Genomic DNA, 144,179 nt, shown 5'->3' on the forward strand with positions numbered 1-144,179 from the left:
AGGATCAGTGAAGGTGCAAAGGAACAATAGGTAGGGTCCACTGGAGAGAAGGGTCTTATGGTGAAAGCACTGGACTGTGCAGCTTCCTTCCATGTGCTAGACCAGGGGTGGGCAAACTATGGCCCGCGGGCTGGATCTGGCCCCTCAGGGCTTTGGATCCAAGCCGGGGCGCAACCAGCATCACGTCCCTGCGGCCCCCAGGCAGGGGGCTCCATGCGTTGCCCTTGCCTCCAGGTACTGCCCCTGCAGCTCCCATTGGCCAAGAACGGGAAACCGTGGCCAATGCAAGCTTTGGGGAGGTACCTGGAGACGTGGCAAGGGCAGCACACGCAGAGCCCTCCGATCCCTCTCCCCCAGGGGCCGCAGTGCTTCCTGGAGCGGCGTGGGGCCGGGGACAGGGCAGGCATTCAGGGAGCCTGTCCTGGCCCTGGTGCGCACTGCTGCCAACCTGGAGCCACTTGAGATAAGCGGCGTCGGCCCGGAGCCCGAACCCCTCCTGCACCCCACCCCCCAACTCCCTGCCCTGAGCCCCCTTGTACACCCCACACCCCTCCTGCACCCCAACCCCCTGCCCTGAGCTCCCGCCTGCACCCCAACCCCCTGCCCTGAGCCCCTTCCTGCATACCACACCCTCTCCCCCACCCTGTGCTCCCTCCTACACCACAACCCCCTGCCCCGGCCCTGCATACAATTTGCCCACCTAGATGTCAATAGGTCAATAACGTGCCACAATGGTAATTAGTACAAAGGGTCAATGATAAGATATTGTTAGCCTTTTTCCAGAGGGTCTGGCTGGAGAGTCTTGCCCGCATGCTCGGGGTTCAGCTGATCGCCATATTTGGGGTCGGGAAGGAATTTTCCTCCAGGGTAGATTGGCAGTGGCCCTGGAGGTTTTTCGCCTTCCTCCGAAGCATGGGGCAGGGGTCGCTTGCTGGTGGATTATCTGCTACTAGAAATCTTTAAATCATGATTTGGAGCATTCACCAGCAGAGTCAAGGGAGAGAATTATTTCAGGAGTGGGTGGATCGGCTTATGTGGCCTGCATCTTGCAGGAGGTCAGACTAGATGATCATAATGGTCCCTTCTGATCTTGAATTCTATGATTCTATGAGGCCCTCGGCCCAAAAAGTTTGCCCACCCCTGTGCGTATGGAAGGTGTGTATGGAAGGACGAAGGGCCTTGTGTCTCATTAGTTCATATATAGCAGAGTACAGCACATTTCTACTGCTAGCAGATAATATTCAGCTGTCTAGCAAATAGCTGAAAATAGTGGATTTAAAAAAAATAAGAAATTGCATACAAAATCTATTTTACAAGAGCTTAAAGTGGCTAGATCAGGAATTTACAGCTCAGGCTACCTAGGAACCTTAACACTGATTCCTTGTGTGATTAATAAGAGGTTTCATTACATTTTTTCCCCCTGCAGGATCCCTATTTTGCTAAATGTGAGACATCTGGGCCTGGTTTCTCAGAGTAGTAGTATATAGCACTTTGTATGTTTGAAGCTCAGCTTCAATTGACTTCAGCTGCAGGTGTTAGTACTCAATTCTTGCAAATTCAGTCCCAGGGCCTCTCACTGGGCATCCAGAAAATGAATACACAGTTTATGGCTATCTGTGTGAAAATGTTGGTTTAGCAACTTGCCCAGCATCACAGAGGAACTCTGTGGCAGAGGCAGGGATAGAATCCTGTTCTCTGTCTTAACTATGAGACCATCTTTTCTCTTCCTGCAACCTCTCACTCGTTCACTACACACTTCCATCTTCTGCAACGAATGAAGTGGGGATCCTATAGAGTAGACAACACTTCTTCATTGTATAACCCAAATTCATTCAACAAGCACCATTCGTCCTGGATATTGAATAAGGGATCCTAAGGGAAACAATGGTATGCGACCATGTCATTAGACTGTAGAGTAATATATATGCACAAGGGCCCTAATTAAAATTGCAGGGGAAACCTTAATTCTGGCATTTCCTAATTAAGACTTTGCAACCCTAACATTCTTTAATATGGGGTTTTTACATATTTCTATATAAATGACTTGGGAATTTGATAAGATAGGACTTGCTCACCTCCTAAGGTTGCCAGGAGGCTGTTTTTTAACAGAATGCCTGCTTGAAAAGGGATCCTGGTGGCTCTGGTCAGCACAGCTGACCGTGCCACTAAAAGTCCTATTGGCTGTAGTGCCAGCTGGGCAGGCATATTCCATGCCTGCCTCTGCACAGCACCTGGGAAGTGGCCAGCATGCCCCTCTGGCTCACAGGCAGAGAAGTGGCCAGGGGGGCTCAGCGCGCTGCCCACACCTGCAGACGCCACCCTGAGTGCTGACTCCACAGCTTCCATGGGCCAGGAACTACAGCCAATGGGAGCTGCAGGGGCATCACCTGCAGGCAGTGTGTGGAGCTCTCTGGCCACCCCTCTGCCTAGGAGTCGCAGGGACATACCACTGCTTCCCGGGAGCCGCCTGAGGTCAGCATCACCCAGAGCCTGCAGCCCAAGCCCCCTTTTGTGCCCCAACCCCCTGTCCTAGCTCTGAACCCCCTCCTGCACCCCAACCCTGAATCCTTTCCTATAGGCTGAACCCCTTAGCCCCAGCCCAGAGCCCCTTCCTACACCCTAAACCCCTCATCCCTGGCCCCACCCAGGAGCCCACACCTCAAATCCCTGCCTGGTGAAAATGAGCAAGTGAGAGGGTGGGGGAGAGCGAGCGATGGAGGGAGGAGGTGGGGGGAATGGAGTAAGTGGGGCGGGGCAAGGATGTTTAGTTTTCTCCAATTAGAAGTTGGCAACCATACCTACCGCTGAAAATATTGGAATATTGCCAGGTCCTGGGAGCTAACATTTCATTCCTGTGAAAGGTTCCATAATTATTTAATGTGTTTAAAAGTGTTACAAAGGGTAAAATTTTTAGTTGAGGAAATAATAATGTACTGCTAAATTAATATAAGCAAAGGTCACAACAGTTTCAATGCCCTTACGTTAGGAGTTTGCATGGATTTGGCTAGATCAATTTTTTAAATCAATTTAAACTGCTCCACTCGTCTGGTACAAACAAAGCTGGAGGTTATGGAATGGAAAAGTGCATTTGATTTTATAAACATCACTACTGCCCATGAAAATCTTCCTGCTTTGCATCCACATTCTTGAGGTCTGACCTATGAGTGAGAGGAACAGTGAATAGTTTTACGTTAGCATCAAGCTCCAATTCAGCACAGTTCGGTGGTTTGAGCACTGGCCTGCTAAACCTAGGGTTGTATGCTCAATCCTCGAGGGGGCCACTTAGGTATCTGGGGCAAAATCGGTACTTGGTCCTGCTAGTGAAGGCAGGGGGCTAGACTCAATCACCTTGTGGGTTCCCTTCTAGTTCTATGAGATAGGTGTATCTTCATATATTAATAAAATCTTTTGATACAGAAAGTAAAATGCTCAGATCAAAATTTCTGCTTCTGAAATTGTGCGGCTGCTCATTATAGGAAACAAAGAGGGTAAAGTACTAAAAAATGTTCTTACCATGGTGTGTTGCATAAGGCACTAGAGGAGGCTTTAGGAGACCAGGGTTCTATTCTCTGGTCTGTCACTACCCTGCTGTGTGACTTTGAGCCAGTTGTTTCACCTCCCATTTCCTCTCCCACTCTTTGTTTTATTTAAATGGCCTCCTCTGCAAGAGCTTACAATGTTTAGGATATGTACCTAGCCCAAATAATGACACCCTGCTTTTAGTGGGTGCATAGTACTAATGTACTACACGTAATAAATACGATTGGCTTATTGTCCATATGCTTTGATATAGTCACTCTCTGCATCCTACTGCTGCAGGGCTGTAGGTAAGATGAAACAAGTGGAGAGCTGCTTGCTTACAGCTGCACTGACGTTTCCAACGCCATTCATTACTCAGTGCCCCAGCCCCTTTGCTAATACAGGTGCCCTCTGTATTTGCGTGTCTGGTTGCTGAGCTACGGCCCTGCATTTGTTCTCCCACCCAAGCCCGAGGGCTAGAAAGTTACTGGCGGAAGAATAACGTGCCAGGAAAGCTAAATCGACCGCCGGTGGATCGATCTCAGAGCGTCGACCCCTGCCGTAGTGTAGACCTCCCATAACGGGGGCGGAGCCAACGCCGAGCCCCAGCCGCTCTCTGAGTGGCCAGAAATGCTGAAGGGGGCGGAGCCCCCCCCCCCGCGAGGAGCCTCAGCGGCGGCCATCTTGGTACGTTGGGATCCTTCGGCCGTGGGCGGGGCAACCAGTGAGGGATTCGGGAGCCTGATGGGTGTGGCCCGGGGTCGCTGAGGGCAAAGGGGAGACCACGAACGGGGGAACGGGGCCGCGAGGCGAGGCGAGTTCACCCCCCCCCGCACGCAGTACCTGCTCGCCGAGCGGTGCTGGGTCTCAGCGAGCCGCCGCGGGCCAGAGCCGAGCTACCGCTATGAGCGCCGAAGCCGCTGACCGGGAAGCGGCCACGTCCAGCCGGCCTTGCACCCCGCCGCAGACCTCCTGGTTCGAGTTCCTGCTGGAGGAGGCGCTGCTGGAGACGCACCTGAAGAAGCCCTGCCCTGGTTAGTGCCTGCAGGGCTAGCGGGCGCTGCGGGGTCGGTGTGCGGCCAGGGGAGGGGGCGGCCTACGCCTCGGGAGCAGCTGCCGCCGGGCGTTGCTCGGTGTCTCACATGCAGGGACGGGGGCGGCCGTTGGGCTCGCGGGCCCGCCCCCGACTCGCTGCGGCTCGTGCCCAGCTGTGACGCGCCGCCTAGAGAGAGGCGACGGGGTGGCTGGCCCGGCCTCAGTCTCAGGGCCACAGACCTTAGCTGCTCGGCTGGCTTCGCTCTCCAGGGCTGATGGTCGGGCGTCATTTTTGAGCCGCTAGACTTGTCTGTTAAGGAGCCAGCAATTAATGGGTGGTGGTTTTAAAACAAACACAAGGAAGCGTTTCACACAATGCATAGTCCGCCCGTGGAGCCCGGGCCAGGGGATGTTGTGAAGGCCAAAGCTGTAACTGGGTTCAAAAAAGAGTTGGCTAAGTTCATGGCTACGTCCATGAATGGCATGTCCGGGTGTCCCTAGCCTCTGACTGCCAGAACCTGGGACTTGACAACAGGGGATGGATCACTTGATAATTGCCCTGTTCTGTTCACCAAGCACTGGCCACGGTCAAAGAGAGGGTGCTGGGCTACGTGGACCATTGGTCTCACTCAGTATGGCCGTTCTTATATTCTGTTGCTCCTATGAGTGCATCCAGCCTCCACCATTTCTTGGCTTCCTTTTTACAGCGTGCCTCATTCTCTCAAGCCTGTCTATCCCTTCATCGCAGTGTGAAAGTGCACAAACTAACCAAAGCAAGTGCGTTTGTAACTTTTGTCTTTCTATCCCTTTCCTATATTGTCCGATGTCTCATTCTGTCTGTATTTACGCTGTAAGTGTTAGAGACAGTCCCTGCTACTAGTTTAGTTTTGTAAAGTGCCATACATGTTCAAGGTATTGAACAAATGATAAATAATGGTAAAGTATTGCAAGAAGACTGCCTGTTACAAGGCATGTTTAGGAGGAGACAGTGTGTTGATCCTAGATCAATTTTGGGATGACTGCCAGCAAGGCTTTTAGGATATAGGATTGCCTATCCAGTTGAATCACAATCAATGGCAGTCTTATGACCCAGTGGTTGCAATGAGCTCAGCTGCAGGAGGCAAAAGGACATAAAATACTTCCAGAGGTAGCAGTTGACCTCATACTGAAGACTAGCTGTGTATGCTGTATAGGTAGAAAATAGAAGTGTTGGACACTGTTTATATTTGCTAAAACCTGAAAAAAGTATTATGTTCTTTTGTTATTTATTAAAATATTGCTGCTCTGAAGACATCACTGTAATATGCTCTCACGCACAAAATCATATTTTTCATCCTCGCATTTTAAAGCAGGCCTGCACAACATGCGGACCGCGTGGGCTCACTGTGCGGCCTGCGGGCACGCGGCTGGGTGGAGCTGCTGGGTTCGCCCCCTGCCCTGGGGGGGGCCTCACAGCCCCACGCATGCCACGCTCCAACCACCCTGACGGCCAGAACCACGTGTCTCTGTATCTCGCTCCCCACCTGGCGTACAGCAGGTGTGTCACTTCTGGGTCCGCTGAGGCAGGAAGCGCTGGGCATGAGGCAGAGCCCGTAAGTGCCAAGCGAGGGAGGGGGGTGCCCAGCCTGGGCTCGAGCCGCAGCTCGAGGGACTGGGCTGAGATCCCCCACCCCCCTTCAGTTGGGGGCAGGGCGGCTGCTGTGCTGGTTGGTCCCAGGGCGGCCTCCGTAGTGATCGGGTGGGGGTTGAACTGTCTATGGGCAGCCAGGAAATCCCTGGGGAAGATGTATGTGTGTTGCACCTGCCCTGCCCCAACTGCTGCCCCCTTCCCTGGTCCAGAGACCTTCCCCCTTCCCGGCCCTTATCACACAGCCTTCCCCACACCCCGGCTCCCTGGGGTCCCTGTGTTTGTGTGTTGGACAGTCACATCCAATCCCGTCACACTGCCCCCCTTTCCTCTCCCCAGCTTAGTTCATAGCCCCAGAAAATCCCTTCAAACTATCCCCCTTTTCCCCTCCCCTTATTTCATGGGGGGGGGATGATGAGCTGGGGGGGGCAGTGGCAGTGAGGCTTTATATTTGGGGAGGGGAGTGAGGAGGCGAGCGGCGAGTCGGTAGCTGGAGGGGGGCATCCATTTTCAGTATTTTAATTTTTGGTACTGCTCTGTGCAGTAATATAGTGACCCCTGGGGGGTTGAAGAGGGGTGTGATGGAGGGGGTGGGCCCTATTTTACTGCTGTGATCTGGTCACCCTATGCATGTCGTTTCTCCCCCCCCCCCCCCTTCAGCCAACAACTGTTTCGGCAGGGCGGCGCTGGGGAAGGAGGGTTTGTTTCCGCGGGGTGGGTGGCGCTGGGGCGGGGTGTGTGTTTTGGGGGGGATGTTTTGGTGTCGCGGGAGGGGGGGATGTTTCGGCCCTCAGCTGTTTTCTTTGGAGTAATATGGCCCTCGCCACTTTGCAAGTTGTGCAGGCCTGTTTTAAAGCCTTCCATAGCACTGCCTCTGTTTACATCTTGTTGGTCACCTGCTGCTACACTTCTATTCAGGCTCTGTTTTCTGCTCATTGCTTTTCTCCATGCTTCTTTTATTTGTCTTTCTCAAGCACTTGCATACTTTACTTTTCTTACATCAGGAATATCTTTCATGTGCTGTGCTATTTGTCTCTGTCAGATTCCTCCTTGAAGCCCACCTTTTCCTACAGTAGGGATTGGCAACCTTTGGCACACAGCCTATCAGGGAAATCCACTGGCAGGCTGAGGCGGTTTGTTTACCTGCAGCGTCCGCAGGTTCGGCCGATCACAGCTCCCACTGGCTGCGGTTCACTGTTCCAGGCCAGTGTGGGCTGCAGGAAGTGGCGGCCAGCACATCCCTCGGCCCGCGCTGCTTCCCACAGCCTCCATTGGCCTGGAACAGTGAATCGCGACCAGTGGGAGCTGCGATTGGCTGCAGGTAAACAAACCGTCCCGGCCTGCCAGCGGATTTCCCTGACTGGCTGCGTGCCAAAGGTTGCCAATCCCTGTCCTACAGTCTCTCAGATAACCCATGTAGTGAAAATGGTGGTAAGAAAAATTCATATTGTTAACCTTAGCCTACCTACCACATAACCACCTTTTATTCGGTCCTATCTCTCCTCTGCCTTTCTGTCCACCCCCTTGCCTGATGGTATTTCTCTAGCAATATGTTTGTCGTTCACCACTTAGGGACAGATCTTGCAAATGTTACAGGATGTAATGCTTACTGCCAATGACTACAGTGGGATAACTCATAAGAAGGGTCTGTGTCACATAGTAAATATATTAAGGATCAAGACCTTTGCAGTCCACATGAGTTAGTCGTCATGTCTGCAAATATCTATCTAAAGAAGCATGCACACCTGTGGTGTTTTATGGAGTTACTAAATAATATTAACATATAATTGAGCATAACTGAGAAAATAAATCTTCAATGCAAACTGACTTGTGATAATGAAAAAGGTTTTAAAAGAATAACCAAAACTGCTGTTCTAAAATTTATTACCCAATGTTCTAACTCCTAAAGCTATGTCTACACAGCGCACCTTACAATGGTGGAGCTGTGCTGCTGCAGCCGTGCCGTTGTAAGGTGTGCTGTGTGGTCACTCTTTATCACTAGGAGAGAGAGATCTCCTGGTGCCAAAATAAAACCACCTCCAACGAGGAGCGGTAGCTTCATCGATGGGAGCGTGGTTCCCGCCAACGAAGCGCTGTCCACACCGGCTCTCTTCGTCACTAAAATGTTTGTCATTCAGGAGGATGTTTTTTCACACACCTAAGCAACAAGTTGTAGCAACGAAAGTGCCAGTGTAGACAGGATAAATTAGAAGGTTTTTTATTTTTTGGTTTAATGTTTCATTTCATGATACTTCATTTCACAGTTTTCCTTTTTGTTTGGTCCTTTCACACAGCAATAGGACAAGCATTTCTTTTTTGTAAACAAAAAATTTAATTGTAAAACCACAAAAATTGTCAGAGGGATTTAGGCAGGTTTGTACCTGTAATTTCTTTTAACTCAAAATCTTGTTAGTTTCAAGAAATCAAGTTGCATGCCCTTCTACATGTACTGTGCTAGCATAGCCTTGTCTGTTTAGAATCAGGACTTCTGAGATACTGTTATTAACCATGAAAATTTTACCTTATTCAAGTGAGAATCTGACTAAAATTACAAAGTGAAACTGTCATTTATTTGTATTCTTGTAGCACCAAAGACCTTGGCCATGGCTGAAGTCCCATTATCTTCACAAAAGACTAAATATGACAGGCCCAATCTACATTGTTAATTTAGATATCCTAGTATTAATCCACAATTTTTGATGTCTAAGTTAGCAGTGTTCGCCTGTATTTTGTAAAATACAGGAAAAAGTTAATAGTTCTAATTTTTGAATACTAAAAGCAGTCAAAACTGTAGGAAAAATTAGTGATCAGTTCAATACTGCTTTCCCCTGACTTGAACTCTATAACACAGAATTAGGACTGTCAAACAATTAAAAAAAATTATTGTGAGATTAAAAAAAGTTGTGATTAATCGCACTGTTAAACAATAATAGAATACCATTTATGTAAATATTTTTGCCAATATTTTTGGTTTGGTGTGTGTATGTGCGCGCGCGCAGGAAGCGCTGTCTCTTTTTAAGCAAAGCACTCAAGAGCCCAAATTCTTTTTCAGCCAGCAGCGCTCATTCCTGAGCAATCCTCAACAGACAGGATGTCCTCCTACCCCTACCTGTGTACCTGGTTGCTGTTGACCTGGGGTCAGGGAGAAGGGTGAGCCTAACTTCAGCCCCCTTGCATTTCCTCTGCGCAGCAGACAGAAGGAATGCTCCCTGTTCAGAGCAGCTTGGCTGGGGTGGCTACATTGAGAGAGAGGAGGCTGGAGCAGGGTGGCAAAAGGAGAGGTGCCCCCCTGAGCATGGTGCCATGGGTAGTGACCCCCTTCACCCAGCCGGTGTCTCCCTCCCTGCCCTGATGCTAGAGTCCCATCTCCAAAGGTTTGCGATTAACTCTCATTTTTTAAAAAAAGTGTTAATTGCATGCCTTAACTGCAATTAATTGACAATTCTAAAAAAAAAAAATTGCATACCTCTAAATAGCATGTGGAAAAGCAGAAGTGGAAACAGATTATTTCCAGCCAAATTTGAAGTTATCCATGAGGGAAAAGTCTATTTTTCTTGGGATGTTAATTCCAGTGAGGCTGTACTGGAAAAGATCCTGAGAGGTCTCTGAAGAAGACTGAAATATTTATTGTTACTGTTATTCTAAACTATTATTGTCAGTCTGCAACAATTAGTCATTTTATTGAAGACCTTTAAGAAATTGAAATGAATAGGCAGCAGGTTTAAAAGCAAACAAAAGGAAGTACTTCTTCATACAACACACAGCCAACCTGTGGAACTTGTTGCCAGGAGATGTTGTGAAGGCCAAAATTATAATTGGTTCAAAAAAGAACTAGATAAATCCACGGGGAGGTAGGTCCATCAGTAGCTATTAGCCAAGATGCCCAGGGATGCAACTGCATGCTCTGGGTGTCCATAAGCCTCTGACTACCAGAAGCAGGGACTGGATGACGGGGTGGATCACTTGACAGTTGTCCTGTTCTGTTCATTCCCTTTAAACTATTTGGTATTGGCCACTGTTGGAAAACAGGGTACTGGGCTCGATGGACCAGTGGTCTAACCCGGTATGGCCATTCTTATGTTCTTACATTGAGCCCTGCTCAAAATCAGGTTTTAACCTTTCTATTTGCCAGATTCGTTACTCTCAGCTAATAGTTAATGTGCTCAAGACACATTTAATATGGGAATGCTTTCTCTTATGGTGGTTGGTGGTTGAAATTTAGTAACAGTAATACGCAACAGTGAAAATAAATACGAAGAATATTTGGGTGCCAGGATAAAATCATAATTTAACCTAAGCTTATTTTATTAAGAATCTGGCTAAATTCAGTGTAAAAACTCATGATATTCTTTGAGGTTAGAATCTCTGTCAAGCAAAAAAGATGCTAGTATAAATGCCAAAAACATTTTCTGCTCAATATTCATGGTTGTAATTTTGTTTCAATATGACTTTGTTTCTGTGCCTAAAAATGAAATTAAAAATGTGTGGCTTTTTTTTTTTGTTTTTTGTTTTTTCCTGTTTATAGATCCTCCACCTGTTCAGTTGATTGTCCAATTTTTAGAGCAGGCTTCTAAGCCATCAGTGAATGAGCAGAACCAGGTCCAGCCTCCACCTGATAACAAGAGAAACCGTATTTTAAAACTTCTTGCTCTTAAAGTTGCTGCACACTTAAAGTGGGATTTGGATGTACTAGAGAAAAGGTATTGCTTATACATTTCAGGCTGAAAATCTTAAATTACAATGTGGCCCAAATTCTGTTTTTTAACAAGTTGGAAGTGGATCCTATTCTGTATTCCAACTGAGACATTTGAAAAGAAAGTTTGGTGTGGGTAGGAGAAGGAATTTAACAGTTCAGTCAACTATAATAGTTCCATCTGTTTATAAGTAGGTAAAATAAGACTCTTGATTAGGGGTTCTCAAACTGGGGGTCGGGACCCCTCAGGGGGTTGTGAGCTTATTACATGGGAGGTTGCGAGCTGTCAACCTCCACCCCAAACCTTGCTTGCCTCCAGCATTTATAATGGTGTTAAATATATTAAAAAGTGTATTTAATTTACTGGGGGGGGTCGCACTCAGAGGCTTGCTGTGTGAAAGGGGTCACCAGTAAAAAAGTTTAAGATCCCCTGCTCTTGATGATGTAAGGAAGCCAGGCCATAAACAGGGATGTTGCAACTCCCACAAGGCAATTAGTAGTAGTAGTAGTAGCAGTAATAGTAATTTAAAAAAGAAACACAGCAAACCTTATAAGATGTTCACATTCTTAACCTAAGTAAATGTATGCTCTTACTGTTGTAACCTTTGTCCTTCTCCACCTTCTCACTCTTTATTACATTTGTTTAATGTTGGATTGTAAGCTTTACAAAGCTTATTTTAAAGCTTGGGTGCCAAAAAAAACCCCAAACATTGGTTTCAAGTAGGTTCATTAGAAAACTAAAAATTCACCTAATTTCCCTGTCTTGTAGGAGTAATTGATTTTGCTGAAGTGGTATAAAGAAAGCATAATTTTCATGAAGACATAAAGAAGCTTGCTATCTTTATAAGCATATTGGACCATATGACTGTCTTCAAACACATTTTTATATAGGTGGGATGGGGTATTCATAAACAAGTTATTCTCCTTTCTCACCAAACTCTGATGTTTGAATATTTATAAGCTGTGCTTCCTTGCGTATTACACATTTTCAGATAATGTGGTGTAAGGAGCAGAGCAGGGGCCTATGAGTTAGTGTCCTTGATTCTAAATTTCCAGCTTTGTTAATTTCTGTTACTCAGTTTCCTCATTTGTGGGGTATAGTATTTATTTGTACTGCTGGAGTGTTGTAAAGCTTAATTCATATCTGTAAAAGTGCTATGAGGTTCTCCCCTATAAGTCCCTGCATTTATGTAGCACTTCAATCATAATCTTTATGGTCATGATTAGATACAAAACCCACAATAATAATATATGAGCTATAATACTTTTACTGCAAAAATGTATTTTTAATTTAATTCTAAATATACTGTAGAAGTCAAGATGAACAATCAATGCTTTCCTATGTGCTTCCCTTTCAAACTGGGTCTCCAGTTTTGCAGGCACACCTTTGTATTTGTAATTAATTCATGTGTGTTTTTGCACTCAATTTATCAAGAGTTCAAATTCACAAAAAATAGAGGCCAGTTTTGAAAATTGTCTCCTTAATGCACCAAAAACTTGAGCTGATGCAGGACTTCATAGACTCACTTTGTCCCTCTAAACTGGTCGTGTCTTAATTTAAAATCTTTCCCTAATAGGGAGAAACTAAAATATGATCCCTCGTCCTATTCATGAATCAGTTAATAACTATGGGTCTGATTGTCATAAGGCTTCGTAATCAGGACCCATACCTTAGGGTTTCAACTGCCTATGCTAGGTTACACAGCTGCATTTAAAGAGATTTCAGTGGCATACTCCAGGGGTTCTCATATTGGGTCAGGACTCCAAAGTGGGTCATGATCCCATTTTAATGGGTCTCTAGGGCTGGTGTTAGACTTGCTGGGGCCTGATGCTGAAGCCCGAACCCCACCACCCGGGGCAGTGGGGCTCGGGCAGACTCAGGCTTCCGTTTCCCATCCTGGGGTCATATAGTAATTTTTGTTGTCAGAAAGAGGTTATGTTGCAATGAACTTTGAGAACCGCTGGCATACTCTGATCCCAGTCTGCATTACAGCTTCATCCAGGGTGAATCATGGGTCCCATTTTTGCCCAGATAGACAATATTCTTGGACCTCTCATACTAAAAGTAGATTAATTGGCATGACTTTCAATATTGTATAGCATGACAACATATAGATCAGTCTGTTATTTGTTGAGGACTAAAAATCCGTCAAGTATTTCAGAATCCGGCTGTAGTTACTAAATGTGCATGTGGAATTGGTTGCTTTGGGGCTCTCACGAATGTTACTGTGTATTATGTAGTAGTATTTTTCTGAAGTCTTAGGGTACATAAGCTAGTCACTTACTTGAACTTCAAATGTTTCTCTTACAGAGAAATCTGAATTAGTAATCACGGTATTTTCAGTTGCATAGCATTGAACTTCAGAATCCTAGAGTGGGGCTTTCCTGACTTTTCAGTGGAACTATACTGTTTTATCACAGTAAGACTGTGATTGTACTAATGCCCATCACCTGTGTTAATGTTCAAACTTATAATGGAGTATGTGCCACTCTAGCCCCCAGTCTTAAACCATTGTGTGGTAGTGTGCGCAACTCATATGAGGCAAATAGAAGTAGCACATAGTTGCTTCTTGTTATAGGGGTCCACTCCTACTCTCAGTAAGAGTTTTGTCATTTACTTTGTGGGAGCAGGATCTGACCCTGGTTTGGGAGGAAGAACTTATCCGTGAGTGGGAGTCACTATTATAGAGGAGCAAATTACTCTTACTTTCCTGGGGAATTATGGATCAATTTAAGTAATATGCCCTGCACTGAGTAGTTTTGTCTTATCTAAACATACTAGAAGTAGGACTTCTACGTGAAATGTACAGTCCTCTTTTTCTTGTTTTTTAGTTTGTCTGTTCCTGTACTGAATATGTTGCTGAATGAACTACTATGCATTAGCAAAGTTCCTCCAGGAACTAAACATGTAGATGTGGACCTATCCAGTTTACCTCCAACCACTGCAATGGCTATACTTCTCTACAATAGATGGTAAACTAACTCTCTCCTTTGAGCTATTTTCATAGGTCAAATACAGAAAGAAATGTTAATTAATCCTATTTAAATTTAATATTGGTTCTGTTACCGAAATATCGGGTCTGCCTAGCTGAGAGCCAATAACAGCCTGACAGGGATAAGGAAAAATGCTTTATTTTGCAGAAGAAAGGAGAGCTCTGTAATTAATACAGGAGACTTTACTGCACACAAGTTTTACAAGCTTTTTATACACTTTCAGACAAAGACCATGCCGTGTTAACACTTCATTGGTGGGTGTCAAGCCCCGTAACACCGTTATTTGTTCAAGAAAGACTGGCTTGAAGCGGAATTTTTTTCTGTCTCCGACAGCAAGCAGAAAAGATTAGTTACAAAGTTTAAGGGACTGTGTACGTGAGGCCTTGTGGAGGCTTCTGCCTCCACCTACTGGCCGTTTGCAAAACTATGAAAAGGCAGGGGCGGCTATAGCTTTCACAGTTCTAAATTAGGCTATTCAAAGAAGCGTTGAACTTCTGTCCTTAATGGGTGTTGGTGGGGGTGGTGTACTTTTGTGCATGCACGTACACGTTTTAGCTTGCTAACAGTTTAAATTTAATCTTTGTTTACTTTTCTGTACTTAGATAAGAGGTGTGCAAACTCAACATGACTCTATAAATCTCAAACTAAATGTATAGCATTGTTAATATTCTGCTCTTTTATACTTTTGAAGTCACCTGGATGAGTGCAACAAGTGGATGGGTCTGAAGAGGCCTTAGAAAGAAAATATGCTGTCATGTAACAGAATATTGAACATAAATGTTTTTAGTGTGTTGGCTACTGAATTATATATCTTAAATACCCTATGCAGAGAATGTGTACAAGTTGTCAGGTTTTCTAAATTGAGGGGTATTTTTAGCGTGCATTGTGCTCTGCATATCACATGTTAATGAGAATAACAAACAATTCTGTGCTTAAATTTTTGTTTTCACTTTTTCCCCCCCTATAGGGCCATTAGGACCATTGTCCAAAGTAGTTTTCCTGTAAAACAAGTGAAACCTGGTCCACCTCAGTTAAGTGTGTAAGTCAGCAAATGTTCTTCAGAATGTTATTGACATCACATTTATTGAGCATCATATAGTTCAGAACCTAAATTTTCGGTTTGACAATGGCACGTTAATAGCCTATAGAAGATTAAAATTATGAATTAGTGTACTCTTGAAAAAAATAAAATGAATGTATTCAGAATAAAGCTTAAAAATATATTTTTGTTATATGATCTGTGTGGCCTGACAGAACTTGAAAAATCATAGAGGAAAGGGAGGCAGGTGTTTTTCACTCTGACTAGTAGGCTTAGGCCTCAGTCTAGTCTGTGTTCGGTAAATTTTTAAGTCTCTGGCTTTACTTATACCAGGCTGGTTAAATGATTCATGTCATATTGTTCCAGACTGTCAGACTAGTAATCCAATAGCTCAGTGGATTCTCAATCTTTAAGAATAAAGCTTGTTTTCTTCATTAGCTCGCAGGTTATTTCATTAGACATTTTGTATACTTAAATATAAAAATCCAAATTGTTTTGAGCAAAATATATAGAGGTGTTTTTTTTAAACTGCCTCTTGGATTGACTTTTTTTACACTGTAAATCCCTGTAAATTGCATTGCCAAAATACTGTCAGCTTTATTGTCAGGAAGTCTGTTTATGAAAAGCAGTTATTTATTTTGTAAAACAGAGGATAGATGCTAACTTTAGAGGCGTAGCATACTTTGCCCATGTATTGTGAAAAATCCTCATTATATGCATATATTAGATTTTTTTTAAAACCTCCTATGTCTGTCTCTGAGACTAAACTGGTCATTTAATGGGAAGATTCTCTGTTTTAAAATATCCAGTAATTTTAAAATAACCATTTGTCAGTTCCTGCAAAAGCATATTTATTAATTGTGAAGCCCAAAAGTACTGTAGATGTTTATGGGATTGGGCTACATTTCTAATTAACATAGTTGTTGTTTTGTCCTATAATTAGGATTGTGACTTGCCATCTAAAAATATTTTCTTTTCCTTCAGAATGAATCAGATACAGCAGGAAAAGGAACTTACAGAAAATATTTTAAAAGTGGTGAGCGTTTTTCCTTTATTTTTGTTTAGATTTCAGACAGATGTGAGTGTACCAAAGGGTTTAACTATTAGAGGTGCAATGTAACGTGTGTGTGTATGTGTATGTGTATGTGTATGTGTATGTGTATGTATGTGTGTGTGTGTGTGTATATATATATATATATATATATATTGCATCCGAGTATTTTCAGTCTTGTACAAGATGATATGTTGGTTAATAAGCTTTTTCACTTATTTGTATATCTCGGTTTTTCTGTTTTATTATTCCACTACTTTTATAATGGATACTGATCTCTGGATAATGTAAAAAAAACTTGCTTTGTGTAGTGAAAACGTTCTTTATGGGAGTCTTTTTATGCTCACACAAATAGAGTAGACATAGAGGGGGGTGTAGTCATGTGACAGTGATAATTACAGGACCAAATGCTTATGCTTTGAAATTGAATGGAAGCAAAAAGGAAAATAGATACATGTACCTACTTCAAGCTGTGGATTCTTTTTTTAGAATTCATCACTCACGTGCTTCATATATCTAGCTCTCAACTGTAAGTCCAGTGGTGCATAATGTGTTCTACTTTTTGTGGGGAGTAGGATTGGAAGAATACACTCCACATTTGTGGTAGTTGACATAGTTGAATTTATTGCTATGGAAGCTTTTTTAAAAGAAAATGAAAACTTTGCATTACTATGTTGAACTGATTTCTTCTGTGGTTTTCTTCCACTATTTTTCATGACTTTTTTTTGGATATGGGAAAATGCTTTTAAAAAGCCAATTTCTATAGTGCCTCTTAGACAAATTGCAAGATTTTTATTTACTGATATAATTATGTATCCAGTGCTGCAAATATAAATAATTTTGAACAGGAAATTAAAATAATTCTCCTGTCCTATTTAAGCCTTCTGATAAGTGTCACTATTTTTTAATTCTTCAGGAAACCTTATTCTGAAAAAGATCCTATGTGAAAATTTGCCAAAAATTGATATTTGTAAAAATAAGATACCTCAGAATTTAGGACCAAAAAAAGGCAATTTTACCTTTTGCTTTCTTTTTTTTTTTTTTTTAAATTCAAATGGAAACAAGAAACATTCAGATGAGGTGTTTATAACCCAACCATTGTAACTTGCTAATACACTGGAAACTGACTAAAATCAGGAAGTCAAGCTGACAAAAAGAAATTGACAAGTTTTTCTACTGTACAAAGTGAACAAAATATAAAAATGTCATAGACAGTGAAAAGTAAGGATCCAACCCTGCATTCAGTGAGTGCCAAAAACTCTCATTGACTTCTGTGGGAATTTTGGATGCACAAGAAATGCAGGATCAGATGCTACATTAGACTTTTACAGTTGAAATTTTAATACTAGGATATCTGTAACACAGGTAAGGAGTGTGGTGTTTGTTGTTGTTTTTTTTTTTTTTTTCAATATGTGAATTTGAACTCGAGTAAAAAGAAAAACCTTGATTTTTAAAATGCACTTAAATTATTTTAGCTGAAAGAGCAGGCTGCTGATTCCATCCTGGTGCTAGAAGCAGCACTTAAATTAAACAAAGATCTTTATGTCCACACTATAAGAACTCTGGATTTATTAGCCATGGAGCCTGGTATGGTGAATGGAGAAACGGAGAGTTCCACAGCTGGATTGAAAATCAGTACTGAGGAAATGCAATGCCAGGTACATTGAGTACTAAACTAAAAGCTTGCAACTTTTTATATTCCTTTTTTTCCTCTAGAGAAAGTCATTGTAGTGTTGTTACAGTCTAAATTAGAACATTCTACGATTTGAACTTTGTCCCTCAATCCAAATAAGATTTGTTGCTTCAGTTTTTTAAAATACATTAAAGCTGTTTCAGAATTGTAGACCTGCTTTCCCTCACAACCCCCCCTTTTTTTTTCTTTCAGAGAAAAGAGGAGGAGAAAACGTGAGACTCGATGTTGACATGGAAAGTTTTTTATAATAGAATTAGGGCTGTCACTTAATTGCAGTTAACTCACGTGATTAACTCAAAATTAATCTCTATTTAAATAGTTAATCACAGTTAATTGCAGTTTTAATTGCATGGTAAACAATAGAATACCAATTGAAATTTAATAAATATTTTGGATGTTTTTCTACATTTTCAAATATATTGATTTCCCTTACAACACAGAATACAAAGTGTACAATGGTAATTTTGTATTTATTTTTTATTACAAATATTTGCACTGTAAAAACAACAAACAAAAGAAATAGTATTTTTTCAATTCACCACATACAAGTATGGTAGTGCAGTCTCTTTATCGTGAAAGTGCAACTTACATTGTAGTTTTTTTTTTTTTTTGTTACATAGCTGCACTCAAAAACAAAACAATGTAAAACTTTAGAGCCTACAAGTCCACTCAGTCCTACCTCTTATTCAGCCAATCATTCAGACAAACAAGTTTGTTTACATTTACAGGAGATTAATGCTGCCCTCTTTTTATTTACAATGTCACCTGAAAGTGAGAACAGGTGTTCACATGGCACTTCTGTCGCTGGTATTGCAAGGTATTTACATCCCAGATATGCTAAACATTTATATGCCCCTCCATGCTTCAGCCGCCATTCCAGAGGACATGTGTCCATGCTCATGATGATCGTTTTAAAAAAAAATGTATTCATTAAATTTGTGACTGAACAACTTGGGGGAGAATTGTATGTCTCCTGCTTGTTTTACCTGCATTCTGCCATATATTTCATGTTATAGCAGTCTCGGATGATGACTCAGCACGTTGTTCATTTTAAGATCACTTTCACAGCAGATTCGACAAAACGCAAAGAAGGTACCAATGTGAGCTTTCTAAAAATAGCTACAGCACTTGACTCAATTTTTAAGAATCTGAAGTACCTGACAAAATCTGAGAGGGATGAGGTGTGGAGCATGGTTTCAGAAGTCTTAAAAGAGCAATACTCTGATGTGGAAACTACAGAACCCGAACCACCAAAAAAGAAAATCAGCCTTCTGCTGGTGGCATCTGACTCAGATGATGAAAATGAACAGGCGTCGGTCGTCACTGCTTTGGATCATTTATTGAGCAGAACCTGTCATCAGTATGGATGCATGTCTTCTGGAATGGTGGTTGAAGCATGAAGGGACATATGAATCTTTAGCGCATCTGACGCATAAATATCTTGCGACGCTGGCTACAACAGTGCCATGCAAACGCATGTTCTCACTTTCATGTGACATTGTAAACAAGAAGCGGGCAGCATTATCTCCTGCAAATGTAAACAAACTTGTTTTTCTGAGCAATTGGCTGGACAAAAGGTAGGACTGAATGGACTTGTAGGCTCTAAAATTTTACATTGTTTTGTTTTTGAATGCAGGGTTTTTTTTGTTTTTGTTTTTTTTAAATAATTGTACATTTATAAGTTCAACTTTCATGATAGAGATTGCACTATAGTACTTGTATTAGGTGAATTGAAACATACTGTTTTTTACAGTGCAAATATTTATAATCAAATATAAAGAGAGTAATGTACACTTTGTATTCTGTGTTGTAATTTAAATCAATATATTTGAAAATGTAGAAAACATCAAAAAATATTTAAATAAATGGTATTCAATTTTTTTTAACAGCACAATTGTGCAATTAATCACAATTTTTAATTGCTTGACAGCCCTAAATAGAATCATACTGTTTTCTACAGAAATGCACAGGCTGTACAAACTCATAAGCTACATTTCCTGCTCTGACGAGCTTGCAGTATAAAAAGACAGAAAACAAATGAAGGATATAGGAAAACTTATACAACATATCAACAAGTTAAATAGAAGGAGAAGTGAGAGTATAAAATATGTATAAAAATATCAACCTGAAACACTTACTTTAAAATGTTTATTAATTTTTAACTTAACTTACTGTTTAATATCAAATAATGATTGTTGCAGGTCTGTTATGATTTGGGTGCAGTCTACTTCCAGCAAGGCTCCACAAATGCAGTTGTTTATGAAAATGCCAAGGAGAAGTTTTTTAGAACAAAGGAATTGATTTCAAAGGTAATCTTGATCAAACATTAGAATCTCCTTGAAAGCCAGCATACTAAACATAGTTTAAAAGATTAATACTTTTTTCAGGAACTACCTAAAAACTCCACCAACACAGTGCTTAAATTCAAGCTTCAGCAATTTCAAAAGCATGTTTCCCTGAAGTTAAGTGAAGGGGTTTCCACTGGCCACTGGTGTCTCATCTGTGTTGAATAAAACCAGTTTTATAGTGTGTAAGCCCTTTTAACTCTTACACACCCAAATGCTATGATAATGAACATGGTGTATATCTTTCCCTTCATACTCTTGCAGGCATCAGTCCCCTATACATGTATGCAGTTTTGAATATGACTGACTAGCATATGGCAAATTTATGTGTTTATAGAGGTTTTTGAGATTACTATTCCAAATGTTGGTGATCTGGTCAGTGGATGAAATATAGGATTGGACATCTTTCCAGTTACGGTGTAATGTTCTTGTATGTATAAAGATAGCCATAGAAAGGTTATGGCATGTTTTGCTCAAAAATCAAACAAGAACACTTCTTTTAGATGGTATCTCTTCAAACATGTATGTGTGCTCCAAAGAAGGGTTTGACAGGTATGGTTTCTTTTAGGTGTAACTGCAGATCTGACAGACAACTCACTTAGTTTTATATCAGAGGGGTAGCCTTGTTAGTCTGGATCTGTAAAAGCGGCAAAGAGTCCTGTGGCACCTTATAGACTAACAGACGTACTGGAGCGTGAGCTTTCGTGGGTGACTACGCAGTCTTTGTGGGTGAATACCCACTTCGTTGGATGCATGTAGTGAAAATTTCCGGGGGTGGGTGGGGGTGTGTGTGTGTACACACACACACACACACACACACACACACACACACACACACACACACACGGAAATTTTCACTACATGCATCCAACGAAGTGGGTATTCTGCCACCCAAAACCTGTGAAAGTGAGGGATCATTGTCCAGGATAGGTTATAGATCCCTGATGATGCGTTGGAGGGGTTTTAGCTGGGGACTGTATATGATGGCCAGTGGAGTTCTGTTTGTTTGTTTCTTGGGTTTGTCTTGCAGTAGGAGGCTTCTGGGTACACGTCTGGCTCTGTTTATCTGTTTCCTTATTTCCTCGTGCGTGTATTGTAGTTTTGAGAATGCTTGGTGAAGATTTTGTAGGTGTTGATCTGTCTGAGGGGTTGGAGCAGATGCGCTTGTACCTCAGTGCTTGGCTGTAGACAATGGTTCATGTGGTGTGCCCGGGATGGAAGCTGGAGGCATGAAGGTAGGCATAGCGGTCGTTAGGTTTTCTGTATAGGGTGGTGTTAACATGACCATCGCTTATTTGCACCGTGGTGTCTAAGACCTCCCATGTAGATTGGTCCAGGCTGAGGTTGATGGAGGGGTGGAAGCTGTTGAAATCGCGGTGGAATTTTTCCAGTCTCCTTCCCATGGATCCAGATGATGAAGATGTCATCAATGTAGCGTAGGTAGAGAAGGGGTGTGAGTGGACAAGAGCTGAGGAAGCGTTGTTCCAGGTCAGCCATAAAAATGTTGGCATATTGTGGGACTATCATATGCCAGCAATGCCCCTCTGCTATGTACATCAGCCAAACTGGATAGTCCCTACGGAAAAGGATAAACGGACACAAATCAGACATTAGGAATGGCAATATACAAAAACCTGTAGGAGAACACTTCAATCTCCCTGGACACACAATAGCAGATTTAAAGGTAGCCATCTTGCAGCAAAAAAACTTCAGGACCAGACTTCAAAGAGAAACTGCTAGTTCCATCTGCAAATTTGACACCATCAGCTCAGGATTAAACAAAGACTGTGAATGGCTTGCCAACTACAAAAGCAGTTTCTCCTCCCTTGATTTTCACACCTCAACTGCTAGAAGAGGGCCTCATCTTCCCTGATTGAACTAACCTCGTTATCTCTAGCCTGCTTTTTGCTTGCATATATATACCTGCCCCTGGAAATTTCCACTACATGCATCCAAAGAAGTGGGTATTCACCCACGAAAGCTCATGCTCCAATATGTCTGTTAGTCTATAAGGTGCCACAGGACTCTTTGCTGCTTTTAGTTTTCTATAAAGTTCTCCACTTGTTGAAACTCTCTCCTTTTTTAGAAAGCAGTTGTCATCTCTCTGGTTTGATTGCCTGTCTTGTATGGTATATATTCACTGAACTTTGAGCTTATAGTGGAAAACTATTGATCTGTAGATTGAAATAACTTCACAGTGTGCAGCAATACTATAGCTGCATCTCTGGGTTGACAGTGCTTGCTGATGACTTCTCTGCTTGAGATAAAAAATTTCCCATTGTAAATTTGTGTGTTATAAAACCACTTTTCAAAAACCAAAACTTTACTGGGAAGAATCCCGTACTTCCACCCTTCTTAATTGTGTCTGCCAGTGATACAAGAAAATATTTCCCTGTGGACTTTCTCACTTAAGCATCAAATATTCTGAGGAAAGTTTTGATGTTCTGCATATTTCCTACTGTAGTTGAGAAGATGACAGGCAATTGTTAGGCAAATTTCCATCTCAGGTAAAGCGTTTTGTTTTGTTTGGATAGTTTACCAAAATAAATTGAGATGGAGGAATCCTGGAAAAAGACCACAAATTGTCTTAGGAGCTGAGCTGGATAGCGTTTCTCAGCATATTTTACCATGCCTTGTATATGCTGATATCATTTAATATTACTTTATTACCAGAAATCTGCTCAGCAAATGTACCTTTTACAAGAGGAAAATGTTTTTATCTACTTTAGATGAGCCTGCTTTAAGTTGATTGAGGTTATAGAATTTCCAGTGGTTGATGCCATTGTTAGACGTTGTCTCCCTCAACTAAATCGTTGCATTACAGTCCAGAATTAGCTAAAACTGTTCTCATGCAAAACCCACAAACTTAAAATAAACAAAACAGGAAAAAAAAACACAATTTTTTTTCTTCAGATATCTTTTAGGACTTGAGACTAGAACTTACATTTTGTTTATCAACTCATTTTTTCTCTTCTGTCTCTTTAAAACAACTTAAAAACTACAGTTGCACTCCAGATGCACCTCTACCCTGATATAACACAGTCGGGAGCCAAAAATCCCTACCACGTTATATGTGAAATGCCTTTATATCGGGGTAGCAGTGGCAAGGCTGCAGCGGTGATTTATAGGGCCTGGGGCTCCAGCTGCTGCAGGGAGTCCCAGGCCCTTTAAATCGCTGGTGAGGCCTGCTGCCACAGCCCTGGGATAGCAGTGGCTAGCAGCAGCCAGAGCCCTGGACTCTTTAAAGCACCACCGGAGCCCAGCTGCTACTGCGCTATATGCGAACCCGTGTTATATCAGGTCGCATTATAGCGGGATAGAGGTGTAGTAGTAGAATTTTGACTTTTTTTTTTTTTTAAGATACAAACTCCATCAACGGCTGTTTTTAAACAGAAGTTTTGTCTCTATCGACCACCTTCTGTTTGTCTCATTCAGTTAGAGGAAGCTTATTTAAAAAAAAAAAAGGAAAGCTCATGTTGTTTACATGTAGGAGTTGTGTTAATACAGTGCTAAAGTTATACTAGTTTAAAAATATTTAGAAAATTCAAAAGTTTAGATTTCCACAGTAGTAATGCCTTGGCTGTACAGCACACTCTGTGTTCTTTGGTATTTAACAGCAATATGTTAAACTACATATTTAAGAATGATAAACAGGAATAGGAGATACATGTGCAATGTGGTTAACGTTGCTGTAGAAATCCATAACTCTTTCCATTTCCTGCTTCTGATTTTTTTAAATTAAAAACTTTAATATTCCATTCATTTTAGGATGTGGGTTTATTTATTTGAATTTAGTTTTGTAGTTCTTCTAAAGTCCTGGAGGGAGGGGGCAAAAGGGGGAAATTAAAATGGTCACTAGTATCTTAACAGTGATCAACTTGGACCAAACTTTCAATATTACTAAAACAACCTTTCGTAAAATCTAAGATGATAGAAATGTTTCCACTGTTTAAAAACATTTTCCTGCCTCACTATGAATCCAAATATGAAATCATAATGAAACTGGCATTTCTGTCTGCTTGGTCAGTGAAAAATCAAATGGTAAGAGCACGTGAATTAAAAAAAAAACAAAAAACTGATTTTTAAAAAAAAACTACTTTTGCTTTTATTTAATATTGATAATTCATTAAAATAGAAGTTGTGAATGTTCAACATTGCTCAGAAGTAAGCCCATAATTATTCATAGAATCTAGGTAGCTAAAATTTGATGTGTTCTTATTTTGCAGATTGGTTCATCATCACTTCATTGCACCATAGATGAGAAGAGGTTAGCTGGGTACTGTCAAGCTTGTGGAGTTCTTACATCATCTTCCAATAGTACATCACAACAGTCAACTCCTTATTGTCAAATCCATTGCTGTATGAGATGCGGCAACTATCAGGTAAAGTACTGGAAAAGCAATTTGGAGCCTTTTGACTTGAATTAGTTCATATCTAAGATTTCTTCTTTAAGTAGTATCCACGGTGCTCCACAATAGGTGTGCTTGTGTCCCTGTGCTGCTGATCAGAGAACTTTGGTAGCAGTGTCCCTTAGACTCGCACATGTGCAGTCTCTCTCCATGCCCTGCCATGAGACTATTCAATGCACGGGCTAACCTACCTCATTTCCTTCGCAACTGCCCTGGCTAGATCATTACTTTCTATTTGCATGTCTATGGTTGGTTAGTATAGTTGTGGCTTTTCTTTACTTTTTTTTTCCCTCTCTTTTTTTAAATTTTACTTATTTTCCCCCTTGCTTTTCTTTTCTCATTGGGGACCCTTCACCCTATGGGATATGCCCAGTTCACCATCTCCAAGAAGTGCCTCACTTGCAAGGAAACAATCCTGGTTGCAGACAAGCACTCCCAGTGCATTTGCTGCCTCAGGGAAGGCCTCATCCAGCAGAAGTGTGGTATCTGCCAGCAACTAAGGCCACAGTCACATAGGGATAGAGAACGCCGACAAGATTATCTTCATGCAGGTGGCGCTCAGACCCTATCAGTACCCATGCCACAAGTCACCTGGCAGACAAGAGTCCTCCCCAAATCCCTCTATAGCTAAAGGCTGTGAGTCAAAGAAGCAAGCTGCTGACCCCTTTCAGGTCATCAAAGAAGAGAGTGGGAAGCAACCATAGTGAGCCCCAAGATAGCCATAAGTGATCTCCATCCCTCTCTGTATCTTCGGCACTGAGATCGTCCCATAGCTCTCAGAAACTGACAGCAGCAGGTACCGTTGACATGCTCACAGACCTAATGGGCACTGGCACAGAGTGGTTGGCACCAAGGGGCACAAGTAGGCTCTCTGCTAAAAAGGCCACTCGCGGTATGCGAGTCTGTATTGGTACCATCATTAACGCCTCATCCAGCACCAGAGCGACTGGTACAGGCAAGATTCCCAGCACCCCGCCATCAGCACTGAGCTGGTCAGTACTGGCAGAATTCCACCACTCCAGGTACCTCTGCGTATCAGACATAACCGGAGTCCCTGCTTCTCAGTACTAGGATCTCCACACCAAACCTCTGCCTAGCACGGGAATCATCCCTGCTGCCATGCATGCTCCCTCGCTCTAGCAAAAGTTCAGACAGTGACCAAAGGAGGTGGTGCGTCAGTACTCTTTTCTCAAGCTCAGTATGGTACTCAATATACCCTTAGATCGCCCCACCATCATCATCCTGGTACAGCCGCCAATGGGCACCACTGCTGGGCTCTGTTACCGCCACCCCAGTGGCCATATTGGGATCCATGGGTGCCATATTGTCAGCATGTCTCTTGAACTTTGAGCCTCACCTGTGAACCCTTGAGGCACACCCCCTTGGCCTCAGCATCCAGAGCTTCAGCACCTCCAGAAGACATGGAGGAACCTCGAGGACCATATCCTCCTCCCTGGATGAAGCTGTCATGCCTTCCCCACCATCTTTGGCTGACGGCTTTCATCTCTTCCAGGATTGGGCAAAGAGAGTTGCAGACACTCTCCAAATACTCTGGAGGAAGTCAAAGACACTCACCATCGTCTCCTTGACATTCTCCATTCATCCTCTTCCTCAAATACAGCCCTTCCTATTAATGAGGCCATCTTGTACCTGGCAAGAACCATCTGGCAAACTCCAGTATCAGTAGCACCTGCCTGCAAGTGGGAGGACAAAAATATGTCCCAGCTAAGGAATCTGAATTCCTCTTCTGCCGCCCTCCACTCAACTCTATCATAGAGGGTACCGTCACATCCCATGGCCATCAACACCAGATGGGGTCCGCTCCCTGTGATAGGGATTGCACATGTCCAGACCTTTTCAAAAGAAAGGCGTACTCCTCAACCATGCTTCAATTCTGTATTGCCAACTGCCAAGCCCTCACGGTGAAATATGATTATATAAATTATTGAAAACTGAATGATTTTATTGAACAGCTGCCAGTGTCGCATCATGACCAATTAAAGGCCACTATTCAGGAGGGCTAGTTAGTAGCAAAGACAACCCTCCTCCCCTCTATTTCAGAGTTCTTGTCCATTTCTTTGCAGTAGAGAAGGAACTGGGGGTGGGGGGTTACTGTGCGCTGATGAGCCTCATGGCGGGGCCTGAGGGGAGAGAGCATATGTGCAGACTTAACAGACACTACTCCAAAGTTCTCGGATCAGCAGCTCAGGGACGCAAGCACACCTACCGTGGAGCCACCTGCAGGGGGAGATATCTTGAAGAACCGTTGTTATTGCACAAGATGAGTAACTTCCACTTCACGGGGTAACTGTAGTATGCCATGGAGGCATTGTTACCTAGGAATTAGAACAGTGGTGGGCAACCTGCGGCTCATGGGCTGCAAGCGGCCCTTCAGGGCATGGTCACCAAACCGTTTGTTTACATTTGCACAGCTACCCGCAGCTCCCAGTGGCTGAAATTCACTGTTCCCAGCCCCTGGGAGCTGCGGGCAGCCATGCAAATGTAAACAAATGGTCTGGTAGCCTGCCAGTGGCTTGCCCTGACGGGCTGCAGGTTGCCTACCACTGAATTAGAGGGATGTTGCAGTCAAAACTTGTTTCTCTTTCCAACTTTTCTAGTGACACACTGTGTGACTTTAGGGAAGTAATTTAATTGCTGTTTTGGTTTCCTGATCTGTAAATGGGATATAAAACCTACTTCATAAAGAAGGTGTGAGGTTTAATGAACAGTTCGTAAAGGCTTTTCAAGTTCTCATTTAGGTGCAGGTTGGGTGGTGGGAACAACTTAGTTTGATCTGTTACATTCGATAGCCTCATCTATTAATGTTTAATTAGAGAAATGCCTTTTGAAATTGATACAGTATTTATCTGTTTGTGTTCTAGGAGTTAGTGAAGATTTTCCTTGAAGATAATATAACTCTCAGTTTACCTGTTCAGTTCAGACAGTCTGTGCTGAGAGAACTCTTCCAGAAAGCGCAGCAGGGGTGAGTAGTTAGCATTAGCAGCAGCATAACAGTAATGCCTAGGAGCATCAGTCATGGACCAGAGCCCCACTGTGTCAGATGTACAAACACAGAACAAAAAGTCACTCCCTCCCCACAGAGCTCTTGCTGTCAACTTGACTGATGTTATTACTTTGAAAATAAAAAAACAATTTTATATTGTTAATGCTTTCCACAGAAACTGTCTGAAGAATTCAGACACAAGTAATTAATTGGAGGAAGGTCAGTCTTGTGATGAGAGAAACTGAACATTCTGCATAGATATGATTCCCTAGGCATGTATTTCACTACAGTCACACAATGACAGAACTTCTTATAAAGAAGGGTACCATGGACACGAAAACGAGTTTCACTTAACTCTAAGCTTTTAATGCCCTTTAAGAGTTTTCCCAAAACCTGCTGCTCTAGTCATAGCTGTTCTTGCAAACCATTTGAAGCCCATGGCAATGGAGCAGACGTGAGCATTCTTAAGAATGCTGGGAGAGGCCCTGATCCAGGACTGAGACCCCGAGGCACTGCTGTAATACAAATAATCATTTTTAAACACTTATCATGTAGACATGCTCCAAGCAATGTTAGACAACACGGTGCTTAAAATGCTGGTGGGTATCTGTTATCCTGTCTAGACACCCTCTGTATGGCTGTTGTCAAGGTCTGTAATCTTACTGCATTTTTTGTATTCATGCAGGAATGATGCTCTAGATGAAATCTGTTTCAGAATCTGTACATGCAACACTGTTTGTGATGTAATGCAGGGTCGAGCAATTGGTATTCAGTTTAACCAGCTATTTCTTAAACCGAACAAAGAGAAAATAGACTTTCTCCTTGAGGTAAGATGTGATTCTTGAGACTGAAAGGACACTGTTAACTGAAAAATCTAATTTCTGTCTGTGTGTTACTACTGTTATTTGTAACACCCTAAAATTTGTCAAACTGAATGATTAGAGGTGAAAATGTTTTTCTCTAATTTTGAGCTTACTTTGTACATTTCAGATGGTTTAGTATATAGTCAGTCCCATTTCTGTGTTGATAGTTGACTCACTTCTTTGACTCGGGAACAGAGGTACCCATTTCTCCAAATACTGTGGCATAGAAGCTGCCAAAGTTTCCAAGTTTAATTAGATGTTCCCCTGTTTTTCCTTTAGTAAAAATATTTATCATAATTTCTAAGTTATGAAGAATTGTCCTGGAAAATGTATAGATCCCAGAGAGGGGAGTAGAAGAGCATTCAGGGGAAGGAAGTTGATGGTCCTCCAAGACCCATTCACTGAGCTGGGGAGGGAAGGAGCAGACAGGGAAATGTTTTTGTTTTTTTTTTTCTCCTCACCATCCTTCAGTGGAGCTAAAGTGGGAAGCAGAGAAGTGGCCAAGAAGGTTTTAAAAAGTTTCTTTCCCATCCCCCAGTGCCCCTGCAGGAGCCAGAGAGGGGAGCATCTAGGACAGGGGTGGCCAAACTGGGGGCCGCAGCTGGCCCTCCAGATGTTTTAATCAGGCCCTCGAACTCCTGCTGGGGAGTGGGGTCAGGGGCTTGCTCCATTCTGTGGCTCCTGGAAGCGGCAGCATGTCCCCGCTCCGGCTCCCACATGTAGGGGCAGCCTAGGGGCTCTGCACTCTTCCCCTGCAGCTCCCATTGGCCAGAAACTGCGGCCAATGGGAGCTGCAGGGGCGGCGCCTGTGGACAGGGCAGCTCGGAAGGGTTTTGTTTTAATCACGTACATTAAATGCCCCTCTTACCTTTACACTTCGTTATATTCAGCGTATAACCCTGTATTTTTACAGTTAAAACTTTACAGTTCAACTTTTTTTAAGATTATATTTTGGGTTAAGCTAAAATTAAAACTGCTCATGCTCCCAAATCAGTAATAGCTTATAGTTTTACAAATAAAACCTATGAAAGTCACCTGGCAAAACTGCTTTTTGAGGTGGTTCTAGGTTTCCTGGGCAACAGTCAATAACATCATAAGCAATACTGGCAGTGTAATAAGATGCAAGAACATAAAATAAAAGTGCTGTTTAAAACAATACTGTGTAAATGATGATGAAATCCAAGATTTATGGTATTTCCAGCTTCCTTTAATTTGATAGTCCTATAAGGAGCACTCACATTTGAAAACACATGGGGAAAAATCTGATAGCCACTCAATTGAGTTGCTCTAATCATTTTCTTTAAAAATTCTGGTCTGTGTAAGAGCAGCATAAAGTTTAGAAAAACAGATCTGCTGAACAAAAGCATTTAAAATCTCTCTCCTCTCAGAGTTCCTCACAGAGACTAGTCAACTTTTCCAATGAAGCTTCCCTGAGCTATTGCACATGTGGGCTTTAATTGTGGGTGGCACCTATTGCAGGCCTTGGAAGGTAGTGAGCTGTGCCTGAGTTGAATTCATGCTCTTTCATTTCTCTTTATCACTCTGCTGCTGATTTTCAGGTCTCTATTTGTCTGCTAACATAAGCCACTTCCTGTGCCATGAGTAGTAACTTCTTACCTGACACCTATAGCAAAAACCAGATAAAAGTGCACTGTGCACCAGCCCCCACTGATCCAGCAGCAGTCTCTATGCCCAGTTGACAACGGAAATTAATTAATGTGTTTTTGACAGACAACTTTATCTTTTTCAAACTGATGTAATAAAATGATTACATTGCTGATTATTAAATTTTAAGCATGAAAAGTTACTTTAAACCACCATCCCCCTCCCCCATGAGTAACTTAAGTTTCTGTTAACATGGAATACACAGCGGTTTTGTACGTAGAGAACTGGCTAACCTAAATATTTCACATTTATCATTAACTCAGTTAAGTGGACTTGATTGTTACATAGCAGTTGCTTTTGTAGTTTGCTAGATTGTTGCTTTTGCGGTGATGTTAGCAGCATAGATGATGTAATCTTCACATTTGGCTCTTACAGACACAAGCTTTAGACTCAGGAAGGGAATTGGGTATTAGAGGGCGCATGTAATGAATCACATGGCGATCAAAATAACCCCTTTTGTATACAGGGTTAATGATTGGCTTTCTGATCCCACTGTAACATCAACAATATTTGGAGGATGGCTAAATTAGATGGCTTGCCTCCCTCCATAGGGAGAGAGAATTTTATGTGACGTTGATTGCTAATAGAGCATGAACAGAAAATTGTGGAAATAACTCTTAACACTCTATATAACCAAATGAAAATTCAGAATTCCTAGTGATGCTTAATGATTTAACTCTTAAATTTTCTAGGTTTGTTCAAGGTCAATAAACTTAGAACATGCTTCAGAATCTTTGAAAAGAAAAATGGCAGCTTTTCTCAAGTAAGTACCTGACATTAGACTACTTTCACTGTGCAATGTAGAGATATTACCTTGGTATGTTAATGTTTCATGAACTTGCAGGTAAAAAATTAGACAAAAAGGGCAACTTTTTTTTTTTTAAACCCACGGATTCCGTATAAACCTCTCAAAGTTGTCTTATCCACCCATCACTGTTTTCCCACTTCTGCTCTCAAGACCCTGTGTCCCATGCTTTTTGGCAAAGGATACTTGGATGTGGGTTCATCTAGAACCCATGGATGAATGTTTCTGAATAATGAATAGGGGTTGGTCACTTCAGGGAAATGCATGATGCTTCCTCCCCCGGGCCTGAGCATGATTCCCATCCACAGCACACCCTTGTTCCGTTGCTACAGTAGGAACTATCTCTTGGATCATTGTGAAAGTGCTCAACTACTGGCTCACCCCATGGGTTACATTTTCAAAATCCTGTTTATAATTAATCAGAAATAGTCATGCAGCACTCCATACATCACAATCAATTCTAACATAGGAACAGCCATATTGGGTCAGACCAAAGGTCCATCTAGCCCAGTGTCCTGTTTTCCAATAGTGGTCAATGCCAAGTGCTTCAGAGGGAATGAACACAACAGGTAATCATCAAGTGATCCATCCTGTCACCCATTCCCAGCTTCTGGCAAACAGAGGCTAGGGACATAATCCCTGGCCAATAGCCATTGATGGACCTACCCTCCATGAACTTACCTATCTAGTTCTTCTTTGAATCCTGTTATAATCTTGGCCTTCACTTAGCTCAGAAAGGAGATTGAACTCCTTGCACACACATGTGTTGCATTTAATTTTGATGGACAAAATAAGCCCCTAGCCAACATAGCTATGCTGGCAAAAAAAAAAAACATTGTAGATGCAGCTATGCTGATATAAGAGTGCTTCTGTCAACATTAGTGGCATTACTAACCCAACTGGAAAAACTCCTTTTGTCACATAAGCTGAATCTACATTAAGGGTATGTCTACACGGAGATAAAAGACCTGTGGCATGACCACAGCTGGCCCAGGTTCAGTTGACTCAGACTCACAGGACTTGGGCTGCGGAGCTAAAAATTGCTGTGTAGACATTCAGGCTCCAGCCCAAGCCCAAAATCTACGCAGCAGTTTTTCAACTCTGGAGCCTGAGCCCCTTGAGCCCGAGTTGGCCGCAGTGTTTGTGTGTGTGTTTTTTTTTTTTTTTTTTTTTTTATCCCTGTGTAGACATTCCTTGGGGGCTCTACCAGAATAGTTCTACTGGCAAAACATTTGTAATATAGACAAGGCCTTACAAAAAATGCACCTGATTAGGAATTACTGGATTCCATTCCTGGTTCTGCCACAAGAAGGGTGGATTGATTTAAACGAAAGCAATTTAAATCAGCAATTGAAATCATGACTTGAATCACCAAGTAGAAAGCCTCAATTTAAATAACTGATTTTAATTAACTTTTCCATTAGTACTGCAGTAATCTTCTAGGAAAAGCTGCATTCTCATTGGTTGATACAACCATTAAAACGTTGATTTAAAACTAAACAGCCTTTACACTGGATTTGGTTTGCTACCTAGGAGCATACACTATAACTGTACATTTATTGAAGCAAATATGTAGCTTAATATTTTCAGATTAATAATGAATTATGCATGTTTACTGTGTTTAGAAAGTGGTGAATAATGTATTACTTATTTACTAATTAATTTTTTGCTCATGATTTGTTTTAAGCCACATTAGGATGGTAACTGGAATTTAATTAAACAACATATAAAATTTATTTTTATTAAACAAAACAATCCCTTAATAGAGTATATGACCTGCTGTGCCATATTTATAAAGCTCGACGTCCGAAGTTAGGTGTTCAGTTTTTCTTTTTTATAAAAAGCAGCCTTTAGCTCAAAGTTTTTGATAAAGGCTCTTTAATGAGAACAAAAGAATGACCATACTGGTTCAAACCAATGGTCCATCTAGCCCAGCATCCTGTCTTCTGACAGTGGCCAATGCCAGATGCTTCAGAGGCAATGGACAGAACAGGGCAATTTTCAAGTAATCCATAGCCTGCCATCCAGTCCCATCATCTTGCAGTCAGAGGCTTAAAGACACACAGAAAATGGGGTTGTATCCCTGACCATCTTGGCTAATAGCCATTGATGGACCTATTCTCCATGACGTCCTCTAATTCTTTTTTGAACCCAGTTATCATTTTGGCCTCCACCGCATTCTCTGGCAATGAGTTCCACAGGTTGCCTGTGTTGTATGAAGTAGTACTTCCTTTTGTTTGTTTTAAACCTGCAGCCTATTAAGTTCACTGGTTGACCCCTGTTTCACTTTGCCTCCCAACTGAGGATACCAAATTCAGAACAAGCTGCTGGGGAAAGAGGGCAGACACATCCCAAAACTGGTGGTTATTCTTCCATGAGATGTGCCAATCCTTTAGTATCTAATATCTAAATGTTTATTTATAAAAAGAAAGAAAGATGAGAGTTAAAATTGGTTAAGAATCAAATACATACAGTAATTGCAAAGTTCTTGGATCAGGCTTGTAGCAGTGATGGAATAAACTGCTGGCTTAAGTCAAGTCTCTGGTTGCTTCCAAATCATTGGAAGGTCCTCAGTCCCTTGGTTAGAATGCTCCCATTTAGTGTAAGTTCATAGTCCAGAGGTTTGAGCAGGAAAGAGGCAAAATGGAGATGTTTCCAGGGCTTTTTATAGCCTCTGCTAAGTGAAGGGAAGCCCGTTGTTCTCACTGTGGAAAATTACAGGTAACAAGATGATTGGAGTTCCATGGGTAAGTCACATGTCCATGCATGATTTTGCTTAGTCATAGCAGAGGCCATCACATGAAAGTCCATTAAGTGTAGATAAGCGTCTCCCGTGGTCCATTGTGAGTTGTGTCCTTGATGAGCCATTTAACTTGAATAGTTCCGTTAAGATGTGCAGGCTAAATACCTTGTGGGTGTTACCACAGGAGCAAACATTTGAAATACAGGATTTGATTTTCAGTTTTTAAAAGGTGCCTTTTTGCCTCTAACTTCCTCATTTATTGTTTTGCTGTGGTGTTCAGCCATGGTGGCACTTCTTTGTTTTCTCTTACTGTTTTTTTTTTTCGGGGGAGAGGGTTGTTTTTGTGTAGTGTGTACATTTAACTTGAGCCTCTGTTACGGTGTCTTTAAAAAGCTTCTATGCCACTTGCAGGTATTTCGCTCTTGTGACTGTTCGTTTTAACTTCTTTTTTAACTAGCTTCCTCATTTTTGTAGTGTTCCCGTTTTTGAAGTTAAATGCTATTGTGGTGGGCTTATTTGGTATCCCCCCTCCTGGCGCCCCCACAAGGATGTTAAATTTAATTACATTATGGTTGCTGTTAGTGAGAAGTTTTAGCTATAGTCACCTCTTGGACCACATCCTATATGCCACTTAAGACTAAATCAAGAATTACCTTTCCCCTTGTGGGTTCTAGGACTTGCTTCTCCAAGAAGTAGTAATTAATGGTGTCTCGAAATTATCTCTGCATCCCATCCTGAAGTGGCATGTACCCAGTCCATATGGGGATAGTTGAAATGCCCCATTATTTTATTTTCTATTTACATAGCTCCTGATCTCCCTGAGATTTCATAATCCTCGCCATCATTCTGGTCAGGAGGCCGGTAATATATTCCTACTGCTGTACTCTTATTATTCAAGCATGGAATTTCTATCCAGAGATCTGTTACTGTTTGTCATTCAAGATTTTTACTATATTTGACTGTTTTCTTTCACATATAGTTCCACTCGCTCACCAGCACAACCTACTGTCATTCTTATATATTTTGTACCTTGCTATTACCATGACCCATTGATTATCAACATTCCACCAAAAGCATAGTTATTTTTATGTAGATGTTTTGAGAGATCAATAAGTTTAGGCATTAAGATATTTTGTATTAAATTCAGATTTCATTTTAAACATGCTTATTTTTAAAAAAGAAAAACTTGTTATTTAAATAACAGTGGGAAAAAATCCAGTTATTTTTCTTGTAATTCACCATGGCCACAAGCTTTGTGACCTTGGACAAATCTGTTACTTTGTGTCTCAGTTCCCCCATCAGTAAAATACCTTCCTTACAGGAGGTTTGTGGAGATAGATTTATTAACATTTGTGCTGTAGCTGGATATTGCTCTGACAAAAAAAAAAAGCCTTTAAATAATCAAATCAGTATGCTTTCCACAAAAGGGAATGACTGAAATCTTTTATCTGCAGATGGAAATTATACCATTATTAATAATCACAGAAAGTTGTTTGAAATGTCATATGTAAGTAGTCAAAAAATTTATTTTACTTCCAAGTAACTTTCCTGCTAATGAATAACTTTTAACTTACGCAGGAATATGTGTTTGAGTTTGGAAGATCTTCAGCTTGTCTTCATGATTTCCTCTCATGAGCTGTTCATAACCTTACTGAAAGATGATGAACGGAAGCTGCTCATTGATCAAATGAGGAAAAGATCACCTCGAATCAATCTGTGCACTAAACCTGTGACTTCGTTTTATGATATTCCAGGTCTGTTTCCCAGCAAGTTTCCTAAATGTTTTAAATTATTTCTTTTCATGGCCAAAGTGACAGTAATATTCTGATGTATGTTTAAAAAGAAAATCTTCAGACACTATTATTCCTGTCTTTAGTCAATGACTCTGAGTCTACACTTTTACTGGGATCACTATTAGTTTAGGGTATGTTTGTTTTTCACACCCTATGCCTGCAAAAGCCCTACTGTAGATACAGTTACACCAGCAAAGAAGTCCTTTTGCTGGTATAGCTTATTTCATTTGGGGAATTGGCATAAGCTATACCGGCAAAAGCACTCTTTTGCCAATATGTACTACATCTGGGTTAGGAGGGTTTACTGGTATAGCTATACCAGCAAACTCGTTCTGGTGCAGACAAAGCCTATGTAATTCAAACTCTTTTAGATTTTATTTTTAAACCTTCTCACCAGCCTTGAGTGAAAAACTAAGGTAAATTTTAAATTAGTGCTCTATTTTTACATTATATTTAAGTAACTTTAAAGATGAGTGGATAGTTGGAGAGCTTTCTCTTAATATATCGGTTTAATCTCATTTTTGCCTAATTAAGTCTCAGATTCAAATGCAAGATTATTTCAGCTCTTGCAGCATTCTGTTCTATATTTAGTTATCGGGTTTGTCCCTTCTTAACTACCAAGGGAAGATAAGTCTTAGTTCATGTCTATGCTACAAACTTTGGTCAATGCAAGTTATGTCAGCATAAAGCTGCCACAGTTAGTATATCATTTTGTGCATGTTCATACTTGGCTTTTTGCATAAGTGCTGCTGCACTTACCAACAGTGCTTGTGTTGATGCACAGTGCAGTACACTATGGATAAGTGTCCTAGTGAGAAACCCACCATCATCCAATGCGCTGTTTTTGGGAAAGTTTTGGCAGTGCTTATTAGGGCAGAAATGAGTCGCACAGGGGTAACTGTGAGCAAGGGATCAAATTCCCAGCATGCAACTGTTTCCATCCCATAATGTCATCTGTATCCCATACCTTTCACAAATCCTTACATGCATTCTCACTGTGTGCCATCTCTGGTAGAAGCATGGAGCCTGCACAACTCTGCTCTATTATACTAAGTGTTGCAAGCACAGGATGTACAATCCTCTGTACTGGCAGAGCTATAAGAAGAACCAAATCAACGGGCAACAAGATGATGATGTGTCTGAAGGACAGACTGCTGTGGAACATAATGAGAACCAATGTAAGGTTATTGGTGAAGTTTATAGAGCAGCTCTAGATGGTGAGCGCTACTTCTGGGCTTGAGAAATGAGCACGACTGGTTGGATTTCATCGTAATGCAGATTTGGGATGACAAGCAGTGGCTGCAGAACTTTTGGGTTTGCAAGGCCACATTTCTGTATCTGTGTGCTGAGCTTGCCCCAGCCCTCCAATGCAGGGCCACTAAAATGAGAGCTGCAGTGACAGTGGAGAAGTGAGTGGCAATTGCACTGTGGAAACTTCCATTGCTGGATTGCTACTGGTCAGTGGGAAATCATATGGGAGCTGGAAAATCCTCTGCAGGGGCTGTTGTCATGCAAGGGTGGAGGGCCCTTTAATCGTCTCCTGCTATGCAGAACTGTGACTCTCGGCAACTTGAAGGGCATCGTGGATGGATTTGCAGCAGTAGGGTTCCCAAACTGCACTGGAGCAATAGACAGCACGCATATCCCTATTTTGGCACCAGACCACCTTACAGCAGATTACCTCAACAGAAAGAACTATTTTTCTGTGGTTATGCAAGTCTTGGTGGATCACTGGGGATGCTTCATCGACACCCATGTTGGCTGGTCAGGGAAGGTGCGTGATCCTTGCAACTTTAAGAACATAGGAATGTTCAGAAAGTTGGAAAGCAAGCACTTTCTTTCCTGACCAGCCATTAAATATCACCAGTGGTAAATGCCAGTAGTGATCCTGGGGAATCCAACCTACCCTTTGCTCCTCTGGCTCGTGAAGCATTATGGTGGACTTTGTTTTACCTGGTCTTGCTATTTTGGAGCCTGTTAAGTTATCTTCTTCCAGATGGCTGCATTGTCTAGTTTGGTCCTTGCTTTGTTCTTCCTTGGCTGACCTCAGCTATAAGCCAAGAAAGAGCACAACCCCTTCCAACTGCAGATCAGTCCTGTAAAGCTAACCTTTTCGGTGTCACTTTCTTATATATGGCAGTCAAGGTTGCTGTAGTCATTCTTCTCCTGAGAACAAATTAACATTCCAAGTGCCCAGTGAAGTACTACATAGTAACGGCGCAGGCAATTTCTTCTCTAACATAAGGAGACCAAGGGTCCATCTAGCCCGGTATCCTGTCTTCTGACAGGGGCCAATTACAGGTGCCCCAGAGGGAATGAACAGAACAGGTAATCATCAAGTGAGCCATCCCCTCTCGCCCATTCCCAGCTTTTGGCAAACAGAGGCTAGGGACACCATCACTATCTATCTTGGCTAATAGCCATTGATGGACCTATTCTCCATGAACTTATCTAGTTCTTGAATCCTGTTATAGTCTTGGCCTTCACAACATCCTCTGGCAAGGAGTTCCATAGCTTGACTTTGTGTTGTATGGAAACAATACTTCCTTTTGCTTGTTTTAAACCTGCCTATTAATTTCATTTGGTGATCCCTAGTTCTTGTGTTATGAGAAGGAGTAAATAACACTTCCTTATTTACGTTCTCCACACCGGTCATGATTTTATAGACCTCTATCATTATCCCCACCTAGTCATCTTTTCCAAGTAGAAACGTCGCAGTCTTATTAATCTCTCCTCATATGTCAGCTGTTCCATACCCCTAATCATTTTTGTTGCACTTTCCAATTCCAGTATATCTTTTTTGAGATGCAATGACCACATCTGCACACAGTATTCAATATGTGAGCATACCAGGATGGATTTATATAGAGGCAATATATTTTCTGGCTTATTATCTATCCCTTTCTTAATTCCCAATATTCTGCTCTAGAATTGTTAATTGTAGATTTTAGAGCCCAGGAGGACCACAGATTTGTGAAAACTGTTTTGAGCTGAATCTGACTTCTGTATATGGAACTCTGACTTACCTTGCTCAACTAGTTCCTTTTTCTGCAGCAGGGCCTACTCTTCTTCACAGTTAATTTTTAAAGGCTATGCTTTAAGGCTAAGATTTTTTTCATGGATATTTTTAGTAAAAAAGTCAGGGACAGGTCACGGGCTTCCACTTTATCACCTGTGACCTGTCCCTGACGTTTTTACTAAAAGTATCCATGACAAAAGGGAAGCCACTGGACAGCATGGGGCCAGCTGGGAGCTCTGGGGTCCCCCTGCCGGCTCAGAGCTCCCCTGCCAACCGCAGTGGCTGGAGGCTGTGGGGGTCCTACCATTGCAGGTACCCCACATCTCCCGGCTTCCCATGGGAGGAGGCAAGGTAATAATTGGAGATTGGTATATCTCCTAGAACTGGAAGGGACCTCAAAAGGTCATCAAGTCCAGCCCCCTGCCTTCACTAGCAGGACCAGTTTTTGCCCCAGATCCCTAAGTGGCCTCCTCAAGGATTGAACTCACAACCCTGGGTTTAGCAGGCCAGTGCTCAAACCACTGAGCTATCCCTCCCCCCCCATGTGAAGGACAGACTGTGCAGCTCCAAGCCATGGGCTAAAGTCACTGAGGTCTTTGGAAGTTGTGGATTCTGTGACCTCTGTGACAAAATCGTAGCCTTACTTATAGTTAGTTCAGTAGACGTGAATTATGTTGCCATTGGGAAGTGGATTTTTGGCTGAGCAAAGCAAGGTCTTGCACTCAACTTGATGGCATTTCTTAGTTACGCAATAACTTTTTGGAATTGAATGCAGCATTCAAGTTTTTGGGAATGTTCTAGGCAGCACCCTATTCATTTTTTGGAGGTGGGGGTGTGTGCAAATTAGAAAGCAGAGACGGGAAAAGGGAGAACACAGTGCCCCTGGCATCTGGTTTGCAGTTACAGCCACCTCTGTAGTTGTCTGTTGATCAAGGACTAGTTGAGGGCAACCATTAACATTTTTCAGCATGACAATACTCATTCTAGGCTCTACCCATATTCCCAATACTGTTTAAAAATGCTGACACACATAATGACTTATCTCTCAGACAGAAGGTGGGGGGCAATGGGCTTGGAGATATGCTGGGAGGTGCAAACAGCCCATGTTATGGAGGGAAGGGCGACTGTGGAACACAGAGTCCCTGGCATGGGTAGGTTGGGTTGCAGGAAATGCCAGAAATACAGGGAGGTGGAAGGTTGACATTCAGGGAGCTTGTTGGGGGGGAATGGAGGAGTGCAAGAAGCTCCTGGTGTGTGCAGTGTACTTGGTCTACAGAAGCAACTAAGTGTGTGATCTTCTAATTTATTATTTTTTTTTAAATCTTGCTTGTTCACCAAAGTACTGTGATGGGTATATCTTATAAATTTTTTAAAAAAAAAATTCTACAAACATAGCAATCTTCTGTTCTAGCATCAGCAAGTGTTAATATTGGCCAGCTGGAACATCAGCTTATATTATCAGTGGATCCCTGGAGGATTCGCCAGATTTTAATTGAGTTGCATGGCATGACCTCAGAACGCCAATTCTGGACAATTTCTAGCAAGGTAAATTATTTCTCGTATAGCTGAGTATGTGCAGTAGAACCTCAAAGTTACGAACACCTGAGTTACGAACTGACCAGTCAACCACACATCTCCATTTGGAACCGGAAGTACACAATCAGGCAGCAGCAGAGATTGGGGGGATGGGGACGGGGGAAAGCAAGTACAGTACTGTGTTAAACATAAACTACTAAAAAAAAAAAAACCCAGCTTTTTTCTTCTGCATAGTAAAGTTTCAAAGCTATATAAAGTCAATATTCAGCTGTAGACTTCTGAAAGAATAAACATTACATTTTGTTCAGAGTTACGAACATCATCTATTCTTGAGGTGGTTGTAACTCTGAGGTTCTACTGTAGTTGCATACAGTAAACTTCCATTGTGGGACTGTGATGTAGTAATTGGGGAAGGGATTGACTGTTTAGACTCCTGGATTCTAATTTTTTTTTCTTCTATTCTGACCTTCTGTGACACCTGAAATAACTTGCTAACTTCTGTTTCTTTCCCTGTCTGTATAATGGGGATGATGATGATATAGCTAAGAATTCTATATTTTCTGTTAAAAGTTATAGAAGTGTAAAGTATTATTGCACAGTTTTCTCTGGTATGCTTTCAATGTTGCTTCCTTGAGTTACATATTTAAAAACAATTTCTATCTAACTGTCTATAATAGTGTCTCTGGTTCTCTTAAGTCTCTATTTTTATCTTAAAATCCATACCTAAAAAAATGCTACCATTCTGCTCTTTTGACTTAAATTACTGTAATGTACTATTAATTGGCAAAAAAAGCTGTCTTGCATTTTAAGTTGAGTAAAGACTTTTTTTCTTTTTGACTATTAAATATTCAAAGCATCAACAAAATAGGATACCGAGGGATTTATGTATTTTGTCACGTGGAGCAACTAGTGTTTTTATTTGCATATGGACCCTGTGTAAACTTACGTTTTGAAGAGTTTTTTAACTGTAGTATTCACATCCAGTTAAGAATTTTAAATGTATATGTTGAAGAGTTGGAAACGACATGTGAGAAACTGCTCTTTTCTTTGAGTATTTCACTAAATCTGGTCACTAATGTTTTTACAGTGGTTTAACAGTTCAAAAAATCTGTTCCCGTTCAAATATTTTATATATTTATCTCTTAGTGGGAAGTACCAAATGTTTATGGCAGTGTTATCCTCGGAATTAAAGACAACTTGACTAGAGATTTGGTCTACATCCTGATGGCAAAGGGGTTACACTGCAGTGCAATTAAGGTAAGCAAACTATATATAAATAATGAGTTAATGGTTTTGATGTTTAATAATACAGATCATTCTCCCATAAAAATATCCTGTTTTTCAATAAGACTTGACTATGTTCTGCCATTCTTTAGTTGCTTATGAAAAAACTGCTGTGCAGTAGGAATAGCCTAGTACATACTGATAAAAGCAGATGTATTCTTGCTGTAATAAGAATAAGAACTAAATGAGGTATATTCTTTTGTAACATACAAGTGAAAGCATAGAGTAGGGTTTGAAGTACAGAACATGAGTCAGGAGATCTAGGTTTTATAGCAGGGCTGTTAAGGTTAAGAACAGCTTTGTGTTTAAAACTTGGCTGTTCTAAGTGCTCTAAAATCCATATGAGGAAACATATTGCCTTAAAATGTGGTGTGCCTCGTGGGGGCACTGGCTATTGTTACTGATCCAAATTTGGAGGCCTCTTGACCAACGAGTTTGTTCCCAAGATACAGCCCCTAGAGAAAAACCAGCTTTTCTTAAAGTTGACACATCTTGGCAATGTTTTATGCTCACAGATAGAGATTAGAGCAGGACTCAGATCATCGAATGCCCAAAGGTTACCTGACAGAGTTGATGTTACCTGTCAACTCTTTGGGGGAAATCAGATTAAAATGTTTGAAAAAGTTTGCTTCTCCAGTAACGCACACTGAAGTTCACATTCCTAAGGCATTACATTGAGCAAGTGTGCAGAGAGAAAGTATCTATTTAGAAAACTGCTTATACATCACAGTGTCTGGGTTGCTCCGTGGGTATGCTACAGTCATCAAGTCTGAGCACCACATGAGGCTCTGAGTACAGATCCAAACCAGGGCAGAAATTTGAAGTAAAAATAGCACACAATTTTCCAAACTGCCTCTGTCAAAGGGAGTGGGGAGTGGGAGGGCTTGGGGAAATGTAATCTGACTACAACAGAATATTCAGAAGATGCTGAAACTATTTTCTTAAACCTACGGAGGAAGCAAACGGAGTGGGAGAGTAGGTGGGAATGGGGATTGTTTATCTCAGGGGTCTGACCCTTCTCTCTACCCCCACATGTGATCTGGGGGTCCCCGCCCACACAGGCACACCAGGATCTGATATTTCCAGGTTTTCAGAAGCTTGAGTTTTTCTAAATTCAGTATTCTGGAAGGATGTAGTTATCTCTGGGCAACCCTAATTCTGTGTTAATAAAGGTAGGGGTTTTTTTTGCCATTTAATCTATTTACAACTCTGAAACAAACTTCCTATAGCAGGGTAGGCAAACTACAGCCCATGGGCTGAGTCCGGCCCCTCAGACCTTTTAATCCAGCCCCTGGAAGTGGGGTCAGCGGTTTGCCCCGCTTCACCTGCCCGGTGCTCCCATGTGTTCACGAGGGCACGCATGTTACTGCGGCTGCACAACCCAAATGCGCCTCACATGCCTGCTACTTGTTGGCTTAGGTGACTCTGCTGTTTTAGTAGTGTTAATTTTCCATTGTTGCGGATAAAACAAAGAGTATTTGGCCAGGGAGTGACAGCTGCATTGTTCACATTAATCAAAGAGGGCATGGAAAGGGGGTAAGTTTGGTTTAATTATCGTAATACGTTGTTAGGATGGTATATTTATAATAGTAAGTAAGGTTTTATGTTTATTTCCACTAAAAATTATCTTTATTTAATAAAATGTATTTGAATATCTCTGAATTGTTAATTTTGTGAGCATTCATGGCCCGCCATGCAATTTCCATACCCAGATGTGGCCTCAAGCCAAAAAGTTTGCCCACCCCTGTCCTATAGCCTGTGCTTGTCACTTCACATCTTTGTGCCTTAGTTCCCCATCAATAAAATGGGTATATACTGAACTTGCTGAAGTGTTGTAGGGCTAAATTCATTAAGGTGGAGTTTTTGCTTAGGACACATTAATGATCAATACACTAACTTATCTAAATTTGGAAAAGACTTCATGCAACTACCTAACACTTTTTTGACTGAATATTCAGCATGTGAAACCCTGTTTCTTTGCCTCACAGTTCCTGGTTTATGAACTATACATAAGATGAAACTATAACCATTTTATAACTAGAAAACTCCAGAATGTGTGTTGAGTCTTGTGACTTTTCCTTTTATAGTATGTTTTTCTTCTTTTTATTTTGCTTGAAGAATTTGGGATTCTAGAACTCCTGCATCTTTCAGGATTTGATAACATTTACTGTGGTATATTGGCTCAATCTGAAATTTACTTACATTATTCAAAGATTCGGGCTTGATCCTGAAAGGTAGCAAGAACCCACAACTCCCATTACATAGATGCCAAGGCTTGAAGTAATCCAGAATGGGTTAAAACAATATTCCAACACTTTTCTTACTATTGTAATTCAACCAAAGTAGTGGTGTCACTTTCACACATGCTGTGCTTTAATTACAGGATTTTGTCCATGCAAAGCAGCTTTTTGCTGCTTGCCTGGAGCTTGTGACAGAGTTTTCTCCAAAGCTGCGCCAGGTCATGCTGAATGAGATGCTGCTCTTAGATATTTACACTCACGAAGCAGGAGCAGGGGTTTCTGGAGAACGTCCTCCTCCTGATTTGATCAGCAGAGTCCGAGGATATTTGGAAATGAGGGTACCTGGTAAGAATGTAGCTGACTGATCTCTTAGGAAAGATACAGTAAAATGCAAAGGTGGTAACAGATATGCAAAAGCGAGACAATTCAGGGTTCTATGACCTTCAGTACTTAGGTTATAACCAATAACAAAAAGTAGAAAAGTATTAAATATATTTTTAGTTGTCTTAGTAAATTTTAGCATCTTGAAGTGATCAAGCTGTCCATGGACTGCACTTTTGCCAATTTCTTTTAAATAGAGCTGGGCAAATAACTGGTTTTTGTTCTCTGGCAACTCGGGGAAAAAATTGGTTTGACCCAAACTGAAACTGATATTTTTTTGCATGCTGTGTTTGTAGCCATTGTGGTCCCAGGATATTAGAGACACAAGGTGAGTGAGGCAATAGGTGTTGAGAGAGACAAGCTTTTGAGCTTACACAGCTCTTTATCAGGTGACCTGTGTAAGCTCAAAAGCTTGTCTCCCACCAACAGAAGTTGGTCCAATAAAAGATATTACCTCACCCACCTTATCTCACTGAAATCATTTGGAATTTTTGGCAAGTCAAAAAAACCACATTGTTTTGGATTGAATAAATTTTTGTTTCCAGACATTTTAATCTGACATTTGAATCTCTACTCTGAAGCAGGAGTTTGAATCCCGGTCTCCCCCTCCCAGCTGAGTGCTATAACCACTGGCTATAGGGGGATTCTGTGGGGGATCTCTTAGTCCCTCCTGTTGAAGATGTTCTGCTTCATGTAAATAATTAAACACTGGATCAGGGATTTGGATGAGGGAGAATCAAGTTCCAAGAGAGTGCCCTAATGACCAAGCTGGAGAGTCATATTCATTCTCTCTCGCTCTCTCTCATATATGATTGTTCATTGGTATTTTAACAAATACCGTTTTGGAAGCTGGATACTGCAACTTCTGTTTACAATCTTCTAAAGGCTATGTCCTGCTTTTCATAAGCATGGAACACCTACAGCTATGAGATAAGTTAATGGAAGCTGCTGATGCTCATCTCCTCTAAAAATTAGGCCCCCTCTGTATCCATCTACCATGTTTGCTACTATAAAATATAAGAAGCTGAAATGTTTTGATTGTGGGGATATATGTTTGGTACAGTGTAGGCCTAACCACACAACTCCTGGTCTTAATTGAAATTATTTCTAGATCTTCCCAGCTGTGTGTCATGTTTATAAATGATAGTGTTTCATGGGGGGAAAAATTGATGACCTAATATTAGTTGAGGAGCTCAACATTTTTTTATAAATCTCTTCTAGATATTCCTCTTCGACAAGTTGTAGCAGAGGAATGTGTTGCCTTCATGTTAAACTGGCGGGAGAATGAATATTTAACTATGCAAGTTCCTTTACTTCTGGTTCAGACTAATCCATATGTGAAGGTAATGGATGTTCAGACTGAAAGGGGCAAGATGCCATACTATGCCTCTTTTTTCTTTCTTCTCCTCCTTTATTACATATCAGATTATTACCTTAAAGCAAAATACGCAAACATTGTTTTTAGTGGTGAAAATTCTGCTGATCCACTCAGCCTGCTTTGCAGTTACTGTTGATATTTTTAAACTTTTTTATATTCGTATTTTGCTTGCTAGAATGTATAGATAAATGCAGCCCTTAGTGTTGCAGTGTGACCTGAATTCTAAGTGGATCAAGAATGGAGCATTGTTTTCTCGGACCTGTTGTGGTTTCCCTAGGCTGCATCTTTATATTAAAAATAAAGATGGCTGCAATTTGCTCCCTTTTATGAAAATTAGTTGCAGGCCTCAAGCTCCCGGTTAGATGACCTGTGTCACAAAGAGGAGTCATCCCTGCTACTGTGGTATGAAATAGCCTGTTTAGACCAATAATCCCTTTTATCCCTTGTAAATATGCAAAGAAGCTCTAGCCACTGTATTTTTGCTGTTTTGTTTTGCTTAGTTGGGGCAGCTTTTGGCTGCTACATGCAAAGAACTTCCAGGCCCCAAAGAAAGTAGACGGACAGCTAAAGACCTTTGGGAAGTGGTTGTGCAGATCTGCAGTGTATCCAACCAGCACAAGCGAGGGAATGATGGCAGAGTGAGTTTAATAAAACATAGAGAGTCTACATTAGGCATTATGTACAGGTATGTGTCCATGAATTATTTAATAAAATCAATCTTTGAATTCTAAATTTGGCCTTGTCTTCATTCAGGAATTGCCCTGTTTCAGCAATCAGTAGCCAGCAACTGGCATAGCTACAACAGGCTGGGCATTTTTACCAAAGAGCATTCAGTGCAAATCTCACCTGCTCTTCTCTACCCTTAACGGTCGGCGTCGGCATTGATATAGTGACACTGATTGTTAAATCAAGGCTATTCTCAAAAGTGGACAAGGCCTTTGAATACTTAAGATGAAATCCTGACTCCACTGAAGTCATTGAAAAAAATTCCTATTGACTTCAGTGGGCCCAAGATTTCACCTTTAATATGTAAGCCTCTGCTAATTTTGTTTGATTAACCCAGTGGCACCCACACTGTGTCCAACTGAGAGCCATTTGCAGCTTGTCTATAGCCAATGTTGTCTCTAGGCCTCTGCCCAGATTACAGTGATGTGTTACATGCCGGATCTCTGGTCTTCACAGGCCAGTGCTCTGTACTAAATCTTTCGCGGGGCTTTGTTTAAGAGTAAAACTTTATGGGACATACTTTAGCCATCCTTGTGCTGATCTGGTTAATATGCATCTAAAACCAGGCTGCTTTGTCTTTCAGTACCATGTGATTGGCTGGAGGAGAGGGTGTAGAGGCTTGCTTTTTATGTTCTTGTGATTACATATTTTCTGAAGCAAAAGGGAGCCAAGGCCTAGGTGTACACTGAAATATTGAACCTGTTAAGACTCCTCCAGTTCAAACAATAAAAGGTGATAGCCTTGTCTTGATAGAACTGTTTAGAATTTTGATAGTAAAGGCTCCATCTCTTGCTTGAAATGCGTGATGGTGAGAATTTCCAGGTCCAGCAGTAGTATTACCAACTGTATATACAATAAAAACTACAGTGTATCTTTGCATATTAGTCTTTGGCTCACTGCTTTGATCCCAGCCTGTAGAATTATGTTTGTGGCCCCGACTGCCATGCATTAAAAGTTCTTTTCACGTGATTGTATATGTCCATTCCACTTCAGGTGTCTGCACACCAGTACACTGGAGCTGGAGAACTTTTTCGCGTAGCGGAATTCATCAGGGCAGCGCATGTGCTTTCTGCACACTTGTGCTGCTAGTCGATGATATAACAGGGAAAGCTGCCCTGACCCTCAGGTCCTTCTCATTCCCCTTGGTCAGTAGTTGTCACACATGTGAGCTCTTCTTACTCCTTCCCTTTCTCTTTAGATCACCTCTAAAGAAATAATTTCTTGAGCAAAATTCTTTAGTTTAATTAAAATAATTAGTTTGTAGTGATACTCATTTTAAGCTTCCTTTATACTACCCCCCTCCCCCGAGCTTCAGCTTGGTCCCCAAAGTCCCCAGCTTTCAATAAGTCCCCAGCTTATTACCATTCAGTAATAAGACCATGCCAGTTAGCAATCCCCACTGCAGCTGCTTAAAGTATTTAGGAGAGGGTCACATTAGGTACAAGTGCCCTATATGAAAAACTGAAAAGTTGAAAAATTGGAGAGAGTTCAGAGCAGCCATTAGAGTCATTATAATGATAGACTTAAGCTAAATAGATTGAGTGCCTTAACAATGGGAAGGTTAATGGGTGACTTGATTACAGTCGGAAGTACCTACACGGGCAACAGATATTTAATAGTGGATTCTTCAATCTAGCTGACAAAGGTATAACATGATCCAGTGGCTGAAAGTTGAAGCTGACAAATTCAGACTGGAAATAAGATGTAAATTTATAGCAATGATTAACCTTTAAAGATTAACCTTTAAAACAATTTACCAAAAGTTGTGGATTCTTCATCACTCAACAGTTTTTAAATCAAGATTGGGTGTTTTCCTAAAAGATGTGCTCTAGGAATAATTTATAGGAAATTCTATGGCTAGGGTGACCTTAAGTCCAGTTTTGGCTGGGACAGTCTTTTAAAGGTCTGTCCTGCCATCCTGCTTTTGTCCTGTTTGCTCTTGCCAACTTGATCTGTGTGCACTAGGGAGCTTTAATGCACAGCAGCGGGGTCCACATAGGAAGTTAGTGTGTAGTACACTATGTGCTGTAGATTTACACTCCGGCTTGCTGTGCACTATTTCATCTATAGTTTAAACAGTCCGCAAGGCTTCCTCGTGCTCCCATTATATTAAGCAATGGACTATGCTAAAGTAAAAGCAAAGGACAAATTAATTTAAAAAATGTTATTCTTGGTGTAACACTTAAAATGGAACAGTCCAACATCAGTAATGGAATAAATGAAGAACAATGACAAGCATTCCTCCTTAATGCTCCCTATGTATATGCAAAACTGAAATTAAGAGTATTCCAGTAGGTCAACAGTCTGTTTTGGTTGACCACCGCTGTATTATTTCTGATGAACAAATGTTTCTATGCACTTTCAATTTTGTTTGATACCTTACACATGTAACATGTATCTCTTATTTAGGAATGAATTACTCTCTTTTATCAAAAAGTTACGGGTAAGTTTTATGTTGCAAACTTTAACATCTATTGCTTTATTTCCTTTGGTATAATATTTGGTAATTGGGAATTTGTCTAACCATACAAACAATGGTTTGCTGAATAGCTTGCTTAAAATTCCACTAGCTTCTGATAGCAGAGGTCTTATTAAGCTAATGATCATAGAATGAGGTAGATAAACTTTAATAAATAGGCAATAACCATAAAACCAACATTCACTTAAAGATGACATAGCTGACTTTGTTGTTTACAATTAGGAATTCAGATGAAATTGTCTGTCTTTTCTGTTCAAACTGACTCCTTCTCTATTACCTTAAAGTCTAATGTGGACTGTATTTTATGCACCCCAATCTAAACACTTCCATAGGGGAAGGCAGACAGCTGCTGTTTGGATCACAAGAAACACATGCACAAGTCAGAAAGTAATGTATTTTTTTTTTATTTGTAGAGTTTTATAGTTCCCATTGCACTCTAGAGCCAGGGGGGAATAAATATGCACAGTGGCCTAAAATAAGTACCACTTATTTAACATCTTTCTGAGTAGTTTATTAAGGGACTGTCTTTTAGGGCTTGTCTACACAGGGAGCTATTCTTGATGAGCTCCGTGTGCTGATTAGCTCTATGTGCTGGATGCCCTATTAGCTTAATTCATTTTGGAAATGGATTAAGCTAATTGAGAATAAGGCACTCTTGTTCTGGAATAAGAGCATCCACGCATGGAGCTAATCAGGAATAGTTAATCTGATTTAAATTCACATTATTCCTTATCCTAGATTAATCTCCATGGGTAAAAATAGTTGTATAAAGACTTAAAAGTCCTTGTAAACCCCTTAAAGGATACACCTGCCCTGGAAGAAATAACACTGATATGTGTTGGCTGTCCCTGATGATGAGGAGAGAGAAAATGGGCTATTGTGTAATCTCGTTTTTGTTTTTTTTCTTCTTCCATCATAGGAACCACTGGTTTTGACTACTATATTATCCCTGTTTGTTAAGCTTCATAATGTTCGGGTCAGTACAGTGTCATCATTATCCTTCCTTTTTTGAATTGCATATTTGCTTTTGTAACTCCCATTTTAATATCTTTCTCCTCTTAGGAAGACATTGTGAATGATATTGCAGCAGAGCATATTTCTATTTGGCCATCAACTATTCCCAAGTAAGATACCTACTAATATAAAATACTGTTTTCTAATTATTCATGTGTATAGTGTATCTAGTTCCAGCTATAATGTTACCTGGTTTTCTATTAGAAGGCATAGTTGCATTCATTCAGGCGGGATTCTGATGTAGCCTTACAATGGATCTTTGCTCATAGATATGGATGCCCCCGATAGAGGAGCAAGTACAAATGTGGTTTTCATTAGTTACCTTATTACTACTCGTTATTTAGTAGCTCTAGAAGTTAGTGTTATGAAGTGTTAATTTTTCCAAAATGTTAACAGTGGCAAAGGGTGTGTGCGCTTATGTATGTAATGTTATCTCTTGAAAACAAGCATGGAGTTTGATGCATTTAAGCTTTGTTTTATTACCTCATACATCTTACCTACAGTAGGGCTATATCTGCACTACCAAAAAGGTGTATGTTTTTACAGCATAAATAACTAACAACACATCTCCACCCCAAATCCTATGGTAAAAACATACCTCTTCTTGGAAGAGGAAAAAAGGCAGTTCATTTCCCTTCCTCCCCCCGACCCTCCACCCCCCCATTACAATTTCTCAGTGTAGCTCCATCAGTGGGAGCACTTGAGTATACACATCACTGTCAACCACCATATTATGTAGATCTGCTCTGAGCCAGGTTAGATATTTATTATTATTTGTATTCTAGTAGCACCTAAAAGGCCCCAGTTGGGGATCAGGGCTCCTATTGTGCTGGGTGTGCACAACAGTCCCTGCCATAAAAGAGCTTACAGTATTAACAGTGACTAAGCACACAATGGCTAAACAATGATTAAAACTCCTGTAGCTGGTCTGCACTAGTGCTTCCAGTATTACTGCCACTGGTGCCACTGAACTAATGCTCCCAGTATTACTGTCATCTAGACTCATTCCTAAACCTGTAGCAAATCAGGCCTTACCGCAGGTGGTAGTTTCCTTTTCCCACTTTTTTGGTGGAAGCTGAATTTTGCTTGGGACTGTTCTGCAGTGGCAGGTGAAAAGTGTCGTCAGATGGGGGGGTGTGGTGCAGTCATACAAGGTATGTCTCCAGATAGTACAGGCAGGTTTGTTCACTTGGGAAATTTTAAAACAGATTCTTCTCTAAAGTGGTAAATTATTTTTAGGAGATAACTGACAAAGGTGCTGAGACAGCTGAAAAGTTCTGAGGGGAGAACTGAGTAATTTCAGAGATGAGTCTTTAAATCAGTGGTACCTAAAATGTTTACCTTGCATTCCCCCTTACCTCCATCTATGCCCTCCTCCATCCCAGGGCTGGGAGCAGGGCTGCAGCTCTGGGATGTGGGGGACATGGACAAGGGTAATGGAGCCAAGGCTGGGGCCACAGCTGGGGGCAGGTGTAGGGCCATGAGCTGGGGTGGAGCTTGGTGGCGCTCCCTCCCCACCTCCCATGGGGGCTGGCCTGGGTCCCAGCCCCACACCCCAGAACGTTCCACCACACTCCTCTTGGGGGCATGCCACACAGCTTGGGGACGTCTGCTTTAAATGAACACCTTTTAATAGGAGACTAACCCTCACCCAAGTGTGCACCAAGGATATATATGATAGGAAAATCATGCAATTTGGCCCCCACCCGAATTACCCCATATTTTTAACTGCACAGATCATAACTTGTTTTTCTAACAAGTTAACGAGTATTGCAGTGCTGTTGGATAGCCAGATCAGAAGATGTTTTTTCCAATGTTTCCAAAAAGACAGCTGTAAAGTGGAAAACTTTTTTTTAAATGTGGAGAATCTATTTATTCCACCAGGAGAAACTACTCATGTGCTAAATCCCTGGTATCACTCACTTCCCAATCAGTATTGCACACCTGCATGCTGTCTGCCACTGGAGGTTGCTGTTTGGGTGGTTGTTATGCAAATCCTGCAGTGAATCTGGACCAACACAGGTTTGAAGTGTAACTTCTCTGTTCTTGAAAGTGAGATCCCATTGCTTGCAGTTTACTTCAAGGGTACCACTCTTTCGCAAGGTCTCATGGTGTTGTAGTCATTGATACCATTCTAAACTTTATCAAACTATGATTAATGTATTTGAAAGGTCTCAATACAGGAGATAAAATAGGGTAACAATCTTAATGGTGGTATATCTTATGGGGGGGGGGTATTTTTTTTTTTTTTTTTTAAGCAAAATGACTTCATTCTTAAAGTAGATCTGAAATGAGCTTGTTTGCTTCAGTATAGTGATTGACATTACAAAGCTGCTTCTTTCTTTCTTTAGCCTTCAGTCAGTGGATTTTGAAGCTGTAGCTGTTACCGTAAAAGAGCTGGTCAGTTATGCATTGACTATAAACTCAAACAACCACTTCTGGTTAATTATTCAGGCAGATATTTATTTTGGTAAGTGAAACCAACGTGTGTGTGTGTGTTTGTGTGTGTGTGCGTGCACACTTGTATGCACTGTTCTCTGTCTTAAGAGTGAGTTACCCTCATGTATCTTTTGCATAAAAGCGAAAGCTATGTTATATCTTATACTAATCATTTATCAGTAAAAGCTTAAACAGCACAGAGCTTTTAAAAATGGCAGTGTTTTTGGACTCAAATATGTAAATGGATTGGCAAGGGCAGATCTTGAAGAGCATGCATTGTTAAAGTCAGCGAGATTCCACATGGTCATGTGAATCATCCTGCAGGATGGGGGCTTTGGATTCTTTTTCATTATTTTAAAAACTGAAATAAGTAATTGTGACTTCAAATCTTCAGTGCTAAAGGAAAAATTTAAGATGCTAATACTCTAATTTATATACCAATCTGTAGAATCAGGTGAATATTTGTATTCAGTGATCCAAAAAAAAGTGAAATGTAGTTATTATAAGGCCCTTGCTGGAGTAGGGCTCAGAGGTGGTAACTCCCTGCCTAAACTGGAATGTTTTTAAAAATAAGATTCTACTAACCCAGCTCAGCCCTGTCCATGTTGGCAAATCAAATAGTAAGGGAAAACCAGTTAAGCAGTTAGACATTGTTCCTCAAATTCATTGTAAGGGTCAAGATAGGCAAGACATGATAAATCCTGCTCCCTAACCTGTTGGGTTATAAATAGCTGTTGCATTTTGAAGGTGAATTAAATGTTACCTGTATAGTTTGTGGGTCAGATACCATCCTTTTGTGGGTAAAGGCCCACATGTGTAATAGAAAATTTCTGAGTTTCCACTTCCAGTGTTTAATTCAAATTTGTTTTGAGAGAACAGTCTCTCAGAATGACAAGGCACCTGTCAGTCCCATGAATCTGTGGATGTTAAGAGATTCAAACAAATCTGAGTGTACCAGGAGGGGCTTGTGTGCAGAGGCAACTGCCTCTGCATTGCTTCCTTGGCTCCCCACTTCAAAATAGCAGCATGTGACCTGCATTCTATTTCCAAAGGTGAGGAAGTTGCTCTTGGTTCTACTAAGAACACGGGGTGGTACTGATACTAATAGTACCAGTTAGAGCCATAAAATAGTTGAGTGCCAGCACAGAACCATTCAGATAAGCGTCGAGTCGTGGTGGAGCCCGTGTTCTGAGCAGTGGATGGGGAGCATTGTGGGACTGCAGTGGGAAAATCAAATATATTTCAGTGATATTTGCCATTTCTGTCCGCATCTGTCCTATAGTTTGAACTGAATTAGTGCAGGGAGACGTTTACAAGATTTTTTTTTGAGCTTGTGTACTAGGAACGTCTGTGTAATATTAAGAGTACACGAACAAGCATTTCAGGTGCTTGCACAGTTACTGGGAATGTCAACATTCTGTAATATGAATAAGATGCCAGAGTTCAAACTCTGCAATCTGATTTCTAGCACCATTTGCTTATTCCTGTCACCCCCATAGCTGAGCTGCCACTTGATTCTGTTCTTTCCATCCTGGACCCTGTAAATCCCCTTTGAGACCACTAACCTTCTGTGAAGCCTTGACTGTTGCCTTGAATGTTTGAAATAAAAATCTATAGCAGCACCTGCTAACAGTCTTCAGTCCAGCTGTGGCAGTTTGTTGGTGCTCTGATATTACAAATGGTGCATGTTGGAAACCCCTGTGTGCGGCAGAGAACTAATTCAGGGTGAGGCAGCAATGTGGCAAATAAATTAACCCCACGGGCCAACATAGTGGTACAAATTAAACTATTTTTAAAAAGTCCCACTTGCCCTCCCCAACTAATCAGAGTGAAAATGTTTTAAAATATGAAAAATAATTAAGAGAAACTTGCTTAAAACCCTAGGCTTCATAGTTGTCAATGAGCTTTACTGATTAATCTAAGTGTTTCACATCCTCGTAGCAGAATGTCTTATCACATAGTGGTTACAGTGTTGCCACCTCCATGTACAAGTATGCATTTATACCTGGCTGATGAGTAATTCTTCAAGTAGAATTAAACTGTAATGAACTTTAAATTGTTACAAATGTTTACATTTTGATTTTTGAGATTATTCTAACCTTTTCCTCCCCGCTGTAGCAACAAATCAGTATTCAGCAGCCCTTCATTATTACCTTCAAGCAGGAGCAGTATGCTCTGATTTCTTTAATAAGATGGTACCGCCTGATGTATACACAGACCAGGTGAGTTATGCTATTAAAATATTTGGCACTGTGGAAATACTCTCTTGGATTCATAGATATGAGACAACTGTACACTAATCAGGGGTGGACCTTATCTAACCACATAAGTTAATATATAGTGTGTGTGAATGTATGGATATTTAGCTATTTTAAATGACATAGACATAATATATTTCCTTCATTGCTTGAAACTCATAAAGTCTGTAGTTTTCTACTGTGCTGATGCACAGGTGCGTGGGTGTGTCTTTTATTCATTTTTTAAGTAACTTGTAGAGATTGATCATATAATCTACTAATGGAAAGCACACTAACTGATGTTGGATTTATATATACCTGAGTGGAATCCTCAGAATATTTATGCAATTATACATTGGCAAACTAATAATCAACCTTTTACAAAGTTTGTAATTACATTTTTAAATTAGAAATGCACAGATGTATAGTTAAACTACCCCCTTACTGTAAAAGATGAGCACTGGATATGGATTATATAAATAGTGAGAGCAGTTTCTTCACCTACTCTAAGTATAACCATAGGCTTCTGTCTTTGAGCACAAAGTCACACTTTCTTTGGGGAATGCCGTGGTGAACAAGGGTGCCTCAGGGTGATGAGGGTAGGACTATAACTTGACCTCCTTTAGGAATAATATTTTATGGTATGTCTCCACACCAATGTGAGTCTGTGCTCAAGCCTAACCCCCCTTGCATCCACACACCGATTGTTAACCTAGACCTCAAACCTAGGGTCCAAGCCCTATTGATTTCCTGTGTGCACGCAGACCCAGCTTGACTCTGGTCCCGGAAGTCCTCTGGATGTATCCCAAAGTTCCTTGGGGCAACTTCATTTAGTCCTCTCTATTCCAGCAATCTGTGGTGCGGTCTACTGCACTCTGTATTACAAACAGAAGCCATGCCTCTCTTTGCAAATGGAACAGCTCAGATCAGCATTAACCCAATGTCTGCTGAACACCAGTCTGCAAGCACACTATCAGAGAGCCTGTGGGGTATTCAGTGGAGACCGATGAGAAGATGCTTTTTGCAAAGGGATCTGCTTCCTGGTCACAAGAGTGAAGCCATATTTTTTTTTGTGCATGCTGTCTCGGTGCCCCTGCACATGCAGCCCCAAGTAGATATGGGGGCAGAGAGTCAAGTGGAGACTAAGCAGCTGCCTTGCAGAGAATGAGAGTGACAAAGCTCCCGGCTCAGCACAGCCATGCGAGGGATGACCCCCAACACCCAAGCCACTCCCCATCCCTGCCAGGGAGCCACTTGGTCCCCACTCTGCTCCCTGGGGCTGCATATGCAGGCGTGCCCAAACGCGTGTACTGTGAGAGTGGTAAGTGGGAGTCAGCCCCTAAATTTCCCCATAGCCTCCTGGGATCCTTTAGCCCTTCCCTGGGGATGCACTTCACCAGGCTGTGTGAGTGGGTGTGTTTTTCCTCTGAAACCTGTGTTTGACATAAAACTTCAAACAGACAAATAAAAAAGCAAAGAAACACCTTCATGGACCATACCATTTTAAAAATTAAGAATTGCAAAAGTTTCATTTTAATAGTTTCACTGCCCTAGAGACTGAGTGTCCTAATTATCCTCTGAACAGATGCACATGGCATTTTCCTGCCAATGTGACTCCATCTAGAGGTGGAAAGCCCAATTCTCAGATTGGATGGTAATTCAGTATAAAGCCTTCTCAAATGGCAGACATTCTACTGAGCCAGCTACCACAGGAGCTAATTGTGCAATTTATGTACTTGTGCTACTTATGAGCACTTGAGTCCCATCAATAGTGCTGTCTCAGGAAACAGGGTGGGCAGTAGAGTTTTTCCACAGTGCAACACATTTGGAGGGCTAGAGTGTCGACACTAGGCTCTCTAGGACAGGGTTACTTTGACTTGGGTCTGTGCACTGCAATGTGGATGCCAGCGCCCTAGTTCAAGCATGGGTCAGAAAATCCTTAATCTAGGTCAGTGGTTCTCAAACTGTGGGTTGGGACCCCAAAGTAGATCATGACGCTGTTTTAGTGGGGTTACCAGGGTTGGCTTAGACTTGCTGGGACCCAGGGCCAAAGCTGAAGCCCGAGCCCTACTCTTACTTAGGCTTAGGTTACAGGTCCCCTGCCTGGGGCTGAAGCCCTTAGGCTTCAATTTTGGCCTACCTATCCTATTTCATAGAACTGAAAGGGACTATGAAAGGTCATTGAGTCGAGTCCAGCCCCCTGCCTTCACTAGCAGGACCAAGTACTGATTTTGCCCCAGATCCCTAAATGGCCCCCTCAAGGATTGAACTCACAACCCGGGGTTTAGCAGGCCAATGCTCAAACTACTGAGCTATCCCTCCCCCCCGAGTGGTGGGGGCTCAGGGTTTTGCTTTGGCCCCTCATCCTGAGCCATGGGGCTTGGGTGGGCTCAGGCTTCCGACCACCCCCTGGAGTCATGTAGTAATTTTTGTTATCAGAAAGGGGTCGCGGTGCAATGAAATTTTGAGAATCCCTGACCTAGCTTTAAAATGCGAGTCCCACTAACCCTAGACTTAATTGCTGTGTAGACATAGCCTCAGAGCCTTGGCCTCTCAACAGAAAGTCCCCATGTTTGTCTATTTAAGTCTGGGCTCCATTAAATTTAGCCTAGCAAATTATTATAGCTTCCATCAGGATAGATTGATCTTAATTGTTATATAAATAATTAATTTTAATCTTGTGTTCCATTCATACTTTTTATTTTCCTAAAGAAAAGTTTGTTCTCACTGATTTTTTTATAACCATTAAAACATGTCAATTTGCAACCAAATGCAGACTTTACACTAAATTTGGTACTTTTTGCTGATCAGGAGGAGGTTATACTATCTATACACATTTAACCACTTAGACTTTAGCATACATTTATTGAGAGTCTTAATTTTTACTTTTTAATTATGATAGAAAATGGTGAATGACACTTACTTACTAGATGTGTTTTTTTTTCTCTGAATTTTTGTCAAGCTGCATGTGGATGGAAACTGAAATTCAAATAATATACAAAAACAGTATTTTAAGATTTTATTTGTTAGTTGAATGAAACCTCCTTAAGTGGCTGGATACATAAGCTTTTTTTCCCTCTTATCAAAATATATTTTGCATTTAAAACTTAATGATTTAACTGAAATATTAATTTCGTTAAGGCTATGATTTTTGGCGTAGACATTTTTAGTAAATTTCGCAGCAAAGGTGCAAGGGAAAAATGATAAGTCATGTAAAAGTTCAACAAATAAAACAGTTTCTTCCTTGAGTAATGTCCATGTGTGCTCCACTTCAGGTACATATGTCTCTCGAGCCCTTGATAAGAGATTTTCTATTAGCACTATCTGTTTGTCCCACACATGCACTCTGTACAACTTTATGCCATGCTCCAAGGGTATATAGTGCTGTATGAGCGAACTGAGTTCCTTCTCTACTGCCTCAGCCTGAGACGGAGCGCTAGTTTGTCCACCTTCTGTGTGCCTCAGAATGTTTTATAGTTGTTCAGTGTTTGTTAGTTGTTGTTAGTGTAGAATTGGATGGATAGTTGAGAGGTTTCAGTTTTTCCTATTCACCTTTGTCTCCTCCAACTTTTTTCTGGGGAGCTTATTTGACCTGGTTGGGCATGCCTGACTCGCCAGGTTTCAAATGCTGCCTCTCTTGTTGGGAGGCTATCCCAATCAGTGAAGGCCAATCTAAATGTGTCTGTTGCTTGGGAGAGTGCTATATTGCCCAAAAGTGTAACTTTTGCCTGGCTCTAAAATCTAGAGGTCAGAAGAATCAGGAGACCAACCTGAAGCTGCTGATAATGGAGCACGCCCTTCAATCCATTTCAGAGTCCGTCCCTCAATCCCTAAAATACATCTGTCTCCGTACAGATCGTGTACCCCTTCGACGTCAACTAAGGCCTTGCCTAAGAAGAGGAAGATCTCTGAGGGTTCAGGGAAGGCTCCAAAGAGGAGTTTGGTCCTCCACCACAAGGAGCCAGCTCCCAAAAAGTCCCAATCTCCTGCGAGGTCTGTGGTGTCAGAGTCCTTGACTTTTTGACTTGGTACCATGGAGGCAAAAGACTCTTCCTCTGGTATTATAAGAACGGCAATACTGGGTCAGTAGCCTGTCTTCCAGCAATGGCCAATGCCAGGTGCTCCAGAGGGAATGAACAGAACAGGTAATCAAGTGATCCATCCCCTGTCTCCCATTCCCAGCTTCTGGCAGAGGCTAGGGACACCATATTTGCCCATCCTGGCTAACAGCCATGATGAACCTGTCCTCCATGAACTTACCTAGTTCTTTTTTGAATCCTGTTAAAGTCTTGGCCTTCACAATATCCTCTGGCAAGGAGTTTCACTGTGTTGTGTGAAAAAATACTTCCTTTTGTTTGTTTTTAAACCTGCTGCCTATTAATTTCATTTGATCACCCCTAGTTCTTGTGTAATGAGTAAATAACATTTCCTTATTTACTTTCTCCACACCAGCATGACTTTATAGACACCTATCATATCCCCTCTTAGTTATCTCTTTTCCAAGCTGAAAAGTCCCAGCCTTATTAATCTCTACTCATATGTCAGCCGTTCCATCCTCCTAATAATTTTTTTGCTCTTTTCTGAACCTTTTCTAATTCCAGTATATCTTTTTTTGAGATGGGGCGACCACATCTACACACAGTATTCAAAATGTGGGCATACCATGGATTTATATAGAAGCAATATGATATTTTCTGTCTTATTATCTATCCCTTTCTTAATGATTCCTAACATTATTAGCTTTTTTGACTTCCACTGCACATTGAGTGAATATTTTCAGAGAAATATCCACAATGACTCCAAGATCTTTCTTGAGTAGTAACTGCTAATTTAGACCCCCATCATTTTATATGTATAGTTGGGATTATGTTTTCCAATGTGCATTAGATTGCATTTATCAACATTGAAATTCATCTGCCGTTCTTTGTGGTCAGTCACCCAGTTTTGTGAGATCCTTTTGTAGCCCATCGCAGTCTACTTGGGACTTAACTGTCTTGAGTAGTTTTGTATCATCTGCAAATTTTGCCACCTCACTGTTTACCCCTTTTTCCAGCAGATCATTTATGAATATGTTGAATAGAACTGGTCCCAGTACAGAGCCCTGGGGGACACCACTATTTACCTCTCTCCATTATGAAAACTGACCATTTATTCCTACCCTTTGTTTCCTATCTTTTAACCAGTTACCAGTCTATGAGAGGACCTTCCCTCTTATCTCATGACAGTTTACATTGACAAGGTCCCTCACCAAAGGCTCTTAAGCAAAGTCTTCCTGAAAATCTAAGTTCGCTATATCCACTGGATCCCCCTGGTCCATATGCTTGTTGACCCCCTCAAAGAATTCTATTAGATTGGTGAGGCATGATTTTCCTTTACAAAAACTATGTTGACCTGTCAGTGGAACAGAAAGATCCCAGAGTACTTTGGAGAAACACAGCAGTGGAAGGTCTCCAGTACCATCCACTTCCAGATTTGATAAATCTGAAACAGATTATGCCAAAGTGCCTTCCCATTTGGTTTGGCCAAAACTCACAGCCTTAGCCCTGGCCCTTATGCGCTCCAAACCAATATTACTGCCCACGTCAACTTTTGCATTGGTACTCCAGGAACTTGTCAATGTTAAATGAGCTGGAGTTCCCACTGCTTATGGGTACTGAAGGACTCTTGGTAATGAGATCCCAGTCTCTGAATTACCAGTCCTTCCTGGTACTGCAAGATTCTCCATCCTTTTCTACGGGTGGCCCCACGCTGGAAGACATTGAGGAGGATGACGGAAACATTAAATCAGTCTCCTCCTCATCAGTGCAGGTTCCCCTCCTCATCATTACAGGAACCCACACTTTGACAAAGACCCTCGCTTACATCTGAGATGGCCGGATCAGACCTGTATACCAACCCCCTCTCCTGTATAAGCCTCCCCAATGGCCATAACGGGATTCTTGGGTGGCGTGTAAGCAGCAATTTGCCAGATATCTGGCTGAAATGCACCGGGAAACTAGGGTGTCAGTCTCCTCCACCAAACCCCCAACACAAGGAGACTTTTGAGGAACAGGAGGCTAGAGTGGACAAAGACTACCCTCAAACCCTTATTTCATCTCCGGACAATACAATCATGCCTCCACCACCACCGAGAGCTGACAATTGTCTCCATTTCCAGGGCCTTGCAAAGAGAGATGGCTGATACCCTCCAGATACCCTTTTAGGAGGTTAAAGAATCACATCACAAGTTCCTAGACATCTTGCAGTCAGTGACACTCAAGTGGGTAGCGCTACCTGTTAATGAAGTGTTCTTGGATCCAGCATATATGCTACTATAGACAAGTGTAATGCCAACAAACCTCAGTTATCAGCAGGCAGGATTGAACCTGGGACCTCTGCAGCTTAGTGCATGAGCTGAAAAACAACTGGCTGTTAGTGGCAAACTCCTGCCACCAACTTGTAAATGGGCAGATAAATACTATGATTTCCCCCGGGACTCAGCATTTGTGTTCTCCCAGCCTCTGCCTAAATCCCTGCTTGGGGATGCTGTAAATGAGCAGGGTAGACAGCATTACTCCAAGTCTACTCCTTATGACAAGGACCAGAAAAGATTAGACTTTTTTTTTTTTGGATGGAAGGCCTAATTGTCCGCAACCATCCAGTTTCAGATTGTAAACTATCAGGCCATCATGACCAAGTATGACTACATCAATTACAACAAGTTTGCATCCTTTACTGAACATCTTCCACAGGGGCATTTCCGGGCCATAGTTAAAGACTGTCAGTTATTAGCCAGAACCCCTCCCTAGGTGCCCTTGGATGCCACAGACACTGGATATGACAGCAGTTGTCATGCCCAGGGTGTCATGCTTCCAGTTGTTGGGATTCCCAAGAGAGGTTCAGGATATGGTTAAGGACCTCCCATTTGATGGTCAGAAGCTCTTCTTGGGAACTGTAGACGAGTCCCTGCACACACCATGCCTTGGTCCATGCCATCAGATCTAATGTGGCACTTGGTTCGGCAGTACTGTCTTCAGTCTTGGACTCAATTCCAAAGTTCCCTCCTCCATGTGAGGATACTACTTGAAAGTCACCTGAAGTGGAGCACCCAGAGGGACACTACTTGAAGAAGAAGATTACTCGCCTTGTGCAGTTAACTCTTGTCCTTCAAGATGTTTGTCCCTATGGGTGCTCCACTACCCACCCTGCTTCCCTTCTCCTTCGGACTGTTCTTTTTGGTGGTTTGGATAGAGAAAGGACAGGGCAGTTTGCCCACACAGCCCTGTGTAGCTCTCGAAGCACAGCATGAGGTTGCATAGAGCGCATGCACGGGCCAAACAGACACTGCTATCAAGGGCTCAAGAGGCACATGCACACCTGAAGTGGAGCACCTATGGGGGGACACCTCAAAGAACTACAGTTACTGCACAAGGTAAATACCTTTATTTCACTACATCAACATATACAAGAGTATAGTGGGAGTGCTCTGACCCCATAATGGCAGCTCCTGGCCTGCGGGGGTGGGCCTGGCTCCCTACTCTGCACATCGTGACCAATCACATGGGGTACCTCCATCACCAGAGGGGTGAATGAGCCAAACCTGAGTGGTGCTGTGACCTTGTGCTCCAGATGACATAACCACTCAGTTTAGGGGCCTAATCAAATCTGTTTTTACAGCCATTTCTAAGATTTCATTCAAATTCAAGATATCTGTGACCACTATGACAAAATTATATCTGTAATTGTAGTTAGTGGATTGACTGGCTGTTTCTGGTCACCATAGGACAGACTTTCAAAGATATTCAGATGCCTAAGTTAACCACCTAGTTGAATTTTCAAAAGTGCCTAAACAGCTCGGGTGCTTAAACTGCTTAGACACTCTTGAGAATTCCACTGTATTTTTAGTTGCATAAATGCCCTTGAAAATCTGCCTCCCTCTGCCCCTGTCCCTGTTTTTAGAATTAGATCTCACCTTCTCCCATCTGGGTTTTTATTAACTGTAAAGACTGAAAATAATATACTTTGAATGCAGTATATGACATTTTGACATATTTATAAATAGGGCACTACCAAATTCATGGTCCATTTTGGTCAGTTTCATGGTCAGAGGATTTTTAAAATTGTAAATGTCATGATTTCAGCTATTTAAATCTGAAATGTCACAATGTTATAATTGTAGGGGTCCTGACCTAAAAAGAAGTTGTGGGGGGGGAAGGGGAGGATTGCAAGGTTATTGTGGGGATGGGGGGTGGTACTGCTACCCTTACTTCTGTGCTGCTGGTGACAGCACTGCCTTCAGAGCTGGGCAGCTGGAGAGTAGTGGCTGCTGGCCAGAAGCCTAGCTCTGAAGGCAGAGGCACCGCCAGCTGCAGCACAGAAGTAAGGATGGCATGGTATGGTATTGCCACCATTACTTCTGTGCTGCTGCCTGCAGAGCTGGGCCCTCAATCGACAGCCGCCACTGTCTGGCTGTCCAGCTCTGAAGGCAGTACAGAAGTAAGGATGACAATACCACAACCCCCCTAAAAAAACCTTCTGACCCATCTGCAACTCCCTTTTGGATGAGGACCCCCAATTTGAGAAATACTGGTCTCCCCTGTGAAATCTGTATAGTATAAGGTAAAAGCACACACAGGACCAGATTTCACAGTCTGTGAAGTGTTTTTCATGGCCACGAATTTGGTAGGGCCCTATTTATAAAGCTGGAGTTCATCTCAAAAGTTAAATATGGTGTTCCTCATGATTCCACTGTAATTTAAAAGCTGCACCCTTTAACTCATTCAAAATATTAATGCAGCATATTTTTAAATAATATTTTAATAGCTTATAGGAAGTTTAGGCTTCAGCATAGTTGTTACTAATAAATTTATTTTAAAAATTGAATTTAATTAAACTACAAATAAAATCTGATTTAAGTAAAAACTTTTTATATCTATAGATGTAAAAACTTCATCAATTTTTATCCACCCTGGCTTCCATGGTGTACTCTAAAACAGTGTTTATCAACAACCAGTGTGTGGACTGGTGCTGGTCCCTGAGATCTCCCTCACACAGTTTAGGAAGGCAGCAAGCCGTTCTCTGGTATAAAAAAAGGTTGAGAAACGCTGCTCTAGAAGATGAGCCAGAAATTCTTTTGTCAGAATATGGCAGATATTCTTGTTATGGAGAAGGATCTTTAATCTTCAGTCACTGTCATGGAATGTTCTTGTGAAATTAAATCACTGTATATGACTTAGATCTGGTCTTCCTCTATTTCTCTCTCATTCATCTGAAAACCATGGTAATGTTTGTGGGCAGTATGTTAGGGAGTGGTTGGGGACCATGTGTCAGTTGCTGTTGACAGTAGGAGATCAGTACTTTGCCATGACCCCTTGGAGGTAAAAGAATAGCCCCCACCCCCTTCTGATAAGGAGCTCTGGAAGCAGCTGGGTTCATGAGTTTTGGGATCATAACCAAGTAGTTAATTTTAGTTATAGATGGGAGAAGGCAGGTAAAGAGAAGTGATAATGGCTGGACCATAATACATGTTTAAAGGCTATTGTCTCCCTGCTCTCCACTGGAGATTAGGTCTGTGTACCTTCTAACTCATCCCTAGGCCAGGAATTTCATTCTGTAAGGACTCAAGGAGTCTTTGTAAAACAAATAATCAAGGTATGGCAGGTAAATTTGTCTTGCTGGAAAATATTAGTTCTTCGAGTGATGGTCCCTATGTAGATTCCAAACGTGGATGCACATGTGTGCCATGCACCGGAGACAGAAGATTTCATAGCAGTGGCCGTTGACCTGCACACATCATGCATCACCTCATGCTCCCGTATGAGGTTATATAGGCCCCTCTTACCACCACATGGCTGGAGTCGGAATCCCTGAGGGTGCCTCAGCTCCCAAGCTTCCCTGAGTGGAGCATAAGGAGAAGCACAAACAGAACCTGCTGGTGCAAGCGCCATCTCTGATCCCAGCACTGGTGTGCCAGCTGCCTGCAGCACCTGGACTCTTGGGCACTTCTTGATGAGGGCCACCTGGTGGCTAAGGTGGGTCTTCAGTCCTCCATGGGTGCAGCTTACATGGCTTCCTGCTCATTTGCTACTCGAGCAGTGGTGCAATCCTGGGTGCAATCCTCTGGGCTCCCCAAATAGGTCCAGACCACTGTAAAGGACCTGCCCTTTGATGCCCAAAAGCTGTTCAGAGAAAAGACTGACAAGTCCTTGTACTCCCTCAAGGACTCCTGCACCACCCTCTGGTCTCTGGACAGCTATACTCCAGCTCCCAAAGGCAGACAGCAACAGCAGCCATTCAGGCCCCCTATCCACTGTATTATCATAGTCAGAAGGAGGCACTATGTCACCTACAGGGATCCCAAAGACCATGCTACTCCACCTCTGCCACAACCACCTCCTCAGCAGCCGGCCAAGCACCAGTTTTGATATGCATATAGAGAACCGCCACCCTCTCCTGCAGTGCCCTATGTTGTCATCTTTGGGGGCTGCCTTGTTCTATTTGCCTGCAATTGGGGCAAGATCAACACAAACAGTTGGGTATTGGAGGTCATCCACAATGGATACTCCATAGAATTCCTGGCATTTCCACACTGCCAACCCTCACCCTGGATGTCCCCCAGAGATCCCTTCCATCAGAGCACCTTCCAGCACGAAGCTGACGCTCTTCTCCTCAAAGGTGCCATGTAACTGATCCCACCTCCCTACAGCGGACTAGGGTTCTACTTCCCTGACTTCTTCATCCAGAAGAAGGGCAGAGGGCATCTCCCTGTTCTGGACATCAGAGTGCTCAACACCTTTATTTGAAAGCCCAAATTCCGTATGTCAGTTTATCCCATCCCATCCCTTCCCCGCAGAGCCTGGTTTGCAGCTCTTGACATGAAAATTGCCTATTTCTAAATCAGTATTCACCTGGCCCATCAAAAGTTTCTGTGATTCAGAGTTGGACCTGGCCTTTATCCATTCAGGGTCCTGACTTTTGGCATAGGGATAGCTCCACAAGTCTTCACCATCATAGCTGTGCACACATACCATCTAGGCTACTCAGTCTTCCCTAACCTGAACAACTGGCTCCTTGTCACGCACTGCTGCTAAACTTTCCTCTTTGCCATCCACACCCTCGCCTCACCTCTCTTGGCATTTGTATCAGCGAGGCGAATTGGTCCTCGTACTTATCCAGACCATTGCCTTCATTGGAGTGTGGCTGGATTCTGCTGCTGCATGTGCCTTCCTTCCAACGAATTGCTTCACAACCCTAATCACGGACCCCTGCTGCAAGCTCCAGACCACCCTCCACCACTCTCTCCCCTTCTTGGCCACATGACGGCATGTACCTCAGTGACACTGCACACCTGCCTCCGCATGCGTTGCTTGCAACTCTGGCTCCTCTCCATCTACCAACCAAACACAGACCAGCTAGACAACAAAGTCCTGATCCTATGGCAGGTGTTGGCATCCTTCATTGGTGGACCGACCCTTCTGAGGTCCTGATTGGTGCCCCCTTCGTCCCTCCCACACCATGAGCCACTATCACAACAGATGCCTCCCTGGCATGTTGGAGAGCTCACCTGGGTTGTCATACGCGCAGGGTGTGTGGATGCCTTAAGAGGCCAGGATATGCACATCAACAGTGGTTTATCCTCCCCCCTAATGATTGACATTTCTGTATTCACACACTCTACCATAGTCTGCTTCCTAAGGGGCCTGCTCCACACCTTCCCCCCCTCCCCCAGTCAAAAATCCCACATTCTCATGGGACCTTTAATTTCAGTCTCACCGCTCTCACAAAAGCACCCCTCGAACCCATGGCAACATCCTCATTTTCACATATCTCCCTGAAAGTAATCTTAGTGGTCATTACCTCAGCTAGATGGGTCAGTGAACAAGCGGCCATGATGCCTGAGCCCCCATACACCATATTCCACAAAGACCGTGTCCTTGGGTTTACACCCTAAGGTGGTGTCTGAGTTCCACATCAATCAGTGTATGCACTTCCCAATTTTCTACCCCAAACCTCCTGCCTCCATTGCCAATAGACTCCCTCGACGTCCGACATGCGCTGGCATTCTATCTGTAATTAACCTGGGACTTCCATGCCTCATCACAACTCTTTGTAGCGATTGTCAAACGATGCAAGGGCCCTGTCCTCTCTTTGCAACGCATTTCTAAATGGGTCTCTGGGTGCATCTGTGAATGCTACATGTTCAGCAACATGAGGCCACCTGATGTCATCATGGTGCACTCTACCTGGGCTCAAGCAACTATGTCATCCTGCCTCGTTGATGTCTCCTGGCAACATGGTACTTTGTACATACCTTCATGTCATATGATGCCATCGCCCACAGGGCAGTAGCAGATGCAGCAGCAGGCCAACCTGTATTACAGCCAACACTTTTGACCACATCACTGCTTGCTACTCATCCACATTTGGAATCTATATAGGGACCATCGCTCAAAGAGGAGGTACCAGACATCTTGAAGAACCTCTAGTTACAGGTAAATAACCTCTGCTTCAATTTATCTTTAAAGAAAAGAATGTCTGTACAACTATTTACCATTTGTTTACTGGTTCAGATAAGTTGCTAACAATGTGCTTAATATAAGCATCAGCATTTTGGAAGCTGTTGTAATTGTCTTGTGAATTTGTGCTCTATAGGTGATAAAAAGAATGATAAAGTGCTGTTCTTTGCTCAACTGCCACACCCAGGTAAGCATGTATTCAGGTGCAAGTTTAAATAAGGACTCTTTTTTTTAAAACAGTTGATTTTAAGTCCAAACTCTCTTTAAAAGAAAAAAATAACAAAATCTGGTTTTAAAAATGTAGAAGTTTTGTTTATGTAAACATTCCCTGGCGGAGTTGGGAAACGAATCAAAATATTGTGATAATACTTCAGAACCAGCCAACGAAATTTTAGATCGGAACTCACTCACTCAATACATTAGTTGAGCTTCTCATGTTTTTAATCTTAAAATATTCATTTCCTTGCAATCTCTTCTCTTCTCTTCCCCATGCCCCCTTCAGCTTTAATGCCCAGTCTAGCAGCTGGGGAATGTAATGGGATTTGTATTATGGGGGCACATCCTTGCCAGGGCTGGGGTCAGACTCTGCTCAACCTAATAACCACACAGGGCAGTCTAGAGATCAGTGGGCTGAGCAGGAATTCTAACAGGGCTGCACCCAAAAGTATTTGGATCCCTGTTGCTGAAAGAAAAAAAACTGTCAGCTAGAATGAACCCACCCTCTGGAAAAGTAAGTTAGGATTAATCAACTCTGAAAAGACCAATGGCATGTCACTTTCTGTCTCCTCCTCTTCCCTCCCCCCCGCCATGAGTTCCTTTTACCCTTCCCAGAGGACTTCATGACTTGCAAGCATTTTTTTTTAAATCTGCACCTAATCAGTATATCTCTTGGAGTTACACCAAGCTATTATTCTGGTGGGGTGGAATAGAAGACTAAAAATAGAAAATTGTTAGCAGGTCTGACTGACCTTTTCCCTCCTGCATGGTGTACTGTCGCCTCTGCAGTCTGCTGGTATTACTCAAGCTTGAAAGGCTGTATTATGCCCTTAATTGGAGCAAAGCTAACGCATAAAGCTTAATTTACTGTCCTTGTCTCTGATATTTTGATTCATTCTGCAAACACTAAGTTTAGACTACTGAGAAGCCATTTACTATGAAAACTAGATGTAATTATTAAGTTTCTCCAGTATGTGGGAAATTTAATAATTACATTTGTCCAGTATTTTCAGCATGAAAAGAGACAAGCTTTAAGGAAATAAATTAGTCTTTCTCCCTACAGGTAGCAATTTTATGTCAGTTCCTCAGAGAAATAGACTATAAAACAGCATTTAAGGCACTGCAGGAACAAAACAGGTAAACATATTTATGTTTAAAATTAAAATTATGTATGTATTCCATGAATTAATTGATATTCTCTTTCAGCCATGATGCTATGGACTCTTACTATGACTACATCTGGGATGTTACCATTTTGGAATACTTGACATGTATCCTTTCATTAGAAAGAGTTAAAGAAAAAGCAACTTGTGGGGTCATGTTGAAAAACCAACACAAAGCTTAAGTGTAGTGACAGTTGAGTTGCTGTTAAGTTTCATGCTAGAACATGTAGATGTAAATAGGTTACTCCTAAGGCAATTCTGGGCTTAAAACTTATGTACACAATTTTTAAAATTGTATACATAATTCTGCAAATTTTGTCAATAAATAAATGTGGCTCTAGCATGGCAGTGGGGAGCACAGGCCACTGGTTGCATTGAGGTGGGAGATCACCCTGAAGCCCCCAGCTCCCCTGATTACAGGGACTCTGCAGTAAGGCTGCACCTGACCCAGTACAAGGGCTGGGCCTGCTCCCAAAAACCCCCAGGACCTGCCCCCTCTGTACCAGGTGTGGGGTGAGGTGTTTTTGTGTGGGGCAGTCTGGATGCACAGGGGCTTAGTGGGGGGTTCTGGGTGCAGGGACTCTACAGAGGATCCAGGTGATGGTGGTTGGGGTGTGTTGGAGGGGGGTCTAGGTGTACAGGGGTAGGGTTTGTCAGGGTGAAGGTTTGATGGGGAGCCCCAGCTGCTGCTGAGAGGATGGGCTCCTACTTCCCCCATTCCCCTTTTCTTCTCCATCTCCTTCATTTCACTCTTCCTTTCTTTTCTCCCCCCCCCCCCCTTCCTAGCTTGACTGTGGTCACTCTGTTGCACAGAGAACAGGCAGGCTCCCAGGACACAGAATGGAAACATGACTGGCCCTAGAACCCATGTGGTGCTGTTCAGCTACAGTGTCTCTGGAGCCCAGATGCAGCCTCCTTAAGTTGGGCAGCTCTGTGCTTGCAGAAATGCGGGGTGGGGAAGAAGAGACAGTGGCTTGTAACCCTGTGTGCCCCTCCCCCCATGCTTCACCTCTGTTTGAAGGGGGCAGTTCTCCAAAACACTGCACCCATGGTTACCCCCACATGGCTTCCCTGTTTTCTGCAGGGAAGCACAGGCAGTGGGCTGTTTTGTGTAGTCATGCAAAGTTCCCTCCCCCCCGCCCCCCAGGAGTAATAGGTGTAGCAGTCCTATTGCCTTGGGCAAGTTGTCTAGGTCTGCTGGGGTTGAAAGGAGGAGTATCTATACTACTACTGCTTGCTGGCACAGCCTGTGTAGAGCTTTTGACCTGACTTGAACTTGGGTAGAAAAGTAGGTTTAGTGTCCAATTCTATGACTTGCTCAGCCAATACCAGAATAGTTATTGCTCAGGAAATACTATGCAAGTGTCTTGCATTTTAGATTATGGCTCATTTGTAGTTGCTACATTACACATAAATACTTTCCTTGACTCTTGTTCAGATCTCCATCATAAAAGAGGAGAAACAGACAAGAGGCAAATAGCAGTAAGTTAAAGAAGGGGAGGGGTGTGGTGCTAGGGATCGGTTAGCTTTGAATTACATTTTACAGTTTGGCTCAGTCCACAGCTGTAACTATGAAGGTGAGAGTGTTGATATGAACTCTGGAATAAGCTTTCACTTTATAAAGTGAAATGCTCTCTCTTTAAATTAAGGCAGAAACTGTCTTGTAACTAATAACCTTATTGTTCACTTCTATACAAAAATTCTTGTTTTTTGTACTTCAAGATTAAAGCTATTGGCCAGACAGAGCTGAATGCTAGCAATCCAGAGGAAGTATTGCAACTTGCTGCACAGAGACGAAAAAAGAAGTTTCTTCAAGCAATGGCAAAACTTTACTTTTAAACATTCCTATAAATGCTGGTGTAGAGTGGAAAATATTTCACTTTATTTAACATGTGTTGAGTATTTGAAATTTTTATACAAATACATTTACAAGCATATTGTGTGTTTTTTTAAAATAGATGAAATATTAAAACCCATTATCTTACAAAATTGTACAGAAGATCTGGAATACTAAAGTAATGCTTTTTTTTTTTAAATCAATTTGAAGCAATGACTTCAAGTTTCAGTTACATTAACTAGTAGAGAATGCTGAGTTTAGGTACATTAGAGAGACTACTACTTACTGTGATGGTGTGTGCACAGAATAAGCACTACTCACACATTGCCAGCAAGAGTCTTGCTTTGAGTTCTATAAAATTTTTATACTCTGCCCTACTGAAGCATGTAATTCCTACATTGTTGCTCCTTGCTGGAGCACCGATTTATGGCAGGAGCAGAGGTAGTGAATAGAGTGGTAGTTAATGCTGTTTTAAACATTGATACCTGCACAGTATGGGGTATTAAAGTACTGCTTCCACTTTGAGTGGCTGTAGACTTCTTGCAGTCAAGGTGTGCCTCTTGCTAAGAGCTCTGTATTTAAAAAGGGGCCATGTCTAGATCTTAATATGTAGAAAATGATTTTTCCCTTCAATTACTTTTCCAGTTAAATTACTTCAGCAGCAAATTGTTACTTTTACCTGAGGTCAAACTTAGCATTTAAAACAAGATCAGGTTAGCACCTCTTCAGTAGCCCTCCCCCCCCCCAGCAATCTATCACTTTAGTGAGGCCTTGTCTAGACTGAGGATTTAATCTAGCCCTACCCCTCTAAAGATGCTATTTTGGCCTTTGAAGCTCATCTGGGCTTCAAACAGTAATTCCCCTTGCACCAACATCAAGGAGATAGGCAAAGCTGCTAAGTGCAGTCAGATTAAATTTCCAACTCAAACATCCTTCAACTTTATATTGCAAGTACCCCACAAACCAGGAATAAGTGGCATGGGTACATGTGACATCAGCCTTTTTTTTTTTTTTGGTTGAACTCTGATTTAAAAGGTGACCATACCAAGAAAAGTCACTAGGGTATTTGTGTACACTACTGCTTTAAGGAGCAACACATAGCTTTGTTTCTCCTGCCATCCAACAAACTGGTGTATGGCTCTGCTTCATTAATGATGTTTTAAAACAAGTTCTTAAAAATCCATAATAAATTCATAATTTAAAGATTGATTAAATTAATATTCCTACCATAGCAGAGATTAAAAGCAGAAGGGACCAAATGATCTAGTCTAACCCCCTGCATAACCAAGGGAGGGATGAATGTTGTGTAACAATTCTGAAGTCTGCACCAGGCCAAGCTATCCATTATTCAGTTAGGCTGTTGAGGCAGAAAGACATGTCAAAGTGTTCAAGGATTAGATTGAGTCCTTGCTTTTAGGGTAGCACTGTACTGAAGCAGTATCCTGCTTTGGCGTTTCTACCATTGAGTGTTCATTGCATCTGTCTTGTCAGTGGTTTCCATACTTTCACTTTTTCTCTGTGCTTTTGGGGGGTGTTATTATTCCTCCTATACACCCTGGAGATAACTGTCCTGGTGCTGTTAGAGCTACTCCACAATTCACTTCATCCTATGTAAATTGGAGGGGGGAAAAAAAAAGTCATGTTAAAGTGGATTTCACTTCTTCATTGTATAAGCGTTGTGCTTAGTTCAAGGCTATCTTCCAGTGAGGTGCTACAGTTACTACTATATTTAAATATCCCAGATATCCTTTGGTCTAGTTTAAGTTGAATTTCCTTAAGATAGTCGTTTAGTCCTTACCTTCTTAATAGGGGATTAGAAAGGAGAAGGAATTGAAGATAAATTTAGGTATCGCAAGTGCTTGAGCACCTCAACCTACATTGAGAGACTTTGACAATTTGAATACAATGACCCATGTGTACTCTTATGACTTCAGGTACAAGTAAAATGCAATTACAATTATGGGAGTAGTTTCCTTCTGCAAACAGACATATACCATCACCATGTCCTTAAGTGGTTGGCAAAGCACATGAGTGCTTTAATCTGGCTATGTCTGTGCTGGGACCATTTTACTAGAATACTGAAAGTTGCATATTGAAATTTACTATACTGCTACACTCACATGCACACACCTCCATTACTGAAATAAACTATACCAGTAAAAGTGCAATCTTATCAATGGGACAGCTGGCACAGCTAGGCCTGTCAGGGTCAAGGGTATGAAGACATGTAAAAATCAACAGAACTGTTGATAGTAAACACCTGGCCCTACTATCAACATTACTTTAAAAAATTAGATAACATTATTAGCAACTCTGCCTGCAGGAGAGTGACAAGGTAGTATAGGCCCTGTCCGTACAACATCTCTTAATGAAGTGTGCCACATTATAGCCAGTCATGGGCCCTAGCTATTTTGTGCCTCCCAGCAGCCTAGGGTTGTCTTCCTGCTGCTAGTTCAGCATCCTTTTGCAGGGGCAGACATACTCCATCATTGTTTGTGTAGACAGCCTGGCCTATCATCCTTCCCCCAAGCACCTGACAGCCCTTGCTACATATATGGATGTGGAGTAACTAGCTGTTTATCTTCCAGGTACTTTACCTACCTCATGCATGTTTTCCCTATGTTACAGTGAGACAAGCAAGGTTTGATGACGGGGGGGGCAGAAGAGTCAGACAACCATGGTACTTGCCTCTAGTCAGCTAGACCAGTGTTTTCCAACCTGTGGTCTACAGACCCCTAGCAGTCCACTAACTAAGATTTTTCAAAGGGGGCCACATTTCAAATAGATGAGTAAGGGTCTGCAAATTAAAAAAAGGTTGAAAACCACTGAGCTAAACCCATGAGTATGTGCGCACAGAGCTTTAGGAACTGTACTATTCTCCACCCGTTTAAGCTTAAGCATCATACAAATCAGTGTTTGATATACAGACAAACGACACCAAGTAAGGCCATACCAGCATGTCCAAGTAGTTTGTATGGGTTTGGATATTATGTTTGTCTTCCACTGCAACCTTCTTAAAACTCTTCAATTTCACAGGGGCTTTTCTTGCCACCCTAACAAAAGGATCCATCCACGCTACACATTCTGAAATGCTGTTCCAGTCTAAACCTAAGGAGAAAATATCAGGTTTAGGCATCTAAACCTTAGTTGTGTATCCATCCTCTATGAGCATTCCAACATGGTAAATGAGAGGATAAATTAGTTTGTTTCCACTTTCGTGTGATTTGTACATATCTTTATTGATACAGTACTGGCTGCAGGTTTAAAATTAGATTTAAAAAAAATAAAAAGCTACCTCAAATTACTTGTTTGCATCCTGCACTATCACATAGCAGACAAAGTTTTGTCCTATAATCCCAGTGAATTAAGATAAACATTTAGTTTTACTCAAGGCCCAAACCATAGTTAATGGCTATCAAAAAGCCGTGTGTTTATTAAAGCAGCTATGACATGTTGCCTTATTTAGCTTATGAACAATAATCACACTCCTAAACATCCCCCCACCCCTCCTAAAAGGCTCAAACCCTTTCCACTTGCCTTCAGTAATAGACTAGATGTGGAATCAGCAACCCTGGACATGGTAAGAACCACTGCTCTGTGCAGCTCTTTATAGAAGAGCATCACAGGGAAGGTACAAGATCTGATCAGTTTCATGCTCTTTTATTAGAGGGGTAGCAGAAAATGGGATAGTTGTTAAAATCCAGTAGAAAAATCTGACAAAAAAGTGAGGCAGTCCTGTAGTATTCCACTTTCCTCAATATTTGCCAGTGTCTGGTACCTTACATTATATAGAGGGGTAAGTTGACACCTCTAAAGTTAGATTAAGCTACTATAGGGAATAACCAGGGTCTCAGCAGAAAATAAGGTGAGTTCCTGGCCTAGAACATCTAATTATAAACTTATTTTTATCATTTACTTTACAGCTGGCCTGACAGGAAAAAAAAATCTGATTTTAGAGGGGGAAGAAACATTTGTGGTAGCCAAAAGTAACAAAATGGGACCCAAATACATCAGTGCTGCAGCTTCTGATTCACTTTTCCTTTATCTATTAATATCACTGTATTAATCTCATGCACAGAGATGGGAGTAATCAGACATCACTGTAGAAAAATGTAGCAAGATTATTTTGAAAGTTATCCCCTTGCATGAAGATGAATCCCATTATTGACAAAGGCATACCATCTTGTGGGAGTCAACACAAATAAAACCCACATAACACACTCATGTAAGATTAAGTCACCAAAACTCCCCAACTTTTTAGCATTACCTAAAATTACCGTTTATCCTTTCATATCAACCTATTTCTGCTATGTCCAGCCACTCCTCTTGAAGCAAAGGATTCTGAAGTGGACAGGTTGATAGGAACCACCACAAAAGTTTTTATCCTGGACTGCTGTTGTCAGTCAAGAATGACTGGTTATAAACAAATCATCTTCCCCAGGAAGAACTAGATACAGGCTATTGGAGCCAGATCATAAACCAATAGTAATTGCTGTTGAATTTTTAGTTTACAGAGCAGCAGCTACAGAAATAGCAGCAGACCAGGAGCAAAATATTCTGTTATATTTCCAGATACTTCCACCTCAGAGGCACAACAATTTTGTGCTTCCAGTGGTTGTGACCGTAACATAGCATGGGGTGCAAATGAATGAGGAATCTGAAAAACAAAATGATCCAAAACTGAATCTATTTTAAATTGATCAAGTTGTGTGTGGGGGGGGGGGGGGGAGGAATTAAGTAAAAAGCATGCTGTTAAAAGCAAGGTAATTTTAAAATGACCTCAGGTTCAATTTTTAGAAAGTTTTGCAGTGCTCTAAGCATTTAAGGCACGGGTTGGCAACCTTTCAGAAGTGCTGTGCCAAGTCTTCATTTATTCACTCTAATTTAAGGTTTTGTGTGCCAGTAATACATTTTAATGTTTTTAGGTCTTTCTGTAAGTCTATAATATATAACTAAACTATTGTTGTATGTAACGTAAATAAGGTTTTTTAAGATGCTTAAGAAGCTTCCTTTAAAATTAAATTAAAATGCAGAGCCCCCCGGACCGGTGGCCAAGACCCGGGCAGCGTGAGTGCCACTGAAAATCAGCTTGTGTGCCGCCTCTGGCATACGTGCCATAGGCTGCCTACCCCTGATTAAAGTGATGATATAGGAATGAATTGAAACCACTTAGTGCTTAAAAAGGCTGGCTGTCATTGTAAAAGACCACCTTACCTGAAGCTTTTTTAACTACCTCAGCTGAGGTATAGTGCCAGAGTGCAGCAGCAGCCAGTGTCCTATACTGGAAGTCCAGAGAACTGACATCTAGAATACATAGGTCTAAAAGCTGTGAAAACAATAGTAATTGTTACAACGTTTCTTTTAAGAGAGAGTGTCCCAGGCCCATCATAGGACTAAACCACTAAAAGAGATACAGTGTACAGGCACCATTTATTTCCTCCACACACACAAAAATATTAGAACTTAAAGTCTGAGGGACCCTTCAGTAAACTGGTTTGTTACTCTGTTCTAAATTTGATTATACAGAATCTACAGCTCCAGATGGGTGTTTTGTTTTGGGGATTGGCCTCCTCACAGCTAACAGTCATCTCAAATGACCCAGCACGAACATGGAAAGTGTCCATAATAAATCTATACAATCTTGAAACAAATAATTGAATCAAGAAAAAAAAAGTTCTTGGTTCATATTTCCATCTAGTAACCCTTATGCTTCTTATGCTGCTGCTAAGTGTGCACAGAGATTGGTTTAGTGCTCCAAGTGTTTTTTCATACTAAAAACAGTTCCTTCTTTCTCTTCCAAATAGAGGATGCACTTTAAAAAAAATTTTTTTTTAATTTATATGTAAAGCAACTTAACACAAAACATCCATTCACACCTTTAAATCCTTTGCCACACATCAAACACTACCTTGTGTAATACTGTAGTCCTGTCCACCTTGGGATCAAGACTTCCTGGCAAGTGTACTGAGCCAGCTGTTGCTAATAGTTATAGCATGGTTTCCTTAATGAGTGCTGGCCCCACTTCCATATCTAGACTATAAAACCATCCTAGGGACAATGGAACCCTACTAACAAAAGCTTAGCAAGGAGGGGGAGAGAGGAAGATAGAAGTGTGTGCTGTTGGACATTTTTCCTCTTAGAGGCTTAGATCACTGGAACAACAAGTGACCTTATTGCACTTTCTATTTTTTAATTAAAATGGTCACCACCTTCAGGGAACCACTTAGATATTATCATATACAACTCTGCCTTGTTCTTTTAAGCATTAGGCAAGATATTTTTATAAATCTTATTTTACAGCATACACTTCTGCCTCGGTCACCAACAGTGGCGTGTTAAGTAGTGTGCACTGACAAACAACTACCTACCTGTGCTATTTGAATGAATTTTTCCTGAGAATACTGAGGTAGCAGCACTTTTGGAACATCTTTCAAAGCATCCACTTGGAGATAAAGATTGAGCCAGGAGATGATTGTCACTGGACATAGTTCCCATTTTAAAGCCTGCAGATATTAAAAACCATGAGATAATATATGTAATTTTTTAAGAACTTAAAGTGCATAACACCTCTTTCCATCCCTCCCACATAAATAATTAAAAAATAAAATAAAGTAATAAAAACCCCACACACCACCCACCAAGTTCTCCACCCCCCCCCCCAATCTTTACCCAGTCCCCTTTCCCCATTTTCATCTCCACTTAGGTCAGCCAGACCTTTTATCATGCACCTACATGCCTGAATCACATGCAGGACCCCCTACGATTTCAAGTACACGTGCTCTGGAAATAACTTTGACTTTTAGAAATAGAGCTAGAACAAGCCTGGATTTCAACAACAGCCAGACCATCTTTCCCACCCTTTTCCCTCCCCCCCCCCCCCCACCTTCTCCAAAAGATGCCTCACAAACACTGAGCAAGTGGTCTTCATGCAGGATATGCACATAAGAGCTGGGGAGGCAAAACATACATTCCCAAGATGTGCCATGGCCTTGGAACTGTAGCTACAGTAGCTGCAGCCTAGCACAGATTAAATTTAGTTTTGGAGGATTTCTAGGTTCTCAGCAGAACAAGGATTACCATTTTCCACCCAACTCTTCTGGGAACCTTGGCATGGAGGCATTCCACCTGGCAGATGGCCCAAAGCCAGGGACTCTGGAAGCCCCAACTGCAGGGCAGTCCATCTGGCTAGCTACTGAGGAACCATAGGTCAGGACTCCAGGTTACCAGTCAGCCTGCAAGGTGTGCTGCTGAGTCTGGCAGGTAACCAGGTTTCAAAATCTGCCTGGTTTCTGACAGAATTTCATCAAAAGGTGACATGGTAGTGCAGAACAATTAGAATTTGATGAAAAATTGTTTCAACAAAATCTTCCAAACAGGTTCTAATACAGTATTTTAGACTATTTGTATGGGCTACTTCAATAGTTCCTCTCCACTCCCAGCCTGCCATCCTCCAGCCAGACCTATTGGTGGTTTAAAAATTAAAAAAAAAAAAAAAAAAGCCTACACCCACACTCACACCCCCTTCCATTACATACAGTTCTTGGGGTCGCACCCTTTCTTTGCAGAAAACAAAAGTAGGACTTAAGTGGCAAAGAGGGGCCCTTAATGGAGACCTCCACCCTAAGGGTGGATGCCAATCTATGAGAATGAAGAATTCAATTCTTCAGAAAGTTAGAAGTGAGGTACTACTTTTTGCCTACAGATGGGGGAAGGACACCAAGAGTGCAGTCATTAAATATAACAAGATGCTAAAATGAAAGGCTCTACTGGGCTATCACTCAACCAGCTAATTAAAATAGTAAGACTGTTACATTACCTTTAATACAATGAGCTCCATTCTTATAATATCATCTTCGCTACAAGCACCATCTGTGACATAGGCAAACTCTTGTAGTTTAGGAGCATATATCTCCTTTAAAAAGAAAAAAAAAAAAAACAAGACCAGAAGGGTTTTTGTATCCTGCAAGAATGCAAACGAGCTGCAGTAGACAGCTGTGAATCTTTTCAGATTTATACACAGAACCATTTTATCAACTCAGTTGAAACAGCTGTACTTCAGCTATTTCTCATGATAGTACAAATAGCATAAGCCTTTCATACTGTAAGTGTCCACAAAAAGTAAGCTAGAAACTAGTAGTGAAAAAACCATTAAATATTAATAGAGAAGACGTTATGTATTCCACAGGCCATCACAGGACTTTATTAGAACCAATTTTATGGATAGGGGAGTAATGTTGGCCAGAACAGAATTATTTCTTGCTTATATCACCTTCAGAGTCTAGGATTTTCACCTGCTCAGACAATTCTGAGACCCCCAGTGAAACAACTGTTTAATTCAAACACCATATCACTCCTTGACGATACATTCTATATACCAATAGCTATATTAACAAATCTTAGTAGATGCAGTTTATACCAGCAAGAGTGCTTTTACCAGTATAAAAAAAAAGTTTTGTTTTTTAAAAAAACAGGTTTAAAGAAACATCAATTTGAAATCTAGCTTATTGCAGCAGTTCAGTAGTTTCAGGTCCTACACCTGTCCCTGTGACCACCTGCCAATTTCTGTGGTATTGGAGGGGGTGGGGGGGAAATGGTTCTGTCTCCTACTGCTGTGTAGAAGGCCCAGAGAGGAAACTGATGGACTCTTGGATTATGCAGGGGAAACAGAGAAACTGACTACACATAGAAGGCTAAAAGATGCATAAAGTTAAAGAAAATTTCTCTGATCTCAGTTGTTACTTGTAACAATAACAGGTTAACAGTTATCTTTTATGTTGATAAATTTCCCTTCAAGAAGCAGTTCAGATATTCCAACCCTAAAAACCACCATGCATATAGCCACTTACCTCAAGTTTGGAGGCAATGAATAATGAGGTAATACCTATTAGCTGAAGCATATTTTTATTGATATTCTTTTGTGTCAACATGAATCTATCAAAAAAATCTTGAGCTAGGTAGAAGGTTTCTCTGTGAAGCATATATACTTCACATACCTATGACAGGACAAAAAACAAAAACAAAACTTAGTTCAGTTTTCTGTTCTATAGCTTGATGTATTTATAATTAGGAAAATGCATTAGTAAATCTGTTTTAATGGTAAAAACACAATTTTGTCCTTAATGTGAACAAAGACAGTCATGTTTCCACATGTGTTAGTTTGTTGTGGTTTGCTTTGGGGAAGGGTGTTGGAGGAAATCTGTCCAACACCCAGGGTTAAGCACAACCTGCTAGCAAGTTTTCAAAATATGATACACAAGTCTTAGTTTTAATTAAAACTAAAACAAGATGAAGCTATAAACTGATGTTAGTTGTTTGCCTGTTTTGCGTTAAAACAAACTGTAAAAAAGGGGAAACTTTTTTAATCCCACCAAAACTCAAGCTTATTTAGGATTCTGCATTTCTCCTCTTAACTTTAGGCAGATTTTAAGTAACTCATTGCCCCCTTAAGATTAAATTTTACAGAAGCCTGATTTAAAAAAAAAAAAATTTACTAAATTTCTCTGCAAACAGCTTCAAACCACCTGAAACAATAATTCAAGAGGTATGAACTCTTCCACCTACAAATTAATTTCAACTGAGTGCAAAGTCAGTACTTAATTTAAATATCGTCACTAGCTGTTTCATAGTAGAAGGGGTTAAAAACCTGAAATGGTCTGGTTTGGGGGTTTCCCATTTTTATATGGGGAAAAAAAAAAAGTTACCAGTTGGATCAAATACTGTTTAGTCTATCTAGACTAGGGTAAAGAGTGCGTTATTAGCTAGCTAATATCTAACATCATACCTTTAAATGCTATGCTAGATAAGGCCTTAAACAAAAAAGTAGGGGACAAATCCATCCTGAAGCGAGTGGATGGAATTCCTATAGCATTATCTGTGTCAAATTCAGTAGTGACACTCAGTCTGGTGTTAAGTTACATATCAGGAGGGAAGTGACACAAAGCTGTGTCTACACTGTGCAGCTTACAGTGGCACAGCTGTGCCTCTAAGCCATGTCATTATAAGGCACACAGTGTAGCCACTCTTTGTTGGCAGAAGAGAGCTCTCCTGCCGACAAAATAAAACCACCCCCCCAATGAGTGGTGGTAGCTTTGTCAGCAGGAGAGCATCTCCCACCAACCGCCCTGTCCACATCTCCAGAAGACAACAGTGAGCCAAATTCAGAGGTGGTGAATACATTAACATGTTGGGAGTAAGTGGTGAGATCATGTGATTTGTATCATTGTGATGATAGTCAGGCTGTACATTTTTCCCCTAAAATTTACTAGTTCCATTGGTGATAGCAACAGTTGGAGTTATAATGTAAATAAGGCATTGGTGGCCACATTTGATGTGGAGCACATTTGAGGTCATGAAATTTACCATGTTTCACAATCTCACACAGATCCGCCAGCAGAGCAGGGACAAGAATTTTGCACTACTGGCAACAGTTAGACATCCCTAAAACAAGAGGTATTATAATACAAGAGCTATGCTCTCCAACCATTTCCAAAATAAATCCAGTCTCAAATAGTTTTGAATGTGGTTTGGCTGCCAATGTGGAGAGTGTCAAACTGTTTTGAACTGTTATCAAGAAAGCCATTGCCCCTTTAGGGCACTGCACAAGCAAACTGGTGAAATCTTTTGAGCAAAATTTGACCCACCCCCATTTATGCACGAATCTGTTTTAAAGAGGAGTGGTGTTTGAAATACTTAATATAAACATCAGGAGAAACAGCTACAAACTCTGATCTTTCCTGTACAATACACAGGGCCTTAGCCATGTCCCCAAAACTACTCAGCTATTAGACAGTCCCAAGCTTTGGGGGATGTGATTAAGGTCCCAGATATAATCATGCTATAACCATTTCAGTTTACAATCATGCTGAAGTATGATTCTCCACAACTAGAGATGGGCAGATAATGGCAGCTGAATTGATTTTTTTTTTTTTTTTTTTTTTTTTGGAGTGGGGGGAAGGAGAGGATTTGGTTCAGCCAGAACAATCAAATTTCTGGCAAATAGAAAAAAAGTCTATTCAGGTTCTCTTCTGGAACTGAAATTTGAACCTGTTATCCTACATCCCAGATGAGTGCCTTAACCACTGGGCTAAAGGTCATAGAGGGGAGCACCAGCACCACCTTATCTGGCCATTTTGTGAACAGTCAAAACTATTCATGTCAAATTTACAAGTTTATAGAACTGCAGTTTTCATCAAAAAAAGCTTATTTAAGACAAACTCATCCCATTCTACCCACAATACTGATGGGTTAAAAGGACCAAAAAATAAAGGAATATTACTCCCTGCTCTATTTTAAGAGATCAGCATTATCAACTTTTGTGTTTCAAAATGTGTTCATCATTAAATGTCTACACGATCACAGATATTAGCACTTTACATAAACTCTTTGCCTTTACACCAGTTTATTTTACAGCCATAGCACAATATAAAGTAACTCAAAACATACCTCCAAGAGCCAGTCCAGGAGTATTGATCTCATGTGTGGTTGCAAGTTAGAATGTAGCGATGTAAAATGTTTGCAGTGAGCGTATTTGTTCTCCTTCTTCAGAATATTGAGCCAGACATCTTTGGAATTTCCCCAGCTATGGAATAAAAAGTCATGTGAAGTTTTGAGATCTCTTTACAAAAAGAGATAAAATGTTTATCTTAGTTTGTTATATTGTAAGTTAATTTTTCCAATATTCATTCAGAGGGGTAGCTGTGTTAGTCTGGATCTGTAAAAAGCGACAAAGAGTCCTGTGGCACCTTATAGACTAACAGAAGTCTAGGAGCATAAGCTTTCGTGGGTGAAAGCTTATGCTCCAATATTTCTATTAGTCTATAAGGTGCCACAGGACTCTGTCACTTTTTTCAATATTCATCTGTTTATACGCAATCAGAAAAAATATTTTTAAGTTATACAACTACAGGCATACTTTGTTCTGAAATCCCAAGATATATCTGAATAACCCAATGGTCAAGTACACATACCCACACACGCAGGTTATCACTTGGAGCACAATTGCTTATTTCGCCTCTCCATGTGGTCATACAGTTCAGATTTGATCAATTTGAAACCTGGGCTTCCTAAGCAGTCAGATAAAAGATGACTTAAGACACCCCAAAAATAAATCTTCAACCTGATTTAGTGCTACAAGCCAGTCCAAACTATTGGTGTTTAGAATTCATTCTTCTCTCCCTTCCTGCTTCCTACATCATTTTCCCAGGGACTGGAAACATACTGTGATGAGCATAACTTAACAAAAAATAGAGAGTTTTAACAATGAAGTAGTTCATTTACTCACACTGAAGGTTTGAAAAATCCACTAGGGCAGTGGTCCCCAAATTTTTTTTTCTTTGCCCCCCCCCGCTTACCTCTGTCCACATCCTGCCAAGTCATGGACAGAGGCCAGCTGTGGACCATGGTGCGCATAGGGCCAGGAACAGAGCTGAGTGGTGCTCCTTCCTTGCCCCCCCCCCATGGGGGCTGGCCTGGGCCCAGCCATGCCCCTCCACATTCCTCTGTGCCCCCCTAGGGGGCATGCCCCACAGTTTGGGTACCTCTGCACTAGACAGTAGAAAGCTTTCACTGGAGTAAGTGGCTGCTTATACCTTCATTTTTGTATCATTTTAACTTTGCATTATTATGGAGTGTTTTGGGTTTGGGTTTTTTTTAACTACACATCTCACCATGTAGTCACTAATGGCTGGTCTACCCTGAAAAAATTATATTGGCAACCACACCCCCTGACAGACAGTTAAGCTGACCTAATCTCTGGTGTAGACAGTAGGTCAAGAATTTTTCCATCGACCTACCTAGTGCCTCTCACAAAGGAGGATTACTACAGTGATAGGAGAAACCCTCCTATTGCTGTAGTAAGTGTCTACACTGAAGCATTAACATAGCCTAAGAAAGTGCTCCAAAACATGAATCACATGTTAATTGATGTATTGTTGTTTTCATCAGTCCTCACTCATACTATCAGTTTCAGTGTCTGCAGCTGCTCCTACTTCTTGCTAAGCAGCAACAGAATCAGATTAACAGGATGGGTCAGTTTCACTGCTACCCACAGGATTCTGAATAGTATCAAGCAAAAGGCCATGTCAATTTTACTCAACTGCTCGTGAAAGATATGAGAAGATGCAGAATTATTTGCCAGATTTATTCAAGGGAATGGGATCCCAAAAATGGGGTTAAAGTATCAGAGACCCCTTTCCATCATCTTCTTACAACAGCTAGGCAACTCTGGAAAGGGCAGAAGAGAAAAATGATTTTCCTCTACTGCAGCTGAAGGGGGTTTATCAGATACTTATTAGATAGACATATGAAACATGGAGTCCACAGGGAAGAGTCTATGAACAGAACTCTGGAAGAAATCTTAGCACCCTCTCCAGAAATTGCAGGGGGAGCATAAAAGAGTTCAGCTTCTCACCAGGGCATTGCCCCAGGGTTCACAGAGATCATCCACCCATCCTCATCTTTCATATCTACTGTGGGTTATTAGGCATCTGCTAAATTTTCCAAGTCCTACTCACCTCATCATTCTGTTCTTTAGAGAGTGAAATAACTAATAAAATGGAACCTATTCACTCACCTCAGTGGAGTAGTAACTCAAACACCATGATAATTTATGTAACAACTATTTCATAGCTGGGCCATTTTAGCAGAAGTACAGCTAATATGCTTCCCCAATCTGGGTTAATTCCTTAGACATGAGACTGAAGAAGGTTTCTTCAATCAGATAACCTAGTTCTAGTCCATCCACATGGGAAGTGCAGGATTGCTCCATACAATATATTCTCTACATTTTTCTAGACTTTATACACTGGGCTGCCACCATTTCTCTAGCAGATCTACTCCACACTATAATTTGTTTCCATGATTAGGAGACCCTTCCTCTTCACCAGTGTCTCTGAATATGATGCCTCCACAATGCTTCCCCCAGGCTGGAAAAACCAGGGCTATGCCAGGCCTTTTATCAGCATAGCACTGTGCCAGCCACCAAGGCACTAGAATGAGTAACACACTGTCTCATGGTCAAAACATTAGACATACTTTAGAGTCCCTAAAGAAAACGTAGGCTAAGAATGCTTTGGCCTCTACGTTTTCCAAATGTCTGGTTCCAAATAGCCATGAATACAGTACACTTTAAACGCTCCCCCCCCCACCCACACCCCTAAACCAAACACCGTAATATTTGCAAATGACTGAATTTTACATTGGTATTTGATATTAAGCTATAAAGAATGGCTCCAATTAGAAGAGTTAATGTAACCCTCTTTGCGTGTGTGCTCCCCCTCCAAACAAAAAAAAAAAAAAAAAAAAAAACACACACACAACACACTGGAATTTTTTGGGTGGTCAGGTGAGGGAGCCAGGGGAGGGGGGGGGATCATAGTGGATGGGATGAAGATTTCATTGGTCTCTGGTTATGAACCCATTATTGGACACAGTTAAATTAATATAGTGTAGAATTTGTTGTACAATAATTTGGAATAATATGTAGATAACTTACCTAAGTTCAGGCAAAGGTGATGGATTTATGAAGAGGTTTCTGAACCTGTATTTCTTGAATCTGGAAAAGTCAGTAGCTGCCATTTCCTTGTGTGGTGTTTCAATAATTATGCAGGGGGAGATGCCTCCTGATATTGTGGGTGGCCAACAACTCTACAGTGTAAACAAAAACAAAACAAAAAAGAAGAAGAATAAGTTTTAAAGTGCTGACTTCACCGGCCCAGTTTGCTTTTGAGATATATACTCAAGTAGTAACAGAATAAAATAAAATCAAGAAATTATTGAATAACTTCTATTGTGTACATGTAACCTATCTAGCTTCAGCATCCTTAAAACTGCTGTAAGTAATTTCAAAAACTTCAGAATGAAGAGCCTGTTTATTCAAGTGTTCCAGGATATACATACAGGTATTGAAAGATTAGAAAACAAAAGAATGACTTCCTAGTCAAGGTGGACCAACTACATGCACATAATTCTGATAAATCAAAGGAACCTGGCTTTTGGGAGGTAAATAGCTTGTGATTTACCAACGAAGGTGTAACTAATCCATTACTTGAACCATCGATTCATTTATTTGTGGAACTACGATGTTCTCTTGAGTACCTAAAATGTCATGGGAAACACGGCAGCCAATTCCACTATCTACTTTTCATCTGGGGAAGATAAGGAGGAAAGGACAGACATGAACTATCTACAGCACCTCAGTGGAAACACAGCTACGTATTACCTTCAATTCACTATTCAAGAGGCAAACCACCCACACAGTTCCAGGGCTAGATACCAACCTGTCAAGCAGCAACAGCCTTTCAGCCTGGCGAGAACCAAAAATGGTACACAATGGAGACCCAAAACAAGGGACATATAAAATTATTCATGCATAAAACCTTAAAGTGATATTTGTACAACAGGAATGACTCCCATGCCTCTGTTTCATGATTGTTTAATTAAAAACATAACTGCCACAGCAGGACAGACCATCTAGCCCAGTATCCCATCTTCAGATGGTGGCCAATGGCAGATGCTTCAAAGTGAATGAACAGAACAGGGCAATTATCAAGTAATCTATCCCATCATTCTGTCCCAGCTTCTGGAAGTCAGAGGCTCAGCAACATCCAATGCATGGGGTTGTGTCCCTGACCATCTTGGCTAATTGCCACTGATGGATCTAATTTTTTTTTTAAATCCAATTATACTACTGGCCTTCACAACATCCCCTAGCAATGAGTTCCACAGGTTGACTGTGCATTGTGTGAAGTACTTCCTTATGTTTGTTTTGAACCTGCTGCCTATTAAGTTCATCAGGTGACCCTCGATTCTTATATTATGCGAAGGCATAAACACTGTTATTGATAAGTTTCAACCAACCAATGAAAGTGAAGTGACATCAAATTTGTATGGAATATAGGCAACAGATTAAAGTGAGCAAAATCCCTTAAAAAAAAAAAAAGGAAGGTGTGGCCAGTTTGTCAGCAAGTGCTTTCTAATGGGATGAGATTGGCTGTAGCCCACTAGGCTGCTCCAAAGAAGGAAGGAAGGATAGAGCTGTTCCAGGACATGTTTATTTTGCAGAATACTGCATATGAAAAATGCATGCATCCCATACATAGAAACCTATTTAGTGAGATGGGACTCTCTGATTGCAACTAGTTAATAAAGTAACTTTTACACCTATATAGCACCTTCCATCTCCAGCTCTCAGAACACTTCACAATCAACATGTTTAGCTTCAGATCATTCCTTTGATATAGTAGTATTCCCATTCTTTTAAAACCAGAAGACATTGACTTTCCCCAAAGTCATAGTCAGGTCTTGTCTACAATAGTTAAAGTGCTATTTTAATCTGCTTTAGTTAAACCAAAATAAGAGGGCTTTCACTGGTTTAAGAGTGCCTTATCTCAGTTCATTTTAAACTAATTCCTAAGAGACTTGAGGAAAAACAAAATAAACCTGGTTTAAACTGAAATAAGAGTACCCACATAGCCTTTTCACCCATTCAACTAAATAGGTTTAATTTAAGCTGTGGTTTTAAACTAGTGTAACATTCTTGTTAGACAAGCCCTGGAATGAATCCCATCATCCACACCATACCTCATTCAAGAATAACTTTCCACATATAGATAAGCCTTCGGCCTGTGGCAGAGGTGGGCATACAACCCAGAAGTCCTGAGCCTGAACAATGATACTCTAACTTCAGTAAAGCAGTAGCTTCCCGTCACTACTCAAACTTACATCTTCCAGTGGCAAAATGTATATATAAAATGGGGGAGGACTCCTCCCCCCCAGTTCCAATCTGTTTTGTATGCATGAATGCATTACCTTAATCTCATACTGATGTCTTTTAATGACTTTTTCATCTTCTCCTTTCTTGATATCCTGTTGAGAAAGACATTAATTGATCAATGCCCTTCAACCATACTATCATATAAAGCAGTGTGCAGAGTAAACCACCACCATCTTACACCACTTCCTAATCATATGTTCTACTGAGAACACCACCACAATTCTTCCCTGTTCCCCCTACAGTGGCAGGTATAGGAAACGAACCTTCCAATCCTGCATATTTCCAGGTAAATTAGTCTCCTGCTCACCTCTGTTGCTCTCCTTTTCTTGGTCTGGAGAGGCTCTGGTGCCTGCAGCTCTTGTGGAGACTCTTCCTGACAGGGGGATGGGAGTGGCGGCAGCAGCTGCTGCTTGGCTTGCAAACGACTACTGGAGAGGAGAAAAACATACAGCATGAAGAGAGCAGCTGTTGTTAAACAGACACAGGTTAGTTTGGTTTATGAAGCTTACAGAAATTACCTGCGTCTTGACATCTTTCTTGGGGTGTAGAATCCCTTCCTGGAATAAGGAAAGAACAAGAACTTAGTCTATAGACACAAGAGGAGAAATATAGGACAAACTATGGAGCCTAACTCAGATTTAACACCAAGGTTTGTGTGCTGCACATTTCAAGCACTGGCTCTTACACCAGTAGGCGTCAGAGCACAAATATTTTACTAATGCAAAGCATGTGTACACATATGTACAAATACACAATGTGCATGTATTTTATATCTACATAATTGCACAATGTAGGTTATACATATGCACAACCAGGTTCACCACTAGGCATAAATCCGTGGTTTCCAAAATACATGTGCCCATGTACACCAGTAGCAAATTTAATTCACTGCATTTGTACAGGGGATCAGGGGGATGCTTCATCTAGGTCAGTGGTTCTCAAACTTTTGTACTGGTGACCACTTTCACACAGCAAGCCTCTGAGTGCGACCCCCCCTTAAATATATAAAAAAGTGTTTTTAATTTATAACACCATTATAAATGCTGGAGGCAAAGTGGGGTTTGAGGCAGAGGCTGACAGCTCACGACCCCCATGTAATAACCTCATGACCCCCTAAGGGGTCCCAACCCCCAGTCTGAGAACCCCTGATCTAGATGGTGGAGAGGGAATTCAGCATGTGCAAGGAGAGAGAGGGGACACTAAGCCCTGGCCATCTCTTCTTCCCCACCTTCAGTGTGTTAGTGTAGCATATTGGTCTATTATACATAAATAGACACTCACATTAAGCAAATACCATATATTTTATATGCACTGCCATATTATTTTTATTATATACACACTCATCTAATGTATACACACAGTGTAATGACATATTTAGAAACACACACAGTAGTTGCGTGCACCCACCCACCCCATGTACAGCCAGGCATCTCTTCCTCGCCTAGCTATTTCTGTCCCCTGCACCCCGGAGCTGCTATGCCTCTCCCCACCCCAGCTCTGAGAGGACTCTACCCGGGACCCCAGGGCTCCCTGCCCTCTGTGGCTCTGCGAGCTGCTCCGGCTCCGCGCGTTTCTCCGGCCCCTGAAATGCCGGTTCCGCGCCAATTTAGAGAGCGGGGAAGAGCAGGCGGCAGCGGCCTGGGGCTGGGCTCTGGGCGTCCCCCTGGTGCTGCCTGCCCCGCTCCACCCCCGGGACCTGCCGGGGACCCATCCCCCCGCGTGTCACAGGGCAGGGGGTCCACGCGGGCGGGCACTTTCCTCCTTCTCCCGCGCGGGGCCAGCTCCCTCCAAAAAGGCAGCCCCCTCTCCCTCCCACCCGGGCAGGGTTAACCAGGGAGCCCCACATGCCCCCCCGCCCTCCATAGGCGGTATAATGGGGCCCGCCCGGGGCTGGATTAGCCGCCCCAGCCGGATTCCCCACCCCCGTCCCTCCCTGCACCGAGCCAGTCTCCCTCCAAAACCTCAGGCACGGGCGCCCCGGCCCCCCCTCCAACGGGGGCCAGCGCGGAACGGGGTCACCCCGGAGCTGGAGGGGGGCTGCAGCCGACACCCCCTCGCCCCGCGGAGGGAGGCGCAGCCCCGGCGTGCCCCGGGCCCCCCATGCCCCGGAGCTGGATGGGGGCGCCCGCCGGACACCTTTCCCCAGCCACTCTCCCTCCAAAACAGCGCCCGGGCAGACATCCCGCCGCCGCGCGGGGCCCAGTCCCCACCGATCGCCCGGAGCGGGGCCCTCCGGAGCCGGGCCCCCCGCCGCCCCCCAGCCCGCAGGAGGGGGTGCATCAGGCACCTCAGCGCCTCGCCCGCCCCGCCGCGCCGCGCCCCGGCCCGACCCTGCCCCAGGCTCAGGGACACCCCCTCAGGCATTGCCCGCCAGCCCGACCCCCAGACCCTTCACCCGGGCGCACCTCACCCGCTGCCGCCCGGCTCAGCGCTGCTCAGCTGGCGCCGGCGCCAAGCCCCTATATACTGCCGCCCGGGCCCTCCCCTGCGCATGCGCGTGTCCCGGCTCATCACCACCCCGTCATCGTCCCTCCCTGCAACACCCAGGCCCTACTCACCCCCCCACACGTGCACAGACCCCCTCCTCCTCATGCAGCACAGGGCACCCCCAGGCTGCTGCACTCTCCAGCAGTCCCCCACCCTCCCTCTCCGTCCTATGCACCCCGTGAGCCCCACTGCACAGCCTTCCCTGCCCCCATGTGCTCTGCCCCCAGCACAGCCAGGGCACCCACTGCACAGCCTTCCCTGCAGGGCATCCACTGCACAGCCTTCCCTGCCCCCAGCACAGCCAGGGCACCCACTGCACAGCCTTCCCTGCCCCCATGTGCTCTGCCCCCAGCACAGCCAGGGCACCCACTGCACAGCCTTCCCTGCAGGGCACCCACTGCACAGCCTTCCCTGCCCCCAGCACAGCCAGGGCACCCACTGCACAGCCTTCCCTGCAGGGCACCCACTGCACAGCCTTCCCTGCCCCCAGCACAGCCAGGGCACCCACTGCACAGCCTTCCCTGCAGGGCACCCACTGCACAGCCTTCCCTGCCCCCAGCACAGCCAGGGCACCCACTGCACAGCCTTCCCTGCCCCCCGCACGGCCCAGGGCACCCCAACTTGCTGCTTCCAGGGGAAGGGCAGGGCAGGGCAGAGCAGCCTCACTCCTGCAGGGATATGCAGCCTCATCTCAGGTTTCCTATGTCCCCACACAGGCCCCGACTTACATACAACTCTGCTATGCCCCAGTCCAGCACAGGACACGCCAGGCCGCTGCAGCTCCCAACGGGAGGCAGCCTCACGCCCAGCTCCCCCCCCGCCCCGAACTCCTTACACCGCTCCCCGTCGCCTCCGGCCCAGCCCGTACAGTGCGCCCGGGATTCCTGCTCTGGGGGTGCGGCGGGACACAGCCCAGCTGTCACCACCCGCCCCCATCCCCCTAGAGCCGCCCAGCGCGGGTTGGCGTGGAGCTCCACCCCCGGGCGGAGCCAGGGGCAGCCTCGAGCCAATGGGGAGGGAGAAAGGGCCGACAACGTGGACCTGGCTGCAAAATGTAAACACAGAGCTGTGCGCGGCCTGGCTCCCATAGCAGTGAATTTAAAATCCAGCAGTGCGACTGTGTAGCTACACATAATAATAGCATGACACGGAGCTGGCGTTCTCTCTGCGTCAGCACCGCAGATATTTGAGTTGAAATAAGACACTTCTTCCTTACAGCCTCACTGGTGAATAAATTTTTCATATTTAGCACTTGCCCTGATAGTTTGTATAGTGCTTTGAACTAGTTCCCATAATACTCCTGCAGGGAAAGTATGATCTCTATAAATGAGGAAACTGAGGCTGAGTTGCTCAGATCCGCACAGCAAATCAGTAGAACTGCCGTTACAATACAGGATTTCCTGTGGATGGTGTTAACGTAACCCTATACCAAAAACCTACCGACCGCTATACCTACCTTCATGCCTCCAGATTCCATCCCGGCAGGGCCGGCGCTTCCATTTAGGCGACGTAGGCAGTCGCCTAGGGCACCAGGATTTGGGGGCGGGGCCGCATTTTGCCAGGAGGGCGGCAGGCAGCTCCGGTGGACCTCCCGCAGGCGTGCTTGCGGAGGGTCCGCTGGTCCCGCGGCTCCGGTGGAGCATCCGCAGGCATGCCTGCGGCAGGTCCACCGGAGCCCCGGGACCAGCGGACCCTCTGCAGGAACGCCTGCGGCAGGTCCACCGGAGCTGTGGGACCGGCGGCGAAATGGGTAGAGCTGGCCCTGCGCCTAGGGCGCCAAAAACCCTGGCACCGCTCCTGCATCCCAGGCACACCACATGATCCATTGTCTACAGCCAAGCACTGAGGTACAACCACATCTGCTCCAACCCCTCAGACAGAGACCAACACCTATAAAATCTTCACCAAACATTCTCAAAACGACAATACCCACACGAGGAAATAAAAAAAACAGATCAACAGAGCCGGATGTGTACCCAGAAGCCTCCTACTGCAAGACAAACCCAAGAAAGAAACAAACAGGACTCCACTGGCCATCACATACAGTCCCCAGCTAAAACCCCTCCAATGCATCATCAGGGATCTGTAACCCATCCTGGACAATGATCCCTCACTTTCACAGGCCTTGGGTGGCAGACCAGTCCTTGCCCACAGACAACCTGAAGCATATTCTCACCAGTAACTGCACACTGCACCATAGTAACTAACTCAGGAACCAATCCATGCAACAAACCTCGATGCCAACTCTGCCCACATAGCTACACCAGCAACACCATCACAGGACCTAACCAGATCAGCCGCACCATCACCGGTTCATTCACCTGCACGTCCACCAATGTAATATACACCATCATATGCCAGCAATGCCCCTCTGCTATGTACATTGGCCAAACTGGACAGTCCCTACGGAAAAGGATAAACGGACACAAATCAGATATTAGGAATGGCAATATACAAAAACCTGTAGGAGAACACTTCAACCTCCCTGGACACACAATAGCAGATTTAAAGGTAGCCATCCTGCAGCAAAAAAACTTCAGGACCAGACTTCAAAGAGAAACTGCTGAACTTCAGTTCATCTGCAAATCTGACACCATCAGCTCAGGATTAAACAAAGACTGTGAATGGCTAGCCAACTACAAGAGCAGTTTCTCCTCCTTTGGTTTTCACACCTCAACTGCTAGAACAGGGCCTCATCCTCCCTGATTGAACTAACCTGGTTATCTCTAGCCTGCTTCTTGCTTGCATATATATATACCTGCCTCTGGAAATTTCCACTACCTGCATCTGACAAAGTGGGTATTCACCCACGAAAGCTCATGTTCCAATATGTCTGTTAGTTTATAAGGTTCCACAAGACTCTTTGCTGCTTTTTGAGTTCAGAGTATCTCTTGAATATAACAGACTTTTCCAAGTCACACAGTAGGAATGGTGGGCATTTAAAATGTAAAAGTTCCCAAATGTTTCACAAAACATTAACGTGTTTTTAAAAGAGCTCTCAGGTCTAAATTCCACAGAGATTTTGGAGAGATAATGTAAGTTATAAGAACAAAGCTTGAATGGTTGTAGTTTCTGCAACCAGAACTCCCAAAAATGAAAAGATATTCAACTTTATACACAGTTTAAGAGGACATTAATTTTTAAGATTCTACCCTAGTATTTTTCTTGTTCTTCTCTCTTTCACCTTCTGTGTCTCAGGCCTTGTCTAAATGCAAACTTTCAACATTTTAAAATAGATTTAGTTAAACCAATGCAAACAGCTGGTTTATATCAATTTACCTTAATTCAGTATAAACCATCAATAAGCCTATTAAAGCGTGTTGCACAAGGGGCATACTGGTTTCAATAAATAATTTTAAAAAACAACTTTGGTTAAAATGGCGCAAGCTGTGTGTGTAGACAAGGCCTCAGGCACTCCCTTCCTATGTATTGTTGTCTCCTCCCCCATCACATCTCTAAACACTTATGTTCCTCCTCCTTCCATCCTCTGCTTCCATTCTCTCCCACCCCCTTTTAATATCATATAACAAAATTACACACAAATTTTCTGATATCCTAAAGGGATGACAAGAAGTACAAATATATGCACTTTTTCTTCCTGTCTTTTTATTGCTTTGTCATTTCAAAGCGCAATAAAAAGCAATATATTATATCAAAGGTTGAGATGTTATAATAGACTATTCCAACATGTAGTAAGCTCTTTGGGGCAGGGACTGTCTTTTAATTCTGTGTGCACAATCTCTCATACAATAGAGCCTACATTTCTGTCCACTGCCACAATACAATAAACAATGTCTTACAGTAGTATGTGATAGATACCCAAGGCCAATGTTTTTCACAATTCTACAAAACTGCCACAGAATCTAAGCTTTCATTTTTGACAAGTTACATTGCTAGTCCTTCTGATTAAGAAGAAAGCCTCCAAATGTAAATCAAAGAAAAAACAATGTGGTGTTTACTGTTCACGTCTGTAAGTAGCCTACAAGTAATCCAGGTGAGATGTGAACTCCCACTATTCATTCCAAAGGAGTAAATTTTGAAAACTAGAAGTGAGACTATAAAATGCCATTAACAACTATTTCACTACTGATCATTTTAAAATAAGCATTCAGTCCATGTGCTTACTACAGGTAGGCACAGACAGATATTGACCTCATTTAGGCAAGGATTGTATAACATTAGCACATGTTAACATGCCAGCTAATACATTTTAACAGTCTATGGTAGACAAAGCACACTGCCTTTAACACATTAGCTTTAGTTCAGCCAGGCTTCACACATGAAAGGCAATGTGGCAATAAGTCAAACCAAAGAACCATATTTCTTTGATTCTCAATAGTATCACCTTTCTTCTTTATCTAGATAGATACATTTGGATCCCTTGATCTTTACTCATGATGGAAACACTCAGTAGTCCTAACCTAGAGGAAAACCAGTTTCTTTTGTTTCAAGTCTCAATTACAGCGGAAGAAGATGGCTCTGTCAGACAGTCTTACCCTTGTCTCTATGTGACTGAAAGTCTGGTCTTTTGCCTTCAATACTAATAAAGTTAATATCTACCCCAACCACATCCTTGTTCTTCTCAGTTACTCCTCAGCCTATTAGGAAGGCACCCATTGCTATATCCCTCCTGAAAGGGTTCCTCTGCAATCCCTACACTGAGGAGCAACACCTGTTAATAATAGTGTATTAACCCTTTCCTTATCTAACTCTGCATATGGTCTCACACTGACACTCAGAAAGGAGAGGACTGATTTTCTTCACATTTTCTAGCACAAATTCACCTCTGAGCTGTGACTAAGCATGAGGAATTTCAGTTCAAGAAGTAGTTTTGGGAGTAAGTTCTAAGCCACTGAAAATAGGAAAATAAAATACTGATTCATGATCAAAATACTTTACAAATATCTAATTCCCACATCACCCCTATGAAGCAGGTAGAATACTATTTCCATTTCATAGATGGGGAAAGTGAGTTGGAGGTTAAGAGACTTGCTCTAGCAGTGGGTTTCTTGTCACTGCCAACACCCTAGCCTCGGTCTTCTGAGCTGGAAATTACACCAAGATGGGTCTGGTTCCTGACTGGTGAGAGATCAGTCTGATTCTGACAATGCTATCAGCTGTAGAGGACCCTTGTCTCTTGGGATTTTTTTTTTCCTGCAAAGGCAGGTTGAAGTTAGTTTAATGTTCATTGATTACACTTCTCTGTGTCATGGTGTATGATACAATCAGTGCTGGCTGTAAGCTTGAAAGTGATAATAATTTGAGCCCCAGGTTGAGCCCCAGAGAATCTGAATTTCTCTACATACCCCACTTCCTTATCTTGGCCATGGCTGGGACACAACGCAGGTTTCCACTCATCACCTTTAACGTAGGAAGTCCCCATCCACTATTTCCCATACTCACTCCACAGACACATGCAGCACTTCTAGACAGGTTCCCTATTATCCCACCCCTGTAGGTCTACACCTCTGCTCCCACAGCTGGCACGGGAAAGGAGTGTGGATCAAATGGGGTGGAGGATGTTGCACACTGGACCTTGGAGGGCAATCAAATTACTATGCAGAAACCAATGGATTTGCTTGAACTGGCCCTGATCAGAGGGTGGTGGTTAAAGCTGAATTGCAAATACCCACACTCCCTTTCTCTGTGATGTGTAAATTACTGCCTAACAGACTTTCAGCTTTGAAAAATTAAATTTAATTTCTGGGGTTACAGTTAAAAGTTAAATCTGGAATCTGGTCATTTTCAGACATGCTCAGTGGCAATATTATGGCTATATGCTATTCATATGCATGAATTTAATGCAGGTAGCATACGCTGAGGTTTGTGTGCCCACTCTGAGGCCTAGTCTACACTAGGAATTTCCATTACGTAGCTACGCCTCTTTGGGTGAAAAAATTCACACCCCTGAGAGACAAAGCTATACCAATCTAGCCCCCACTTGAAACAGAGCTAGGTCAATAGGAGAATTATTATGAACCCCTCCCACCAGTGTAGGTAGTATCTACATTAAAGAGTTACAGTGATGCAGCTGCAGCGGTGCCACTGTAGCATTTTAAATGTGGACATACCCCTATTCTTTCTTCCCAGGTTTCAGACCCATCTCCTCATCCACAAAGTGTGTGGCAGCTGGCCAGCTCCCATCTTCCACATGCCAGAAACCTGGTAACCAGCAAAGATGCCCACCTGCTCTGTTTCCCCCTCCCAAAAGGAGGTCTCTGAGAAGACCCATTATAGGAAAAATGTGAGTCTTGTGGCAGTCAGCTGAATTCTCCTTTACATTGAAGTCATATTTTTAGTTATACTTACTGCTGGGACTTCTCTTTGTGTTGCTGTAACAATGAGAAGACCATGTTTTGGGAGGTAGTGTTGTTTTGTGGTATTGCCCAGGACTGAGAGTCAGGCGTTCTGAATTCCATTCAGAGCTATGTGAACTTGGAGAAGCCACAACCTCGCTCTGCCTCATGTTCCTCATCCATAATAAAAGGATACAGCTACCTGCCTCCCAGAGATGGTAGAGGATTAGTTAGTGTATGTACAAAGCTTTCAACATGTAAAGGAACATCTGAATGTTCAATATTACTTACATAGTGACAGTTCAGTGCACAATTCCTTACAAAGAGGTATAGTCCCAAGGAATTTACAATCTAAATAAAACACAATGCAATATCAGACTGTGAGATTGTTAAAGAAAAGAAGATGGGGGGAAGGAAAGCAACTATTTTACAAATTAAATCTTATGTTTCTTTATGATCAGGGACCAGATTTGGAGTTGATAGCGTCAGAACTGCAATTAGCACACAATAACAAGCCACAGTTTTGCTAAATGGAGGAAAATGTGTTCTTAAGGAATATTTTCCAATCTTTATTCCTATTTATGCTTTGGAAGAGGAGCAATGTTTAAATGGTTAACGATAAATTGTAAGTGATAATAGTAAAATTAGATGGCAGAATTCACATGCCATTGAGATGTACTGGTAAAGTTCCATACAACCCCCAAATAATATGTTTTATATAATTCAGCAACCTCAAAAGAACAATATGTGCCTCACTGATACTAGTTCAGAAAGGCTAACGCTAATATTGCAACAAAGGGTTGTAAATGTAGGCCCTTTCCACAATGAGAATATCTACAGTAGACACTTTTGTATGTGTTTGCCAGCAATGGAAGCAGAACAATGTGGGTTTTTTTTTTTAAATGTTTAGCAGTCATCTTAATAACTGTAAATTGCCATTGGTGCAGATTCTCCAGTTGAAGCAATGATGGAAGTTGTAGTACAGCCAGCTTAGGCGTTCTGCCTGCTACTCTAGACAATAGGGTGATAAAACTGCCTGTGACCAGTCTATATTAGCACTCCCACCACTGGAACTGCACTACTGTTGGACAACAGTGGGAGATTTTCACAATACCTCCAGCTCTGTTTTAGGGTGACCAGATGTCCCGATTTTATAGGGACAGTCCCGATTTTGTGGTCTTTGTCTTATATAGGCACCTATAACCCCCCACCCTCTGTCCCGATTTTTCACACTTGCTGTCTGGTCACCCTACTCTGTTTAAACTAGGGGAAATGTCAAAAAAGTCCTACTGGTGTTAAGTATCCGAGGGGTAGCCGTGTTAGTCTGGTTCTGTAGAAGCAGCAAAGAATCCTGTGGCACCTTATAGACTAACAGACGTTTTGCAGCATGAGCTTTCGTGGGTGAATACCCACTTCTTCGGATGCAAGTAGTGGAAATTTCCAGGGGCAGGTTTATATATGCAAGCAAGAAGCACACTAGAGATAACGAGGTTAGTTCAATCAGGGAGGATGAGGCCCTGTTCTAGCAGTTGAGTGAAAACCAAGAGAGGAGAAACTGGTTCTGTAGTTGGCAAGCCATTCACAGTCTTTGTTTAATCCTGAGCTGATGGTGTCAAATTTGCAGATGAACTGAAGCTCAGCAGTTTCTCTTTGAAGTCTGGTCCTGAAGTTTTTTTGCTGCAGGATGGCCACCTTAAGATCTGCTATTGTGTGGCCAGGGAGGTTGAAGTGTTCTCCTACAGGTTTTTGTATATTGCCATTCCTAATATCTGATTTGTGTCCATTTATCCTTTTCCTTAGAGACTGTCCAGTTTGGCCGATGTACATAGCAGAGGGGCATTGCTGGCATATGATGGCATATATAACATTGGTGGACGTGCAGGTGAATGAACCGGTGATGGTGTGGCTGATCTGGTTAGGTCCTGTGATGGTGTCGCTGGTGTAGATATGCGGGCAGAGTTGGCATCGAGGTTTGTTGCATGGATTGGTTCCTGAGTTAGAGTTACTATGGTGCAGTGTGCAGTTACTGGTGAGAATATGCTTCAGGTTGGCAGGTTGTCTGTGGGCGAGGACTGGCCTGCCACCCAAGGCCTGTGAAAGAGTGGGATCATTGTCCAGGATGGGTTGTAGATCCTTGATGATGCGCTGGAGGGGTTTTAGCTGGGGACTGTATGCGATGGCCAGTGGAGTCCTGTTGGTTTCTTTCTTGGGTTTGTCTTGCAGTAGGAGGCTTCTGGGTACACGTCTGGCTCTGTTGATCTGTTTCCTCTAGCTTGCTTCTTGCTTGCATATATAAACCTGCCCCTGGAAATTTCCACTACTTGCATCCGAAGAAGTGGGTATTCACCCACGAAAGCTCATGCTGCAAAACGTCTGTTAGTCTATAAGGTGCCACAGGATTCTTTGCTGCTTCTACTGGTGTTAGTAATTCTGGGAGCCTGAGGCCCTTCCTACACTGGGTCGGGTTTATTTTTGCACCGTGTACTTACACCAATACAAACGTCTAGCACAGAAGCACTGTACCAGTAGCTTATGCATTTCAAACTGGAGTAAGTCACAGCTTACTCCAATGCAGTTCGCTTACATTAAGGGCACCAGAGCAGCTACATGATGCAAAATATATTGGAGAAAGAGGCCATCAGCCAGACATAGCCCTTGAAGTGGTGTTGGAACAATTTTTATAGGGGGGCTTCTGAGAGCCATTGAACAAAACTGTAAACCCTGTATATAATGGAAACCACTTCAAGGTAGGGGGTGTTGCTGCAGCCCCAGCACCTCTAGTTTGAGCACCCCTGAGCCCTGGTTTACGTGGGTTGTTACTGCCATTGTTTCTAATCCCATGGTGTAACTGACAGTATTATAAAGGCTGTTGGCAGCTAGTGATCCATTGTTTATATTTAAAAGACATTTTTCAAAAATTTCCCGTTGCTAACACTGGTTCAGCTCTACTAGCTGCTGCAGGCCTTTTAACAACAATGTTGTTAAGACCTGATCTGAGCAGGTTTAGGTAAAACAAAGATTAAATTGGTGGCAACAGCCCTTGCCCACTCTGCACTAGGACTCTCATTGTTGCTTAATTTTTGTGGGACTGAACTATTGTTAGCAATGGAAACGTTTTAGGAAGTGTACTTGGAATAGACTGGGCTCAATGTAGACCAAACACAGCACATCATAACCATGTTTGGCACCGTAGGACAAAAGCTCAGGGAACACTAGAGCTGTGGTATGGGCCAGTGATGGAACTGGAAAAAAAGATTACTGCCAGCACTCCAGTCCTTGTGGCTGCTTCTCTCAACAGGACCACGTAGTTGTTGAGAAGGTCTCCACTCCACGGGCCCCTGTGGCCACTTCCCTCACCGTGGTTGAGTGGATTGTTGAGTCGATCTCTGATCCCACAATCTCTTACGGTGACTGGGTTGTTAACTAGCTCCCTACTTCCCTCCAGCTGCTGGTTGCTTCCCTCAGTTGGGCTAGGAAGAGGGGTGTTGAGCAGCTCTCCAGTTCACACCATGCCCTCAATCATCTTGCCACTAGAATAAGGGAATTTTCTCAGCAGCCCTGATCCTTGCTATAATGTGACTAGGTGACATTATAGTCACCTTTAGGCCGGGTGTATACTATAGATAGGGCCTTATGGAGGTAGGATGAGATGGTGCCCTTCCCTTAATCAACATACTGGCAGACTATCAAAACTGAGTTTTATTATTCACATTTCTCAGCCTGTGTTCAGTCTCCTCTATTCTGAAAGGTTGAATTGTGGTTTAAGGATGTCAAGGGGACAAGGGTGTAAAAAACATGTCCTAGCATGACCTTTCCTATGATAGAAATGACTCATTCTCTCTCTCTCTCTCTCTCTCTCTCTCTCATATATATATATATATATATATATATATATATACACACACACACACACACACCTACCTTGACTCTCATTTGCATGTGTCATGGGTTGATGAAGTATGAAAATGGAGGTGGGCAGCTTCTTGTGGTTATGAATATGCACTAAAATGACACTAAGAAAGCATACATTGCACAGCTCAGTCAGAAAATATAGTTATTCGGGATCTATTACAGTTTTAACCATTGAAGAGGTGTAATTAAAATAATACTATGGTGATTAGAGCTATATCAATAGCTATTTTGTCTACAAACAAAAGTTATACTGGTATAAGCTGAGGTGTTAATTTAAACAGATACAATTATGGACACTTTCATTCTGGTGTAAGAGGTTTTTATTCTGTTTACTTTAGAAGAGGTTTAAGCCAAACTGGAGGGGAAAAAAAAACCACTCTTATTCCAGAAAAAGTGTCCGCCTGAGGAGCTATACCGGTATAGCTATAGCAGTTTAACTAAATTATACCTGTATAACTGTAAGAAACTTTCCTTGTAGACAGGCCTCATTATATAGCGCTCCTTGTTTTCATAAACTCATAACCCTCTATACGTTTTTTTTCCTTTGGAAATGAAAACTTCAACATTGTACTCTCTCAGCAAAGGGGTGATTTTTTTTCCTGGAAATTCAGTTTGACCATTTTTGAGTTACTTGGACAATAAAATAAAATAAAAACACTCCACTGACTTTTTTCATACATAAGAATTATACAGTCAAGTCACAGAACTGGGCTTTTTGAAGTTTACACTTCATTGAACAATAAAAAGGGTAAAACATACCTGTTCATAGGAATGATCATATTGGATCAGAGCAGTGATCCAGCTAGTTACAATCCCATCTTTGACAGGGATCAGTACCACTAGTCCAGAAAAAAAGTGCAGGAAACCTAATTCCAGAGAGGTTGCTGTCTTCCCTGGGAACAGATTAATGGTGAGTGTCTTCTTCACTATAGAGTTAATTCAAGTTACTTCCCTTGTGTTTACCTAGCTCAAGTGCAAGTGGCCACACTGTGATAACAACACACTGCTGTGTCCACACTAGTGATGCGCTCATTCATGTATGGCACATCTGGGTGGATCCTACCATTATTCTTTCCACTGCAGTAAGTTGAGCTGAATTTTTTTCCTTAGGGAACTGGGGGAGAACTCATCTTTTCTTTCTGGGCACCCAGAAGGAATTATGGGAAGGCAGTGGAGGACTAGCAGCCCTCAAGCAGAGCTAGCCTGGCTCCATGCTACAGAGCAGTGGTGTTAGCAGCTGATAGACTGGCTGACCCATTGTGGGTATAGCGTAAAGCGAACATGAGCGTAACCTAAATTAGATGCCAACACAAGACAAGGGATTGTGTGTGAGGATTGGACTCAAGTGAGCAGCAACACTCAAATGTACATTAACTTTAAATCCCTTTAATGTAATGAACATTTATAATTGATTTCAGTGAATAAGTACTGTAGATTAAATACTGTTTTCAAGTGTCAACATACAGAAATTTATTGATAATCTATTTTACAGGCAGATGAGGTCACTCTACCATTGGATTAGCAGATTGCCAGTTAACTCAAGGTAAAGGATAGTGCTCACTTATGGGGCCCAGTGAACCTGTAAAGTGTCCACACTTGCTTTCACAAAGGTCTTAAATACCTTGAGTTAAACAGTCAATTAACTCTAGATAAAAGTCTAGTGAAGACTCCTGTAGAGGAAGCACACCCTCTACCTTTGCTTCCCAGACAACCCCTCTGCAAATGAAGTGTTTGACTCGGATCTGCACATTGTCTCCTCCCATTCCAGGGCCCTCAAACTATGTTATTTGGCTAAGGCATAGCCCAAGGTGATATGGCATGAATTATGCATAATACATATGTTCAGCTATATGTTACCATCCACATAAGGAGCTCATTGCTGACAATGAGTGTTAACAATTCCCCCCTTCAGCTCCCCGAAACTCTTCTTACTGGTACTGAAAGTGGTTTACATTGGAACTGACAGGAGTACAAGCCTTTTAGCACCACTACGTGTAATAAGGACCTAGTAGAACAATGTTTTGATGATGCTTGCTATAGTGGGAGAAAGCTATTTACAATACCCATCTACAGCAGCAGTTAAACCATTTTCAATATCAGGTAAAGGGAGGGGGCAAAGAAGAGACACTCATCGGCCCCATCTCCACTAGGGTTCAATGCCACGGACGTTAACATTAGCAGAAGACACTCAGCAAATGTTAAGAACAGCATCAGCTAGTCCTATATGGAGCAAGTCTAACCAGTATGGTGTTCGCAACTGCCAGCAACCAGTGGGATGTCTAGACCAGAGTTCCCAGAGCCAATACTGGTAGGTTAAGTTAAACCAATGGGAAGTTTTTGAACATTTTGCTAGCAGAGACAAGGCCATTGCTCACTATATCCAGCAGCAATGAGCCATTTTCCTAGTACAGGCCATACCTTCCTGAATCCTTAACAGTATCTCAGAATCCTCACTTAGACTAAGATTCTGTGGCTTTTGTATGGTAATTTGGCAAACAGTTGGAGGCAGACGCCCCTTATAAGGAAGGTTGGGCCATGCATCATTGGAAAGGTAGAATCCTCACAGATATTTAGTATTGACTTGACATTGCCTTGAGCGGCTAGTGTAGCCACTAAAATATACAAAAAGAAGTTGAGCCTGCAATTGTTAAGAGTTGGAACTTTGTTTACCCTTTGCCATTCCCACTTCCTAGACCCCAAGAGCACAATTTGTTTCACAGCTGACTGGAAGAGCAATGTAGCCCATTACTATTATACCCCAAGAACAGAGAGAATTTTGAACTACAGAAGGTCATTTTGTAGTGATAATTGTATTTATAGACAGTGTCCAAAAAATTAGTGCTCAAACATTTGGAATTTAACTATAGTATGGAAAAAAGACTCAGACAAGCCACTTTAATAGGCCAATTTTTATTGATAGTTAAGATCATATGTTTCTTCATAAAGTGCAAGATGCACCATGAAACCAAAATAGAGGAAGTTGTGTTATTAACTACACATTGTTTAAGCAATGCTACTTTTTGGCAAAGTGCTGTATTTTGTTGTTGTTCAGCTTGTATCAAACTGCCTATTCAAACTAAGAGCCAGACCACCTTTGATATCAAAAGAACTGCTACAAGTAGAGAAAGTGGCTCCAGAAAGAAGCTGCCATATATGCATAGACTGATGTACAGTATTTATCTTAACTGAAATGTCCCTTTTGAATTTTCAAGTTTGTTGTGTACAAGTTAAACCTAGAAGGCACAGGTTTGTTTACAACACATCTGTCTATTGACTGATACATACGGAAACACAGTTTCAACAAAATTAATGAATCAGCATCTGAGACAGTGCAAGGCCTCCACTTTTACAAGAAACAATATGTTTTACTACTGTTCAAAAACCATATAAAAAGCCACACAACTCACACACTACTAGAGAACAACAACAACAAAAAAACTGCCCAAGAACTCCAGGCACAAAACAGAACTAGTAACATAAATATGCAAGACAAAATTAACAAAAAAAAAGTCACTGATAAAGTATTGATAGATAGAGATCGCTATCTCATACAAGATAACATGGTTTCCAATATTAAGAACTGAGAGGCACAGCTTTTGTGCAACAAAAAAAGTTTATATCCTGAAAGATATAGGATTTCATCACTAGAAAATTATCCAGTAATATAGTATAAAAAAAGATTAGTATCTCCCAGTTTTTAGGAGCAGTCTAAAATTGCATTTACTTGCCAACTGAAAAAAGGAGGCTCCAATTCTAATGCTTGGGAGCCATGCACTCCCCCCCCCCCTAAAAAGTTAAAGAATTACAAAACCCTTTTAATTCAAAGGAGGTGGAGATGCCATCTTCCTTCATTTAACTTTAGGAAATTTAAAGCTGAAGGAAAGTAGTTATTTAGGAAGAGAAAAATTAAAGCAAGGAGTCTCCTGAGCTGGATCGAAGAAAGAAAGAAAGAGTTGGGAGGGAGGGGAGGAGATGAAAAAAGGACAGAGGAAAAGTTGAAATGAAAAGGAATGATACCAGAAGCAACATTAAGATCTCAGTGAGCAAATATGAGAGATTCTAGGAATCGAGATTGGTGAAGCTACAAAATTATTCTTGGATAAATAAGTGAGAGTTTCTAGCCCAGAGGAAAATATTGTATATATATGGATATGAATCACAAAAAAAAAAAAAAAAAAAAAAAAAAAAAGAAGAAGAGGTAAGATCATAAATCATCTACATTCTGAATTGGCATTAAGCACTTAGACTCATACATAATCATTCAAAGCAAAACTTATGTCCTATATCACTGGAAGTTTTAAAGAACAGGTTAGACTAAACGCCTTTCACGGATGGTCTAGATAGATGTGATCCAGCCTAAGTGCAGGGGGCTAGACCTAGAAATGCCGGGAGGTCATCTAGAATATACTCCAGTAAGATGACAGGAGTACAAACAAAAGCAACGTGGATAGTGCTACGTTTATAGATACACATAGCAATTAAACTGTTAACTAAAACCAGAAAAAAAACGGAGTATTTGAAGGGAATTGGGGACCAGAAGGCTATTTGCTACAGGATTAGGAAGATTACTCTCCACAAGAGTTCAGCCTGCATCTATTATATGCAGTGCTACTCATACTGCAAGATTACTACAAGGCATTAGGTTTTTGTATCAGCAGAATTGAAACATTTGGCCATATTTCAAAGAACATTTCATAGGTTTGAAATAATTCTTAAGCATTATTGGTTTCATCTAAATCACAAAAATTAAAGCCACCCATATACATGTTTTATAGTGTTGAGGCTTTTCCACATGATTTCAGCTGGAAGACTTGGTTGAACGTGACTAACATTTACATGCCTTAGCAGCAAATGCAGGAAAAGCAGTGATCACAGATGAAGCACTGGAAACAAAAGAGGAAGAGTAAAGCTTCACTGTTCTCCCCCTGTTCCTTGATTTACTCAAATTTCCAAGAATTATCTATCATGGTTAATTTTGTAGTGTGGCTGTCTGGAAGTATCTGCACTGTCAAATTTGGTGCCTTTGCTTTTCAAGGCATGCTTTCTTCCAGAAGATCATGCAAGATTTTAATAACTTTTTAAAGAGAATGTTTAATGTTCTGTACTTTCCCCTCTCCACCACTAGTCTATAAAATTACATCATTAGATATTTTTCTGCTTTTATGCCACATGAGCAATGAAATATCCACTGTTAATGTAGCTCCTGAATCTCCACTTTTATATATCCCCCCTAGCACTGCTTAATTCTGGAAGACTAGTAGTGTTAGAATATATTTATAATGTTATGCCTTTCAGCACTTCCAGGCATGGTCACCTCAACTTTATTCTCTCGTTGGGAAAGAATTGGGAAGGGTGCAAGACCTCATCTGGAAATAGGTTTTCCATCCAGTAGTTTGTGAGCCGTTCCTAATCTATCACTTGAAATGAATTGATCAATTCGAGGCAGTAATCAGCAGCTCGGAAGCCCATCCGTACTCACCATCCACTAGAATAGGTTCTGTAGAAGGTGTTTCAGCTATGGGATGGACCTATTACAGAAGACAGTCAGTCTAGCCCTTTCTCTTTGGATATACACGACAGATAAACTAAACCAAGTTCTGGGAGGTGTGTAATGGATGCATCCTCTCCCCCCAAAAAAGAAAAAGTGGAGAAAAGAAAAAAAGAGCATGATCTAAAATACTGATGGAATCTTTGGGTTAAGTGTCTATATTTAATAACCCATAGGTCTACTTTTCATTTCACTCCACATGAAGGCACAAAGTTTGTCCCTCTCCAATACCTGTAACATTCATGCCACATCTTATTCCAGTATTATCAGGTGGACATTTTACTCTCTTCTGCTGCTTATATGAAGTAACTGTTTGTTTAATGAAAGTAGATAATACCTAGTTTAGATTAAATCTAGAGTTATCCTTCTTTCAATAAGAGTTTAGTGACATCTACTTCAAATCCACTGGCAACTATAGCCTTTTAATGCTTATGCTAGAGTATAACTGTGCACACAGTATATACAGACATACAAAACTGTCAAAAGCACTGGTTATTAAAGTGTATGGTTGACCCCAATAAGTTTGTAACTTCATACGACTGAAGAATCCACGTTCCATCTTTGTAAGAATTTTCTTTAAAAACCCATCCAAACATCATAGTAAAGTTAAAAACCACACTCTCACACATTTCCAAAACACTGAAATATTTAAGATAACCATTTAGGACCTATAGCAAGGCATTTTGTGATACACTGTATGTAAATGTGGTTTCAAACTAAATGTAACACTAGTCACGATTGTATTCAAATGATTGATGATCAGCTTCAGATTGATAACACCTTCATTATCTATACATTAAAACAAAAGCAAGCTAAGAACAATTAACCGATAGGATTAAAACCTCAAAAGCCTTCAGTAATTGTACTGACGCTGGCAAGGCTGGTGAACAAACAATCCGTTGTGCTTGATTTGCCGAGAGTGGCAATCTCTGGTAAGATTTTGGCGACGGAGACTGTTTCTGTTGAAATGGTGTCTTTCATTATGTTCTTTTACCCACTGGGTTGGACGAAAACTCTTGGTTTGTTCCAGAAAACTTGAGTGAGCAGCAAGGGTGGCAACATAGCAATGAATATGCTGCCCCATTTCATTTCGTGCTTCCATTCTAAAATTTAACATACAAATGTTAGTTACAGTTCACCTAGCACTTGGAGATCTAGGTAAGTTTATTAAGGGAATGTATTTTCTTCTAGCTGAATGAATATAGATAGGCTTGGAAGGATTAGTTTTGTATCAGTAAATGTCACTAATCAATTTCACCGCACACACACACACACAAATATTTCTATCAATAGAAATGTACAAATAGGTAAAGTAAGAAAAATGCTGCTTGGAGAACTTAAGAGCTTGATTTCAGGATATTTACTGTGTATACTTTGACATGTAATGTTGACAATTTGTATTTTAATGGTTATAATGCTTTGACTTTTTGGATCTCAAGGTGTAATGCCGTTAAATTATTGTCTGACATCCCTACTGCCTGGCCCTTCCACCCCTAATAAATCTCCTACAACTGGGAGAATTTAAATAGATAAAAACAAAAAAAAGTGCTTAAAAATAAAGAGATATAATCCATCAAAGTTATTTAAAAATAATCAAATTCTGCCAAGCCTAAATAGAGATGTTTACACAAATCACTTCCAGTAGTTGACCCTATCCCATCATAGTAGGCATGAAGTTTTTTGATGTAGTTCTTCAGCATGTTTTAGGGAGTGAGTTAATAGGTCTGTTTCCTCTCCCCTCATTCTCTCTGTAAAGGACTGTTCTATGTTGCCTTTTGTATTTCTGATTCAATATTTAATCCTTTGGGTATAATGCACTTTCCAGCTTGCTATTATACATGAACTAATGGCATAATGCCCAAAAGATCATATAATGTATTAAATACAGAAGGGAGCATGTATTTCATGATCCTCAGAAGAATTAGTAAATATTTACTAGATGTTATGGTTAAAGGTCATCTTGCACAGGATAGTTTAGGCTGTGTGAAAATAAAGGGCACTAAATAAAAGACTGTTTGGATTTTCCTGCATGGCTGGCAACCCAAACATGATGATCATGCATAAGACCTGGAAAGTTAGACCAAGTAAGCCACTGAAGTCAGATCAGCTGTGTGAAATGCCATGAGTAACTAAAGATCATTCTTCAGCCTGTCCCTTGGATTCCCTCAATGCCTCTCAAAGTCAGACTGCTGTAGAGACATCCCATCGCACAGTATGGGGCATCACCAACCTATGCAAGGGTGGGAGAATACATCAGTAAAATGTCTCTTGCTTCCCACCCCCACAGCCTGAGGGTGGGGGTGGTGGTAAGTTTTGTAACTTAGAGCTTTCCAGAGCCCATACAAATTTTAAAAACAACTTCCATGAACCTCCCCATCAAGGTGGCATGATAATGGTGACATTACTTGTATAGCAGATGCTTTTATGGGACATGACGTGGTAGTATGCAGCTTTACCACCACCCTTTTTGGATGACTCCAAGTTTAGGAGCCCATGCCTTCCCTGTGCTCAGGGAACAGAGGATGGGGCCCTCAGGGAGTCAGTTATAACAAATTCAGCCCTAGCATGTCTGTTTCCACTAGTGGAAGAACCTCACACCAGTGGAAAATCTGTATAGCAGAACATCCTGCTATGCCCCCGGTCTGCCTACTACCCTCCATGCTGGCAGAGTGTGTACCACTGGCACTGGAACAGACTCCCCTGCTTTCCTTGACTTCCTACCAGCAAAGAGTTGAAGCCAAAACACATTCACTTTGTGTCAGCAGAGCAGCACAAAATGAACGGATTGAAGGATATGGGCCCCAAGATGAATTATGCATTGAATGCCTATCCCAGAGTTACCTCCCTTTACAGATTATTAAAACCGACAGACAAGAGCCGGTCAGTATAATGTCCAAGTTGACATTCTGTCCTTCACTCACCCTAGTCATTTCACACTGGAACTGCTCTTATTCTTTCCTTTTATGCTGATCAACTGACCTTGCATGTAGGCTCCTGTAATTATGGCACTACCACTGGCTACACGTGATGCATTAATGGTTTTAGAAGCAACATGTCAGAGCTGAAACTCTGAATGAAGACAGTAATAAGGGAAGTTCTGGAACAAGCACAGTTATGGTAGCACAAATACAAGCACTACAACAATAAAACCATAACAGATCAGGCATTAGTAGACTAATTGTGTCTCAAGCATGGTTTTGACTCGTGTCATCAGCCACAGAAGTGCATCAATAGCTCACTAACACATACATGGATTTCATATTGTCCAGAACAATAAGCCACAGTGTATGTTGTATTAGTGAGCTATTGATGCACTTAGAAGCCCAGGCGAGGAGCGTGAGTGGCTGGGTCTTAGATGGAAGGGGAATGTAAACATAGTGGGAGATGGAGTCAGGTGATCTGGGCTCTGACACTCATGTGGGTGTTTTTCCTCCACTGGAGATGTACCCCCAGTGACTTCACTGTTTGCACATAAAAGCTAACAAGATTGGAACCCTAAAGATTCTTAACTGATAATCAACATTTTTAAAAGCCAGTATTCTGTACTTAGCAGTATATTTTACTTGTTATAGCAGAATTAGAATTGACTAAGTAACTTGACACAGAGGTTAGTCTTAAAACTGGTATAGTTTTGATAGACAAGTCTATTTACAAAGCAGACCGATCAAACAAAAAGTACTGTCCCAAAGCAGTAGTACTTACTGTGCCAGTGTGCCTTAAGCAGCTTTTCCTGGCCCTACAATGTTAAATGGCCAACCATTAAACAACTAGAGACTTCAAGACAACATTTTACTGTATTGTCAGCTTAGTTGAACAGTTATTATCTCTCTCAGTTACTGTATTTCATCTCAACTTTAATGTTTTAGAGTGAGACAGTTACAATTTTGTTGTCCATAATTTCATGTACAAGGTAATTATTTTGGAGAAAATATTTAGCCAAGATCCTCAAAAGGCATTTAGGCACCTAATTCCCATTAATTTCACGGAGTCTTAGTATTTAACAGTGATACTTGGGCCACATCCTCAGCTGAATGCACAGTTCCATTGAATTCAGAGGAATGATGCTGATTTACACCAAGTGAGTATCTGGCCCTTTAATTTAATTATATATTTAAGTAGTGCTGCATTATAAAGAGAGGCAAGATATAGTTCTGGAATGGCTTATACCAGCATCCCTAAATTGTACAAAGCCATCACAATAATTCAATATCTGAATTTGAGGAAAGGGGAAGGCGACAGATCCATCTACTCTTGAATGACACAATTCTCACTCAAATTTCACCATCTCCATTTTGCAACCATTTCTGTTACATTGCTGCTACTGACTGTAGGTTCTTACAAACTAGTCTATTGTGTTTAAATTGTATTATGCCCATCCCCATGGTATTAGGGCACCCTACAGTTGTGACAGATTTCTTCAGAGCCCAATTTTCAGAGGTGCTGGGTACCCACGACTCCCACTGACTTCAGCCAGAGCTATGGTGCTCAGGATCTCCCAAAGAAACAGGCCCTTGATACCAAGAGCACAGATTTTCAGTGTCAGCCCCATGCTTGTTAGACACTGGCTTAGGTCGTTTTACCAAAAAAAGAAAAAAAAAATCACCCATTTTCTTTAAAGTGTTACAAACCAAGAAACTACAGGTATGGGAGCTAGGCTGCCACTGAAGTCAGTGATAGTTACTTGCACGTTGCTACACACAGAACCAAACTCACCATAAGATGATCCTTGTTCATTCTTATTACAGAGGATGAACACTAGAAGTAGGCAAAATTTGTCCAGTCCTTCTGAACAAGGGCCCCAGAAATTACGTTAATATTTCTCAGAACTTGACTATATGGGAAAAACATGTGGGGTCATAAATGAAGTATTTTTGCTATCTCCACAATAGCTTTTGCTACCAGGCAAATATTGCATGATAGGTTTGAGTCTGTGGTCATTCTGCATGGTTACCTCCTTAGAATTCAGATCCTAGTGGAAGAATAATTTCTGACTTTAACAAGAGAAAAATAAATTGTTTTTTGGTGGCCTTCCCAATTCGCAGAGCTTGGGCTGAGCCCAAACGTCTACATGGCAGTTGAACAGCCCCTTAGCCTGAGCCCCATGAGCCTATTCTACTGGCACAGGCCAGCCGTGTTTTTTTAACTGTAATGTAGGCATATCCCCCGACTTCCTGTGACCTTACCCTGGATAAATCACATGTTTCCCCCTCGGGTTCCCAGTCTCTGCAATTGAGATAGTACTTCTCCCACCTCAAAGGGTGTTTGTGAGGACATCATCAGTGTTTGTGAGAGCAGCAGAGAGTCCTGTGGCCCCTTATAGACTAAGATGTATTGGAGCATGAGCTTTCGTGGGTGAATACATGCATCCGACGAAGTGGGTATTCACCCATGAAAGCTCATGCTCCAGTACGTCTGTTAGTCTATAAGATGCCACAGGACTCTTTGCTGCTTTTACAGATCCAGACTAACACGGCTAGCCCTCTGATACTTGACAAAATGTTTGTGAGGCACTTTACAGGGGTGGGCACAAGTACCTTCTATCATTTTTATTGCTCTCTTCTGGTTTAGAAATCCTGCTCTGAGGAAAAGAGAAAAAACTGGGCATGTTTAGACTTGAGAAAAGATGACTGAGGGGAGACCTGATAATCTTCAAATATCTTAAGGGTTGTTATAAAAAGAGGAGAGCAAAGCGATAAAGAGGAGGTAAGGAGGGTGAGGACACGTTGTTCTCCATGTCCGCTGAAGGTAGGACAAGTAACGGGCTTAATCTGCAGCAAGGAAAATTTAGGTTAAATATTAGAAATGTTTCCTAACTCTAAGGACAGTTAAGCACTGGACTAGATTTCCAAGAGAGGTTGTGAAATCCACATCATTGGATATTTTTAAGAAGAAGATGTTAGACAAACTCCTTTCAGAGATGTTCTAGGTATTCTTAATCCTGCTTCAGCACAGGGAGCTAGATTGGATGACTTCTGGAGGTCCCTTGCACACCTACATTTCTAGGAAGCACCTAGATAGGATAGTCTATCGTAACAGTTGTGCGAGTAACTTCATCTGACTTCAACAGGAATGCAGTGTACAACTAATGGGATAATTAGGCCCCAAAAGAATTAATTACAATGCCAAGACCGGACAGCTGATTATTCACTCCCAGCATGGCCACCATGTACACGAGTTTTAAAATCAGGCATAAAGCTATGATGAGCTTATCTTAAAATGTTGGGAGTATTTGTGCTTTGTTCATTCACTTAAAACTGAAGCTTCTAATTAATTCTTCAGGCATTTGGGCTAAGCAAGTTGTAACCAGGTATTTTACTGTACTCCTTTGCACTCAGCAGTAATTCATGACCTATGTATTTACATCATATTGCCAACAGAAAAATAAATAAAAAAAAACTTACCTTGGACTACTTGGATTAAGAAACTCCTCATCTCCACAGCTAGTCTCATTTAGACTGTGACAGGTATTATGGACAGCATATACAGACATGCTGGGATGTTCAATTAGAAGGTTCTCCATAGGACTGGTTTCCACCTTGATAGTGGTTAATCCACCTGCAGTAAAACATGGGGGAGGGGTAATAAACCAGCTCTCCTCCATGGGACATGAGTCAAACTGGATGAAGCAAGACTCGCTGGCATCAGCCAAACACTCTAAGGAAGTCGGTAAACAAGAAAAGGCTGGGGAGCGGTCAGCAGCTGATGTTTCACTGATGTCTGCTTCTTCTGTTGAAAAGTTAGTGCAAGTGTCTAGTGGAGGTTGTCCATTGTTCCAGTTGCCACAGTTGAGATGAAGTCACCACAGATAGGTGATTGCAGGAGATGGAGATCAGCAAGTTCACGTGGAGCAAGTAGGGGATAAAACAAACAAAAAAGGTCTACCATCAGCATGTACACAAGCATTTTACACACAAACAAATAAAAGGGAGGTGATCAGGAAACGCTTTCCCACGTCAGATAAAAAAAAATCAGGAGTATTGCCAGAAAAGTGATAAAATTGTGTAACAGAGATTGCTCAGTGTCAAATAAATATTATCCGTACAAGTAGTTCTACTACGGTCTGAACTTGTTAGTCTTGGGAAACTGATGTCAGCTTCCCTAGTCAGCTTACACAAGATGTTTTGTGGTTTATTGTTTTACACAAATCCATGTTATTTATGCTTTGGCTAAAAATTCCTTTGGAGCTACTGGCTTCCTTATACAGAAGTATGATAAATATAACTGCCTGCTTCCTGCTGTAGAGGTTATATTTAACAGACATCTTACCTATAAAGTCAACCAGAATCCATTCATCATCTTCTTTTTCACTGAACTCTGGCTCTTGGCTGGACAAGTTATTGATCTCTCCCACAAACATATTATTCAGCCTCTGGAACATTACTAAGGCAAGAATGAGACTGTGGCTAGTAAGTCTTTGTATCCAAAAATTCAAGACACGGGCTCACACTTATACTAGCAAACTGGCAGAGATATGAGAATAAACTGCATAGATGCTTTATCAGCTTACGTATGGAACATGGAGAGTCATGGTTTGTAAACAGTTTATACAAAACCTGCAAAGAAGAAAAGAGTGGACTTAATGCTAAAGCAATTAATCTATTTGTAAATAACAAGAACGAACTCAGATAGGGCCAATTCTTGACTGCAGGTTTTGGGCAATGGCCTACATCAGTGGTTTTCAACTTTTTTTCTGGGGACCCACTTGAAGAAAATTCTTGATGCCCATGATCCAACAGAGCTGGGGATGAGGGTTTGGGGATGTGGGAGGGGCTGAGGGCTGGGGCAGAGGGTTGGGGGGGGCTGGGAATGAGGGGTTCAGGGTGCAAGAGCGGGCTCTGGGCTGGGGTGCGAGAGGGGGTCAGAACTCTGGGCTGGGGGTGCAGGCTCTGGGGTGGGGATGAGGGGTTTGGGGTACAGGAGGTGGCCTGGGTTTGGGGTGGGCTCAGGGCTGGGGATTGGGGCATAGGCTTATCTCAGGCAGCTCCCAGTCAGCAGCACAGCCGGGGTGCAGAGGGAGGCTTCCCACCTGTCCTGACACCACAGACCACGCTGCGCCATGGAAGCGGCCAGCAGCAGGTCCGGCTCCTAGGCAGCTCCATGATGCTCTTGCCCGCAGGTACCACCCCTCCCAGCTCCCATTGGCTGGGAACCGGCCAATGGGAGCGTGGAGCTGGTGCTCAGGGCAGGGGCAGCACACATAGTCCTTTGGCTTCCCTGCCTAGAAGCCGGACCCGCAGTGTGGTGTTGGAACAGGTAGGCACTAGCCTGTCTTAGCTGGGCAGCACCACCAACGGGACTTCTGGTGCTGACCAGAGCTGCTAAGGTCCCTGGGTTCCGAGCAAGGCGACCCAGTGCCTTACGTGCCACGACCCAGTACTGGGTTGTGACTTGAACTTTGAAAAACACTGGCCTACATGACTCGAAGTATTTGCCATGAGGTGGTATTACACTTTTTCATTGGCCCATAATATCCCGCCAACAAGCTGAACCACAGGAAGAGGCGTGATGAAGGAAAGACCCAGCAAGGCTCTCTTCACAGGGTTGCCTAAAGCCCTCCATCTGGATTCTGCCCCACATGCAAAGGTCTGCATAGCTCCTGGCCCCATCCCCACAGATCTGCAGGAATGGGAGAGAGGCAAGGGTCATCTATGCAGAGACCCTGTGCTCTAGAACCCCTGGGATCTTCTGGCCAAAGTGGCTCCAGATAAGCACTATTACTTATGACCTCCCCTGGGAACCTTTCCTCCTTCTATGTAAGTGGGGGGTGGGAGGGAGGGACAATACAGAAGAAGTGATAACAGTCTGAAGCTGTATTACCTAAGTAGTCCATGTTGCGGGGAAGGGGAGAGTATTGTAACCCTATGCACATGCCCCAGTCCTGCAGAGAGCCCTCTGCAGGGTCCCACTGATGTAGAATGTAGGTAGTTGACCCTCTCTGTATTGAGCAGAGAAGGCACACACAGAGAACACCACCATCCTTGTGCAGTTCAGGGGCTCTGCTTGAACATTAAACACATTATGTTTTCTTCTGTAATCAGGTTCACAGGTGCACTAGTGTGGTTATTAAGTGGGATCCTTTTCATAGTGATTAGTTAAATACTACTGTGTTCTGTGAGGTTCTACATAATTAATGCAAATACTGGCTGCACCACCACAATTTGAGAATAAAGTTGCTTCCTTACATTTCATGATAAGCAACATTAATTTCTCAACAGAAGACACTTCCCTAAATGTATATTTAAGAGACTATCAGTTTCAGCCTGGACTAATATATATTTGTGGTTGAAGCTGAAAAAAAAAAAACGTTAGCCATTTAACAATCAATAAATAAATAAATAAAAAAGTCCAAGTTCCTGGGATCACCACAGCGGCACATGAGATCACCTGTTGTAGTCACTATCTTTGAATCATTAACAGAGTTCAAATGATGGTGTCAAAATGCTACACTTTAACAGTAATGTTCAGGTATTTAAACTTCAGTCATTTATTTTAAGCACCTCTAGCTATATTTCCACCTGTTAAGTTAATTATTAGAATGTGTGTGTAAACACAGTGAATCACTTATACAATCTCTCCTCTCTTCCTGGAATTAGCTTAGGTTTACGACAGACTAGGTAAATTAGAGACATTTACATAAAAAGGTATGAATTTCTATATTCAGATAGCTTGTGAGAGTGAAAGATAAAACTATACTAGAGAAGGCATTCAGAACAATTGTTCAAAGCACAGCAAAACAAAGTATATAATTTCTAACTAGTAAATATTGGTTAAGGGAGATTATGTTTACAGAACATGAACTCTAAGTTTCTGTATCAATGTAGTGTAACTCTTGGACCAAAGATGCCTTTGCATTGGATACCATAAAATTAAAAGAGAGAGACCTTTGCTAGTTACTTCTGTTTATCATTGGAGTGTCTCTCCTGTTTGTTAAGCCACCTAGGTACTGGTTTACATTCTGACATTGGGATCCAATACTATTGGTACCTCTCAATTTGTTGTACTTCTGCAGCACATGGGATGTCAGAGGCTGAAAATTAAGAGTATTAATCAAGAACCATTGTAACCCTAGATAATTAAGGTGTCAATGGTTCCTATAAATATAGCTGGGGGCAGCATAAACTGGGGTTGGTGCTATTTGGTTTGCTATGCAGCTGTAAGTGTGTTTACTGGGTAGGCTATGCAGTATAATAGTGATTATAGTAGTTGACTGAGAGTTGTGTGTGAAAGGACAGCAAAATAAGGTCTAGTCAATTCTTGACTGTAAGAACTTGGTTCCTAAAAACTTTTATCCCCATGCTAAAACCACTAACAGTGTCATTGCTCAATGGTCTCTTGGCAACCACCAGGAGGCTCCAAAAAAAGCAAGTTTTAATCAAAGCTGAAAGAGGTATAGGTAACATTAGCTGTTACTGCTCAAGAAAGATCTTGGAATCATAGTGGCTAGTTCTCTGAAAACATCTATTTCATGTGCAGTAGCAGTCAAAAAAGCTAACAGAATGTTAGGAACCATTAGGAAAGGGATAGATATAACACCACTAAATAAATGGTACTCCCACACCTTGAATTCTGGTCACCCCATCTCAAAAAAGACTATTAGAATTGGAAAAGGTACAGAGAAGAGCAACAAAAATGACTAGGGTATAGAACAGTTTCCATACAAGGAGAGATTAAAGACTGGGACTGTTCATCTTGGAAAAAGAGAGGACTAAGGGGGGGGAATATGATAAAGGTCTACAAAATCATGAATGGTGTGAAGAAAGTAAGTATATATCTTGTCACATAACATAAGAACCAGAGGTCATCCAAGGAAATTAATAGGCAGCAGATTTAAAAACCAAACAAAAGGAAGTACTTCTTCACATAACGAACATTCAAGCTGTAGGACTTGTTGCCAGAGGATGTTGTGAAGGCCAAACGTATAACCGGGTTCAAAAAAGAATTAGGTAAATTCATGGAGGATAGGTTCATCAATGGGCCAAGATGACCAGGGATGCAACCCCATGCTCAGGGTGTCCCTAAGACTCTAATTTCCAAAAGCAGGGACTGGATGACAAGGGATGGATCGCTTGATAATTGTCCTGTTTTGTTCGTTCCTTCTGAAGCATCTGGCACTGGCCACTGTCAGAAGAGAGGCAACTGGGCTAGATGGACCATACTAGGTCAGACCTTTCTTATGTTCTTACTATGGCAAAGCGTTTCTCCATCCACCATAACAGCTTTCAGTGCATTGACTTGAACAAAGTGGCCACCATTTTGTAAACTTCATTTTCTACCACACAGCGTAGTTACTGCTTAGGTATTTTATCTGCAGTCAGGTTGACTGTATTGTGCTTCTTACAAATAGAGATATCTACACAGAAGAATGTCTACAAGGTAAGGTTGTCAGCCCAAATATTTACTGACCACAACACTGGTCCCACTGTAAAATTTATATCAAATCCATTGTAGTTCTAGAGAATGCAATAGCTTAACATGTATTGGGCTGAAAATATTACAAATGAAAAAACTGAAACTTCACCAGGAGTCAGTAAAAGTGATGTACGTTTTCTAGCTCCACCTTAATTTATGTACTGTTTTCAGTTTGTTCAGTTAAATATTACTTTTTAAACTTTCAGCCAAGGAAACACTAGGTGTGGAAGTTTTTAAAAATTATTGTTATTTTGAGCGGGGAAGAACAAGAGAGAAATAAAATGGATTCTTAAAGGAAAGCTTAAAATGAAACACCATTTTCATGGCAGGTCAACGATTAGGCCTAGCAGACTTTATTGTGTTCTTTGATGCATAAGGCAACAAGTATGATTCTGAATAACTCAAACTTACTGTAGGTGGCATAATAGCCTCTCTGAAACAGTTATCCAGTTTCCAAGATGTGTTTGGCATTCTGAATATTGGTGGAATATTAAAAAGGAAGGTCCTCTGAACTGCTTTCAGAGGTAGATGATACAAAGGTATATATGTAAAATGATCAACTGATCACTCTACTTCAAAATATTTGCAATTTATAAGACACCGAGCTTCTTGAGAAGCTACTGCAAGTCTGGTTTCTGGAAGTCTCCACGTTCTCTCAAAAGCAATCAAGAGAACTTGTCCATTCAGTGCCTATACTGTTATTAGAAAGGTCCAGTTGGAGTCATTGTTGTTCCTTACAAGATCAAGGACAGTGAATAGACTTATAGGAAGTGTCTAAGAAACCACAGAACTGCTTTTTGCTGAAAATATGTATGTTCCCAAAAAAGACACCTCATCCCTCACAGAAGGATTTAATAAAAATGAAGAGGTAGGCAAAATATGAAGTACTGGATTGTAGCTCTGGCTGTGTGGCCACCGAGGAGTAAGGCCTACTACCCCTTACTCACTTGCATGGCTGCATTAGCCATGTCCAGATCAGATCTCCACATGTAGCTGTGTGAGGAGCAGGCACTGCACACCTGACACTTACATGCATGCATCACCTGTGAACAACTGGGTAGTAAAGGGGGAGACAAAAGCAATGGTTCTGCCCAATATGCACTGGCCAGCAGAGCTGACAGGCTGCAGTCTATACCACAAAAAGGGAAGAACGTACTACACTTCACCATCCAAGCACCCGGGGAGCCCAGAGAAGAGTTCCACTTTAGAGGGAGAAGCTCACATGAAGCCTGTTCCTCTGGGCTGAGGCTAACAGTCCACTCCTAAGTGAGCTGAACTGTCCAAGTACACTTGCACAAGTAACCATTATGCTTTAATGGTTAATTAGCTTCCACAGCCTCTACCTCACTCAAACCTCATAATGGAGGGGTGCCAGCTGTCATGCCTGACAGAAGATTGTGATTTCAGGTGGAAAGTCCCCAGCAGGTGCAGATTAATTCTCCAGACACAAAGAGCTCGCTTTGGGGCAAACAACAACAAAGAGGAAGGTGGGACCGGGTTGCTTCTGAGTTTTTGTCCGGGTCTCTGGCCACTGGGGTCAGGCACCTTCCCTAAGGACCCAGCCCTGGGTTTGGGTGACCTGACCTGGCAATCCGTTGCCCTCTCGCCTGTGGCTGAGTCACAGCCTCTGGTTTGTTTTGATGGCGCGGAGCCCGCCCTCTTCTAGGGCGGTGCCTGCAGGATGGCTGGGTTTAGTCACACCTGACTAGCGCGCAAGCAGGCACTGCCTTGGAAGCAGGGGCTGGGGGAAGCTCCCTCCGAAACCAAGCAAATAGGCCCCGCACTGGCAGGAGAAGGCAACCCGACACCCCTCCAGCCTCTGGGCGGACCGGCTCCCCCGAACTCCTCCTCCCGGCGAGTGGGGGGGACGGACAAAAGGGTGAAACTGGGAACGCAACTACTTCAACGTCTGCGAAGAGGAAGTTCAGGGAACAAACAAACAAGCGGATCGGTGCCTGCCCCCAGCGAGGCTGGGGCTCCCACGTCCTCGGGGCAGAATTCAGCCCCGCTGCGCCCCAACTCCACGGTACGCGGAATCTCCTCGCGAGGGAGCGGAGGCGCGCGGGCAATCCGCGCAGAGTGGGGCAGCGCGTACCAGGACCTGAGCGGAGGTGGGCGCTCCTTCCCACTCGGGTGGGGAGTTCACAACGCAGCTCTCTGTCCGAGGCATTTAGGGACACCCACTGCTCCCGACGACGAGTCGCAAAGTACAGGGGCAGTGCGCATCCCCCACCCCCCAGGGGCAAAGGGACCCCCACTGTTACGCTGCTTAGGGGCGGCGTGTGCTCACACTCACTCCATAGGGAAAGACCCTCCCATAAAAACGACACAAGCCTCTATTTTCAAAGGGGCCGAGCACCTGAGAGTTCCCGTAGGCTTCAAGGGAGTTTGCGGGTGCTCAGCGCCTTGAGCAGTCAGACCATTGTCCCGATCGCCTGTAACCACGGGAGAGCTCTTCTGTTTCATAAAGTTTCTATCGAGCTAGTCTCCTGCCCAGGAGCTAGCGCTACTTTAGGAGTCTCGTGGGAGGAGGGGAGAAATACATGTCAGACCCACACATAACGGCGACACAGACCGCTCTGCTCCCTCCCGGACATAGGCAGAGCCAGGGGGGTACGTTACTGGGCGTGGGGAAAACGCTCCAGTCCGGAAACCGCAACACCCCCGCCGCCAGCCTACCCTGTAAAGGACGCAGTCTGGGCAGAGGGAACCTGAGGTGGCCGCTGTGTCCGGAGGGAGGGGGGGTGTCCGAGTCGCACTATCAAGCTGCCAGGGCCACTTCCAGACGGGATACAAATCTCCGCTACTCACCTTCCAGAGACAGGAGGGAGCGGACGGCAGTAATGGCTAGTGAGGTAGATGAGGGGAGGCAGCGATGGGCCCCGGGCTCTGCAGAACCGTTCCCGGCTCTTGTTTCCGCAACCGCCTCCGTCCGACTCGGTTCCCTGCCGAACCTTTTGTTGTTATAGAATCCAGCGAACAGCTGATCGGCCCCAGGCCCCGCCCCGGCTCCCCCTCCCGACTCCCCGGGGCCGGGCTAGGGTTCAGACCCCACCAATGTGAGCAGAGCGGGGCTCGGGGCCGCGCCGGGACAGGCTGTCACTAACGCACGTGATCCAGCCCAGAGCCACAGAGAAACTCTGCAGCTAGGAACAAGCCCAGGCAACAAAAAGAGAGAGAGAGAGCGAAAGGGGGAGCGGAAGGGAGGGAGAGAGAGACTGCAAAAAGACGAGATAAAGGAAGAAGAGGGGACGAGATGCAGAGCGAACAGATGCAGAGATGGGGAGGGGGGAAAAAGGGGAGAGAAAAGATTTGAAAGAAGTGAGGAAGCACTCAGAGTCCATGGTGATGGACCCTGAGTAAGAGCCTAAAAAGAGAGCAAAGGAAAGGGAATAAAACGCAGCTAATAAAGAGTCAGACAGATAAGGGGACACAGCATCAAGTTGCAAGTTGGTATATTATGTACAGACACTACTGCATGCATAGATACGTTATTTAGGCTGAACTTAGCTCCCTAGAGTTTGCTTTTCAAGTCTAACTTCACCACAATCAAACTGATCTGCCTGAACTTTCATTTGCAGGCTCTTTGTTTAGAATGGAGCATTTCTAGCATTTGGAACAAGGCATATGGGAGATATAATTGGACTGGACAGGAGTTTATGTGCATTTCAGTTATGAGATAGTTTCCTGAGTTGTGGGTTTGTTCCCTTTTTTTTTTTTAGCTTGTCCTATTTCCAAAATGACTTGGAAAGTGCTACATTGTTTTGGCAGAGATGTGGTGCTTTTGACAAGTTTTGGGAGTGGTGGAATTGCTTACTTATTAACAATGGTTTCCATATACTTTAAAAAGTCTGCTTGGACCACTGCAGAATTAAGTATCAGAAGGGTAGCTGTGTTTAGTCTGTATCCACAAAAACAATGAGGAATCCGGTGGCACTTTAAGACTAACAGATTTATTTGGGCATATGCTTTCTTGGGTAAAAAACCCACTTCTTCACATGCATGGAGTGAAAATTACAGATCCAGGCATGAATATACTCACACATGAAGAGAAGGGATTTACCTTACAAGTGGAGAACCAGTGTTAACAAGGCCAATTCAGTCAGGGTGGATGTGGTCCACTCCCAATAACTGATGAGGAGGGAATATCAAGAGAGGGAAAATTGCTTTTGTAGTGAGCCAGCCACTCCCAGTCCCTAGTCAAGCCCAAACTGATGGTGTTAAGTTTGCAAATGAATTGTAGCTCAGCAGTTTCTCTTTGAACAGGGGCAGCTCCAGGCCCAAGCGCGTGCTTGGGGCGGCAAGCCGCGGGGGGCGCTCTGCTGGTTGCTGGGAGGGGGACAGGCAGGCTGCCTTCAGCGGCGTGCCTGCGGGAGGTCCACCAGAGCCGCGGGACCAGCGGACCCTCCGCAGGCACGCCTGCGGGAGGTCCACCAGAGCCGCGGGACCAGCGGACCCTCCGCAGGCACGCCTGCGGGAGGTCCACCAGAGCCGCGGGACCAGCGAACCCTCCGCAGGCACGCCTGCGGGAGGTCCACCGGAGCCGCGGGACCGGCAACCGGCAGAGCGCCCCCCCCACCCCCAGCGGCATGCCGCCATGCTTGGGGCAGCGAAATGTCTAGAGCCGCCCCTGTCTTTGAAGTCTGTTTTTGAAGTTTTTTTGCTGAAGAATGGCTACTTTTAAATCTGTTATTGAGTGTCCAGGGAGATTGAAGTGTTCTACTGGCTTTTGTATGTTACCATTCCAGATGTCTTATTTGTGTCCATTTATCTTTTTACGTAGAGACTATCTGGTTTGGCCAATGTACATGGCAGAGGGGCATTGCTGGCACATGATGGCATATATCATATTAGTAGATGTGCAGGTGAATGAGCCTTTGATGGTGTAGCTGGTCTGGGTTGGGTCCTATGATGGTGTCGCTAGAGTAGATATGGGGTCAGAGAAGGCAACAGGGTTTGTTACAGGGATTGGTTCCTGAGTTAGTGTTTCTGTGGTGTGGTGTGTAGTTGCTGGTAAGTATGTGCTTCAAGGTAGTGGGGCCGTCTGTAAGTGAGTTTTGGCCTGCCTCCCAAGGCCTGTGAGAATGGGGGATCATTTTCCAGGATAAGTTGTAGATAGTTGATGATGCGCTGGAGACGTTTTAGCTGGGGGCTGTACGTGATGGCCAGTGGTGTTCTGTTATTTTCCTGGTTGGGCCTGTCCTGTAGTAGGTGACTTCGGGGTACCCGTCATTGCATATTTGTAGCTATACAATCATAACTGATTGTTGTAAGAAACAACAGTGGGGAAAAGAGGAATAGATGGGCCCAGGCTGAAAGGAATATGAGAGGAAACCACATAAGAACAGGGGAATTCAGAGTCTGGTTATAGATAGCTCAGATGCAGATGACACTAAGACTGGGGGAATGGAAAATAATGAAGAGGAGAGATTGCTTGCACCCAGCTTACCAAACAATGTGTATTTTAATACATCCAAATGTAAAGTCATACATCCAGGAACAAAGAACACAGGCGCTGCTTACAGGATGGGGGAGACTTTATTCTGGAAAAAATGAATCAAAGAGACTTGGGGACCATAGGGGATAATCAGCTGAACATGAGCTCCTTGTGAAACATTGTGGCCAAAAAGGGCTAATGTGATCTCTGGATGTATAAATGGGAATACTAAGTAGGAGTAGTAAAATTATATTACCACTGTATTTGACAGAGATGTGAATGCTACTGGAATACTGTGTCCAGTTCTGGTATTCACTATTCAACAAGGATGTTGAAAAATTGGAGAAGGTTCAGAGAAGAGCCACAAGAATGAAGAGATTGAAAAAACACATGCCTTATAATCTTGGACTGAGTTCCTTCAATCCTTCTCTAAGGGGTGACTTGATCACAGTCTACACATATCTACATATGGAACAGGGATGGGTTGGCTGGCTGGCCCAAGACACCACTACCAGTGGTGGATCTGGAGTTAGTGGGGTCCTGTGCACAGCTTCATTTTTGGCCTACCCCACCTCCCGGGGCCCAGACAAGAAAAAGAACATTCTATTATCTTCCCTCCCCCCGCCATTATTCATTCTTTTTTTCTTCATCTTCCTCCTGTATTATAAGTAATGGTAAGTAAATGAAAATAAAGTGAGGTACCTTGATTGGGGCAGGGGGTTGAAGTGCAGGAGGAGGTGCGAGCTCTGGGAGGAAGTTTGGGTGTGGGGTGCAGGCTCTGGGCTGGGGCAGGGGGTTAGGGTGTGGGAGGGGGGTGGCGCTTACCTTGGGCATGCACACACCCAGGGGCCACAGGGACATGCCGTCCGCTTCCGACAGCAAAGCAATGCGGAGAGGGGGAGCAGGGAGCCGCCTTAGCCATGCTGCTGGCATGTCTCTGCACACCCCTTGGGGGAAGGGGGTAGCGGGTCTCTGTGTACTGCCCAGGGAGGGGGCAGCACACAGAGCTGCCTCCTCCACCAGCCCCTTGCCAGGGGCATGCATAGACGTGCCAGCAGCTGGCTGCTTCCGGGAGTGGCGTGGGGCCACCGGCCACAGCATGCAGGCAGCCTGTCTGCCTAAGCCCTGCTGCACTGCCGGCCAGGACTCAGGAGCAGGTTGTCAGATATTTGTCCTGCATTTTGGGGGGCCCCCTGTTGTTTGGGGGCCCGTGCCACTGCATGGTTTGTTTCATGGTAAATCCACTCCTGACCACTACCCTTTAAAGGAGACAGACCACAGTTACAGAGCACCACTTCCACCAAGCAGCTCACATGCCACAGTTTGAGAGCCCCTTGGCTAGATAATCACAGTGGTCCCTTCTGGTTTAAAATATGTGAATCTATGCAATCAAGTCACCTGAGCTATATGAGTGTAAATGATAAGAGAATCAGGCCTTTGTTCTGAGGAGCAGGAGAGAGGAAACCACATGTGTAGGTGGAGGTCTTTTAGAAAGAAGCAGAGTCCATCTGTGGCAGCTTGCAGGGACTCCTCATTAAGCAATTTTAAGACATTCTATAAAACCTAAGGAAATTCTCAGGAAAAAAACCAGTAAGTGTAGTTAAAATTGAGCAGAGGAACAAACTATTTTTTTGAAAACACTCTAAAGTAATGTTATTGTAAAAAATACAAACCTACACTGTGGAAAACCTAGTTACCCAAAATTAAGGTTTAGTTAAAAAACCCCAAACACCTACACATTATAAAGTATGGAAATACACAGTTAAGATTATGCATATAATCTTAACTCTACCCCACACCAGTGCCTCGCTCTCATATTCCATCCTTCCTTCCTAAGTCTTTCTTCTCCTCTTATCTATTTTGTAAGTCATGGTGTATATTTAGCAAAGACTTTTCATGAAGTTTTTTGTCTTCATTTTCATAAGGGCTCTAAGAAGTCTACAACCTAGAGCTACAGACATCTCATGCTTGGAAAAAACCATTACACTTACACAGTTCGTGCGTGGACTATAGTGTGTACATCACGTATTACCAATACTCAGTATAATTCTTTGTCAGGTGACTAATCTGCTCTTTCTCTGTAGATCCTACAGTATAAGGATCTGGGTCAAAGATATTTGTCACTGTAGTTGCTAACTCTGAGGGCTTGGCTACACTTACAAGTTGCAGCGCTGGGAGTTACAGCGCTGGTCATGCAGCTGTGTAGGGCCAGCGCTGCAGTGTGGCCACACTGACAGCTACCAGCGCTGCAGTGTGGCCACACTTGCAGCACTTTCCAGCGCTGTATTGAGAGGTGCATTGTGGGCAGCTATCCCACAGAGCACCTCGTCCCATTTTGGCGCTGAGTATTGTGGGAAGGGGAAGGAAGTGTGCGGGTCATTCCGCTTCCTGTGTGCCAACACCCCGTGGTGCATCGCTTCACATCCCAGCATTCACTCTTTCCAGCAACGTTTGGCGCCATTGTGAGTGTCTTTCTGTTTTACTCTCTGTGTGAATCGCGATTTCTGTGGCAAATGGAGCCCGAGCTGCTGAGGACTGTGCTGATGAGTGTCGCCAGCACAACACGTTTGGCAGTCGAGCTATTCCTTCAGCTCCAAAGTGACAGTGAGGAGTCTGACGATGATATCGATATCGATTCTCCTGCCGCGTGTGACACTAAAGTGCTTGTGGCTTCACGGAAATGCTCAGCACCGTTGAACGCCGCTTTTGGGCTCGGGAAACAAGCACTGAGTGGTGGGATCACATCGTCATGGAAGTCTGGGATGACGAGCAGTGGCTGCAGAACTTTCGTATGAGAAAAGCCACTTTCATGGGACTGTGTGCTGAGCTCGCCCCCACTCTGCGGCGCAAGGACACAAGATTGAGAGCTGCCCTGACAGTGGAAAAGCGGGTGGCTATTGCAATCTGGAAGCTGGCAACTCCAGACAGATACCGGTCGGTCGGGAACCAGTTTGGAGTGGGAAAGTCGACCCTTGGAATCGTTTTGATGCAAGTTTGCAAGGCAATTAATCGCATCCTGCTAAGAAAGACCGTGACTCTGGGGAGCGTGCAGGACATTGTGGATGGCTTTGCACAAATGGGTTTCCCTAACTGTGGAGGGGCGATAGATGGGACGCATATTCCTATTCTGGCCCCCCCCCACCTGGCATCAGAGTACGTTAATCGTAAGGGGTATTTCTCTATGGTTCTCCAGGCGCTTGTGGATCACCGCGGGCGTTTCATTGACATTTACACAGGCTGGCCTGGAAAGGTGCATGATGCACGCATCTTTCGGAACAGTGGCCTGTTCAGGAAGATGCAGGCAGGGACTTTTTCCCAGACAGGAAGATCACAGTAGGGGACGTCGAAATGCCCATTGTGATCCTTGGAGACCCCGCTTACCCGTTACTGCCTTGGCTCATGAAACCCTATACAGGGAAGCTTGACAGGAGCAAGGACCGGTTCAACTACAGGCTGAGCCGGTGCTGAATGACTGTGGAGTGTGCTTTTGGCCGTTTAAAGGCACGCTGGCGTTCCTTGTATGGGAAGCTAGACTTGGGGGAAAGCAGCATCCCCGCGGTTATATCCGCTTGCTGTACCCTCCATAATATTTGTGAAGGGAAGGGTGAAACATTCAGTCAGGCATGGACCACCGAGGTTCAAGTCCTGGAGGCTGAATATGCACAGCCAGAGAGCAGGGCTAATAGAGAGGCCCAGCACAGGGCTTCAAGGATTAGGGATGCCTTGAGGGAAGAATTTGAGGCTGAAAGCCAACAGTAATGTTTGCTGCCTTGCATGGGAGTGAATTGCACTGTTTACACTGTTATTCTATTATCCCTAAAATGATTTGCAGTGCCTCTTTCTTTACTGGGCTAAGGTATCTTTCACTATCTGCTATAATAAAGACTGTTTTCAAAGCCAAGAATTGTTTTATTGAAAAGAAAAAAACTTCCTTGACAGACAGACACACAACATTTCATGAACACAAGAGGGCAGGGGTGTGGGTTGGTGAACTGTACAGTCACAAGTTTGCATATGTCCTGTCTGGAGTGCTGTTTAATGAATCCTATACTTCAGGGTGCATATACTGCATGGGGGTTGAGTGCAGAGGGTAAGGGTGGTGGTAGGTATCAGGGCTGGTTGGGGAACGTACAGGTGTTGGAGGCAGCTGGTGGTGGTAAGAACCTGAATGCTGGGGAAAGGTGGTTTTAGGTGACATTGGGGCACAAGGCCAAAAGATTTGGGACGGGGGTGGGGGAGTAGCACGGTAGTGCTCTGCTTGCATGGCAACAAGTGACTCGATAGAGTCCGCTTGGCGCGACAGGATGCTTAGCAGCCGCTCTGTGCTTTTCCTTTTGGCCACTGCATTTCTCTGCCGGTTCCTGCTTTCCCTCTGGCGGATCTTGCTTTCCTTCTCTCTCCACTCCTTCAATTCCTTACTCTCTCTAGCAGAGTGATGAAGAACAGTTTTCAGCATGTCCTCTTTGCTCTTTCGGGGATTTTTTCTCAAATTTTGAAGCCTTTGTGCTGTGGAACATCTGCTCAGTCCAGTAGTCAAGGTCACTGTAGAAACCCAGAAATGACAACATTTAACAGGGGCAGCATTGTATCCACTATCTCCAGACATGAATTGTTACACTGAGGGAGTTCTCACTTTAGCATTCTTTTACCACACGCATAACACGACAGAAGCCACGAAATGGTGAGTGAGGGGTGCTTATAGAGGGAGAAATGGGGCTTGATTGATAGAGGGGAGCTGGTTGCTTCGGGTAATCTGGAGTGATAGAGGGGTTGAGTGAAGATGCAGCTGCAGGGGTGATCTTCACTATCTCTTCACTAAAGAGTCTCCCAACATTTTTCACAGGAGTTAATCCTGGAAGATGTCTCCCTGCTACGAGTCACTAGGGAACAGCGGGAGGCTCTTTTAGAGCAATGTGGATTCCGCCCGGGACCCTATGCGGCTTGCCTGTGTTCAGAAATGGTCCCCCCACCACTTGCAGCACAGTGGCGCGGACGCGTCAGCGTGACTGGGACAAGGAACACAGTGGCTCTGCCTATAAACCTGCGCAGGCATATTGCCCACGCTCTGGATGAAACTTTTGCTGAGATAACTGAAGCAGATTACCGCGACGTGATAGCCCACATCAACGGGCTATTCGACATCTACTAAAGTCTGGCATGCATGCAGCCATAACCCCCCTTCCTCTCCAGAAACATTTCCACCCAGAAAATAAAAGCCGCTTACCGGTAACCCGCTCCTCTGCTTGTCCTTCTGCAACTGCTGGCTGCTGCGATTGGGTACTTTCCTCCTGGCTTGAGAAGAGCTCCTGGCTGCATGCCTCCAGGGACTCTGGGGTGTCTTCCCCCATCCCAGGAGCTTCACTCGCGGTTTCCTCCCCCCCCCCGCCGCCGCCTCCGCCTCCTCCTCTCCCCCAGCCTGCTCAGAAGTGTCCATCGTTGTCCTGGGATTGGCAGTGGGGTCACCCCCAAGTATCGCGTCCATCTCCCTGTAAAAACGGCAGGTCGTGGGGGCAGCTCCGGATCGGCGATTGCCCTCGCGGGCTTTGTAATAGGCACTCCGCAGCTCTTTAACTTTCACCCTGCATTGTAGTGCGTCCCGATCATGGCCCCTATCCAGCATGGACCTTGATACCTGCTCAAAGATATCGTAATTCCTACGGCTGGAGTGCAGCTGTGCCTGCACAGATTCCTCCCCCCAAACACTGATGAGGTCCATCAGCTCGCCATTGCTCCATGCTGGGGCTCGTTTGCCGCGTGGAGGCATGGTCACCTGGAAAGATTAACTGATTGCACTCCACACACACCTGGCTGCAGCAAACAGGAAGGAGATTTTTAAAATTCCCGGGGTATTTAAAGGGCGGGTCACCTGAGGCAAGAGCAGTAGAGTGCAAACTGATGTGCAGAGTGGCTGAACAGGAATTCTGGGATAACTCCTTATTCCCTGGAGGACAATTAAAGCGCTGGTGAGTGTCCACACCTGCTGAGCAGCGCTGAATCACCAGCGCTGCACTCCTTATACCCCTGCCGGGATGGGTTTTCAGCCAGCGCTGCAACCAGGGAGTTGCAGCGCTGGTTGTGCCCTGCAAGTGTGGACGGGATGTTGTTGCAGCGCTGGAAAGCCTCCACCAGCGCTGCAACTTGTAAGTGTAGCCAAGCCCTGAACCTGATTTTCCTCTCATTTATACTAGGGTAAACTGAAAGTAATTCCATAGACGTTAATGGAGTTACAACTGTGTAAACCCAGTTTAAATTAAAGGGGAATCAGAACCTCTGTTTCTGTTGTCACTTTTACAATTGGTGACAAGAAGTTTGAGAAAAGTGGGAAATGCTGTCCCTTGGTGTATTGCTTTTGAGTCAGGAAGTGGTAAAGTGTTCTTTCTGTGGACTGTTCAGTGCTTTGAAGAATGCAGGCATACTGGCAGTTAGTGATGTAAATTAAAAGGTGCAGTTTGGTTTAAGTTACACTGTAGTGTGTAACCACAATGGCCTCACTTCCGCCGAGAGCTCATTGTAGAATCAGGGCCTAAAAGCATTTAAACAATAAGGAATTCAACTAAGAGATATTCTTAATTTGGGGGGCAGGGGCTACCTGGAAGGAGGCAATGGTGAACAATCCAGGCCATGTTTGTAAACTTTTGAAAAAGCAGAACTGAGCACACCCAGACAGAGACATTCTTGTCACAGCACCATCTACCTTAGTCTGGCTTCTCTCTAGCTGCAACCTCAGTTTCCCCTCACTCACGCTATATCTCCTCATCTTCCCAGGAAGGACTCACTGGCTCTCCCAAGTCTCTCTCTGGCCAGTTTTATTCCTCCAAACATAAAATTTAGGCAAAATACCCCAAACCAGAAAACAGTTCCTCTACTCATTCTTTCTTTCCCCCACCCCTTGCCTCTCTCAGTTCTGAAAGGAGAATGCACTATTCCCTTCAGGACCTGCTGCAGAAGCCATGTCCTTCCTGTAGCTCCTCTCAACCCTTTACACGCTCTGACCCCTTCTTAGGTGGGTCTAATAACCAAACAGGGCTGGCTGGCTCCAGACCCCTGGTTACAGTTCCATTCAGGCACTGGTTCTCAACCAGGGTACATTTACCAAGGGGGTTATGCAAAGGTTGCAAAGGTTATGCAAAGATTGCGGATGCCCTATGGACGTCTAGAGAGGGGAATTGTTGCCCTCCTTGCTATAAGTGAGGCTTCGGAAAGAAGACCGGAAGGAAGATATCCTGGATGATATGAGAGGCCGACACCACCTTTAGGGAGGAAGGCCGGACGTGGTCACAACTGCCCTTGTCCTTGAGAGACACAGTATACCGTGGGTCTATCGTGAGCGCCTGAAGCTCGGAGACTCGTCTGGCCTATGGAAAGGCCACAAGGAAAAACTGTCTTCCAGGACAGGTATGTCAGCGAGTATGTCGTCAGTGGCTCGAATGGGCAATCATAAAACTGGTTAGAACCAGGTCGAAGACCCAGGTTTTGGCGGGGGCCAACTGGGGGGTATAAACGCTCCAAGCCCTTGAGGGACCTAGAAACCACAAGGTGTAAGAATACGGAGCGGCCACTCTCCGCTGGGTGGAAGGGAGAGATGTCTACCAAGAGTGCCCTTAATGAGGACCGCGCCAGGTGCTGCTGTTTGAGGGACCAGAGGTAGTCCAAGACGGACTGGATCGGGACCTTGGCGGGAGAAACATTGTGCGTTTCGCAGCAGCAGGAGAAACGCTTCCACTCTGCCAGATACGTTAACCGAGTGGAAGATTTCCTACCACCCAGGAGAATCCTGTAGAACCGAGGCAGAACAATGCAACTGGGATCGGTTTAGCCACGCAGCAGCCATGCTGTGAGGTGCAGGGCTTACAAGTCTGGGTGGTGAAGCTTGCCGTGATCCCGCGTTATGGGGTCTGGGCAAAGAGGCAGGGAAATAGGGTTGGCTACCGACAGGGGTAGCAACCTGGTGTACCAGTGCTGCCTGGGTTACGCTGGAGCGATCATGATCAGGTGCGCTCTGTCCCTGCGGAGTTTTGGCAGGACCCTGTGAATCAGCGGGAACGGTGGAAAGCATTAGAAAACACCTCCAAGATCGAGCCCGGGGAGAGGCCTTGGAATGAGGAGAACTTCTCTCTCTTTTCGATCTCGCGAGAGTGAAGAGGGCTATGCGGGGAAAGACCCACTTCCGAAAAACGGAATGCATAATGTCCGGAGGAAACAACCACTTGTGAGACAGGAAGGATCTGCTGAGGCGATCCGCCAGCTGAAACGCCTGGTATACAAGGCAGACTGCTCTCAGCTCTCGGACATTGATGTGTAAGGCCAGCTCTTGAGCCGACCGAAGGCCGTGAGTGCGAAACTGACCCAGGTGAGCACCCAGCCGAGAGATGGGGTGTCTGCCACGAGGGACCCCGAGGAATGAATGGAACAGCATCTCTGGATACACCAGGGAGGGCGCTGACTCCTGGTCGAGGGAGCCTAGGATGCTCAGGGGGAACGAGACGAACATGAGAATGCTATCTCTGCCCGGGTGGTACACCAAGGTGAGCCACGATTGAAGTGGACGGAAGCGAAGCCTGGCATGTTTGGAAACAAATGTGCAGACAGCCATGTGACTCAGGAAACCTAGGCAAGTGCGAGCCAAAGTTGTCGGGAAGGTCCGTAGACCTTGTACAATTGTTACCATCGCCTGCAACCGAGGCGGAGGTAAGCAGGCTCTGGCGAGACTGGAGTCCAGGATGGCCCCAATGAAATCTATTCCCTGTGTGGGAATCAGAGTGGATTATTCTATTGATAATCAGGCCTAGACACAGGAATAGGTCCGTGTCGATGCCCACATGACTGGTAACTTGGGCCCGGTGGTCCCTCTGGAAACGACGGTAGGCCCGAAACCGGGGGTACCTTCTCTGTGGAAGAGAAATGGCGACGTGAAAATACGTGCCCTTCATATCGAGGGCGGCATACCAGTCTCCGGGATCCAAGGATGGGATGACGGTCCCCATGGGTACCATGCGGAACTTATCTGCATCGTGAACTTGTTGAGTCCCGCAGATCTAGGATAGGTCTGAGACCTCCCTTCGCCTAGGGGATTAGGTTTCGTCCTTAGGTACCTCCTGTATGGCTCCAATGAAGAGGAGGGTCCGCACCTCTTACAAGAGGAATTGCTCATGATAGGGGTCCCTAAGAGGGACGAGGATGGGTAGGCTTTTGCCTCATTGGCGGTTAGAAGGACCCTAATTTTGGCTCCTTTGGGGTCCTGACTGACGCCTACGACCGCGTAAGCGACGTCTGCTGGCAAAGTCCTGGCTTTGTCTAGGTGCAGGGTAAGAGCGGTGAGGCTGGGGACGGAAGGGTCGGCGCTGAAGCACCGGCGTGTGCATGCCGAGAGAGAGCGGAAAGTGACCCTGTTGCCCTTTAGGCTTTGCAGCCTAGGGCCAGTTTTTGCAGAGAACAGGCCTTTGCCATTGAAGGGCAAGTCCTGTATAGTGTGCAGCAGCTGCGAGGGAAGGCTTGATAACTGGAGCCATGAAATGCGCCTCGTGGCAACACCCGAGGCCAGAGTCGTGGCAGCGGAGTCAGCTGCATCCAACGAGGCCTGGAGGGAAGCTCTCGCTAGCGACTTCCTTTGTTCCAGGAGGGCATCGAACTCTTGACGGGAGTTCTGACGAACCGACTCTGTAAATTTGCCCACCGCCGCCCATAGTAGCGGCTAAGCAGGGCTTGCTAGTTTGCTACACAAAGTTGCAGGGCTCCCGCCGAGTACATCTTACGGCCCAGTAAGACCCTTCGGCTAGCCTCCTTGGCTTTACGGGCTGGTACCTGCTGGCCATGGCGTTCCATCCGCTTGAGGGACTGGACGACAAGGGGGGGGGGGAGATAGATGTACCTATAGGTACTCGTACCCCCTGGATGATACCATGTACTTGCGTTCCGATCAGAGGAGGGCCCGAGGAGTATGTTCCTGCCCCCGCCTCATCTGGGGAGGAGGCAGAAGAAAGGCCAGGGACAAGCGGGTCCTGTGTGGGCTCACGCTCCTGGACGACCTCCTGACCCGGTGGGATCTGGGAGCCCGGTGGCTGAACCGGGGCTTGCTCCGTACTGGTCGGAGGGGGACGGCTAATTGTCGCCTCTGGCACCCAGAGCTCCGATGGAACGGAGCGAGATGGGAGCACCGGTATGCCTCTGGCGTGGTAGTACACCCAAGGTGACTAGAAGGACCACTGATAGGTCTCCTGGAAGACTCTGGAGGGCACATCGGAAAACAGAGTACTGTGCATATGAAGTGTCCGCATGTGGCAACACTGATGCGTGGCTGGATGGCCCTGAAGGAGCTGAAGAGCCTTTGGTAGAGTCTCCTTCTCTAACTGACGTCGCTCGACGCGGCCCCGGGGATCGGTACCGGGAGACATACCGGTACCGAGAACGGGACCTGCCACCGGAGCTGTGCCGGGCAGTCGACCGAGAGCGCGAGGCTCGATGTTCAGGAATGGCTACGGGAGTCTCGGTGCCTGGGGCGGTGCCGGGAGCGGGATCGGGATCGGTGCCGAGTGTACCGGGCCAGCGAACGGGACGCCGACCGGTGCCGCGAGTACTAAAGGTACCGAAATAGAGAACGGTGCCGAGACTGCGAGCAGCGTCGGGCCCTCGATTGGTGACGGGACTGAGAACGTCTGCGGGACCGCGATCGGGAACGGTGCCGCTCTGCGGTACCGACGCAGGGTGGCATGAGTAAGACAGGCTCGCCGATAGTCAATATAACCCGCACCGGCGGTGTCGGGGGTTAAAGCAGCGCAGGCTCTGCCCTTGCCATCAACTCCCTTGCTGTGGAAATGTTTCCAGCGTGGAGGGAATAGTGAGCTCGACCACAGCTCGCACCGGGGAGCGTTCAGGTGCTGGACTCGACGGCTCTTGCGTGTCCGGAGTCTACGGTGCTGATACTGTCGGTGCCGCAGCAGGTACCGGTGCCGGGCAGTACGACGTAGTAGAGCGCTCAGGCTGCGGAGCGGGTGGCTCGGACGCAGCTTAAAAGCGAGCTCGACCACGGTCCGTACCGGGGAGCTTTCCAGCACCGGACTCGACGGCTCTTGCCTGGCCGGAGTTAATGGTGCGGATATAGTCGGTGCCGCGGCAGACATCGGTGCCAGGCGATCCGACTGAGCATAGCGCTCGGCTGCGGAGCAGGCGGTTCGGACGCAGCTTCACAGCGAGCTCTACCACGGTTCGTACCGGGGAGCCTTCCAGCACCGGACTCGACGGCTCTTGCCTGGCCAGAGATAATGGTGCGGATATTGTCGGTGCCGCGGCCGACATCGGTGCCGGGCGCTCCGACTGAGCATAGCGCTCGGCTGCGGAGCAGGCGGCTCGGACGCAGCAAGTATATTGTGTCTCTTCATCCTCCAGGAGAGGGAACCATGCCGAGTGGAGGTCAGAGCCAGCGAGGGCCAGTGCCGGGAGGCCTTGGCGGTACCGGTGATCCGGTGCCGAGGGAGCGCTCCTTGAAGACTAACCAGCGCTCGGCGCCGAGAGCGGAGGAGCAAGAGCTGCCTCCTTCAGGAGCTGCTTGAGACGAAAGTCCCGCTCCCCTTTGTTCTCGGATTAAAGGCCTCACAAATGCAGCACTTATCTGTTAGTTGAGATTCCTCGAGGCACTTAGGAGAGGATCTCTTGTCGGCATTGGCTTGTGGCCGGCCGAGCAGTGTAGAACCCTGTGGACCGGGCATCGGACCCGGCACCGGGTGAGGGGAAGGGGATAAACCCCGAACCCCTGAAAATAAATACTATACTACAAACAAATAAAGTTAACTACAACTATAAACATCTGAACTATATATACTAAACGAGAGAAACTACGAGTAGCTAGGGAAGTGGAGGTCAGCTAAGCCGCGCTCCACTGTTCCAATGGCCGTCACGAGCGGGAAGAAGGAACTGAGGGGCGGATGGGTCGGCAGGGGTATATATCCTGCGCCATAGCGGCGCCACTCCAGGGGGCGCCCAGCCGACCCACCGAGTGTTGCTAGGGTAAAAATCTTCCGAAGAGCCGTGCACGCGCGGCGCGCGCACCTAACTGGAATGCATAGGAGCAATCACTCGAAGAAGAAACTAAAATTTCATACAATTAATTTATACTGTTCTATATACTATATCAGCAGTTCTCAAACTATGGGCAAGTTCATTTTAATAGGGTTGCCAGGGCCAGTGTTAGACTTGCTGGGGCCCAGGGCAGAAAGCTGAAGCCTGAGCCCTGCCATGTGGGGCTGAAGCCAAAGCCTGACTTTTTAAGAGAGGTGAAACTTGGGGTACGCAAGACAAATCAGACTCCTGAAAGGAGTACAGTAGTCTGGAAAGGTTGAGAACCACTGCATTAAGGTGTTAGCTACTCACGTAATAATGGTGGCACTCTGAAGGCATGCACAAATAATTGAGTGTAGTTAATTAAATATGCACTTGTTACTTCAAAGAACCTCCAAGGTCAGCTGACTTGTAAGATGCAGAAGCCAGGAACAGTTGAGGACCAAAGAACTTCAAGCCCTTCAAACTGAGCAAGTCAACAACCCCTAGACTTTTTTCTTATTTTTTACTTTAAAAACAAATAAATTAAAAGCAAAAAACCCCAAAGAACCAAAATGCATTTATGCAATGTTGCATTGTGAGAGAAATAATTAAACAGAAAGGAAAATCTAAAAGTTAAGCTTAAGGGTATGTACGCTACAAGGGTTACAGCAGCACAGTTGCAGCTACACCACTCTAGCAGACACCTACTACAGTGACAGAAGTTGTTTTTTCATCGCTGTAGTAAATCCACCTGCTCAAGAGGTGGTAGCTAAGTCAACAGAAGAATTCTCCATCAACCTAGCTACTATGTCCATGAGGACAAAGGGGTTGAAGTCACCCTAACTATATCGCACAGGGCATGAAAGTTTTCACAGCCGTGAGCAACATCTCTAGGTTGACCTAAGTTTTAGGTGTGGCCCAGGCCTCAGTTCCAGGAAAGTTGGCACAGCCACATTGCACATATGGTTTATATTTAATAAAACACTAATTAACATATTACACCATTAATAGTCTGTGTTAGGCTCCAATCCTGCAATGAGTTCTGAGTAGGCAGACTTCTGCATGCATGTGAAGACTCATTGAAGTTAACGGGTGGGGGGTGCCATGTGGGTCTGGGACATTCCCACATATAGCACATTGCAGGATCAAGGCCTTAGATTGTAAACTCATTGAGACAAGGGCTGTTTTTGTTTGTATCTTGTATAGTGCTGAGTTTTATTAAAATTGGCTTTTAATAAAAACACTAATAATATAGATACAAGATTTGCAACATAAATGAATTACTGTTGTTGCTTAAGGCCAGGGTAACTTTTGACATTTCTTGATTCAGAGTGCTTGTTCCTGTAACCTTAATATTGCATCAACACTTTTTGTATGCATTTTTCCCCCTTATGGGAGCACACAAAACTTACATGTAAAAGAAAAGCTTAGAGAAACTATCACATAATAATGGCTGAAAAATGTGTTCTTGCAGCTGGTAGTGGGCTTGAAGGAGTCTGTCCAATATGTGTGACATGATTGACAGAATTTGCATAGCATTTATGGTTTGCAATGTGCCTGTGTAAACTCTGTCTGGTATTTTAGGACACACATTTCTCTAGGCTGCACTATCCCTTCCAGAATTATGAGATCAACTTTAAAAAAAATGGCCATCTGAAGGTGTGACTGGGTGGTCCACTCACCGCTCAGTGGCGCCTCCCGTATCTCATCTGGGGAATTAGCTCTGCCACCTCGTCTGATGCCGCTTCCTGCAGTTACTCAGTCCATCATTCCCCTCAGTTACGCCGTGGCCTCTCCTGCATCAAAAGTGAAGCAGTGTCCTCTTCATAGCTCAGTCCTCCAGCTAAGTCACATTAAATTCTCCCCGCTTCCAAGGTATCACAAGGCCTTTGAGGCAAACTGTCCCAAGCAGTCCACTCCCCACTCCCTGGTCTCTGCTACTTCTCTGGCGGCTGATGGGGGAACCCAGGCTTGCCCTCTACATCAGTTTCCAGTCCAGGAAACCTCAACCCAGCAGCTCTGGACTTTTACTCTCTCAGCCCTTATTGATCCCTACTCTCTCCTTGCAGCTTCCTCCTCTTTCTCCTTGTATCAGGCAGTGCAACTGCAAGTGTCCTTTTCAACTTACTCTTTATAGATCCTGTCCAGCTCCTCCCCCTAGCTGGACTTCATCTGCAGTTAGACTCTAGCACGCCATAGGTTTTCTCCAGGTGCAGCCTCAGGGTAATTGGCCTAACTTACCCCATCAGGCTTTGTGTATGGTGGACACCCCATCACAGAAAGGTTATTTTCCACCTTGTCAAATTACCCAAGAGCTATAAACTCAGTTATTTTAATAGATTACATTAACTTTCAGCTCACTGACAAGAAGTTATTAAAGAAACTTAAAAAACAAGACTCTGCTCTGCATATAGGAAAAGCAAATTAAAATATCTTTGCACTTCCAAAACACTGGTTGTGAGATGGGTAAGGGAAGGAAAGTGGTTGGTAAACAGCACATGTATTTAGATCACCACTATTAAAGAGAGGTGAGACACAAATGAAACACAAAGAGTAAGTCCCCCTAAGGGCTTGTCTGTAGAGGAAAATTACAGTCTGCTAGAACATGTGTTAATTAAGACAATGTTAACCACTCACTATAGTGAAATATTATCATGTTTAGTATTGTATGCTGAGTCACATAGGGTTAGCTATGACCAGCCAACTCAATGTTAAACATGATAGTTCTTGTCTGCATTGAGTGCCATGTTATGTTAAGTCATGTAACATAATTAACTAAGATGCATTTTAACATGATGAAATTTTCAAGTGAAGACAAGCCCTAAGAAGGTTTATATTGTTGTGTTTGAAAGCTGGCTCCAGGAAGAATTAAGAATGGCAAGTAATATATTGGAGGTCCCCAGCAAGATACTTCTTGGGGTAAAGATCTCCCATTTCCTGAGCTGCTTAGTTTCTTCCCTTAGTTTCTCTTTCCACTCCTCTCATCTCCCTAATCTTACCTTTTACTTCCTGTTTCCATCATCAGGAAAGGATGAAGACAGTGGATTTTCCTCACTCCTTTCCCCAAACCACACAATCCTTGGCAGGATGGAGACAGGCCTGAGAGCGAGGTCTTGTCCCAAAATGGGCCAGCTGACCACAAGCTGCTCTTGCTGATCAATGCTCTATTGACCCAAATCAGCAAAGTCCTTAAGCATGTGCAGAGTCCCATTGAAGTAAATGGGACTATTCATAAGTTTAACGTAAGGCATGTGCTTAGATATCTTGCTGACTTGAAGTCTATGGGCTTGAATCTGCACTCATTTAAGTCAATAGCAAAATTCCCATTGACTTCAGTGGTGCAGGATTAGGCCTTAAATCCCTGACCCAAAGCTCATTTAAGTCAGTGGGACTTTTTCCATTGACCTTAGTAGGCATTAGCAGTTGCCCATTGGCCTGGAGGTGGGCAAGAGGAATCCCACATGAATAGAGATTATAGGCTGCCCTACCAAAGTTAGTATCTCATCTGGACATTTGAACCAGAGAATAATGAAGGATAAGTGTATGTATTGAGCTCCACGTTGCTGCTCTACATCTCTCTGATATGAGGATGCTACCCAAACAGGCTGCAGAGACCTCTTGAGCCCCACTGAGATGAGCCTTAATATGTCCATGGAGATGTTTCTTGGACAAAATTAACAAGTCTTAATGCAGTTGAGAGCCACTTGGACAGGCTCTGAGAGGACATGGGTTGCCCCTTAATCCTTTCCGCAAATGTCTGAGGGCTAACCTTGTGGAAGGAAAAGAAACTTCAATCCCATGTTTGTTGTGGTTGTCCTGCAAATTGAGGTCCCTTATAAGTTGAAGAGATTCCTTTGGTCTTGGGTTTCATGGGCCACATAAGCTGGCCTTGGATCTGACTCCCCCTTATAAAGATTTAAATTTGTGATTTGTGTTGGAGAATTTCTTCTCATGTTATTAAGGGGGAAAAAAGACTCAGAAGAAATCACTGAAGCAAACAAACCAGGCTTATCTCCCCAAATTGTGTATAGTTGTGTGATTATGAATTAGGGTTAGTGGTGGAAATAAGCAGATCATACACTAGAACTTCCTGTGTACCCAGAGACAGATTAATGGTATGGCCATGGCTATAAAACATGATGTGCACATCTAGGGTGCTATATAGATGTAATAAAAATAATAATAGTCTGGGGCTCTGACATCCCATATTTTCAAAACTTATATTTATTGATTTTCAAGAATTGAAACATTAGTGCCAGGCATGACATACTGTACATGTAACACCAGCACTTACTATGAAGAATATATGACTAGCCATGGTGCACAGAAACAGCGACCTTTCTACAAACAGATCTGCAAATTACTATGAATGCACTGAGCTTCTAATAAAGAGCTCCCATATGTAGTGTCTTTTGGAGAGGCCCCACTACTCAGACATTCTTCTTAAATGGTAGGTGAGAACACAGATATATCTACTTATTAGAAATACTGAGTAATAGTGGAAATAATAGTTCTAAATAGAATGCATGCAGATACAAAATGTGAGGCAGTTCCATCTAACTTTTGGAAAATAGAATGTGCCTCCATACAAAAAACAAATCAAAACAAAACCAAATTTTATGGACACATGTATAAAATTACTTTAAATAGTTAGCCAACCAAGTTTATAAAACAAAACAATGATTCATCAGCAGAGAGAAACTGGCATAGCTACATGGTAATGTCCTGGGAAGTACTCCTAGATCCTCCATTCAATGCATTTTCTCCCATGGGTCAGCCACTGGTTTAAGCTCAGTGGAATATAGCTGCTAAAGCCAGTAAATGGTTCAATAAAAGATCCCATTAAAGACTAAAGATTAGTGTCCTGAACCTATAAATCCTTAATATCCAGTGCTTCATTCAGTACCAGGACTATTTATGGTAGGAAGTACTTTGCTGGATAGTACGTGTTTGCAGGATCAGGCCTTAATGTTGTAAGTCCTGATCCAATGCCCACTGAAATAAACTGAAAGACTCCCATTGATTTCAATGGGACTTGGATCAGGCCCAAAGTACACATATAGGTGGTAGTTTAAGTTTATAATCCTGTTGCAATTAAATATTTTTTTAAATAAAAAAGTAACAGCTATTCAAATTATTTCAAATCTCTATTACAAATTTAGAAAAAAACCTCTGTATATTCAGAATACTAAGAGCCTGCAAAGTGCAAAGCCTAAGAAATGACTATAGGTGCATAGTTCAGGTACTTCTTTTGCAAATGGAATATTGTTCATCTTAGATTCAAGCATCAGACTCAACAAACATTGTCCATTCCATTTCTGCTCACCGTTTTTGGACTTTGGCAAGAGCAAAAGTCTCTGCAACTTTGATTTCAAAAATTTAAAACTGGCCACCCCTTTCCTAGGTATAAGGCAATAGCTTATGTCCAAGTTTTTCAAATAAGTTTTTGGGCTGAGGCAGTGTCTTTCCATCTTTTTAGTAAAACAGATGTTAAAGTCAGGACATATATTTTAGAGTTCTGGAACATTAATTCACCAGATATTCTGGCAGTTTCTGGAACCAAATTATGAAATGACAGTGAACCACATATAATCAAAACAGTACATACCACAGAAAAGAGCTGAGTCCTGCAATTCTACTAGCAGAAATCATTGGATTAGTGTTCTCCAAACCAGTCATCTGTTACAATTCACTCAACCATTTAAACAAAACAAAAAACAAACAAAATAGAGGATTCAGTTGCCTCTGGAACACCTGCACTGTTAAAGTGTCTGAACCAAGACATATTTTCTGTTTCATCCATTTCAGAAATCAGTCTTTTGTTCTCTCTCACTGCACAGAAGTGTATTTCAAAACTAAAAAAACCCCCACAAAACTTTCAAGCCTTCTTTACACATCATAAGGGAGCAAAAATGGGCATAATATTTTTAACTTTTGTAGGAAAATTTTATCATCATCCATGGTCAGACTTGGAAAAAATAAGTAGTAGTACTCATCCATGCTTCACGCACAACTGAAATTCTATCCCCTTTTCTATGATGCCAGAAAAAGAAGCCCTTCACTGCAGATTGTTCACATTATAAAAATATGCACAACCCTCATTTCTTTTGAGTGCTTTGATTGATGACATTTTAATTGTCATAATAAGTCTGATAGGTAGTACTGTCTAGGTTTTAAAATGTAATTTCAGACAGGAGGGATAGGCAGAGGTGCAGGAGCCTGATTGTGTGTCGACATGGCAGTAATTCCCACCCCCCCACGTAATCATTAAAACATTCTCCATCAAAATTGTTTGTTCTGATTTCACATTTGTTTCTTATGCTGGACTTTTTCCAGTACCATTTCCCTGTCCTCCTGCCTCAACCTGTCTTATGTCTCAGCATTCCATCTTCTCTCCATGTGGCAAGCGTCCATATTCATAACTCCATGTATGACCAGGAAATAGCTCTTTCTTGCTAATTTTCTTTCTGAAGCTGAAGTTTGAGAGCCTTTCTATTATTGTGACTCAAGCCTGCCTAATTCCAGTAACATGTCCTTATCATCCAAGGTGGAAAGAGGCCTGAAAGCACTGGAATTTGAAACTGAACAAGTGTTACTTTTATTATGTTCCTAAGTATTTCAAGGGATGGATGGGTTAATAACTATAGCATTCTTGCTTCTAATTTCAGTGTCTATTCTAGGGCTATGGGCATCCCAGAGTAGGTGTGAGAGCAGATATACTAGATACACAATGGTGGAAAGGCACTCCAGGCTCAGCCCCAGTAAAAGGACCTCTTTTCCTCCCTTTGCAGGTCACCTTTAAGGATGCAACCTCCTGATTCCATCCTTTGTTTTCATGTAATTAATGTTTTAATCATTGTCTATTTGTTTACACTTCTTTGAGAGGATGAGGAGGGTCCCTATGCTTGAGAGAGCAAGCATAGTTAACTGTGTTTTTAACAATCTGTAACTGAGAGATGGTGATGAGGCAGTGATGAGTTGCAACAAAGCCTCTTTTTGAAATGTCAAATTGAAACAAACCTTTGCAGTGTGGTTAGCTATGGTTATATATATACTTTAAAAAGCCCTTTTGCAATGGTATTGTGATAAACATCAGTCTAAGTAAGACCAAAGCCAGTAGCACTGTTCACTGCACTGCTGCTGATTCTACAAACACACAAAACTACATCTTTGTGGCATTTTAAATCTTACCTATTCACCAGTTGCTTCCTGTTAGCTCACCCTGAGTGACATTCTTCCTAAAATACTAATAATTAACAAGCTCTAATTTGTCTCATTAATAGACTATTGAACTTTAAGAAAGTAGCATAACTGGCTCCAAACCAAGCTAAAGGGCATTAGATTTAAAAAAAAAATGTGCTTGGATTTCAAATGTAGGACTCTATCCAGTATCAAGTCACCTCAATCTTTCCAAGGTTTCAAGTTTCCTGGGTTGCAAAGTCATGTGCCCCAATTCTGAGCTACACCCCTTTTAAGCTATTTATGTCTCTCATGAATTCTGTACCAAGGTTTTAGTGAAAGTTAGAACAGCCCCCATAGATGAAGAGTGCCAAACATTGCTGGGAGAAGATCAAGTCACTTAGTCTGCTGCAGTAGAGCTTGGGAATAATTATCATGGTGGGGCGGAAGAGACCTGTCCTTTCGATGATTAATTGCACTTTGTTCTGGGAGAGAAAACACTAACACCAGCCCTTGTGCATACTTGGAGAATATATTTCTTTGCCTTCTTCAAGAGCAAGACCATCTGTGAGGAACCAGATAGAATCCTCTTGACTCTGAGGAAAGGGAAACAAAGTCTTCTCTGACTCAATGATCAGAGGTAGAAGATGATAAAGATGACTAGTTAGCAGTTGGGATGAGGAGTGCTTATTCCTAGAAAAACATATATTGTAGTTTTCCGGAGCCTTAACAAAACAAAGTACAAAACTTAGGGCCTGGTCCAAAGCCATTAAACTCAGTGGAAAGAATCACAATGACTTCAACGGGCTTTGGATCAGATCTTAAATTGGAACCTGTGCACCATTATTATTAGTGTTGGACTGGCCATTAACATGGTGAGACATTAATGTGACTCCCAGCCAGGAATAGCTGGTTCTGTAATCAAATTCCCCCTTCTGCAGTGAACTGAAAGATATGTGCTGCCATTACTGTTGCTGTAAGAGGTTGAACTGATAGCCAATGAGGGTAGAAGTGCTTTGATTCCAGGAAGTTCAAATAAGAGAAGTTAATATAGGAAAGCTAATCAATAAGGCAAGCAATTTATTCTGGTAAATTTTCATGCAGCCTCAGATACCATAGTACTAACAAAGCCAATCAATGTGTTATGGTGTCCCTGACTGGTATGTTCAGAACTGATTTTTTTTAAACCACATGTAAAAGTTTATCTTGGATTTCAAGTATTTATTGACAAATTTCCTCTTCTGCTCAGGTCATGCACATCAGATGCCAGCACTTTGTGCCAACTGGGCCTCTGCTGAGAGAATAAATGCGGTGGGAGGTCTTGAAATGCTTTGTGCAACAGACATGGACAAGAGCCAATGAGTCACCAATACCTATGGAAACACTGCAACAGAAGACACAGTTTTGCATTAATCTTAAAATAGTTCCTTTTCAGCTACTGTGCCCTTTTGAAAACTGATTATTCACACATTACAAAATGAGCAAGGTCTCAGAATGCAGTATCTGGAAGATGACAGTTGATTAATCATTTAAACAAATGAGTTGGATCATGTGGTGGATACATGGCATTCAAATTTGGTAAATGAGTTTTTAGAACAATAATGTACTATGAATACCAAATGAGTGGCCCATTTATTATTAACCTTATCAACAAGGGAGTGTTATCACTTATTAGGGCCAGATATTGGAAGTTAAGACTTCTTGGTTCTGTTCTGGGCTCAGCTGCTGACTTTGTGTGTTACTTTGCACAGATTACCTAACTCTCTGCCTCAGTTACCTCATTTGTAAATTGGAAGTGATAATACCTACTTCACAGGGATGTCGTGAGACTTAATAGTTTGCACTTAGCATGTTTCATCTGAGACTAGCAAGGAACATTTTCAAAGAATAATAAAAAAAATCCATAATTATAGGAAAAGCTCTTTGATCATAGTTGAAATAGCAATTATTATTAGCAAAAAGAACGAGGAGTACTTGTGGCACATTAGAGACTAACAAATTTATTTGAGCATAAGCTTTCGTGGGCTAAAGCCCACTTCATCGGATGCATGCAGCGGAAAATACAGTAGGAAGATAGATATATATATATATATACACACACACATAACTTTTTCCCCATGCTTACTTTTCTCCCTACTGTTACTCACACCTTCTTGTCAACTGTTGGAAATGGGCCATCCTGATTATCACTACAAAAGGTTTTTTTCTCTTGCTGAAAATAGCTCACCTTAACTGATCACTCTTGTTATAGTGGGTATGGCAACACCCATTTTTTCATGTTCTCTGTGTGTGTGTGTGTGTATATATATATATATATATATATATATATATATCTTCTTACTGTATTTTCCACTGCATGCATCTGATGAAGTGGGTTTTAGCCCACGAAAGCTTATGCTCAAATAAATTGGTTAGTCTCTAAGGTGCCACAAGTACTCCTCGTTCTTTTTGCTGATACAGACTAACATGGCTACCACTCTGAAACCTGTCAATTATTATTAGAACATTCCCACTGCTATTGATTCATCTTTGTAAGCATCAGGCTGGAAGAGAGAGGGTATTTGAAGGATGTTGTGACTATTAATCTCTGGGTCAAAGTGGTAGTGCTGGTGCTGTGAGTGACAATACAGATAACCAATTTGTTTTCACCGTTCATATTACATATCATTAAATGTTTCACATACAGCTAAGGTTACGTAGCAAATGGTTAATAGATTTTGAGAAGTTTATGTATAGGTTATGTTTGGGGCTTTTTATTATATATACACATTTAAAAAGGGGGAGGGGTTATTTTCTCTCACAGAGGGCCTGTCTGTGGGATGGCTACTAAGGGAAAAATCTCAAGGGTTCACCCTAACCAGCTAGCACGTGTTAAGAAGAGACACCTTTCCCTGTCTATGCTAGGGTTCTAGAACATGTTGCTAACACATTTTGAAAGTACACATTTTATCTTAGTGTAGTGGAGCTGCAGCAGTGTGACACTGCACCCCATATTTGTCATAAAAATATTATGATATGATTATGACATAATTATGATGCATTTTGTGCAAGATAAGTAATGTGAGGTGTCATTGGAAAAAAGTTATGATTTTCTGAATATGATTATCCTATTTGTATGCATGTATCATTTTTGTATTTGAAGTTATGACTATTGACTAGGGATCTGTATTTCAAATGGACTTACTCTGGAAAACAGCCAACTTTTCAGGTACAACAATGAAGAAGCCAGACAGGGCTAATGGCCCAACAGCAAAGACAATGGACTGGAATAGTTTAACCTTCCTGTGGACATTTTGGCCACCCTGTAAGTAATGGCTGCTCTAACTCTACAACGGCATGTAACCAGATCACGTCTCTGGACTCCATCTTGGGAAGTCAGTATTTTT

The 144,179-nt window shown here is 43.1% G+C and overlaps 3 protein-coding genes and 1 long non-coding RNA gene across 23 annotated transcripts in view; 1 reads left to right on the forward strand and 3 right to left on the reverse strand.

Annotated features, from left to right (window-relative positions):
* Window positions 1-2,857: 2,857 nt before the first annotated feature.
* LOC120396896 lies at window positions 2,858-4,499 on the reverse strand. The gene is made up of 2 exons (XR_005593514.1): window positions 4,363-4,499; window positions 2,858-3,158 (listed from the first exon to the last, which is right to left on the reverse strand). It is a non-coding gene; the product is annotated as an uncharacterized LOC120396896 (long non-coding RNA).
* Window positions 4,399-70,533, forward strand: INTS8 (integrator complex subunit 8). 2 transcript variants are annotated; one of them, XM_039522100.1, is made up of 27 exons: window positions 4,399-4,553; window positions 10,707-10,881; window positions 13,707-13,847; window positions 14,836-14,907; window positions 15,892-15,943; window positions 17,434-17,616; window positions 19,853-19,960; window positions 24,223-24,378; window positions 27,288-27,388; window positions 28,095-28,236; window positions 30,630-30,700; window positions 35,064-35,239; window positions 39,709-39,842; window positions 40,980-41,090; window positions 43,501-43,702; window positions 44,960-45,081; window positions 45,617-45,801; window positions 48,252-48,285; window positions 49,241-49,297; window positions 49,384-49,445; window positions 51,687-51,805; window positions 53,893-53,996; window positions 66,642-66,692; window positions 67,785-67,858; window positions 67,928-67,992; window positions 69,323-69,366; window positions 69,607-70,533. In XM_039522100.1, exons 1-27 carry the CDS (start codon window positions 4,424-4,426, stop codon window positions 69,721-69,723), a joined length of 2,988 nt encoding a protein of 995 aa, XP_039378034.1. In that variant the 5' UTR covers window positions 4,399-4,423; the 3' UTR covers window positions 69,724-70,533. The 2 variants fall into 2 exon arrangements, with proteins under 2 accessions (XP_039378034.1, XP_039378035.1); XM_039522101.1 differs by lacking the exons at window positions 67,928-67,992; window positions 69,323-69,366 and having other exon boundaries at window positions 69,607-69,780.
* On the reverse strand, window positions 69,959-94,028 carry CCNE2 (cyclin E2). 7 transcript variants are annotated; one of them, XM_039522106.1, is made up of 12 exons: window positions 93,973-94,028; window positions 87,011-87,049; window positions 86,800-86,920; window positions 86,528-86,584; window positions 84,213-84,364; window positions 81,164-81,299; window positions 78,568-78,714; window positions 77,538-77,633; window positions 76,090-76,224; window positions 74,936-75,047; window positions 72,675-72,829; window positions 69,959-71,328 (listed from the first exon to the last, which is right to left on the reverse strand). In XM_039522106.1, exons 2-12 carry the CDS (start codon window positions 87,022-87,024, stop codon window positions 71,227-71,229), a joined length of 1,227 nt encoding a protein of 408 aa, XP_039378040.1. In that variant the 5' UTR covers window positions 87,025-87,049; window positions 93,973-94,028; the 3' UTR covers window positions 69,959-71,226. The 7 variants fall into 7 exon arrangements, with proteins under 7 accessions (XP_039378040.1, XP_039378036.1, XP_039378037.1 ...); XM_039522102.1 differs by lacking the exon at window positions 93,973-94,028 and adding an exon at window positions 93,540-93,624; XM_039522103.1 differs by lacking the exon at window positions 93,973-94,028 and adding an exon at window positions 93,476-93,605.
* Window positions 94,029-102,081: 8,053 nt separating this feature from the next.
* TP53INP1 (tumor protein p53 inducible nuclear protein 1) overlaps window positions 102,082-144,179 on the reverse strand; it is a 52,812-nt gene continuing 10,714 nt past the window's right edge. Inside the window, exons 1-6 of one of the 13 annotated variants that reach the window (XM_039523352.1) lie at window positions 118,240-118,393; window positions 112,243-112,288; window positions 112,002-112,115; window positions 111,137-111,485; window positions 108,438-108,471; window positions 105,680-105,838 (exon numbers count right to left, since the gene is read on the reverse strand). In XM_039523352.1, coding sequence (XP_039379286.1) covers window positions 105,821-105,838; window positions 108,438-108,471; window positions 111,137-111,485; window positions 112,002-112,115; window positions 112,243-112,288; window positions 118,240-118,314 — 636 coding nt within the window. In that variant the 5' untranslated portion in view covers window positions 118,315-118,393 and the 3' untranslated portion in view covers window positions 105,680-105,820. Of the gene's footprint in view, window positions 105,839-108,437; window positions 108,472-111,136; window positions 111,486-112,001; window positions 112,289-118,239; window positions 118,398-118,503; window positions 118,716-118,955; window positions 119,178-135,296; window positions 135,411-144,179 lie in introns of those variants that run through there. The other 12 variants (XM_039523350.1, XM_039523348.1, XM_039523351.1 and 9 more) reach the window with 12 other exon arrangements.

The sequence above is a fragment of the Mauremys reevesii genome, linkage group 2 (assembly GCF_016161935.1).
Source record: "Mauremys reevesii isolate NIE-2019 linkage group 2, ASM1616193v1, whole genome shotgun sequence".
NCBI lineage: Eukaryota > Metazoa > Chordata > Testudines > Geoemydidae > Mauremys > Mauremys reevesii.

Excerpts from the sequence above, each read along its gene's own strand:
- INTS8 (XM_039522100.1), top strand. The coding sequence starts at position 4,424 with ATGAGCGCCGAAGCCGCTGACCGGGAAGCGGCCACGTCCAGCCGGCCT. Across the intron at positions 39,843-40,979 it reads TCTGGACAATTTCTAGCAAG|TGGGAAGTACCAAATGTTTA; the intron begins GTAAATTATTTC and ends TTTATCTCTTAG. Across the intron at positions 48,286-49,240 it reads CTTTTATCAAAAAGTTACGG|GAACCACTGGTTTTGACTAC; the intron begins GTAAGTTTTATG and ends CTTCCATCATAG.
- CCNE2 (XM_039522102.1), bottom strand. Across the intron at positions 86,921-87,010 it reads AGAAAGATGTCAAGACGCAG|TAGTCGTTTGCAAGCCAAGC; the intron begins GTAATTTCTGTA and ends TCTCCTCTCCAG. Across the intron at positions 81,300-84,212 it reads TCACCTTTGCCTGAACTTAG|CTGGGGAAATTCCAAAGATG; the intron begins GTAAGTTATCTA and ends TTTATTCCATAG.